At 42.7% G+C, this 106,973-nt stretch overlaps 1 protein-coding gene and 1 long non-coding RNA gene across 2 annotated transcripts; both read right to left on the bottom strand.

The window, feature by feature from the left end:
* Nucleotides 1–25,342: 25,342 nt before the first annotated feature.
* Nucleotides 25,343–71,294, bottom strand: LOC116661566 (kinesin-1 heavy chain-like). The gene is given in 11 exon segments (XM_032473940.1): nt 25,343–26,492; nt 28,783–28,911; nt 29,324–29,418; nt 54,749–54,836; nt 54,919–54,936; nt 54,938–54,975; nt 55,465–55,513; nt 55,989–56,093; nt 57,086–57,159; nt 64,184–64,271; nt 70,746–71,294. Coding segments are annotated over 10 exon segments (780 nt in total). The 5' UTR covers nt 70,872–71,294; the 3' UTR covers nt 25,343–26,492; nt 28,783–28,812.
* LOC116661567 lies at nt 48,871–51,473 on the bottom strand. The gene is made up of 2 exons (XR_004317507.1): nt 50,347–51,473; nt 48,871–49,810 (listed from the first exon to the last, which is right to left on the bottom strand). It is a non-coding gene; the product is annotated as an uncharacterized LOC116661567 (long non-coding RNA).
* Nucleotides 71,295–106,973: the final 35,679 nt, after the last annotated feature.

The raw sequence follows: 106,973 nt of genomic DNA, 5'->3' as shown, positions 1-106,973 counted from the left end.
GTCTCTCCTAGTGTACTTGGAAAAGGCACATACAGTTTTTGAATTTTAGTTTGTTCTGACTATAAAAGAGTTATAATAATCCTTGCCCTCCTATCTTAGGTACCTAAGAACTTTGAACAAGCACTTCATAAACCTGTTATTATTAATAATACACAGATCTGATTTAATATGGATGTGGTCCAGACTAACCCAAGTTCTATGAGGTTTTATGTCAGTAGAGGGGGTGTATTAGTTAGCTTAAGCAATACTAGCTGCCTTCGCAGGCAATCTGCCTTCTCAGTGAATTAACACAGTGCATTTATTCCTCCATCCCGTCACAATCCAGTGTGAGTCAGGTGGATCTGTAGTGGTTCTCCTACAATTCTGGGAGGTGGGATGCCATCTTAAAGCCCTTTACTTCCAGCTCCACTGATGGGAAAGAGACAATAGAGAACTCACACCTGCCCATCATGATCTTGGACTGAAAGCATCATGCGTCTTTCCCCTCACAGTCTTCTGGCCAGAACTGTTTCTCTAGCCCCATCCCAGCTGTAGGGGAACGTGCGCATCTGTAAACACTGACTCTAACAAGTGACTTAAAAAGAAGCTACTTGATTTAAAGCAGGAATTCTTTTCTTTTTAATCTTTTTTAAAATTAATAGACTTAATATTTTTAGAGCAGTTTCAGGTTCACAGCAGAATTGAGCAGAAAATAGAGAGTCTGCACATAGCCCTCACCACCCGCACATATATACTCCAGAACTGGCTACAAATAGAAAAACACCAAGTCGCAAGGAAGAAAAGTGAAAGAATTTCTACCTGAATCATGTTTAAGCAGAGAGATGGATAGATAAATAGAAATACGTGCTTAAGGCTTTTCTGATTTTGAGATAACTTTTGCAAATAATTTCCAGTATTTGCATTAAGCTAGCGAGAACATTTTTCTTATTCTTTCTAAATTTTGTTCTGAATTTTCACTTTAAATATAAAAATTTATTTGAAAATATTAAGTATGTCCTTGGAGTATAAAGAGTAATTAATGATCCACTCAGTCACTTCAGAGAGCACTTAGAGATGGTATCTTGAAGCATTTTTTGCAATATAATCTGGATTTTTTTTCTTTTTTTGTACTAGAATCAGAAGTATCATGTGTATTTAAGCTAGGATTTTTTTTTAATGGAGGTACTAGGGAGTGAACCCAGGATATCACGCATACTGAGCATGCACTCTACCACTGAGCTATACCCCTCAACCCCCCCCCCCTTTTTTTTGCAGACAACAAAAACTAACTCTGGCTATAATAAGCAAAATGGAATTTATTGGAAGAGCTTAGAGAATTCCTGGAAAGCTGGGTCCCCCAACTTGGACAAAGAACAGGAACCAAATTGCTCTCAAGGGTCAGGAAGTGAGTTCTCAGCAAAGTACTTTGCAGCAGTAACAATAGTTTGTCAATTTGTAGCTGTTTTCACACGAGTGCTTCCCTGATTCAAGCTCAAGGCCTCAAAGAGTGTCTAAAGGTCCCATCCTCAGTCACAGGCTCAACACCCCTATCCCTGCTACTTTCCCACCCCTACAGGCTTTTGTTCCCATAAGGGAAAACCACTTCCTCCCAAAATGATGCACATAGAGGGTTCTTAAAATAGAGATTGGGGTGCTAATGGGACATCCAAACAATAACTTTCCCCGCTGTAGTCAGCTGTTCCATGTCTCTCTGACACAAGGCTCTTTGTGTGTAAACTTTTAGGAAAGGAAATGAAAAAGTGAGATATCTTAGTCAAGTTTCTTAGTTTAATTACATATGCTAAATGGAAATATACTCTATAAGATAATACATTAATTTGGAAATACCACGTAGCTCTTAATTACTGCCGCTTCTACCCTAATGTTTATCAGAGGAACAAAAACTGAGTAGATAGGTCTTTAAAAAGAATATGATTGATTATACCAGAGGAAGCACAACAAGGAAAAGAAACCAGAAATTGTGAAGTGTTCATAGCAAAAGTAAGAAGAGGTAGATGGAAAAAAGAAACAGAGGATGAAGAGACAGACCCTATAGAGGAAGAGAAAGGGGGGGGCTCTAGAGAGAAAAGTGGGTGCAAGCCTTTGGCAACTTTCTCCTGCAGCCTCACTGCTTCTGCTAACATGGATTCCCTGTCACCCTTCTCTTCCTGTCACTATTACTTGCATCAGTCCCAGTGAGTTCCCAGTGAGGCAATCAGATCTCCCCCACCCTTCTGGCCCGCCTGTGACCCACCAGGAAATTCATCAAAGTGCACCTGTTGAGAAGTACCATGTGAGCATCCTTCCAGTCCTCCCTCACATTCAGAGAAAACAGAATCTTAGGTTTAGCCATTTGGTCTTAATTTTTCCTCGATGAGCTTCAGTAAAAGGGACTGTTACAGAACCAAACTTGGGTCCACTCACTCACGTGCAGTAACGCCAACTACTGACACCAGGTTGTGGCGAAGGAAAGTGCAGCGTTTACTGTAAGGAACCCAATGTAGGGAGAGGCAAGGAGCACAGGCAACTAACGCTCAAACGGCCCGAATTCCCTGAAGGCTTTCAGGAAAAGTTTTTTAAGGGCAGAGTGAGGGAGAGGGTTGCAAGTACATGATCAGCACATGAACATTCTTCTGATAGGTGGGTGATGAGGTAATCCGGAGTCAACATCATCAACCTTCTGGTTCCAACCAGTCTGTGGTCTACGTGTTTGGGGTCAGCATGCATTTAACTTCTTCCCTCTGGTGGGGGTTTCAATATCTGCAAAATAGCTCAAGGAGATGGCTCAGAATATTATCTCTAACCCTTGAGGAGGAGCTAAAGGTCTTTGACTTTGTTGAATGGCTAAACTATTATTCTATTGTCTTGCTTGACTGCTTTCCTTTGTTTCTGCATTTTCTCACTTATCTGATTAAATTTGTTCTTTGGAATTTAGGAAAGGCCTAGGAGGCTAAAGTTTTTCCATAAACAAGAGGTGGGTGGGGGTCTGTCCCGGGAAGGCCCCGTGGGCTCCTGCTTGGTTCCAGGACTGCTCACGACCGACAACTTACAGCAATGAAGTCCATACAGCCCCTAAATTACAGTCTGCTTTGAAAATGAATGGCTGGATTAGACAAATATGAAAAGTCTAAGAGTAAGATAACCCCAGATATTTGTCTACAACTCTAAGGTTGTGATTAAAGTCTGAAGTAGGAAGAGATAGATAGAAAAAAATAGATTGTGATAAAATCTCCCTACTCTATGTTTTCTCAAAAGAGCATATTTCTTGTCCCTTTCTTTGGGAGTCACCCTGTGAACTCTCTTTCCATATTAACAATGTGTTTCAACTGTGGCCAAGTTCTGCTATAGTTTTGTAAATCAACCTTTTTTTTTTTTCTATCGGAGATAGCAAGCATAGCAGCTTTTAAAGAGGAATGACTGTATCAGGATCAAGACTCGAGAAAGAATTAAAATAGGTCAATTTGGCTTCATTTTATAGTATTTGCTTTTTATAATATGTATGTTTCTTAAACTTAGTATATATTTTTGTTACAGAACAGCAAAAATGTAGAGAAGGTTCTATAGCTGGAGAATGTTTTGATAAACATTTTGGCATTTATGAGGAATAACCAAATTAAAAAGGAGAGCTGTAGACTTTGCAAATTCTATTTGAAAATTAATATATATTTGGCAGTGTATCCTGGTAATTGGGTGGTAGGCATATGATAACATTTAATGTAGAAGACAATGGTTTCTAAGAAAATCAGAATATGAGCCTTGTGTCACTGAAATGGGCTGGTGAAAGTTGAAAAGAAGAATTAAAATATCTTAAGCTTTTAAAGAAGCTATGTTTTCTGGATGGATGTACAAGCTTGAAAGCAGGAAGTTGAGAGATAAGCTTGGCTCTGGATTCCCAGAAAAATGAAACTGGAGTGAAGAACATTTTGTAAGATTCAGTGTTAAACTGGGTAGGGGTGTATTTGGCCATCAAAAGTGCATTTTTTCCCTTGGACCAGGAGGCCAGGCTTTGGGCTCTGATGGAAAGGAATGTGCTTCCCAAAGACCCAAGGGAACTGAGAAAAAAATTGAGCAGCTACTTTAAATCCTCTTAGTAGCAGTCACAGTATGTATCTAAACCAACTCACTAAATAGATGGCTCTGGTCTTGGCCTGGCGGAAGAAAGAAGCGGACTAGAATGAAAACTGGCAACAGTTTCCAAGACAGCTCTGTGTGGGAACATGAGTTAATGCCTTTAAGCAACACTTATGCCTATTCACCCCCTAAGTACATAATTTGTGCCTAAGGATGTGCCTGGACTGGAGTAAACTACTTCATCCACTCTAAATGGCTGACGGTGAAGTGGATCTGGAGTGAGCGAGCACACGACAGGACCCCTAGGACACCCCCGACTACCTCACTGACTCTCAGTTCTTTCTAACATACCCATATGTCCCTTTGCAACATGACTTTGCAGCGCCTCCCATCAGGAGACTCTTTTCACACTCCTTCAACCTGGACTTGACCGTGGGACTTGCTTTGGCCAAGGGGATGTTAGCAAATAGAATTCACCAGAGGTTTGACGAGGCCTTGCTCTCTCTTGCTGTTGGGGACTCTGCCCAGCCCTGTTCAGAAAATATCCAGCAGAAGATGAAAGAGCCCATGGAGGGAGGACCCAGCCATGCCAGCCAACCCAGCCTCTCCAGGTGAGGCCCACCACAGAGAGGGGGCCGAGGCCCGCTAACTATGCACGGAGCAAAGACAGACCCAAATCGCTGACCCACATAACTGTAAGCAAATACTGGGACTCTGTTTTTTTTTCAATTTATGGTAATTTTTACTTATTTTGGGGGGACTCTGTTATGAGTTCCATTTGGGGGATGATTGATTGTACAGTAAAAGCTAGCTAGCACCACTATTGAAAAGTAGACACTAATTATTATTGTTCAAACAGAAAATGTCATTACAACACTGTAAGCAAACATGCATGATATGGGGATAATTTTTTTGAAGACTAAAATAAATCTAATATATCTTTATTTTTATACTAATTCATTATATGTTTTAAAGAATAATACAATTTAAAGCAGGGGATAAAGGAACTACAACACTCTGCTACAATTAAGTAATTCACAGGATTTCAAAATGTAGAATAGATAAATAAGATTGTACTGTGTAGCACAGGGAAATATATACAGGATCTTGTGGTGGCTCACAGCGAAAGAGAATGTGACAGTGAATGTATTATGTTCATGTATAACTGAAAAATTGTGCTCTACACTGGAATTTGACACAACATTGTAAAATGACTATAACTCAATAAAAAATGTTAAACTTAAAAAAAAAAAAAGTAATTCACTGGAATTCAAATATCCTCAATAATTTAATCCAGGAGCCAGCAAACTACAGCCCTCAGGCCAAATCTGGACCCTGACCTTCTTTTGTAATTAAAGTGTTATTGGAACACAGCTATGCTCATTCAATTAAGTATTATGTCTAGCTTCTTTAATACTCAGTTGAGTAATTGAGACAAAGACCATATGGCTTACAAAATCTAAAATATTTTATCCTTTACAGAAAAAGCTTGCTGACTCCTGTTCTAGTGCTTGTAAGTCAATAAATGCTACCTAGCATTATGGTCATCATCCCTACTGCTGTAGCCCATGAGATGCAAGTGGAAAATAATTTTCCCTTAATGGAAGAGCAGACACCTAAATCTATAAAATTACTATTCCTAATCTTTACTTGAACCGTGCAGTTGGCAGGTGAAGAGAAACACATACTCGTCTCCTTATCTGAGTAAGTATTAACAAGAGAAATGTGCCTGGGAATAAAATGTTTTTATTTGCCATTGAAGTTCACATATATAATTTTTACTCAACTGAGAAGATATGATATATTTTTAAATGTTTTATGATAACCATTAACCAAAATATGCCTAGAATAAAATATGGACTAAAAAAGAAAAAAATTAAGCTTGATTTATTATGTAAAACTAATTGTTAGTGGTGTTTAGGGACCATATTAGCTGTTCTCCAGAATCTTAAATCTGTATTTCAACAGATGAATGTAGTATTCTTGGGTCCTCAGGAAGAAAGGATAATCCAGTAAAGGAAGGTGTGTATTTTTGCCTCCTTTCATTTTATTTCTTCTTGCCTTTCTTGAATATGGTTATTTGAATCTCTAATTCTGGGAAATTCTTAACCATTATATCTTTAAGTGTTTTTTTTAATTTTTTTTCCTCTTTTTTTAATTTGGCGGGGTAGTGGGGAGCATCTGCAGAAGAGCTAATCTTTAAGCATTCCTTTGCCCCATTCTCTCTTACTTACTTCTGAGACTGGGATTACATGTATATTACCCTAATTCCATGTCTCTTAATCTCCCTTTCACATTTTCTGTCCCATTATCTCTCTTTCACACTCTCTATAGTATAGCCAATTTATTGTATCTCTAATTTTATCCATTAACATTTTCATTTTTCATTAGAAGTATAAAATACTTTTTTAAAAGATTGCCTGGTTATTTTTTATTCCTTAGTCATGCATCTGATACCCTCTTTTATCTATTTAAGCAAATTAAGCTTACTTAGTTTACATTCCAAATCTAAAAGGTTAAACACTTCTAATCTTTTAATTTTGATTCTCTTATCTACTATTTCTTTGACTTTCACTCATGGTGTCTTATTTCCTCTGGTGTTTTGTGTTTTCTGATGGTGAGTTAATATTCGTTGTAAATTTATCTCTTGTCACTCTTTGAAGTCTGTGTTTAAGTTGGGTTCCTCCAGCAAAGATTAGATTTATATTTAGAAGTTGTGTAAAATACTTACTTTAAAAACGCCTGGTTATTTTTTATGGTCTCCTGTTCCTTAGTCATACATCTGACAAGTAGCATGAATTTATAAGAGGACCTGCTTGTTTTTGGGAATTCTCAGGGAAACTTTACCTAACCACCTGCCTCCATCCAGAGCCAAAGCTGAAATAGTTAAGTTCTATTACTATCTTACCTGAGGGGTAGGGTTGCCAGATTTAGCAAATAAAAACACAGGACCCTGGTTAAATTCTAATTTTGAAAAAACAACAAATAATTGTGTAGTGTAAGTATATGTTTTTTAAAGAAATGGATCATTTTGTGGTTCATCCCCTATAGTGTCCCATTTCAGGGTATCACTTTGTGTGTGTGTGTGGGGGGGGTGTCTCTGACCTGACTTTCCACCTTGCATGAGCCCTGAACTGTAGCTGTTTTATTACCCCTCTGGTCTACAGAAATCAGCAAATGCCTTCAAGATAGCTGCTGCTTTAGTGCATACTTTTCTGGATTTATTCTTTCTTACTCTTTTTTTTTTCTTTTGTTTTCCATTTTTCTTCTTTCCTTCCCTTCCCTCCTTCCTTCTCTCCCCCTGAGGATTTCTGTTGCTTTACTATTAGTGAGCTTTGCTCTGAACATTAGTGGGAGGAAAGTTACTTAAGACATTGAATGCTTGCCTTTGTTTTTGCCTCAGCTTCCTGTGTTTAGTAGTGCCCGGGGGAAAGCCCAAAATTATCAGGAAGTGAGCCTGTGGGTCGTCTTTATCTTGCCAGTTTGGAATGGTTTAGGCCAATAAAAAGAATGAATTTTAAAGCAATATATCCAAATTCCATTCAATCAAGGTTTTTGGAAATGGAGAAATACACATGATTTTATAATATTCAATACCAAGCTCCTTATTATAATGTTCATGTTTCTATGGAGTCTTCTCAGTCATAAAGTTAACCAGCTTAAAGACCATTCCAGTTTTTCAATTGAGAAAATATACCTATGAGAAAATACAGGTTAAAAAAAGAAAATACAGGTGGTTTTTATGAATGACAAGTTTATGAAAAGATAGACCCAAGAAATGAAATATATATGATGAGTACAATACAAATTGGAAAATGTTTTAATTTCAAAGCATAGGTTCTATGCCTTTTAACCCATTTTTTCCCTTTATGTCAGAAAGCTTCTAAGAGTTCTTTGTCATTCTTGTAAAATTTCAGGAGGATGTGTCTAAATATTAGTCTGTTACAATGTATTCTGTTTGGCCCACAATGGCCCGATTATTCTCAGCTTGGGGAGATTTTCTCTGTTATTTCTTTGGTTACTATCTCTGTTCTCTTTTTTCTCTTCTTTTCCCACTCTTTTACCTCTCTTCTCTCTTCCTGGAATTGTATTAGCCCTCTTGGAGCCTACATATCTCTTAATTTGTCAGTCATATTTTCTTTCAACTTTTTAATCTGTCTGGAAGTTTATGTTGACTTAGCTTCTTAATTGATGAACGTGATCTAAATGGAAAGAAATCAGCTTCACATATATCTGAATTCTCACTTAGTATTTTATATGTCTGTTGGCACAGTTAAGACATACAAACTGTTAAAATAGTTAATAAATGCTTACTAATTTTCCTAAGTTTTATGAAGAGTTTACTTCTCAGAAAAACCAATGATCTAAAAAGTTTGGCTGATAATGGATACTCATTTCATAAATGACTCATATAAATAACAAAAGTAACTAGTGGCGGAATAGGATTAAAATATATTGACTCCGAATTGAGTCTAAACGAGTCCACAATGGGTAAGTGCTCTTCCGAGCCTACTCTAAAATGGAAATATCCACTTCTAACAAATGTATTTTACTTCTCTTTACAGTAGTAGCAGCTAATGAATCTTTTAATCTACCTACCCTTACTCATTATTCTCATCATCCCAGATCCCAATGGAAATACCAACCTCTAACAAATACCTGTCTGACTGATAAAGGGTAACAACTAAATACATAGACAAACACTTAAAAAGGAAAGATACCTAGTCCATCCTCTTCCTTTTAACAATGAAGAATCCGAATCATGAGGATTAAATGATTTGTCTAAGACAACACAGCTAGAAACAGTGTTCCTTGACCCCCACCTTACCTCATTAACCAATAGTCCACTGTCTTAACCATCAGCTGGTGGTTGGTGACAGAGAGATGTGCTTTGGAAACAAGCCAGACTTATTAGAAAAGAAAATGTGGGGCAGAGAAATACTTCTGAGCAAATCACACCAAAATGACCACCAGAGCACTGCTGAGCCCAAGCAACGAGAGATGCCAAGCGTCGGACTCCTGAAGGTAGTCAACTGGGGAAAGGGATGTAGCATCGTAAGCTGTTCCTTAGGCATAGACATATAAATAAAATCAGTCTGTGATGTGGCCTCACCCACACCTACTTTTCTCTTACTCATTCTCTTTCAAAGCCTTTTCTCTATCTCCTTTCCCCATCTCTCCTCCCATCCAGATCTCATTTTAACTAGATTATACTGCCATAAATAATTTTTTTTTTTTGCATGGCCAGGCAGAGGGTAAAAAGTGCAGAAGACACAGGCAGTGTAATTTCCGCTAAGTCCTGGATCCCTTTGACTTGGTCTTGGCTGTATCATTTAATGATTTTTCCCGATATATTTAATTTAAGGGTAAGTTTAAAATAAAGCTTTTTATTTTTCCCTTCAGAAGAATTATAAGGTTGCTGCATTATGCACCTCATGATCCATATTTTTGGGGAAAAAAAAACTTGAAGAAAAATAAAGATTAAGTTTACCACACATTTATAAGACTGGAAATATCTCTTTCTAAATATGAAATTTGCTAAGTAGGAGATTAAGTGCCTTTAAAGAAGTAATCTTTAAAGAAATGCCTCTAGTATGCAGTTTATCTGATAGAGGCTTAAGTTCCTCTAAAGGAATAAGAAAATAACAGAATATTACTAATTTTTTTTTTCTTCTAAAATATACTTTCTTCTAAATACGCAACACTCTGCCTCGATAGAGCATTAACTTGGTGTTTGGACAGCTCCTGGCAGCAGCAGCCAACACATCAGTAATATGAAAGGGCCATTTACTCTCATCAAATCGTCAAAAGGTAATGAAAACTGAGAATTTCTCGGTGGTATTGATGACACATGAATACGGGCCAATTTATAGTCATTCCATGATCCTATTTTAGTCCTTGTTGATAATGAAGTCACCACTGTGTTGTTTCTTTTAAAAATCTCTTATGCTTTTGAGTCAATTGACGTTCAATTTGTGAAATGTTTATTTCCATCCTGTAGTGTGATGAAAGGAATTATCACCTGAGAGTGTGAACACATAAAATCGTACTTCTAGCTTCTTGAGCTTATGGTCTTCTGGGCCCTAGGAGTTTGCTTGGTCCCTGTCTGTGAGGTAAGAAAGTTCCAGCTCAGACTGTGGGACAATTCAGATCCTCTGTAAGTAGTAGATAAAGAACCCTAAGTCTACAGGATATCAGCCCAGCATTGGATCAGACTCCAGCTAGTGACAGTTTCTGATCCTTCCCTGCAACATTTCCAGGAGACTGAGTCCTCACTTATACTTCTGTGCCCCATCCTTGCCTTCTAGTTCAGTAGGTGGGAAACTTGATTGCTACTTTCTCGCCATGCTTCACTGCCCCCACCCCCTGCAAAGTGGATTCTCCTCCAATCCTCCAATCCCACCCAGCCTAGTGAATGAATTGCTCCTCTGAACATCACTGTACAGTGAGTACGTATCCAGCAGCTACTCCCAAACCTCCTCTTTCTTTGGAGCTTCTCCAACAGCCTGGCATCTGGGCATCCACCAGTCACTGGCCTTGTGACGGCAGCGTGCAGAGCTAGGGCCCACCACCTGCAAAAACTGTGCCTGTCTGCATGAGATCCTGCCACTCTGTGTGCTGACATTTTTACAGTGTTTCTAAGTGAGAGAGTTGGCAGAGGGGACTCGGCAAAGAAGCCCTCTCGAGAACACTGGCTTTCTAAACAGTCGCCTTAAAGGGGCAAAACCCAGCTGTCTTAGTCTGGTTGATGGCAGGGTTACTGAAGGCCTCAGTGTTCTTGAGAGGTCTAGGACATGCAGGCAAAGACAACCCTTCATAAGGTGACTTTCTCACTTGGCAGCAAATGTGAAGCTTTCTTGGTCTATAAATCAGCCTCTGAAAATAATCAAGTGAGACCTGTAATGAAGAAGAATATGAAAAGGAATATGTATATACGTGCGTACGTTTAACTGATTCACCATGTTGTGCAGTAGAAACTAACACAACGTTGTAAATTGACTCTACTGCAACTAAAAATTTAAAAAATAAAATAAAATAAGGCTTCAGAGTAACAGACACTAGTTTTAGAGAGTCAAGCGGGCATCCAACACCCAACATCTTGTGTCAACGTCTTTGAGGCAGAAGGGAAGTGATACACCTACTGGATTTTGAAATGAAAGCAGAAGGAACTTTGCTGCAGAGCTATGGCTTAACATTTTCAGCAAGACATGGATCCTTAATTTGGTCTCCATTTAGGATGCTCTGACTGCAACCCCTATTCATGGTTAAGTGAATAAGAAAATGATTAAGGCCTAAACCCCACACTTGCCTTCGGTCAGACCACTGTTTCAGGTAAAATCCGGGGGGTCGCTAAGCCTAAATAATGCAAATTACTGTCTGTTGCAGTTGTGAGAATAGGCCTCTCAGGGCTTCTAGTGCAGGGAGATTCACTGACCTCCAGCCTTAACTGCTGGTGTGTTAGCAGCCAGGCCATGCTTCTTATGGGGTGCTCTGGCCATGACTGAGCACAGCAGGGCACCAAGGAGGCCACTCCTGGGAGGCAGTGTTCCCGGAGAGTATGCTCTTATTTTCTCACAGAAAGAATTTAGAGACGACATGTGGAAGTCAAGAAGGCAAAGCAAAGATTTATTAAGGGAAAGGACACTCTCAGAGAGTGGGCAGACTTAGGTGAGGAGCTGTGCTGAGTTTCTTTGACAAGCTGGTTACACAGGGTATAAAAATGAATGGGCGGAATATTCATTGGGGAGGGAAGGATTTGGGGTCACATCTCCTGATTTTCATCCCAGCTCCACCTTCCCAAGGGAAAGAGTTTTTTGTCCTTATTTAGTCTTGATAGGAAGTGTCATGGCGTCGGTGTGTAAGGGGTACTTCTTACCTGCAAGGCTAATTTTATTGTAATGAGGGTATAATGAGAAAAAGGTTACATTCGAACTCCAGAGAGTCCCACCTTTATTTGTTTGGCTCCAGGATACTTGTCACCCCAAAATGTGTGGTTTCCTATCAGTCCAGAGGTTCCTGCTTTTCTCTGTCTGCCCAAGGACCACCCCCCCGAGTTGTTCACAAGATGTATGGTTTCCTGCCATTTGGTCCATGCCCCCCTTTCTCTGCTCATATCTAGTTGTCTGCCTGCTCTAACTTCAGGGGCTCCTCTGATGGGTGACTTTGGCTCATGGACTCCCTTTCAACCCTGCTGAAATTTTCTTGGAACCACACAGCAGTCTATGGCTTTCCTTCACTCCTTTCTTCCTCCTTCTCTCCCTCTTCTCCCTGCTCCCCTCTGTTCTTCCCCCCTTCACAGGTATCAGACCTGCATCAGGGTCTGCTGGCTCTCACTGCCTTCTCCTGCGCCCCCCCCCATCATCCATCACAGGTGTTTTCTGCAATAAATCTCTTAGACATCTGCTTCTCAGAGGACCTGGACTAAATCACCAATTAACCCTTTTGTTTTGCATGTGTAATTTAGGACCAAAATAATTTCTGAATTCAGAGCCAGATAGCATTAATTAAAGTGAGGAAGACCTAGTAATGAAAAAATACATATGTGAATTATGACTCTTGGCCAATTAATTCTGTTGCCCTAAACCCATAGAGAAGCTGAATAACTTCAAATCTCCAGAGCAAAGACGTATAGATTGGAAGAGCTATTGGAAAGCCACAAGGAACGAGGTGAGAAAAGGCAGTTCTCCTCTTCCTAAGTGCACAGGAATGAACTTGTAGAGGAGATGGTGTCACAGCCTAGAACCCATGGTGCTGCCTCAAAGCTTGACTGGGGGTGGACAGGGCTCTGGGGGACATATTGTCCCCTTGTTATCTGTTCACTCATCCACACCATGAAGTCCACTGAGCACCCGCTCCACAACCAGCGGCCAACAGAGGTCAGGCAAGAGGCTCGCCGTCAAGGCCTTTCCATGTCATCTTGCAATGTCCCTCTTGCTGCGTTAAAACAAAACAAAACAAAACAAAACAAAACAAAACAAAACAAAACAACAATCATCAGAAACCTCAATTAAAGAGCTGGGAGACCAGAAGGGGGCGCTCTCATGCCCTGTGATGACCACATAGCCCAGCAGGAAGAGAAAAGACTCCTTCTGGGTCCTGGCAAGGACTCAGCCAATGACAAGCCACGGACTCTTTGTTTGCTGCAGCCCTCGGAGTTTCCTTTCCCCTCTACAAAAGCTGTCTCCTTCCCTCGCTGTGCAGGGGCTTGCATGCAGCTCACCAAGGTTGCAGACCCCCAGTTGCAATTCTCTGCTGATCCCAAATAAACTCACCTTTGCAGGAAAAATATCTGGCATTCTTTTTGTTTCTGGTCAACACTAGGAAGACAGCTGTCCATCGATGGGTCTACCTTCACAATCCCTAAGTTTTCAGGCTCTATCCAGGAATCTACTTGACTAGTAACTGTTACTAAACTTTTCTTTGTAAATGATAAGTCTATGAGATTTGATTATAGTTTCCTTTTTATTTTTCTATTTGTTTGAAATTTGTCATATTAAAATTTGGTCAAAGTAAAAAATGGTTTCATAGATTAAAAAAATGTTTCCATTTTTTTTTGTGTAGAAATCATTCCACACTTACAGAAAAGCTGGAATAAGAAGGAGTGCACTAAGAACATCCACATTGTTCCCTCATTGTTAACATCTTACCCTATTTGCTCTGTCTCTTCCTAATATTTTTTCCTGAATTATTTGAGGGCAAGTTACATACATGAAGGCTCTTTATTTCATCAGTGCTCAGGCTTATATAATCAGGCTCATTATATACATCAGTGTTTATTTCCTAACAACTATACAGTTATTAACTTCAGGAAATGTAACACCACACAATGCTTGCATCTAATCTATCATTGGTATCAGCATTCCACTTTTTTCCTTTAAATCAATGATGTCCTTTATAGGATTTTCCCTCCAGTACAGGATTCAGTCTAAAGTGCAGTAGTGCATTTAGCTCTCATGGCTTTTTAGTCTCATTTTAATCTAGAACGTTTCTATAGCTTTTCATAAAATTAAAAAAAAAAAATACAGCTCCCCCACCCCCTTTTTAAATAGAATATTCCTACTTTGCTTTTGCTTGGTTTCCTCATGATGTGATGAGAACGCAGGTGTGCGTTCTTGGCCAAAATACTACGGAGGTAACATACCTATCTCAGGATCGCTTCTAGCGGCACGTGACAGTCCTCTTTCCCTCACTGGTGAGGCTGATTTGGATCACCACTCTGTAAAACTGCAGTTTTCTTCCCTCTTAAAACCAATAAGTAGTCTGGGGGGGAGACACCAAGTTCCCCATCAACATACCTGGACAGAGCATCTTGATGACCCTTGCCTGAACCAGGCTTTGCTGTGCATGTCCGGCCTCAGCACAGCCTTCACAGGGACCACTGGGCCCTCAGCAAGATGCCTCCCTTATCCCATCATGTATCTCTTATTATTGTTGATTACTTGTTATTATCAGTATGGACTCCTAGACTACTATCTTTCCCAAAGGTTTATAATGTATTATTTGGGGGCTCAAATTGTCCCAGATCTGGCCTGTGGGAGCCCCATCAAGCTGGCTCCTGTGTCTTTGTGACATTCCATGAGAGTTATTTTTTATTTTAAAAAACCACCTGCATTCTAATAATAAATTCCAATATTGCTAAAAAAAAAAAAAAAAAGATTTAAGCAGATTAAAAAATGCAAATCTCATCTAAAAAATTTTCAGGCTGCTTTATACTTGACTTGTATTGTTTATAGTCCTTTCATTATAAAGGTCTTTTTTTTTTCAATAAATGAAAATTTCTCAAGTGTCCATAGTACATTCCATGTGCCCAATTCTATTTAAGCATGAAAGAAAGGTAAGAGATGGGTAAGCTATGGTCTTCCTTACATTAAAGAACTGATAGTGCATCTGTAGACAGAAGATTTCTTGGGGATCTTTTAACATTTAAACAACAAATGAAGACAAAGCACCCATGAAGATAATCAGAAGTTAAGTAAAACCTCCCACTTCTAATCAATCGTACCAAATCCAATCGATTCAACCTTAGTACCAGTCCTGCCTTCCTGAGCTCTCTCATAAGTTTAAAATATTTCATCCAAACTCAGTGAGCTAAGATTGCTTTTAGAAAGAAAATTCTAACTTTAAAGATTTTAAATCCAATATAAGGACTTAAAAGACTGCATTTGAGGTTGCAGCTATACAATATTTAAAATTTGCAACCTGCAATTTTTTTTTAAATTGCTAGGAGTATATTAAAAAAAAAAAAACATATTCTAGAGGCTCCTTAATAGATAACCCATGATCACCCTCAGCCTCAGTCACAGAATAGAATGGGCTTGGTCATTGGCCTAGGGGGTCAGGGGAGAGGGTGCGGCTGATGATAACCTGCTGATTCCTTTACTAATGCCTTTAAAATTCTGTACAAGGTCATAATCAAATGGAGAACACTCAAAGGCAGCCTTTTCCACTTCTTCCCAAAAGAATATGCTAACAAACGTGCTTTTAATAAGTTCTCTTAAGTAGCTTAACTTCTCCTGTGTGTAATAAGAATTGCGTTGCTTTTCTCTCTGATTGATTCATCTATTTCTTCCTACATTTCTTTTTCCCTTCTGATGAAAGACTGAACAATTTCCAATTTAGCCTAACACTGCACACAGGCTCTTTTGGTAACACTGTATCTGCTTCCTTCCTCATCTTTTCTCTTTCCCCAGAGCCGAATGCAGAACAGTTGTAGCTATTTCTCAATTTTAGTTGCTTTCTGGGGAAACCAATCAGCAAGAGAATAAACTTTAAAAAAAAAAGTCAGCACCTCTCTCTGGTTTTCTGTTTTTCATTTGTCATTAGACATGTTGGTGGTTACACCTTCTTCAGGAGACAGCAGATATTTATCAAAAGAGTTATACACACATTATAGCAAATTTTACCAAAAGTGAGATTTCTATGTATCAGGGACTTTCTGCTATTGCATTTCTCCAGACACCCCCCCCCCCAAATGTCTTTCCTCTTTCTCCCTGCTTCTTCCCCTTCTTCCCTCATTTTCTCTACTGGAGGTAAAGGAGTTGATCATTTTGTTTCCATTTTTGGTGCTCAACATCAGTTCTACCCTTAAGGTGACCTTCACTGCTCAGTAATTACCCAACTTCCCTTCCTCTCCTCCCCTCTCTATATAAGCACACGTGTCTTGGGTTGGGACTTTTTTTCTTTCTGTCTTTGTTGGGTGCCTGGGGTCAGGTGGGAGGTGTTTTATTTGAGGCAAGTTAGCTAAGGCATATTTTTCCACTCTGCTGCTAGTGGAGACGACAAGAGTTCAACTAAGTAATAACTGTAAAATTGTTAAATTAATGGTCATGAACTGGGGCTCCTTTGACCAGGGTTATTTCCTGATGTCCCATCTTGCTTAGCCCCTGAAGGACATGTCCTATTCAATTGACATACCCCCTCGGACTCCAGGTTCACTCCCCTCTATTGCTAAGCCGTCAATTTTAAAATGTCATTTTCAAAACAGAATGAAACAATTAGTAGTTTAATCATTTAACTTATAACATTAGTTCAATTAACAGTCAACAATTAGAAATCTCTCAGGTGGAGGTTATAGCTCAGTGGTAGAGTGTGAGCCCAGGATGCACGAGGTCCTGAGTTCAATCCCCAGTCCCTCCATTAAAAATAATAATAATAAAAAAGAAGTCTTTCAAGAAATTGTACCATATCTCAGACAGAGTTTTCTATAAGATTCTGAAAGTGTGTGCTATTGTTTTCTGTACAGTGAAGCAAACGTCAGTGTCTCTGTTTGGATTCCCCCAGGAAGCCGACTCTAAGATGGACGCGATTGTGTAGGACATTTATGAAGGGGTGGCCCTGGCTTCTCACCTGACGAAGGAAGAGGTAGGGAAGAAACTAGGACTGGGCAGTAGGTGAGGTTGGGCTCTGAACCCACGATGGCCCCCAGAGCTGTCCCATGTGAGTGAGAGGCTTGGTCAACCCGTCACTGGATGTAGGTGGCTCTGGGAAGAGTGTCTAACCTTGGATGAGGCACTTCTTTTCAGCTGATGCAATTGCCAAGGAGGCCAACAGCTGAGTGCTGGCTCCTGGCCACCCTCCCACAGCTGAGGAACTAAGGTCTTTGTTCCTGAAGGGGGTCTGGGTGGTGCATCACAGTGCTCACTACAACTGGGACGCCCTTTTGCAAGGAGGACACACCATACCATGAGTCTGAAAGTGGAGGATTCACATTAACCTGTGATGAGGTGGTTTAGAGCCTCAGGGCTGGTCCATGGCCACCAGGCAAGCTCTGACAACAGCCGTCTCAGAGGAGGAAGAGCAGAGAAGGAAGTTTATGCTCACCTCCTCCCTACTCCATGTCTTCTCCATTGTTCTGACATCTCTGGATGGCAGCTCAGAGGACCCTCCATTACCCATCCACCCGGGGCAGGTGAAGAATTGGCTTTCTAGCTGGGACTAAGACAGATGTACCTGAGTTTACACCTCCTCCGGTCTTATACTCGCCCTCAAGCCTCAACGAAACAAATCCTTCCCCTTCCCCATACGTCAGTCCCATTGACTGTCCCTTTGTGATAACCTGAAAGCATGGCTCAAAGTGAGGAAGGGGTGATTTTCCTGGAAATGTTTTTCCTTGCTCCATCCAGTTTACCCTGCACTCAACACCCTTTCTTTGGGGGTACAGCTCGCAAGCTTCCCCTCCAGGTGGGGCATGATCCCCTGCGCAAATTCTTTTAACACCCTGGTGGAGGGGGGCTGTCAAAAGTACGTGCCACATTCTGACATTCTGGAATGACTTGTGTTAAACTCATAAATGTAAATGGAAGAATAAGGGAGAACCACTTCAAACCATAAGAAATCACTCTTTTATAGAAAGAATGTATTCCTACTTCCCTTCAAAGTTTTCTTTGGGAGTTGAGCCTCGTTGAGAGGTATATTAGAACACAGTATAGGTTCTGTGACTTGTTTATATTTACAGGAAAACCTTTCACTTTGAGTCTTATATGAATTTTTTGGTTTGGAGTCCTGAATAATAATAATATATCACTGCCATTTTAGTCTGGCTAGAATCAAACAAGGCTTTATGTGTATACAGAGCAAAAATAGTGTGAGTGTGTCAGCAGGAGGTGGATGTAAGCTCACATTCATTTGGATCTTGTTTTTTATTTTAAAAATAATGTTAAAGTAATGAGGGAGAAGAAAGCATGGTGAGTACATGCTGCATGATGTGAACAAGAAATAAAAAGGCAAGAAAATTAGCAAATTATGCAAAGGTGTCTCTCAAAGAAGAAGCAGGAAAAGAAGAACCAAGATTAATCTTTTAACTCTAATTCATAGCATGTGTGATTTGATTTCTGTCTTGCTTATGAAAGAGTAAAGTCATATTTTACTTAACATTCTTCGTTGTTGTCTGAGGGTTCCCACTGAATTTCACGCTGGGGCCACTGAGAGCTAAGAGCCAGTTCTTTCCAAAGAGAGTGCTAAAAACAGCCACAAGCCAAAAGGCATTTTATAATCCTTACGTCACTTCTTACCTTGCCTGCAAAAGAGAAGCAAAGGAGAGATGAGGGGAGAGACGTTCAAGGAATTCCATATGTTTTCCATTGTCATATGGCTGATAAGCAACAAAGCCGCTATTTAATCCAGGCATAGGTTATTCCAAAATTCACGCTCTTTCCACCACCCCTGCCTGACTCCCGAATAAAGTTTCTGAGTAAGCATCAAGAGTCTGTTACTGAGAAAGTGGAATTGAAAAAGTGTAAGAAAATGCCATTTGTCTTTAGGACACAAATGGATATCAGAGGGATAATTTAAGAGACAAGAACTGGAGACTTTTGGTTGAGGACAGAGTATTTGATTCTTACAGGGTTTACTTAGTTTGAGGTTTTAAAGTCCTACTTACCAGTTTTCCCAGGAGTTTGTAGATTGCATCAGATTCTGAAAGATACGCATGTCGCCCAAAGCTTTTAAATAATTTACATGCCAAATGATCAGTCATGGAAGGCAAAAACAAGTGGAAGCAGAAACCAGAGACTATGCCAACAGAAGACAAATAAGGAAGGCAGGTGTAAATAAAAGTAAAAAAGAGAAAAGGAAGAAAAAAGAACAGAATAGAGCTAAGCAATTCTTGACACCAATCTCTCTCTTTTTCCTACTTTTCTTTGCCCAATACTTTGTTAGCTGCAGAGGGACAAATGCCAGCCTTGAGACTCAAATAACTAATATCAGGAGATGCAAAAGGATGCAAGGTCCTTCTTTCCTCTGTGTATACAACTGGGGGAAGGGTTAGGTTAGGAAGGCACCGAGTTAAAATAGCAGACGTGGCTGAACTGAACCAAGACCTGATGAGTAAGAATCAGAAATTCAAAAGGGTTTCTGACTCAACAATCAGTGATGTAGCAAGTTAAATACAGTCTTCCCTCAGTATCTGCAGGGTATTTGCGATGGATACCAAAACCTGCTGGGTGCTCAAGTTCTTTATGTAGAATTGCACAGCACACAGCCTGTCCTCGGCATCCATGGATTCAGCCAAGTGTGGACAGAATTCAAACTGAATCTGTGGATGTGGGACCTGCTGATATGTGGGGCCAACTGTCTACATTGTGTATAGTACAGATGCATTTTGGATTTAAGAGACATTTGGTTTACTGTCATGGTCAGTGGTAGGGATTTGAGTGAGAAGAATGTGAATTGTTGTCAACCAGGGGGCAGAGCAAGCTCTGGGTTCTTTCTCTAGGTCCACCACTGACTGACTTTTTTTTTTTTTTGCACCATTTACATTTTCCAAGGTATCAAGTTTTTTAACACCCTCCTTTTGCTCACATTTCTCATTTGCACAAATTCAAATGTGGTAGAATAGTTATAAAGATAGGAATTGATTTTAAGAGGTCACTATTCTAATAAAGAACAGATTTATAGAACTGGAGACTTACTAAAACTTAATTGTAAATGAACAGAAGACACTCAGATACATGATGCCTGAACAAGAAATCGGAGTTTTAGTTTTATTATTCAGAACAACACTAGGTTGTGCTGCAGTGACAAGTAACCTTAAAACCTCCATGACCTCATCCTAGCTAATGCAGCCCATCCTTTGAAGGGTGACAGGACTTTTGCTCCACAGACCATCAGAGACTCAGGCTGACACTGGCTCCACTCTCTTGTGACACTGCCACCTCAGCACAAGGCTTCAAGGGCACCAGAGCAAAGGCACAGTGTGGAGGGATGCGACTAAATCCGACTCACAGCCCAGTGGCCAGAACTGGTCATATGGCCCTGACCTAACAGCAAGGGGCTGGGAAGGAGACATACCAGATAACGGTGATCCTCATCTCTATTACGCTGTGCTCTTCGGGTCTGTGGACGTTGAGTCCGTGTTACCATCAATTTAGAAACATGATTAATAGAATTTTTAATTTGAAAGGCACGATGGCGGGGAGGGTATAGCTCAAGTGGTAGAGCGTGTGCTTAGCATACATAAAGTCCTGGGTTCAATCCTCAGCACCTCCTCTAAAAATAAATAAGTAAGCCTAATTACCCCCTCCCCAAACTTCTCTAAAATTTTTTTTTAAAGAGAGACATGATAGGAAGGGAGTTTCTGTGTCACCTGGGGCAGAGTTGAGCTGTGATATGAGAATCCTCATACATTATAGAAGTTTTCACGTTTTAATAATTTGCAGAATCATTAGGGAGCTCAATAAATCACGGATTCCTCATATCTACCCCTAGGGATTTTTGAATCAGTAGACCTGAAGCGCTGTCCAGGAATCTGGATTTTGAAATGAGCCCCTCTGAGGGGTTTGGGGCAGTGGTCTTCACAGTTTGATAAACACAAGAGTATCGGTTTCTGCCCTCCAACAGTAATACACCAGGGCTTCTGCATGTGTGAGGGTGTGCGAGAGATTTTATTTTGAGGAGTAGAGTACTAAGGAGCAGATGGCTATTACTTCTATCTCACTGGTCTTCACAAGACAAAAGCCTTGGTAGAAATGGAACCCCGACTTCAGAAGTGTGTGGAGAAAAACAGCTGAAAAATGAAAAGAGAGTATGCAGAAATATATTGTGAGAGGCTGTGGAGGATGCATGGACCGTGAAAGGGTGTACATTTTAGGAAGAGAGAGGACGAGGGTTATGTACATCCCTAGTGGACCAATCATGTTGCTGGCTGGAGGGATTAGCGTATCTGGGCCAACATATGGTCTGGCGGAAAGAGAAGGTGCTGAGATTGTTGCACAATATGGCAAAGAGTGTTCATGATGGTTTTATTTAGAACCACTAAACTGAAAAACCAAGACAATGCCGAGCAGGGGCAAAACAGCTGAACTCCTCAGCAGTATTGAAAAATGTGATGATTTACTAAAGAAATCACCAGAGATACGCATACATATTACATGCAGTTTTGGCAGCAATTTTATAATGATGAAAAGTTGGAAATCACCTTAATGTTTGCCAGTTGGAAACTGGTTAAGGACATTTGGCTTCATCCATGGCACTGGGATGCTGTATAACCGTGAAATGTTTCTCGGGCATCCAGATAAAAGACAGGGATGTATTAGCAGGTTTACAAAAATCTGCTTCCAGTAATGGAATGAATAAAACAAGATCCACCAAACAAAACACCATCCAACAACGAATCTAGGAAAATTTCCCAACCTCATACCACAGACTTCAGGAAATAGAAATCTAAATACAAAACATCTGATACATCCAAAACACAAAACAATTAAGCCTAAATGGATACAAAATTCTGGGAATCAACCCACAACTCCTTTTTGGAGTGAACTGCACGACGTGATGAGAAGAGGCAGAATTTCTGAAAAATCCCACTAAAAATTCCTCTCACTTTGGAGGGACAGGAAATGGGGGCCTGAGTTGGCAGGAAAAAAGATCTGGAATGTTCCACCCGGGGCCCTTTTTCCTCACAGAAAGCCAAACATCAGTCAAAGGTCTTGGTGGTGGGAGAGAAGCCAGAAATGAGCAGCTAGCAGAAGTTTCCTCTGAGGAGCCGGCAGCTGTGAACAGAGCAGGCTGGGTGGGGGACAGTGCCCGAGGCCACACCAGGCAAGGTGGTCACATGGCTCTGCTGGGGCTCTGCCTCCAGCTTCGAACAGCCAGAGAGGGGAGATAAACCCAAACCTCCAGACCCACCACCATCCATAGGACAGGGTGGGCTCTCTATTCACTGGATCGAACCTCTAGAAAAGGGTTTCAATCAAATCAAAAGTAAAATGAATGTGAAAATTGTTCCCAGCTTTGATGGCTCGTTGATAGCTCGTTGATAGCTCGTAGAACTGCTCCCCTCCCAACTCTTCTCAGGCAGCTTTGGGACCCACAGACTCAAATGATGCTAATACGTGCCCCACCTCCCTCACACTCTGCAGGGAGGATGCAGGTTGTGTTCAGGCAAACAGGGAGATGAGCAAAAAGCCCAGGTGGATATTATTTGGGGGTGAATAACAGCCCAAGTAGAATGGCCGCTAGTTCAAAATGACGAAGCAAGAAACCCAGTTTGGGGTCTGTGTGATAATCCTGCCCCTCCACCAAAAAAAAAAAAAAAAAAAGGAGGAGGAGGAAAGGAGTGTTACGAAGTCCAAGTGAACGCTGCTCACCAGAAGACAGGACAATAAACGGAGAGATGAGTTATTGGGGCAAGGGGTAGCAATTTTATTCAGAAAGCCAGCAGAGCAAGAAGGTGGTAGGCTAGTGTCCCAAAGAACCATCTTAGGCTTCTTTTATACTAAAAGGGGAGGGGCTGTGGCTGTTGCAAACTTCTTGGTGTCAGAATCCTTTGTTCTTGCAGCTATCCACATAGATCTGGTCACGTTGCTATAATCCTCCAACAAGACAATTGTTTTTTGGTTTACAACTTTTTAACTCTCTGTGAATGGAGAAGTGTTTTACTTTTAAAAGTCAGAGCCTTGAGAATGTCTCTCCTGTGTATTTCAGGCTATAGGCAATATTCTTTTACAAAAGTGCAGAGCCAGCATGACTGAGCACAGGCAACAGAGCACGAAGGTTAGGAATAGATTCAATATGGAGTCAGGCTTGTTCTTTGTTACAGGAGGTCAAAATGCCTAAGATAAAGAAAAGGCTTACTTTGGAAGAAAATTTCAGAAAACTGCTTCTATGCTTAAGTAACTTAAAAACCGACATTTGATCAAAATAACAGAATGGTAAGGACTGCAGACCTCGCAGAAATCCAGGACTTCACAGTGTATGCAGTGGCTGGAAGACTCCTCATTGCCTGCCTCCCTCTGGGGAGAGGCTAAGTGAGCTTTATAAAGCTGCAAATATTGTTTGAAATCAACAGATAGGAAAGACTATAGGCACTTGGATCGCCAGGGAAGTGTGAACACTGCCGACCGCTTAGGTAACCATGCATCCTTCTTCCCTCTTTCCTGATGGAATTCCCACTGGTTTAGGTGTCCACCCTCCTCCACATAGCCATGCATTCAGAACAAACTGACCCCATCTCCAGGCTCTGTGTACCCACCAGTCCGTACCCACCAGTCCCAGCTCATCAGTGAGTAAGATTGCTCTGGTGACTTATTGGTCAGGGAGAGCATATGGCACAGGTCGATGTAATTAAATTGAAAGAACAAGCTTATATTCCTTGGCAGGGGGACATAAAGAAGGGACCACATAGCCTTGGTTGCCACTGGCAGCCGTCTAGTGACTATGAGGAGAACAAGCTTGTAGATGAAGCCAGTAAACAGCAGAGTAGAGGCGACAAACAGAAAGCCTCTGGTGTCTTTTCTTTTTTTTTTTTTAAATTGAAATGTGTTAATTTTTGGTGTACAGCATAGTGATTCAGTTGTTCGTATATATTCCTTTTCATATTTTTTCATTATGGGCTATGACAAGGTATTGAATATAGTTCCCTGTGCTATACAGTAGGACCTTGTTTATCTGTTCTATATATATATAGTAATTAGTATCCCCAACTCCCAGTGTATCCCTCCATGGCCGTTTCCCACCCTGGTAACCATAGTTTGTTTCTATGTCTGTAAATCTGTTTCTGTTCTGTAAATACGTTCATTTGTGGCATTTGTATAGATTTTACATGTAAGTGATATCATATAGTATTTTTCTTTCTCTTTCTGGCTTACTTCACTTAGTATGACAATCTCCAGGTCCATCTAAGTTGCTGCAACTGGCATTATTTTATTCTTTATTGTCACTGAGTAGTATTCCATTGTATAAATAGACCACAACTTCTTTATCCAGTCATCTGTTGATGGACATTTAGGTTGTTTCCACGTCGTGGCTATTATAAATAGTGCTGCTCTGAATGTTTGGGTGCATGTATTTTTTTCAAATTAGATTTTCCTCTGGAAATATGCCCAGGGATGGGATTGCTGGATCATATGGTAAGTCTACTTTTAGTTTTTTGAGGAATCTCCGTATTGTTTTCCATAATGGCTGCACCAAACTACATTCCCACCAACAGTGTAGAAGGGTTCCCTTTTCTCTACACCCTCTCCAAAATTTGTCATTTGTGCACTTTTTAATGATGGCCATTCTGACTGGTATGAGGTGATACCTCAGTGTAGTTTTGATTTGATCTCTGATAATTAACGATATTGAACATTTTTTCATTTGCCTATTGGCCACTTGTATGTCTTCACTGGAGAAATGTTTGTTTAGGTCTTCTGCCCATTTTTGGATTGGGTTTGTTTTTTTTTTTTGTTTTGTTTTGTTTTGTTTTGTTGTTGTTACTGAGTTGTATGATCTGTTTCATATTCTGGAAATTAAACCCTTGTCAATCATATCATTTGCAAATATTTTCTCCAATTCTGTAGGTTGTCTTCTCGTTTTGTTTATAGTTTCCTTTGCTGTGCAAAAGCTTATAAGTTTAATTAGATCTTGTATGTTTATTTTGGCTTTTATATCTATTGCCTGGGTAGACTACCCTAGGAGAACATTGCTAAGATTTATGTCAGAAAATGTTTTGCCTATGTTTCCTTCTAAGAGGTTTATAGTGTCTTGTCTTATGTTTAAATCTTCAAGCCATTTTGAGGTTATTTTTGTGTATGGTATGAGGGAGTGTTCTAACTTCAATGATTCACATGTGACTCTAGTGTCTTCATGACACTGCTGAGCCCATCCTACCTCTGAACTTTCTGTTCTTTAGGTGTTTATGCCAATTTCCTTTTTTCTATATGCTTCCATATTGCTTGTATTTCTTTTACATTTAGTGGTTATTCTTTTCATAATTCAGAAAAAAAACTTTATATTTTGACAAGCTAATACAGATGAAACAAAGATACTGAAAACTATTTAAGATGTAATATTAAATTTAAAAACTGTTACAAAGTTTTTGATTGAGATGATCTGATTTTATTTAAAAGGTGTACATAATGCTATGTATGCACAGAAAATACCTGAAGGAATGCTTGATAAGGAAATTATAATTATTTTTGATTGATTGGATTATGTGTTTTTTCTTTTTGTCACAATTTTTTTTTACCCTATAAAGATCATAGAATGATTTACATAAAGATTTAAAAGACACAAATTTAAATAAAAATTGAAGCACTTTGATTTGGTCAACAAATACTTTCAGTTTTTTTTCCTCTCAGATTTGAGTTGATAATATTTTGCAACTGTAAAAGTGAAAGAAGAGAAAAAAAAAAAAAAAACTAGAGGCAACTCCTCTTCTCCCAATTCCAATATTAAATACAGACTACACCATTTTGTTGGATTCAGGTAAAACTGGCCTCCCCTAAACCCTGCAACTCTTCCAATTACAACCCTGAAAATGTTTCCTCTTTCTTCTCATGGGGGTGAACCTTCTCAACACTGATGGTTTTGGGGTCTTAGCTGATACCAGTTTGCTCCTGCAGGGTTTTACTTCAGATCTACAGCAAATCCAGTGCCGGGTCATATTATGATCAGTAATCAATGCAAAAGATGGCTTTCCATGCCCTGCAAATGAATGCTTGATCCAAAATCGCAATGGGAAACTTGTCTTCAGCGTCTTCCCCTCTCCATTTTAGTGTTCCTCCTCATTTTTTTCTTATTCTCATTCTTAATATATGCTGTATGGCAGATGAAACCATGGATAGTCACTGGTTAAATCCATTTCACCTGTAACCAAATCAAAGTCATTTTAATTGTTACTGCAAAAGACTTGCATGTCCTTCAAGCAGGACATAGCTTAAACAATAAGATGTTTGCTCGAGTTGTTTTCTAGGAACTTGGTATCAGCTGTGTCTGGTGTGATCTGAGCCTGTAAAGACTGGATAGGACCACTGATCCTTCAAGTGGGCATGCGTGAGTTTCCACTGGAAGACCTTTTAAAAGTTCAGAGGCCAGTGGCTGAGTTATGCCTGAGCAGAATGTGGATTATCACACCTATTTCCAATCCCGTTGCCTTCAGCGAGGTGGCTCCAAGATTCGTCTGTCTTGTGACTAATCCTCTCTTTGCTGCAAACCTCCATGTCTCAGCGTCTGGGTATTCTGATCTGGTAACACAAGTATTTGATATACATTAAATATTCTAATCCAATAACACAGGTATTTGATATACATTAAATCATTTAATTCTCACAAGAAAAGCATGGTATCACTAAGACAGTTTTACAGATAAGTTTTTTTTTTTTTTGGAGGTTAGGGGGAGGTAATTAGGTTTACTTACTTATTTATTTTTTGATGGAGGTGCTGGGGATTGAACCCAGGACTTCGTGCATGCTAGGCATGCACTCTACCACTGAGCTATACCCTCCCCACTACAGTTAAGTCTTGAAGCAGCGGTTCTCATCCTTGGCATTATTAGTATTCGGCACCAGATAATTCTTGTTCTGGGCTGTCCTGTGCACTGTAGGCTGGTGAGCAGCAGCCCTGACCTTAACCCACTGGATGTCAGTAGCATCCCACTCTCCTCCCACAGTGTTGGGACAATCAGAAATATCTCCAGACATTGCCAAATACTCCCTAGGGGGCAAAATTACCCTCAGCTGAGAAATACTGTCTTGGAGATTAACTTACTTCTGTCTTAGACGAAGAGTCAGACTTTAAATCCAGGTCTGAATCGAAACTTATGCTTTTAGTCATTATATGCTGCATTGTTTTCCCACCTGCACCTCTGGCATTCCTCCTCCCTGCCCCTGCCTGCTCTATACTCTTCTCCCTGCCATAACCTCAGGCTGGAACTTTCTTCTTGTCCTCATCTGGGTCTGGCAGTTCTGATCATTAATCAAGAGATAGTTGGACAGAGTTGTCCTAAAGCAGCCCCACCTCCAAAACTTAAGTTTCATACATCAACCTCTGATCACAGCCTCATGTTCGCCGCTTTATTGCTCCATCCAGGCTCTGTAGGGTCAGGACTTCATCTGCTTGTATGCTGTGGTTTGCCTGGCGCCTCCAGTATAGAAAAGAGATGCCCATATTTGGTTTTGTTTGTTTGTTTGTTTGTTGTTTTTGCTTGTTTTTTGGTGGGGGGAGGTAATTAGGTTTATTTATTTTTAGAGGAGGTACTGAGGGTTGAACCCAGGACCTTGTGCATGCTAAGCATGCGCTCTACCGCATGAGCTACACCCTCTCCCCGAGATGCCCATATTTGTTGACTCTCATTAAATTGAATCCCATTGTGTTTCTTCTTTCTTATTGAGAAGATCTATTTTTTTAACACTTCTTTTTTACCCCTTGTTCAGTGGACAGTTATTTACCAAATAATTACCACATGCCACCTCGTCCCTACTCTCTGAGGATGGAGGTGATTCTTCACACTTTAATGGGGGCTGGTGGTGGAAAATGGGCAGTTACTACAATAGTATAGTGCGCTATACAGGAAGAGGCTTTTTTCTTTTTCTCTTCAGACTAGATTCCAGGTGAATCATCTTCTTCCATGGGTTCTGGACCCCCACCACTCCTATCAGTAAGACACACACGTTTTGCACTGGTTCTACCAAAGTGGAGAAATGAAGTCTCCAGCTCGAGTCGGACTGTCTGCTCTTATTCTGAATCCTGAACTCTCTCATTTCCCCCACCTCTTGATCACGAGATGACCCCACCTTCCAACTGACCAGAAACTGTCTTCCCTTCTCACTCATGTGCTTACCTGTACCTGCACTCACCTGGCTTCCTTCCCACCTCCTTTAGAAGCCAAGATTTCTCCCTGTCCGTCTCATCTAGACCTTGCCCATGGAACCTTCTCCCTCCCTCTGTGTTGTCACCTTCTCCACTGCAGATAAATGGACCACATCTCTCCTGTCATAGAACAAAATCTGTCCCCAACGCCTTGTTTCTCTCCAGCTGCCAGGTCATCATCTTTCCTTTTCCGCTGCCAGTTCTTTGAAAGCGCCATGTTCATTTACTACCTACATCACCTCCCATCACCCCAACCAGACTCGGGGCCACATCAGGCCCCCAGCTGCCCTTGTTAATGCCAACATCTAAGAACCTCCTAGGGGAAAGTCAAGGTTCCATTCTTCTGCACTTGATCTCTCCACGCCATTGGCCTTTGACAAAAGTAACACTCCCCCTTTTCCAGTACAGGAACTCTACAGCTTCTGCACTTCCTGAGATTCTTAAAAAATCACAGCCATTCTGCAGAGAACAAATTGAACAATATGCTAATTTGTGAAGAGAAAGTGAGTGCTCTCGCCCTCCAGGTTTCAGTCTTCCCCTGTGAGGAAGCTTCCATGTTATCGTTTCCACCACATGAATACATACACTGGGGAGGTTCCTCCTCTTCCTCCCCTGATCTCCATTCCCCTTCTTCCTCCCTCCCTTCCTTTGGTATCTTCCTCTCACCTAATGTAACTTTCTTATTCACAGGGGTTGTTAGCAGAGAAGGCACCCGCTCTGGGTGGTCCAGTCCAGGTGAGGGGGGTGGACCTTCTCTCCTCTCTCCCCCTGCTCTTCTCTGCCCACATGACCTGTCTGAGAAAATGAGGGGAGTTCAGATGGTCCCTGCTCATCTCGTCCCTTCCCTCCTGGGGCAGCGCTGCTGTGACAGATCCGCGTGGTGTGGGAGTCTCACGTCGGTGTTAGGAGGACATTTTACTCTCACGCAGACCATGCCTTCTCCGTAAGCCACTACTCCATCCTAAAGGTGGTATTTGGCTCCAGTCTGCCCTACTCTTTGTAGTATATCTTAATTTGTTCAGAATTCAGATCAGAAAGGGGGTGAGGTGACATTTATTCAGGCATATGTCAAGGAAAAATTAATAAATCTATGAAAGAAATGGAAATTTTTACTTGAGCCAAATTTGAGGACTGTAACCTGGGAACAACCCCCCAGAAACCTGCGAGAACTGTTCTGCCCATTCAAAGTCAAAACACAGTTACGTACATTTTTTGAGACACAGGGCTGCACGTTAGATGGCACTTTATTGACAGTTTCCGTGATCCAGATCTGTAAGCACGAAGTGATGGTCATCGTGACTCCTAACAAGGTGGAGAAGGAATGTTATCTTTAAGGATTTGTCTGGCTGATGCTGGGAGAACATCACTCTTTATGGTTGAGAAGGTCTTTCTGCTGAGGAGGAGGTGTGGTCGATGCAGAATGCAGACACACAGTGCGTGGTACCAAGGAGAACGCGGGGAAAGAGGAGGCCAGAGGGCAAAGGAAAATTGTTTTATGTTTAGGGTTTTCTTGTCTTGCCCTGAAGTGTGAAATTTATACACATCTGAACTTTTAATGACTTGTCCTTTTTTTTTAATCAGTGAGGGGAGCCCTTTGCATATTAAAACAGTAGTTATTATACCTGTCCATGTACCTCATGGTGTATTGTCTTATGACTTTGTTAATGGTTTTTCTCGCTTTAGGTAAGTGTCTGATTGCTGTGTCATCAAATACGTCGGTCTCTTCTTTTTTGGCCTCTCCCACACAAAGCTTCTATCTTCTCCTAAGTTTTCCCGTAGTGTTTCCATGCTTATATGTTGACCTTTAATACATCTGAAACTTATTTTTGCACATAGTTTGAAGCAGGGGGTTCCAATTTTTTAGTTTTTTCAAGTGATTAATTATGCCAGCACTGTTTAACAACCAATATTTTCCTATCAAAGATCTTTTTCTAATACCCAAGAGGAGCCTCAAATTTGAGATACTCAACTCTTAACTGTTCCCTTTTCTGCAATCTTCAGTTAATCAGAGGTACCTCCACCTCAGTGTTTGACTTTCATATTTGCCATTGTCACCTGACTACTAGCAATTTCTCAAGTAGCCATAATGTTACCTTCCTTTCACTCCTTCAAATCCACCCTCTACGCCTTGGCTCTCAGCTCTCTGCCCCAGGAGCCTCGCTGTATGAACTACATCAGGTTCCTTTGTTCTCTGGCTTCCTACTGGATCTGGCCAAGGCGGACCTCCAGCACATGACTGGAGGGAAGGTGGAGAATTGAATTCCTAACTCCTCAGATGGGCTGCATCCTAAGCGCTCCCCCAGGAAACCTCAGAATGTAACTCTCTCCTGGGTTCTCATAGCTCCCTCTCTCTCATCCCTTTGGGTTTTGGGTGGTAACATTACTCCCCTAAGTGGTTCTCCTGAACCCTACCCATACTTTTATAACTGTCCCTTAATTAAACTCTCCTCAAATTATCTTAATTTGTACCATCTGTTTCCTGGCTGCTACAAGGGGACAATTTTTAAAAATAGATAACACAAGGGATACTTGAATATATTCTTGCTGTTTAAAAAAACTTTTTTGAACAATACCTATAAAGTGAAAATGTCTACCTTAACTTTCAGTCTCCTAATTGGAGTCCTTGCCTCAGAGGTAACTGTTGTTTTCAATTTGGCAAATATCTTTCCAGATCTTTATTGCCAGCTGCGTACAAAGAGAGGTTCTTTTTCCTTCTTCCTTTTTTTTTTTTTTTTTTTCTGGCAGGGGACAGGTAATTAGGTTTATTTGTTTATTTATTATTTTTAGAGGAGGTAGTGGGGATTGAACCCAGGACCTCAGGCATGCTAAGCATGCGCTCTACCACTTGAGCTATACCCTCTCCCCTTAAATAGAGGTTCTTACGTATAGATTTGGGGAGCGTGTGTACACGTGTGTTTCCATAAGTGATATCATAGTGTATATATTGGTCTATGTTTTACTTTGTAAAACTGATGAGGATTTTTCCACTTCAGAACAATATAAAACCTAAAGCATTTTAAAGGGGGGGGAGGGTATGTCTATACAGTGGGATGCCCTGGAAGACTAGACACAAGGCAGTCTTTGAAAAACGAGGCACTTTTAGTTAAAAGTTGCAAGAACCCGAAACTGATTCAGCTCTTCTGTTTCATCGTGAAGTGCATCTCTGGTCAGCATCTCGGATGTGCAAGATTATGCCCCAGCATTCATAACCACTTCACTTCTAAATCAGGTCCCCCCACTATCTGGCACTCAAAGCGAAGTCTCAGTCATAGGAGGGGATCCCCATCCAGCACGTGTGTGGCTTTGAGGGGGTCCCCTTCCCCACCCCAGCACTGCTCATACTAGAAGACAGAGGGGTGCTGGTCCTCTGCCCTTGTGGGCCCCCTGCAGGGCGCTCGTCTTCTGCATGTGTCTGCCCTGTGTCCTCTCCAGGCCTGGCTCTTTCTCAACTGCTACTGACTTCTCGGGGCAGAGAAAACACTTGGCTGTGCTTCCTTGACAGGTAGGCGTGCGGGGAATTGCATCAGGCTTATTCCACCCCTTTGTGAGTCGTACTTTGCAGACATCCCACTGAATCACGCCAGCTGGGGAGCCCTGGGAGTTCTCCTCTGATTCCCCAACATATCCATGGTCTCTCCACTTGGTCTTGGGCTAGGAGTGGGGAGAGGGACCCTACGTAGAGTGAACATATGTCCTTCTGTGCCCGTTTGCCTGGGACAGTCCTGGTTTGTGCCTGTGGTCCCAGCCTAGTTATTCCTAGCACTTTGTCTTTCTAAAGTGTCCCAGTTTGGGTTAACCGATATGGTCGGCCACCCCTACACCCAGAATCTAATTTACCTGTTTCCTTTCTAGCTCTCCTTTTTCCTTCTCTCTAACTTAGAGATTCGGTATCTCAGTTCAGCTTGGAAAACCTGACTTTCACCATCACCCCCTATTCTATCCAACCTGGTGTTTTTGGCATAAACCCGATGCTGTGACTCTTTCAAGGCCAGGCTTTTGATTCTGAAAAGCTCAGATGTTCGAGCCTCCAAGATGTATTTCCTCTGCTTCTCTGATGTAATGACCCTTCCCTGGGATATAGAATGGATGTCTCCTGGTTGGCTTTGGTAAAGGGCATTGGGTAAAAAATAAATTGCCACTAATGAGAAACATGTGGTATAGGAATCTGAAAACATAGCCTCCCCCTGAACTCATAAAGGAAGCTGACTTCTCTTAGAGGGGTTCTCTGCTATGCCTCTCCCCAGGCAGTAGACCTGGATCTAAGCTGGGCTCCCTGGGGAGGCAGTTCCACTGCAGGGACCTCGATGGGTTGCTGGCCTGGGACCGTCTAGGATGACCTCAGCCAACAGCTGGCCAGATGCCAGACCATTAGAACCTGGCAAAGGCCCCGGAGAGAGGCACACCCTAGAAAGAGGAAGACTCGAAATTATGTGAGTTTACCTGGAATTAGTTGGAATGAAGTTTCTGCCACCCAGTGCAATGGGCACACAAAATAGAAACTCAGTAGACTTGGGGAAAAATAAAGCAAGTTACATCTTTTGCATATCTGAGCTATGGCCTGAGACTCAGCCCTGCTGCATGCTGGGGTTCATGTGGGGTTTATAATAGTCATAATGATGCTAGGAATATTTATTGATGGCTTACTATGTACCAAGCTCTGTTCCAAGGGCTTTACCTGTGATTTTATAGATCCAATTTGCCCTATTTTACAGCAGAAAATTGAGGTGCAGAGAAAATTAAACGACTGTCTAAGGTCAAAGCATATATTGGCCCTACAGACTGATGACAAACCCTAGAATGGAATTTGAGACCAGTTACCCTAGGACATGAGGAAACTGGTGTGCGGAAGTGAGGTGAACTTCTCAGAAAATTGTTCGTTTAGAACTATTAGTGGGCTGGGGAGAAAATGCATGTTTTAAAAAAAATTCTAGAGTTTCTGAGTCTCTTCAAAATAGCTGGCAAAAAGAAACCTAGGGGTGGAAGGATGGGTAGAGCTCAGTGTAGAGTGCATGCTCAGCATGTACCAGGTCCTGGGTTCAATCCCCAGTACCTCCATTTTTTTTTTTTTTAAAGAGGATTTACAAATTAAAACTACAATCAGGTATCACCTCACACTGGTCACAATGGCCATCATTAAAAAGTCCAGAAAGGATAAATGCTGGAGAGGTTGTGGAGAAAAGGGAACCCTCCTACACTGTTGTGTAGGAGAGAAAAACAAGATACAAATGAACTTATTTACAAAACAGAGACAGACTCACAGACATAGAAAACAAACTTATGGTTACCAGCGGGCAAAGGGGTTGGGAGGGATAAACTGGGAGTTGGGGATTTGCAGGTATGAACTATTATATATAAAAGATAAACAACGAAGTCCTACTGTATAGTGCAGGGGACTGTATTCAATACCTTATAATGGCCAATAATGAAAAAGAATATGACAAGAAATATATTTATTTATATACGTATAAATGAATTGCTATGCTGTACACCAGAAATTAACACAACACTGTAAATGGGCTATACTTCAATTAAAAATAAATAAATAAAACAAAGCAACCCCCACCCCCACAAACACACACAAAAAGTTTTTGCTGGCATCAGAAGAAAAAAAAGCATTTAAAGGCTCTTCTGTGAATTCTGAGGTGATCTGGACTTTGGTATCTTGTAGCTCCTGGTTCCCCATCCGACCACCCAGGTGGAGGACCCTGGGCTGCCGGCAAACTGGCATCCCCTTAACCGGCCTGCCATGAATTAATTCCTGAAGCCACTGCAGACAAGCTGTGCTCTGAAGGAGGATCCCAGTTCCCAACGCCAGAGGGAGACAGCATTCCCCATCCCAAAGGGGAGGAGGTTTTCCTTTTTGTGTTGAGACAACCCCTAAAAGTTTCCGGAAGAACCAATGCCTTCTCTGCTTCTCCTGATTTTGTTTAGTGGCAAACGGAACACGGGGTGGTGGACTGTCACGTAGTATCCAAGGTGGGTATGAGGATGTCTGCGAATTGGAAGGGACCCTGAGAAGGGTGGGGGCCCCGGGGCAGCCTGCCCACTTTCCCTGCCGCACCTGCCCGCGGAGGCCCAGAGGGAACTGGGGAGGGGAGGTGGCTCGGCTGGGCTCCGGGCTGAGGAAGCCACTTGCAGCCAATGCGCCCTTTGAGGAAAGGCAGTGACTCCAAACTCGCTCATGATCACTGCCAAGTAAGTGAGGAGATTGAGAAGGGAGGCAGCAGCCTTGAGAGCCCCCATGAAGGGTGGCTTGGGAGCGGTGAAGGGAAGATGCCCTGGATGGTCCCTGGGGCTGTCTCAGTGTCCCCGCGAGGACAGGTACAGCCAAGCTCCTCCGTGTGGCTGAGAGCAGTGTGCGTGCAGCAGAAGAGCAGAGGCCCGCGAGAGGGCTCTGTAATCCAGCCAGGACACCCCGAGGACTGAGGACGCCCCAGCACAGAGGCCTCTGGGATCAGGCTTCTCCTACCGCAGATTCCAAGCCTCACCCCTCCCCTCAACTGCCAGAATTCAGATGCAGCCCCAGGAAAGGCAGGCAGGGAGCCTGAACTATTGAGAAATCATGATCTGAACTGGCCAAGATTTCACGTTTGCCACCCTGCAGAATGAGAAGTGGTGGTAGACAGTGACCGTCAGACCAAAAAAATCATTGTGATAAAAAATTTGCATTTCTTATACACTTGAGTTTAAGGCCTTAGTAATTGGTATCCATTCAATTTTAGGAAATTTACTAGAACAGACCCTTTCCTAACAAAAGGAATACCTGTGAACTTAAACCGGGAAGTCACCATTCCCTGGAAAGTGATGGAAGGTGTTCTGATTTGGCGAGGTGCCTTGTGCATTTTGGGGAGTGATGTTTGTCTTGATTTGGAGTGTGATGGGTGGAGAGGCTTGGCTCTATGGGAATGAAATTGGTGCTAGTTCCTAAGTTTTGATTGCTGTTTGTGGGCAGGAAACAAAGAAAACAGAAGTGTCTGCTTTTTTTTTTTTTGCTATTTTTTGGGGGAAGGGGCAGATAATTAGGTTTATTTATTTCAGTGGAGGCACTGGGGATTGAACCCAGAGCCTTGTGCATGCTAAGCACGTGCCGTACTACTGAGCTATACACCCCCCTCCCCGGAAGTGTCTGCTTTGGACAGAGACTCTGGGAGACCCACAGGGATGTGCAGTGTTGCCAGTGGCCCAGGTGACAGTGTGCGTGGGTGGATCCCAGCACCTCCCTGGTACCCGGAGGTATTAAAAGGGCAGTTGGCAGGGATACTGGTGATCTCATGCAAGGGCAGCGGGCAGCCTGTGGGCTTTAGGTAACAGACTGCAGTGAGGAGCCGGGAGGGAAGGGCAGGACAGCACACAGTCCATGGAAGGCGATGTTTCCAGGACTTCTGGGTATCAATGCAAGATGCTGGGACCTGGAAACGTAGGTTATATATAATAAGTGTCCTTGATACTTAAGTGTCAGAAAATCCCATCTCTTTACTTTTCTACATAAAATCAAATCTGGCTTAAAGTTCATTGGCCTGGCTAACAGGATAGCCCAGTTGGTCATTTTTGGAAGACTGTCTCCAGGTGAAAGCATTTCTCCTCCAGGTACCAAAATCTCCCAAACAGAATCTTTGAGTAAAGGAGGTAAATAATTTTGGGTAAGTCAGTAGGTGTCATTTTAACTACCACTATTTCCACCCCTTGGGTTCCTGGCCAAGTGTATTTTGGGAGTATTCCTAAGGGAGAAACAGCAATGCTGGGGAGAGCATATGTTGAATCCCTGCATGGTGTTTCTCCAGCTGGCATGGGGGCTGGCTGCCAACAGACCATGCCTCTGTTCTACCGAGCTACCTGCTTCTGGAGTTGGGAGACATAATATGATTAAGGAATCTCATGGGCATTAGCTTATGGCCTGCTTTTTCTCTGTAAAAATGAGTTCCTTAGTCAGAAGTAACATTGTGTAGGAGAACATGGTGGAGTATAAGTCATCCAGCAAGTCCGTAGAGAGCGTGCTGGCAGCAGCATGATGACAGCCAGGGAAACCAAATCCAAATCCGGAACGAGTGCCTGTTCCAAGGAGATTGGTTGCCCTTTCCCTGATGGAAAAGGTCCAGTGCAATCAACCTGCCACCTGGCAGCTGGCTCCTCCCCCAGAATCCCTCACAGCACTCAGTGGCACTGCCTGTCACTCAGTTGATCAGGTTAGAGTCCTGGGAGTCTGACATTTTTCCCATTCCTTTACACTCAGAATCCAATCTGCCAGCAGGTACTACTGTTTCTGCTTTTTAAATGGTCCCCAAATCTGATTCCTTCTCAACCACCTCCACCTCTGTCACTCTAATCCAAGCCACTGTTGCCTCACCCAGACCACTGCAATAGCATCCCAGCTAGTCAGCTTGCTTCTGATTTTTCTTGTCTGCAAACTGTTCTCCACACAACAGTGATTAAAAATTTTTTTAAATTGTGATAAAATACACATAACAAAATTTTTACCATTTTAGGGGGAGGATATAGCTCAAGTGGTAGAGTGCATGCTTAGCATGCACGAGGTCCTGGGTTCAATCCCCAGTACCTCCTCCAAATAGAAATAAATAAATAAACCTAATTACCTCCCTTTCATAAAACTAAGCAAAAAAAAAAAAATTTTTTTTTTACCATTTTGATCATTTTTAAGTGCATTTCAGTAGTGTTAAGTCTGTTCACATCTTTGTGCAAAAAATCTCCAGCCTCTTTCATCTTGCAGAATTGAAACTCTATACCCTTTAAACAACATCCCACTTCCCCATCCCCCCAGTCCCTGGAAAGCACCTTTCCTTCTCAGTGAATTGATAACTCTATGTACCTCATACAAGTGGAGGTATATGTGCATTTGTCCTTTCGTGGCTGGCTTATTTCACTTAGCCCAATATCCTCAAGGTTCATCCATGTTAACGTGTCAGAATTTCCTTCCTGTTTCAGATTGAATAATATTGATTGTAGGTATATGCCACAATTTGTTTATCCAGAGTGATTTTTAAAAAATGTATGTTAGGCTGAGTTTGTTCAACAAATAAATGACATGGGAAATTAGACAGATCAACCAATTGTAATGGGTGGACAGTGCTTGTATACTGACCTGAACAAAACAACTCTAGAAAGATGTTTCTCAGACAATGGAGAAATTTGAACAAGAAAAAAGATTTTACTAAGGATTTTTCTAATTGTAATTTTTGGTTTTTTGTGATAAGGGTGTTGTAGCTAGGTTTTTTAAAAAATTTATCTTCTGGAGATACCTACTAAAATACCAGTATCAATGCTTTACTATGGAATTTTAAGTACTCCAGAAAATTGTGGCTATATAAGAAAAATAGATGAAATAGGTGAATTGTTAACCATTGTTTGAGTTGGATGATGCATAAATATAGGCTTATTTCTCTATTTTTGTATGTATTTGAAAAAAATGCTCATTAAAAATTTCTTAAAGTCCCCTACTAATATTATACTGCCTTCTACTTATATAATAACAGACCTAAAGGGAGACATAGACAGCAATATAATAGTAGGGAACTTTAATGTCCCACTCACATCAGTGGATAGATCATTCAGATGAAAAGTCAATAAGGAAACAGCAGCTTTCAGTGACACATTAGTTCAGATTACTTTAGGAGCTAGATACAGAACAATCCACCCAAAAGAAACAAGGTATACATTCTTAAGTGCACAAGGAGTGTTCTCCAGGATACATTGCATGATAGGCCACAAGTCTTGATAAAGTTAAGAAGATTGAAATTGTTTCAAGCACTTTTCTACTATAACGCTATGAAACTAGATATCAATTACAAGAAAACCGGAAAATTGACAAATATGTGAAGATGAAACATGTTACTGACCAACCAGTGGGTCAAGAAAGAAAAAATAAAAACCTTGAGACAAATAAAATGGAAATGCACCATGTCCTTATGGGATGTAGGAAAAGCAGTTCTAAGAAAGAAGTTCACAGTGATAAATGCCTACATCAAGAAACATGAAAAATCTCAAAGCAACCTAACTTTACACCCTAAGGAACTAGAAAAGAAGAGCAAGCAAAACCCAAAGTTAGTAGATGGAAGGAAACAACAAAGACCAGAGCAGAATAAATAGATATAAAAACACAATAGGGAAAAAAAATCAATGAAACTAAGATCTGGGTCTTTGAAAAGATAAAATTGACAAAGCTTTAGCTAGATTTACTAACAAAAAGAGGACACAAAGTCAGAAATGAAAGAGGAGACATTACAACTGATACCACAAATTTAAAGAGTCATAAGCAACTACTATGAACAATGCTACACCAACAAATTGGACCATCTAGAGGAAATGGATAACTTTCTAGAAATGTACAACCTACCAAGACTGAATCATGAAACAATACAAATTCTGAGCAGAGTGACTACTAATGAGGAAATTGAATCAATAATCAAACACCTCCTAAGGAAACAAAGCTCAGGACCAGGTGGCTTTACTGGTGACTGCTACCAAACATTCAGAGAATTAATACCAATACTTCTCAAACACGTCCCCTAAAAAAGAAGAGAGGGGAGCACTCCGAAACTCATTTTACGAGGCCAGCATTACCCTGATACCAAAACCAGACAAGGCATCACAAGAAAAGTACAAGCCAATATTCCTGGTAAAACATAGATGCAAAAATCCTCAAATATCTGCAAGCCAAATTCAACACCACATTAAAAGGATCATAAACTATGATCAAGTGGGACTTATTCTAGGAATGCAAGAATGGTTCAACATCTGTAAATCAACACTATACACCACATCAACAAAATGATGCAGAAAAGGCATCTGACAGAATTCAGCATCCATTTATGATAAAAGCTCACAACAAAGTGGGTGAGAGAAAACCTCAATATAACACAGGCCACACATGACAAGTCCACAGCTAATATACTCAACGGTGAAAAAGCTAAAAGCTTTTCCTCTAAGATCGAGAACAAGACAAGAGTGTCCACTCTTACCACTCTGATTCAACATAGTATTGAGAGTTCTAGCCAGAGCAATGAGTAAGAAAACGAATAAAAGGCATCCAAAATTGGAACAGAAAAAATAAAACTGTTACTATTTGCAGATGACATATATAGAAAATCCTAGACTTCACCAAAAAACTGTTAAAACTAGTAAATGAATTCAATAACATTGAAGGATACAAAATATGCCAAAATCAGTTAAGTTTCTATAGACTAATAACAGAGAATTAAGAAAACAATCCCATTTACAATTGTATCAAAAAGAATAAAATACTTAGCAATAATTTAACAAAGGAGATGAAAGATCTGTATACTGAAAATTATAAGGCATTAATGGAAGAAACTGAAATAAATGGGAAGAAATTCATGCTCATGGATTGGAAGCATTAATATTGTTAAAATGTATACTACCTGAAGCAAACTACAAATTCAGTCCCGATCAAAGTTCCAATGATGTTTTTTACAGAAATAAAACAAACAGTCCTAAAATATGTATAGAACCACAAAAAGCCCTGAAGAGCCAAAGCAATCTTGAAAAAGAACAAAGCTGGAGGCATCATAAGCCCTAATTTCAAGCTATATTACAAAACTATAGTAATCAAAACAGTATGCATTGTCATAAAAACAGATAAACAGATCAGTGGACCAAAATAGAGAGCCTAGAAATAAACCCACACATATATGGTCAATTAAAAGAATCAAGAATGTACAATGGGGAAGGGACAGTAATTTAATAAATGATGTTAGGAAAACTAGACCCCTATCTAGTATCATACATGAACATTTGCTCAAAGTGGATTAAAGACTTGATGTAAGACCTGAAACCTTAAGCTCCTTGATACTAGTCTTGGTGATGATTTTTTGGATCTGACACCAAAAGCAAAGGTAACAAAAGCAAAAATAAACAAATGGGACTACATAAAACTTAAAAGCTTCTGCACAGCAAAGGAAGCCATAAGCAAAATGAAAAGGCAACATGAAGAATGGGAGAAGATATTTTATATCTCATAACGAGTTAATATCCAAAATATACAAAGAACTCATATAATTGGACATCTCTCCAAAATCCAATTTTAAAATGGACAGAGGGTCTAACTAGATATTTTTCCTAAAAAGACATACAGATGGCCAACATGTCCAATAAAAGGTACTCAGCACCACTAATTATCAGGGAAATGCAAATCAAACCCACAATGAGATACCACCTGACACCTGTTAGAATGGCTATGATCAAAAATAACAATACAAAAATAACAGTAACAAATTAGAAGTGTTGGTGAGGATGTGGAGAAAATGGAACCCTTGTGCGCTACTGGTGGAAATATAAATTGGTGCAGCCACTGTGGAAAATGGTATGAAGTTTCCTCAAAAAATTAGAATTAGAAGTACCGTATAACCCAGCAATTGTACTTCTGAGTATGTAACTGAAGGAAACAAAAACACCAGCTCAAAAATAAATGCACTTCTGTGTTCATTGCAGCATTATTTACAACAGCCAGGACATGGAAGAAACCTAAGTGTCTATCGATGGACGGATGGATAAAGAAATTGTGGTATATATAACAATGGAATATTGTTCAGCCATAAGAAAGAAATTCTGCCATTTGTGACAACATGGATGGATTTTGAGGGCATTATGTTAAATAAGTCAGACAGAAAAAAGTTGTATGATCTCATATATGCATGTGTCTGTGTGTGTGTATGTATATACATATTTATACACATACATATGGAATATTAAAAAAGAAATCAAGCTCATAGATATAGAAAACAGATTAGCAGTTGCCAGAGGGTGAGGGGTGAGCAAAATGGGTAATGGGGGTCAAAAGGTACAAACTTCTGTTCTAAAATAAATCCTGGAGCTGTAGCAGGACTATAGTTAGTAATACTGTACTGTGTACATTTGAAAGTTACTAAAAGAGTAGATCCTAAAAGTTCTCATCACAAGAAAAAATATTAATGTGTGGTGATGAGTGTTAATTACTTATTGTGGTGATCATTTCACAATACATACAAATATCAAATCATGTTGTACACCTGAAATGAGTGTAATGTTTTATGTTGATTATATCTCAATTTTTAAAAGTAATTACAGAATTGTCAATGCATTAAAAAAAAAAGTGCTGATTACCATAAGGAGGTGTAAAGAATTCAGTTGTGGGAAATTTAGAGAATTCAGAAAGCAGCAATGGGAATTCAGAGAATAAATTATTTTCAGCTCTAGTAGTTAAAAATGTCTGGAGAAGGCAGTATTATTTGAGCCAGGCTTTGGGGCAAGGGTATAATTTTAACAGGATGAGAGATGGAGAGGGTTAACCTATACAACTTACAAGATATTAATAAATTTAAAGATATTTTATCTTGTAAAATATCTCATAGGAAAAATGCATGTATATGAATCATCTGAGGATGTTGTTAAAATGCAGGTTCTGGTCAGCAGGTTTTGGGTGTGAGATCTCTAATAAGCTCCCAGGTGGTGCTGATGCTGCCTGTCCACGGAGCGGGGAGTTCGGCAGTTCCAGTGCGTGGAACAGCCCAAGCAAGGGCACAAGGGCAGGGAAGTGTTATCACTACGAGCTGCAACGGAGCCCGAAACAAGAACAGTCCAGTTAATGGGGCGTGATTCTATCGTGGGGACGCTGAGCCAAACAAAGCTACAAGGCAGGTCAGATTCAAACTGTTGAGTGTTTTGAACGTCAAGTTTTAACACGTGAACTGTGTATTAGCAAGAGGGAAACACTGAAAACTGTCCAGAGGGGGAGGACCAGGATCAGAATGCAGGTTAGCAAAGTGAATCTGGCTGCGGGATGCCGGAGTCAGGGAGACCACTTAGAACCCTGCCTGCAGCACGCCACTTGAGAGGTATTAAGGGCTTATGATGGAGACTGCCAGCAAGACTGGGAAGGAAAAACTATTTTTATGTAGCAAATGGATGTTCAAAAACTGGAAGCCAGGTAAATAGATGAATCAGCAAGTAAAATATAAAACTTACCAAAGGAAGAAGGAACGGGACATGGTGGTTGACATATGACTGTAGTACGGGAGAAAGAGGATGCCTTTAACAGGAAACTGAGGGAGCGGCACTTGTTTGGGAGGAAAATATGATCCTAGCAATACCCACTGAATGTCCACTGTGTGCCGCTTATAGATTTGAAGGCTTTTTTTTTTTTTTGCTTTGTCTCATTTCATCCTTACAACAGAGGAAGGTTATGGATCAGTGGTAGAGAGCATGCTTAGCATGCATGAGGTCCTGGGTTCGATCCCCAGTACCTCCATTAAAAATATAAATAAGCAAACCTAATTACCAACCCTTCCCCGCAAAACCCCAAAATACAAACAAGTACAACAAAAAAAATCCTTACAACAGTCCTATGAGAACATGCCATTTATATGCCCTATTTTAAGGATAAGGAAACTGAGGAATTAAGTAACTTGCTCAAGGTCAAACAACTGGCAAAGGGCGGAGCCAACGTTAGAATCAGGCACTCTGGGTCTAAAACACAGCTCCTAATGGATGCCCCTAGTCTCATGGTGTATTAGGTACATTTGGGGTGGCTCCTCACCCACTCCCCTTGTGTGCCTATGGGAACCGCTTCCCTGGTCACAGCTAATTGTCCAGGAAAGGAGACCTAACAGGACAGGCCATCCTCTGGCTGGCGTGAAACCTACGATCTGGTTACCTGGTGGCAAAGGTGGATTGAACGGCTGATCTATTTCCTCTCCTGAGAACTTTGAGTCAGGAAACAGACATCGATTTTGTTAAATAAGGGAAGCCCTCATCCCTGCCCCACCTGGGACTGTCCCTGTGTCCCTGCTATCTGGGGCCTGTCATTAAGTCTCCCTTTTCCTGAGGTGACTTAGTCTGTATCCTTTGGACCCAAATGATCCTGACTTCAGCTCAATAATTCACTTCATTCTAAGAATTTATCCAGATCCACCAAAGAATGAATAGAATGCTTCAGTAATGCTGGTGAGCATTAACCCTCCTGTTTTCCCCTCTGGCAATTAAAGACTATGCAGAAGTACACGGGGGGAGACGTGTGCTTTTGCAGCGTCCACAAGTAAAGGCCTAGTTATCAAGCCTCAGCTGACGCTAGCAAGGGGGGGTGTTCGGGATAGAACTGTGCTTCTGGCAAAAACAGAAATAGTCCTGAACCTGCAGGAGCTTTTCTCTTTCAAAAGAGCTGCCCAGCACCCTTCTCACTGCTGGAGCAGGGCAGGGACAGCGACACGGGAGGAAGATCGTCCATTGAGAGGGAGCTGGAGCTAACTCAAAGGGCAACATGATTTGCCAGGCAATGGGCATTTTGCAGAATATTCTAGAAGAGAGACCTCCTCAACTTTTGTGCCATTAAGAGTGGAGAGAGCTAGAGCCAAAGAAAGAAGCTGGGAGGGCAGGTGACGAGGTCTTAACCTCCATCACTGATGGCCAGCGTTGGTTCTGCTGATCCAGGTGGGCACCCTTTCCATGTCACCATAGCATACGCTTCCTTCCTCAAATGGCCTGCTTGATGAAGCAGGAGGACCTTCCGAGAGAGGAAGATACTGATTCATCAAGGGTACATAAGCATCCATGCCCCCTCCTAGAACTTTCCAGTAAACTCCAGTGGTGCCTGTGCAAAAGAGTGCGGGGTAAAGCAAGCTTCCAAGATATTAGACACGACTGATCGGAACTGACGTAGCCTGCCTGTCAGAGGATAACTTGTGGACACTCAGTACTTAATCCTGAGCTTCGAGCAGTTGCTGAGAGAGAGAGAGAGAGAGAGAGCGAGCGAGCGAGCTGCCTATAATTAGCCGGTACTACCTTGTATGACTGCTTGTTTAGACTGTTAGAGCCTTTGTGTCTGCAAACCTCTGGAAAACCTTGAATCAGTCTTCAACTTAACTTCGATGACATTTCCTCCGGGAAACCTTCCCTGACCTTCCCAGGCACCTGTGTTTCCTCCACCGTGCTCTCATCCAGCCTCGTACATGTGTTTAGGAGAACGGTGTGTTCCTGGACCTCTCAGAGTCAGGCACTGTGTTGTGTTTATCTTTGCATCCAGGGCTTGGCACATGGTGGTTGCTGCAAGTATTTGGGCCAAAGGCATGAAAGCGTCATTACAGAAAGATGCCCTACCCCAGTGCGCTTGTCTATGAGACTAGAGTGAAGAAGACATCATAGTCAGGGGAGTTTGGACATTGAGGACGAACGTCAGTAAAGCTTTGATGATACCAAAGGGAGAATAGGGACTGAAAAGCCAGCTTCCTATGGACTCCAACAACAGAAAATAAGGCAGAAAATGAGTTTGAGAGACAAAGGCCCTAAGACTTCTTAGCTGAACAGAGGGACTCAACCCATCTGTGAAGATCAGATTACTATTTCGTATTATTGAAGTGGCCCCTGTTAAGTGGGAGTGGGGTTGGAGAAGACATGGACACAAGGAAGCAAGTAAATAAGAATCTTGAGAATTACATCATGAGAAAGAAATAGACCAGGAGTTTGCTGCATTTTCTGTGGAAATTATGTATTCAAATACACCAAGAGCCTTGCCTAAAAAGAGCCTTGTTCTTTAAATCAGCCCTTGGCTGGCCAAAATTGACAAGGCAGGAAGCGATGCATGTCATTGCTATAGCCTCTGAAGAAAGATGTCCTCCCGTGTGCCCACTTTAGGTGGAAAGCAAGGGACGAGGTAGTTCCTCCCAACTGTCAGGGCCAGGTAAATCAGACAACTTCTTCCACTGCGCTAGCTGGTGTCTTGACAAGGCCTGCCCACTGAATTTCACCTTTGCTACAAATCAGTAACTGGCAGGTGTCTGTCATTCCTCCCATTTCCAAGTGGGAGCTTTGATGGTGGTTGATGAGTCTCTGCTCTATCCTTGGAAGTTGAGTGTATACATGGGAGGGAGGGAGCGAGCGAAGTGAGAGCCTTTATATTTTAGTCCACAGCTCACCCATCCACAAAGAGCCCCCTTCAAATATGAGGGAGAAAACTGTGAATCAGGGCAAGGTTCTGGACGATGAGCTGTATGCCATAGCTGGGTGGTGCTTTTCACTGATGCTCTTGGGGGAGATGGGAGGGTATGTCTATGGCGTAGGAAGAGGGCTACAAATGAGTATTTGGTGCCAAGAGGAGAAGGTGGCAGAGACTGATTGTGCTTGTGAAAATGTGTGTTCTCACCTTTCTGGGCAGTCAGACCACATTTCCTGGCCTGCCTGGCAGTGAGGTATGACCATGTCATGACTCCTGGCCAAAGGACTGTGGTGGAAGCCCATGAGACTCTCTCCCTGAACGCATTTCCCCTTCTGCTAGCTGTATGTCAGTGTCGCCTCGGGAGGTGACTGAATACAGCTGCTCCCCACCGGACCCCCAAGGAACACACATGTGAACTCCTGAGTGAAGGAGAAATAACACTGACCTGGTTTCAGCTGCTGAATGTTGGGGTTTGTTACAGCACATGTTAATCCCTGACTGATCACAGCTTTCTGCTTTCCATGACTTGAGGCAGTGTTACCTAAGACAGATCTGCCTGCCTGCAGCATTCTTGGGGTTCTTTGAGTTATAATAGGAGAAAAGACCTCTGAGGTGGACAAAAATTTCAACTGGTGTGATGGGTTTTCAGAAAAATCTGATTAGATCATTAAGAGATATTTGACCTCATCTTGCCCCTGAGGCTGGTGAGGTGGGACATATCTCAGTTCACTTGAGCCTTGTGGTCAAGATTATGGGGTACAGGATGGATGGATCTAGGGACTGCTGCCTCAGACAGGGTTCGTTTCTATACGGATGATGTGAACATCATAAAAATAAAGCATTTTGTTTTATTTCTCCATTTTCCATTGATTATTTTAATATTAGAAGGGAATACTTAATAACATAAGAAACTGAAAAACCGATTAAGTGGAAAAGCTACTAATAAAATAGTGTGCTCTGCATAATCTTAATTTTGAAAAAAAGAAGCTGAAAGTGTACAAGTGCTAGGAAGATGACACCGAAATATTAAGGGTGGTCACTTGTAGGTAGAAATGTTAGTGCAATTTTTGTATTTGTCTCTATTGTTTGGTATTTTTTAAACTTTTCTCAGTGGACACTCATCACCTCCAGATTAACAACAGCAATGAAGGCAGCTGAAGTTATTTTTAAGGAAAAGATGAAAAAATTTTGTCTTGGAATACAAAAATTTAGCTTTTTCACTCATCAGTACTGTGAGCTCTTGGTGAGGCTCATATCCCAGCAGGGAAATGGGGGTTGATGAGCTCACCCACAAAACCGATGCTGCAAACAACACTCTTGTATTTGTGCTTGAATGAATTCATGAGTGTTTAATCTAGGAATTGAAAGTATGACAATTTTACTGAGAGTTGGTATTTTAAAGAACTATATACTTGCTTTCCATTAAGTGTGTCCATACGCTTCTATTAAATTTGGGAATTGTATGATCTTTTCTTGGACCTCAGTGCTGGACTCAGACAAATCTAACCATGTTAAGTATTGCAGTGTTGTCAGTATCTAAACACTGCTTTCCTTCTGCTGTTATCACATCCTGGCAAAGAATGTGTTGGTGGGGCTCCCCTTCCTGAGACAGAGTTCCACCAGCAGGTTAAAAATCATTCAAATTCCAAAGACATGGAAGAGTAACCAGAGCAAGAGTTTCTGGAACAACGTTAGCTCCCATGTAGGGGCCGAGCTGTCAGTGGCCCTCCTCCTCATCCTGTGACAAATCTTCTTTTACTGCAAGAGGATAAACTGGTGATCTTCGTATTAGGAAAGTCCTTTAGTTCAGACAGCTTTTCAGCTTTCTGTTTGGACCCTCCACACCAGCTGAGGAAAAGGCAGTGGGATGAGATTAACGTCTGCACACGGGACTTCATGGCTCTGCAAATTCAAGCATGTGCAATGGAAAGATCCGGGTGGCGAGTGATATAAACACTAGAAACATAAATACGTTTTTTGGTCAAGTCGGGATTGTTGGAAAGGGTGTAGACTTTGGCGTCCAGCAGACAGGGCGTCAAACCCCAGCTCTGTCACTTACAAGTGACATGACCCGAGGCCAGCTTTTAGCTCCTCTGAACCTATTCTTTTGTGAGGAGAGTGAGGGTCATAGGACCTCTCTTGAAGTGTTGTTAGAATTAAGTGACAAATGTAGGGAAACACAACACCCAGTACCTGGCACAAAGAAGATGCCTATTAATGCTGGTTCTCTTTTCCCTGCTTCTATGGCTTGTTATGAGATTAGATTTGGGGAGAGGCTAAGACAAAATAAAACCAGATTGGAGGAAAATATGCGGGGTGAAAGCCAGGATAATGCTGAACATATACAATGTGAAAGAGAAACACTTTTATTTCCAAGCATCCCACAGAAGCAGGAAGAAGAGCTATGGAGAAGGCTGCCCAACAAGAGCACTGACCAGACCTTCACCTGAAAATGACCGAGGATGGGTCATCACTGGTTGGCTCACCAAAGCCACCATCTTGCACACTGTAGCAAAGAAAAATTTTCAAAATGGCTCTTGTCATCATCCCAAGGGCCACATTAATGGGGAGAAAAAGGGAAAAAGATCGTTTGTGGATATAGAATATTTCTTTCACAGTTATATTAATTAAGAACTTCCAGTGCCATTGAGGAAGCAAGCTGCAAGTTTACTCATACTGGGATGATACTGTTTGCATTTTTCAGCAATTATACGTGGATACTGTACCCACCCACTCCCCCAAACAATCTGGTTTAGAATCAGCATTTGATATAAAATTCATTGATTCAAGGGATTGTCAGGTCAATTAGTAACTCTAGATGGCTGGTTCAAATCCAGATTTGAAGAGACACTAAGTCAAAACTTTTAGTCGACCAACCGCAGTTCCGTGGAAAACTAGCTTTGCCTCTTTGGATCTTTCAGACCTGTCATTCTAAGTGACTTTACAGCTCCCTTGGGGGAGATCTGGCTTAGGTGTCCCTGTGTGGAGGAGCTGGAGGACTAGGCTTTCATGTCGGTGTTTAAGAATCTTTGTATAAGAAGTTTATGTTTATGTATATAAACAGTGCATACCTGCCAATGATAAAAAGGGAACGTGCTCACTTAGCTGTCCCTTTCCACCATCAGTCTCTCTCCCCAGAAGAAACCCCTTCCAACAATGTAGTGTGTTACATATTGACACATAGTTTTCATGTGATTATACTATCCATCCATGTATTATTATTCAATGGCTGATTTTTCAAAAATCTTCACAGTGTATCATGGATGTCTTTTCACATCATGAATACAAATTTTCCTCCTTATTTTTACAACAGCCCAGGAAGAGGAACAGTAGAGTGCAGGGAATAAGAGGACATTTTACATGAACTGATGTGAAATGTAATCAGATGCATTTAGTAAGGACTGAGCAGATAAAACACAAACAGCCCAGCAAGTGCACTGTGTCTATAATTCAATCATTAAGTTCTTTCTAAAACGTAACTAGTTCAAAGAGTACTACAATGAACATCCTTATATACATATCTTTGAACAGTTCCTAGTGTTTTTATGGGGTGAGAATGAGGGATTCTGTTGGACATTCACACAGAGTTATGCTTGCCTAACTGCGCTCCAAAAGTCATCCCAATTTATAGTCCAGCCAATAGTGTGTACTTGATGATTCCATTTCCCCAGACTTTTGCCCAAACCAGATTTTATAATTAAAAAAATTTTCTCAATTTCTCAAAATACAACTGCTCTTGGACACATTGATCTACATTATAACGAATACTTGACCCAAAAGACCCACTAGGCCACCAAACTGAGCAGAGGCCAGAAATATATATTTAATGTTTTTAATAGAACATTCACACCTTTACCTAACATCAAGAGTTATGAAATTCTCTTCTTTCCATAATGCTTCTATGTGCCTTCATTTTGAACCTAGGGTGTATGAAAATCAATTTTCCATCTCTTGATTTCTTTCTTTTTCAAATTTAAGGACATTGTGATTCCATAAGTGTTCGGGGGAGTTAGGGTCTAGCTGCTACATGCATGTGAAGTCTTACCATTTGAGTAATAAATATGCTGGTTTTCTGCCCCCCACCTTGATACATCTGAATACCTCCCTTTCCAAAACTGGTATCTAGGAGATTGTGATCTGAGTGAGTCCTGGTTGCAAAGGATTTAATCTCTATCACAGACTAAAATCTTCTGGAAGCAAGTTGGAAATGCCAGGGTTAAGTCAAACTCATGCTCAAGACTGTATTTACGCCTTTCTAAGCTCTTGAGTTAGGGCTTTTTTTTGCACTTAGGTTCTCTGTGAACTTGGATGCAAAGCCCCTCCTGTCTGCCTTGGGGTTCCTCTTGTTCTATTTGTCATCTTGTTCGCCCTCTGCTGGTTGTTCAGCAGAAGAACATGAACGGTTAGAACTACTCTTTCTGACCCGGTGAGATTTCTCTTACTCGTTTCTGTTTTGTGAAATCAAAATTCTGGTTGCGTTCCCAATTCTAAAGGTGTTAAAAGAAAATATGTGCATTTTGATGGGTTAGGTTAATTTGAATTACTGAGGGTCTTTGGAGATAAGGCTTGAGGATGGAAGAAAACCAGCTTGACCTCTTTATCTATACATCTTCCTGTTTAGCTCTTCAACCCTGGATTTTTCTCACGTGTGTAACTGCAGTTACAGCACAAACTCAAGGAGTAGAATGGATATGAATATATATATATCCCAGAACCCTGCCCATCCGGGGAATCCAGAGCTGAGAGCATCCCGAGAGACTGAAAAGGAACACAGAATTAAGACATTTTCCACTGATCACCAGACCCATTCACTCAACAAAATGTCATACTATTTCACTCATAAGCTCTACACAATACTATCCCAGGAAATCCTCAAAGCCTGTAGGCATTATAATGATACCCATCATTTAAGAGCCAAAGCCTTCAAGTATTCTGGTCTACCTGGGAAATGCACACAGGACAGCAGAGGACTCACGAGGTGGCAGTCTCCCTCACTAGTCCCCACTCTTCACAGACATCGTTGTCTTTGTCCAGCATCTTTTTGGTCTTCTTGCAACAGCACCACTATACCTTTGGGGAACTGCCCGTTCTCCTCCATGTGATTCTAGGGGGTTCTAATCACATACCTTGGACCCCTGACCACAGGACTGGACACAGAAACTAAGCCTGAAAAATCATCTCACACCTCCCTGGTCAAAATGATTGGTGAGTGACCCAAACCTGGTCACTTCTCTGGGATGCTATACATTGATGCTGGGAGAGAGAAGCTCTCTCTTCCCTCTAGGCTCACAAACCTGGGATCGCAGAAGCCTGGACCGGTCCACGATCCTTTCTGCTCCTTCCTTTTCATGGTGGACACCCAGGGTAGTAGACATGGAGAGAAGGAGAAGAAATGGAAATATATTTGGAAATAGAATCTATGAAGAACTGAACTGGAGGTAAGAGCTGAGCAAGAGGAAAGAGCCAAGAATAACGTCTAGATTTCTAATTTTGGTTCCTGGATGAATGTGACCCCCCCCATTTGTTAATATAAAGGGAGAACCAGGAATGCGATTGGAGAAGAAACCACAGCTTCAAGATGACAATCAGTTCTGTTTTGGACATATGGATGTGGAGCTATCTGTGAGAGGCATCCAGTGGAGATGGGAAGTGTGTGGTTGAAAAAATGTGACTTTGGAGCTAGGGAGAGAGACTTAGCTGAAGATATTTATTTAGGAGCTGTGACATAGACAATGTAAGTGAAGACATTAGAGTAGGTGAGAATATTTAGATACAGAAGACCCTGTTGAGAGGAAGACCCAGGACCCAGTTGTGAGGGGGACCAAACTTTAATGACTGAGTAGAGAAGAAGAACTTAGTAAACAAGACTTAAAAAGAGAGGCTAGTCACGTAGGAGAATAAGTGGGATGAGAATAAGGAATCGTAGAATCAGAAGTTTCAAAAGAGGCTAGTGGTCAACTGTGTCAAAAGCTACTGAGAGTCAGAGAAGTTTGAGGTTGGAGATACATTGGGTTTGGCGATAAGGAGGGCTTTGGTGAAGGTGATGAGCCTCTTCAGTCATCTCCCCAAGCCCGCGTCATATCCGGAGGCCACACCATCTACACAGGCCTGTGTCATCTCCAGAAGCCCACATCATCTCCCCCGAGCCCACAACATGTCCCCAAGCCCACATCTCCCCAAAGGCACATCATCTACCCAAGCCCGTATCATCTCCCCAGCCCGCATGGTCTCGCTGAGCCAGCATCATGTCCTCAAGACAGCAGAATATCCACGAGCCCACATCATCTACACAGATCTGTGTCATCTCCTGGAGCCCGCATTATCTCCACGAGGCTGCGTCATCCCGAGCTGTAACTCGCAGAGAATACATCCTCTATCCAAGCTCACATCTACTCCCCAAACATCATTTCCCCAAGCCCACTTCCTCCCCCCAAGCCAACATTATCTCCCCAAGCCCACATCATCTCTCAAGCCTGCGTCATCTAACCGAGCCCATGTCATGTCCCCAAGTTGGTGTCATATCTGGGAGTCCACGTCAGCTATGTGAGCCGGTGTCATCTACCAGTGTCTGGGTCATCTCCCTGAGCCAAAGCCATCTCCCCGAGCCCAGTCATATCCCCAAGCCCACGTCATCTCTCACAGATCACGACATGTTCCCGAGCCATAGTCATGTCCGAGAGCACATATATGTCTGCAAGCCCGTGTCATCTCCCAGAGCCCGGTTATGTCTCCGACAAAGGACAACTGTGTGTCTCAAGGGCCAGGGACCCTGGTCAATTGTGTGAACCCAGCGGCAGTGACCCAGGCAAATGGTGTGCCTTCAGCTCCAGTGACTGACTCCCACGGTAGGGATTCTGCACCAGTGACCCAGACCCAGGGTGGGGATTCTGCACCAGTGACCCAAGCCCGGGGTGTGTCTGGAAGGCCAGTGACCAAGACCAAGTGTGTGACTTTAGGGCCACCAACACAGGCCACGCATGTGCCGTCAGGGCCAGTGACCAAGGTCCAGGGTGTGCCTTCAGGGCCAGTGACAGGCCCAAGGCTGCTATCAGCTCCAGAGACCAAGGTCCAAGGTGTGCTTTAGGGCAAGTGACCAAGGTCAAGTGTGTGTCTTCAGGGCCAGTGACACAGGCCAAGTGTGTGTCTTCAGGGCCAGTGACACAGGCCAAGTGTGTGTCTTCAGGGCCAGTGACACAGGCCAAGTGTGTGTCTTCAGGGCCAGTGACCTAGGCTAAGGCTGTGTCTTCAGGACCAGTGACCCAGGCTAAGTGTGTTTGTGCAGGGTCAGTGATCCAGGCCATAGGTGTGCGTTCAGCACACTGACACAGGCGCAGGGTGTGTCTTAATGTCCACTGACACAGGCCAAGGGTGTGCCTTAAACACCAGTGACCTAGGACCAGGGTATGGCTTCTGCGCCAGTGAACCAGACCAAGTGAGTGTCTTCAGGGCCCGTGGCCCATGTTAAGTGTGTTTCTTAGGGTCAGTGACCCAGGCCCAGGGTGTACTTTCATATCCAGTGATACAGGCCCTGGGCGGGCCATCAGCGCCAGTGACCCAAGCCCAGCTTTTGCCTTCTGCCCAGTGACCTAAGCCCAGGGTGTGTCTGGAAGGACAGTGACCAAGGCCAAGTGTGTGATTTTAGGGCTACAGACCCACGCCACACATTTCCCTTCAGTGCCCATGACCTAGGCCAAACGTGTGTCTTCAGGGCCAGTGAACAAGGCTAAAGCTCTGTCCTCAGGATCAGTGACCCAGGCCACGGGTGTGCGTTCAGCCCCTGACACAGCCCCAGTGTGTGTTTTAATGTCCAGTGACCCAGGCCACGTGTGTGACTTCAGGGAGAGTGACCCAGGACAAGGGTGTGTTCTCAGGGCCAGTGACCAAGGGCCTGGGTAAGACTTAAAGGCTACTGACCCAGTCCCAGTGTATACCTTCTGCACCACTGACCCAGGCCCAGGGATGCCATCAACACCAGAGACACAGGCCCCAGGTGTGGCTTCTGTGTCAGTGACCTAGGCCCAGGCTGTGCCTTCTATGCCAGTGACCCAAGACCAGGGTGTATCTTGAAGGGCAGTGACCAAGTCCATATGTGTGACTTTAAGGCTTCCGCCCCAGGGCACGCGTGTACCCTCAGGGCAGTGATCCAGGCCCAGGTTATGCCTTCTGCGCAAGTGACCGAGGACACGTGTGTGACTTCAGGGCCAGGGACCCAGGCCAACTGTGTGTCTTCAGAGCCAGTGACCAATGGCAAGTGTGTGTCTTATGGGCCAGTGATACAGGCTCAAGGGTGCCATCAGCGCCAGTGACCCGGGTCCAGGGTTGCCTCCAGGACCAGGAACCCAGGCCCAGGTGTGCCTTCAGCACCAGTGACACAGGTCCAGGTTTTGTCTTCAGCACCAATTACCAAGGGCCACGGTGTGTCTTCAAGGCCAGTGATGGAGGCCAATGGTGTGAGTTTAGGGCCGGTGACCCTGGTCAAGAATGTGTCTTCAGGGCCAGTGACCCAGGCTGTGTATCTTCAGGACCAGTGACTCATGCCGAGTGTGTGCTGTCAACATCAGTGACGCAGGCCCAGGGTGTGCATTCTGCTCCTGTGACCCAGGCCCATGCTGTTTCTTTAGGACCAGTGACCCAGGCCAAGGAGTTACCAAATTCATCTGTAGGTGTGCTCTTGAAATTAACCAGTTTACACATACATTTGTAGTTTACTTTTGTTAACCCCTCTGCTGCACCAGAAAAGAGAAACTTGAAATAGCTTCTCAGTATCCACAAAATTAGAGAGAGGCTTTGAAGGATGTGTGTAAGACTTCTGCGTAAAAGGGAACAGGTATGTCGTTCTCATCAGAAGACACAAATCAGCAGAACAGCAAAAATGGTGACAGAGGCCAACATGAAAACACCTGAACTTACTCCGATTTTGACATAAACTAGAATCAGGCTGCAAAGGGCTATAGTAAACAGTCATACAGAAGGAAGAAAGCAGCACAGCCAAAGCAGGGAGGGCTGGCGGGCAGCTCCCCGTCCTCACAGGGCCCGATGCCAGGATGGGTCAGACAGACACCGGAAAATGAGGGAGAGGGTACCTAGTAAGATTCTTAATGACGTATGCTGAACACAATCTCAATAGAAGCATACACTTTAAGTCAAGGACAACACATGTTGGCTGAACTGGGCTACGGCCCAAATGACAGTAATTCGGAGGGAATCATTCAGTTTATGTAACGATAAAGCAATGGCACAAATGCTTGTGAACTCTCAAAATTATTACCAAATCCAATTCGATAAACGTTTTCAAGATGTAACAATGAATAATGCATATTAGAGCTAAAGTTAAGTAAACATGCTTAGATATCCATCAGAATGTAAAGATTTTTACCTTTTCACTACCTGCTAAATCAACCAGATAAAGTTTTCCACTCACTACCTGCTAAATCTAGCAGATAAAGTTTTCCACTCAGCTTTTGTTCCGTTTGCGTGTTCTCTTGTTTTACATTAATAATATACTGTGACTGCTAGAGCTATGTTCATTCATATCGGCACTGAAACCACAGAAACAAATATAAACACAGCTTTCCCTTACTAGTAATCACTAAAGCATTATTTTACCTAAGAAAAATCTTACAATCTTAATCAACTTCATAAAGATATTTTAAGGCAGTCTGTACCTTAACTAGTGTTAATAAACATGCTGCTTACTTGTAACTGCTACATGTCTGTTGGATTTTCCTTCATCTATGGTATCCATAACTTCATCTGGACTACAGACAAAACGCTCTGCGCACCCCTGTGAAGTGAAGTTTTAGAGTACGTCAATACTTTCAAAATTCTACTGCAGGGCTTTCCTGCACATTCTGTATCACAAGTACCTTTACGTAGGGAACTCGGGTTTTTATCTTCATGAACTGAAAGATTGGTCTTCAAAACTGAAAAAGAAAAATAAATACTATTAACAACACTTTTCTAAAACAGTTAATTATCACTATTAAAGCAAGACCCTACAGAAACAGATGTATACAGAAACCAATGCAGCAATATAGAACTTTCAGGTCCAGGCCCCCCTCTGCCACCCCCATTCTGGAAATAAGAACATTAAGTCGCAGTGGTTCAGTAGTTTCCTCAAGGATGATGTGTCAACTGACAGCTGATGGAAGACCAGAGCTCAGGACCTAGGCTCCCTAACTCCAGCCCAGTGCTCAACTTACCTCTTACAAACCACTCATAAATATATGCTTTAAAGAGTTTATTCCATGTGTCAAAAGGCATTCAATTAAAGCCTTATAAGGAGCACTTTAAAATGTTTCTATCATTTAAGTCAATTTCACATAGGTTACTGAGAACTGGTCTCACATTTACTACTAAAGAAAGTAACATGTGGCTTTCAAAAATGATCAAACAGCAAGAATTTAACTCACCATCTCGTAGGTCCCTTATCTTATCCAAATAAATTTCAAAATATGAAACCTAAAGGGCAGAGGAAATAAATGGAAAAAGATCAACCACTTAACATTATGAAGTAATTTATTCACTTATTCACTAAATATTTATTGGGGTCCTAGTGCCAAGCATCGACTAGACTATGGGGACAACTCAGTCACGGCTTTCACTCTATTGGGAGGCCCTAAATGTGCTAAAATCCTCATGCAACTAAAATGCACTTTCCATTACGTATCTTCATCCAAAACGAATCATCTAAAACCTTTGAGCTCTGCAGCAAAACAAACTGTTTTATTTTACGGAGAAGGAGGCCAAAGAGGTTAGCCTACTTGTTTACTAACAGCAAATGAAGGACTTCGGTTTACTAATTCTAATGTTCTTTCAACTATACCTGTCCATTAAAACATTAAAAAATACCTTTTAAAAGAAAAGGTTTATTATTTTTTGGAACAGAATTATTCTAGGCATAAAATAAATTACAGTCTTTCCCCAGTGATTTTACCTTAATAAGAAATTCCAAATTTTCATCCATGGAGTAAATATAATTAAAAATATCTTGCACTATTCTTGGAATAATTCCCATGCCTTCTGGATCATGAAGTTTACCCTAAAGAGAAAACAAAATTAGGCTTCTTAAACTGTAAAGCACAGATTAAAAACTTTTAATTCACAATTTACAGTCAACAGAGGACAGGAATTCTAATTGTTGCCATTATTGATTTAAGAAAAAAAAAAGTGGCTCAACAAACACCCAAAAAAACCCAGTTCAACCGGGATATATTCTGGTAAGTTACACATAAAGTCTAGACGCCAACGACGGGGGTTACCAACAGACCTTGGCCTTTTATTTAATCATCAGATTCAGATTATGCACATTTATAAATGAACATACTCTAGGGAAAGGTTTTAGTTAAGTTTCTTGCCCTATGAATCTGCACGGCAGCTTCTACTTCAAGTCAAATTCATCCAAGTGCTAGGAACGTCCTTCCTCTCTGACTGTAACTTTACGAAAATGAGTAACATGAACGAGACTAAAACAAGCAGCCGTTTACTTTATACAGAATGCTCACAGATGATAAAAGCAGATACTCTGCAGCAGCGGCAGAAGATTACAGGCTGTTTCCTAGAAGCAAAGCTTGAGCAGGCCCACATTTATTATTAATAGCAGCTCTGCTTATTCTGGAGAACTTCCTATCAAAGAGTGGCAAGTATTTGGCCAGGGGCCGGGGTACGGGATGGACACACAGACACAACCAAGGAGCTGAGGAAAAATTAAGTGCTCTGAAGAGAAATGAAAACACATAAACATTAAAAATTTCAAAATTTACCAGAGAACTCCAATTTAATCCTAAAATCTTCATAATTTTGTGGTTACACTGATAAAACAAAGCTAGGCATGACTTCCAATATACAACTCTTCACTGTTTAAACTCAGGAACTGATCATTTGCCAACAATGTTACTTGTATACAATTCGTATGAGACAAAGCAATAAACAGTAAGTAAAGCTAGTTAAGCGGGTCAAACACTGTCAGGAATAACGGATGAATGCCCCGTGTGCGCTGCAAGCCACATCCAAGCACAGATCATCAAATGTTACCTCCATCGTATGCGTCTTCCCAGAGGAGGTCTGTCCATACGCAAATATGGTTCCGTTGTATCCCTCAAGTACATCTATGAGGAAATAAAGAGATTTTATACATCAGGGGATTCTTTTTCCTTAAGCAGAATGTTCAAAAACACTACAATAATTCACACGTACATCAACCTTGTGCCTCACCCGTGCACCATCAAATCCCCACATTAACATGTTTGTGGAAAGAATGGTGAGGAAGATTCAGATTCCCTTTACACTAATATGAAAGATTCCATCTAAGTCAAAGTTGAGCACATGAAAAATTTATAAAGGCATTAAGGGAATTAAGAATATATTAACAGTAATTTCCTGTGATGCTCCCTCTAAGCAATTCCTTCCCCTCCAGCCCAGATTACTTTCTGTTGTAAGAAACGCATTTTAAATTCCACTGCTTGTAATCATTTCTCAAGTCAGCGTACATCTCCACTGTCATTACACCTGTACTCCAAAGCTTCAGGGGACCCAAAAGAGACAAATGCTCTGCCAGTCTACCTATAGGTATCAATCGGCTTTTAGAAGTAAGGCTGACTAGTAGTCAACTGCTGGTTAAGCCTCACAAACCCATACAGACACCATCCCTCCTTACACACCAAGTCCAGTCCTACCTCAGAATCAATTATCAGAACGCTCCTGTAATCAAAAAACAAAACAAACCAGTTTTTCTAGTCCTTTGCATACCCCAAGACCTAAAGTAACTTCCTTTAGGCTCAAGGGGGCTAAATAAGAGTGAACAAGGTAACCTTTTGATTTCCAGTTTTCATGGATTCAGTTTGTTCTGGTTTTTTTTTGTTTGTTGTTGTTTTTTTTGGTGAAAAGGTACTATAAAATTACATTCTAGTCTAGAGGAAGCCAAAGTAAAAAGAGAAGACTGCTGGAAATAGATGGTAACAGTGGAAAGTAAACTTGTAACAAGCAAGACAATTCTTTTTTCTTTTAATTGATTATTTTAAGAAAGAAAGAAAAAAGATCCCAACATTGGGCACAACTAACTAGATAACAGATCTGCTACAGAAACATATACTAATAGGAAAGAGAAGGCATTAGTATTTACTTCCCTGGGAAGATTTTAAGAGATCTAAAAATTTGAAACTTTCACTGTAAATCTTTTCAGTTTTATGACAGGAAGCAAAATAATTTCAAGAATCACATTTAAAACAGAATTGCAATAATATGTCAGTAATTCTGAAGAAGAAATTATATGGAGAAAAAAAGCACCACCCTCTCCAGTTCACTTCCTTTATACATAATTGTTCTCGGTATGTCTGTGTAATATACCCTGCTTAAGATCTTTTAATCAACCACACAAAACTGAAGGATGAATTCCAAATTTTTGTTAGATCTATACATAAAACGTTCATTCATGATATGATCCGGTTACCTAGCAACTACCACAATAAGTACTTAATAAATACCGGTAGGTGAATGACTAAGCGACTTTCCCAAGATCGTACTGACGCACAATCTACATGATACATGACATCACAGTGTGTGTGTGTTAGGTGAAGCCCTATCACGTGACGGCTCATAGGATAATAAATGTATGCAGCACATTTGTATCTGGGACTTCAAGCAGAACTTTAAAAACTGTATACGATCAGAGGTTATGGAGTATTTACTCAGCACTAGGACCCAGGCTCTCGGTTCTGGGTGCAGGGGAGGTAACAATGATTAGGTGATTTCTAGAGGTGCCATGTTGTCATGAAAGGAAGACCACTTTCGTCAATTAGGAAAATAATCCCTTATGTACCTTCAAAACCATTCCTGACTCCTGCTTCCCATGGTGACTTTATTATAAGAAAGTCTAAGCCTACAGAAAAACTGAATGAATCTTACAGTGAACACCCCATAACCACTACCAAGGTTCTATCATTAACATTTCATCATTGGGAGCTTGAGATTTGCAGATACTGGCTGGTACACACAAAACAGATAAACAAGTTTATACCGTACAGCGCAGGGAACTGTATTCGGTAACTTGTAGCAGCTCACGGTGAAAGAGCATGAGAGTGAACACGGTGAAAGAGCATGAGAGTGAACACACGTGTATTCACGCACGACTGAAGCACTGCGCTGCGCACCAGAAACTGACACAACATTGTAAACTGCCTATATTTCAATTAAACAAATTCCATCATTTTACTATTTGCCTTAATCATGTGTCTATCCATCCCTCTTATTTAATGCATTTCAAGGTAAACTGCAGACTTCAACACGCTTCCACCTAAACACTTCACCATGCCTACACCATGAGCCACAATTCAATATTCTGCAGTTTTAGTCTTCAGAGGTAAAACTTATGTAGAATGAAATGCACATATCTTAAAAGTACAGATCTTAAACACACACCCACCCACCCACACACACACCCCCACACACCAATACTCATCTCTTTTAAAATCCCAGAGAGCATGCATCTGTAATGAGACGAAACCGGGCACTTCTGGACCTGGCTCTTGTTTGCCTTCTTTCCAGCTCCATCTCCCACCATCCTTCCCCTCACACTGCTGTCTTTGCTGGTAAAAATGGTTGAATCTGACAATCTCATATGGTTCAAGTTCACTCACCTATAATGTATGTTCTCCCCACACACGCAATACTTTCCCACGTGGACACCTCAGCCCATGCGTACCTGTCTGGGTGCCCCTCACTCCCCTTCCTACTCTCGTGCATCCTTTAACTTAGGCTTCACTTCTTCCTCCAGCCCAGTTCCACAACCTACCCCGAAATGAATCCGGGTGAGAGTCTTACAGCCCCTGCATTCAGCCATGATACTTACCACCGTGTACTGCAGACACCAATTTACTTGTCTGCCTTCCTCACCAGCCTGTAAAATCCCAGCGTGGTGCCAGGCACTCAGCAGGGCCTCAAATGCTTGGTGAATGACTATTACTGTAATGCACAGTATCTTTCTAAAGTGTCCCCCTCCTTTTACAACATACTTTTGCTGTTCTTGTGAGAAACAGAGGTGGGACTACGGCCATCTTACTTCTTTCATGCTTTGTAAACAAGGAAACATACTGAGCAAGTGAGACAGTGGCTTATCACCTTCTACAAGTCCCTTCATCTCTGAACTTCAGCTTCCTCATCAGGAAAATGCCTGCTTAGGGGAAGGCTGTGAGAATGAGAAGTCATCATATAAAATTATTACTGTTAACATTTGAGAACGTGCAATGTGCCAGGCTCTGATAATTTTTCATATATCAATGTATCTAATCCTCACAAGACCCTATGCAAGGTACTATTTTAGTCCCATTCTACAGGTGAGGACACTGAGGCACGAAGAGGTTAAATAAATTGCCTATAGCTCCACAGCTAGGAAGACAGAGCTGGGATGCAAACCAGGACAGTCTTGGCTCCGAAGACAAGCTCTTAACCACGACACAGTATGGCAGGCTACCTCTGGAAAAATTAAGGTGGATACAGTGGCAGACAGTCCCAGGCAGGAAGCTATGGTGCAATTGGGGACCCTATGGAGGCCTGGTATGACACCTGGCATCCAGCAAACACTGAATAAATGACACCTACTTTATACCAGGGAAACCAACTTACAGACACCGCTCAGGTTCAGACTTCAAAACAGAATACAGGTGGATAAAACATGTTCAAAAGAAAAAAAACCTATCTAATCAGTCTATGAAAAGGAAGTCTTAGCCCTGTATATAAGTTCTGTACTTGTATGGGAATCTGAAACAAAGCGGCCACAGCGCCTGGCAGGCCCCGGGCACACGAGCTGCTCTCAGCTCATCCCTGGCAGCTCGCTCATCAAACTCACATCTCAGAAGAAATACCAGCTCACCCTCCATCTTGCCGACCCTTGCCCACCAGTTTCTAACCACATCCTATTTGCTCTGTATGCCAACGAGGGGCCCAAGTCCAACTTGCCACGTAGTTTCAATTGCTTTTCTGTCCTCACACCTCACCTAGCCCCCACCCCATCACTCTCCTTAAATCTATGTCTTTATGGGTAACCCCGCCACACTCACATCCTGCCCGGGGCAAGTCCCGCTGGGTACTACACCCAGGCCCCTCCAAAGTGGCAGAGCATTTGGGTGAAGGTAAGAGGAGAAAGTCAGCCAGATACTTTTCTACGAATGGCAAAGCTGGCACAGAACCTGCAGACAGACAGACGGACACCTTCTACTGTAACAGCACCTGAAGTCTAATTTTGCAGAGTGAAAATTAGGCTGAGAGCTATCCCAAGTACAATTATGGTTGATCAAACTAAGAAAATCATTTCCTTTCTTAGAAAACAGAGGCCACAAGCAGCAGTTGACACCTGTTACATACTTAGGTCATACCAGGTCCTGGGTAAAGCACCTTTTCACGAATCATCTTTTAAAATCCTCACAGTACCCTTATTCTGCAGAAGAGGAAACAGAGACTAGAAAGGTTAGGTGACTGTAAAAGTCACAAAGCCAGAAAGTGGAAGACCCGAGACCTCAATCTAGGTCCGTCTGATCCCAGAGCCTGGGCTTAACCGTGCTGCACAGAAGGGAGCCGCGACTCAGAACCAGCTCCAAACAGTGAAACAGGAATCTGCTGGTGAAGTAAAAGGGACCAAAATGCTGAGAGGGAAATTTCACAACAAGAATGATGTCATCTTAGAAATGATGTCACCTGAAACAGAACAAAAGGCAGCAGAAATAAGCACCCTGGACTTCAGGACAACAGATTTCAGAGTTCTGAGGAAGGAAGGTGTGAGGTGGTTGCTGAGAAACCATCTGAAGACGTACAAATAAGGTAAAAAAAACCACTGGAACAACATGAGAAAAGAAAAAGCCCGGGAGCAGCGAGTCTTACAAAAACAAAACAAAACAAAACAAAAACAAAGAAAAAACTAAGGCCCTAAAGAGAGCTTTAAAAATATTCAGAAAAAGAATCATGAGTAAGACCTGCACTGCCTAGAAGAGACCAAAAAATGTTAACTAATGATGTATTACCATCTACACCATTCTCCTCAAAATGGAACAACGGGAAAAACACCGCTGGGCCGACTTCGGGGTTGAGGTGGGCCGGACGGCCAAAGAACGTTTCTAAATGAGCCCAAGTTCCTAGTTGTCAGAGGAGTACATCCCATGGATAAAAATTTCACAGAAGCCACAGAGAATGGAGGTAACAAAAGATGACTAACTTGTAAATGTTATACTCGTTTTCAAAAAGTGAAAAATGATAGATTCTGGGAACCTCAGACAAATATACCAAAATTTCACTAAGGAAAAGCTAACCCCATTGTCTGCTTGGATCACTCAACTGGTACTCTGGGGAATACGAGAGTCATGCACCATGATTTCACAAAAGGATTCAAGTTTTTCATCGTTTTCTTATGGATATGTTGACAAGCTAAGAAGTATAGACGACTGGACAGTAAGAGACTCTGATGTCAGCTGAATACTCAATGTGATCTAATAATCACCAACAACCTTATTCAGTGTCCTTAAATAAAAACCTTAAAAGAACACTTAAATATCCTTGACGCCATAATAGACTTATCAAAACATGCTGATAGCCACTTAGATTCCTCGTAAGACAACCATAAAAGCAAAACTCAAAATATGAGCATGAGCTAAAAGGAACATGATGGAACCTACACTTTAAAGGCTTGCACTCAGTAGTCAAGTGTGGACTGGGGTGTAACCCCGGCTGCAGCAGATGTGAAAAGGATTTGTACATTTAAACTGCCCTCAAATTCATGTATCAGTAACTCTGTATTACTAAAAAAGCTGAAGTAATCTCAGGCTGTACTGATGACAAAAGCACAATGAATCAAAGAACGTCGTACCATCACGCTCCAGGATGCACAGAGCCACTGGACGGCTCCGTCAGGCTCACAACACAGGACGACACTGCCCACCTCCCTTTCTCGAGATCATGTACAGAATCACGTGTAATTCTCCCTCCGGTCCGCTCTCGCCAGTTCCATTCCAGTTGTCATGCTGGCCGTTTCAACGTCCAGGCAGTAGATGATCCCACTGCTACATGACACCCTGGCCCCTCAGACCCTCGACCTGATTCTCTCCACAATCTTGTCCTTTACTCCTTCAGATGCCAGCTCCACGGTCACTCTCTAGACCTTCCCATCACTAACTGCACGGCCTGCCTAACATCAAGTACCCACGTCCGTTTATTCCTTCTCGTACCCCAACTCCAACAAGACTCTGACCCCACTGAGACTGTAACATGCCAACCTTGCCAAAGAACATGTACATTTTCCTTCCGTCATATGCATGGACCTATTTGTATCCATAAACTCTACTTTTTCTCCTCTTACTGGATGCAGTGCCCGTGCTCCTACTCAGCCCTGACCTCTCCACTTGCACACTGAAGCCCAACCCCTCTATCCTGGTGGACACTACAAGACAGATTTTTGCCTCAATCTAAGAAGTACTTTTTAGCAGTCAGAACTGTCAAAAGAAGCGGTATAAATCATCTCACAAAGTAATGTCTATTTTATCGTAAGATCCCTCTGACTTAAGATATTTCTGGAGTAACTGGAAGTAAGTCCAGATAACCACTAACACCGTCTCAGCTCTAGGGTTCTGGGCTTTCAGAAAATATAAACCTGAAAAATACATTAGTATAAGTTACCAGTACTTATAACTGGAACGCACACACTTTTCTCACCCTTGTTAAATTCCTCAGAGGTTTCTCATTTGACTGACAAGCCCAGTCCCTGGGGAAGGAATCACAGCGGAACGGGAGGAGGGCAGGCCGCCGTCTCCTACCACTTCGCAGAAACTCGTCCGGCCATCTTGTTTCCACCCTCCTGCTGCTGTATTTCTAGCACTGCCACCTGAGAACCTCTGCTGGGCACGTCTAGTATCTGGCACCTTCCAAGTACACGTGTGTGACACTACAATTTTCTTAACACCCTTCGCTAGGTGTCGCACATAAATTAGTTCATGCAATGAGAGCAGCAAGCTTACTAATTGTATTCGACCTTCTCATTATTTAAACAACTTTCACAATTAACTAAAAAGAAAGGGAGAGTAAAATGAAAAAGGACGTTGGAAAGACCACAAACTACTTATCGCTGGGACAACCCGGCAGGTTCAACATGCTTACCTTTAACAATCTTCTTCGCACAGTCATTATACACTTGCTCTTGAGATGTGTTTGACTGGAACACCCGGTCAAATGCATAAGGCTTGGACTGAAAAACAGAGACAAGGGTTTCAACTACACAGTGCAACGTGAATAGACACTTCTAAGCTCCTTCAAAGAAGTCATCATACACTGAACCTTAAAAATAGGATACTTACTATACGCATCACTTCACATACAGAATCTCTGCGGAAAGGACCTTAGGGCCCAAACACAAATCCACGAGAATAAACTCCACAAAACCAAGAATGTGTGTGTTCGTCCTTGGTGTCTTTCCAGGGCAAAGCACAGTAATTAGCACTGCTGTGGTAGGCACTCACACTGCTGAGTGAATTTTTATTTATTGGGTGTCTTTTCTGGCAAGCATTGAGAATCTATTTTCAAAACCAATTTCATCTTGCAGATGAGGAACTCGAATCCCCAAAGGTCCAAAAGTTGTTAATGACAAATTTAAAATTCAAAGCCAAATCTCCTGTCTTTTGGTTCAAGGCTCCTTCCACTATTCCCTTCAGCTTTTCAGTCTATGCAACAGCTTTTCAATCATTTCACCCATTTACCAGGTATTTATGGAGTGCCCATGATGCTGGACACCATGCCAGAATGAGGGCCAAGGCCCACACACTCCACCTGTCAGTGGAGCGTAAGTAACAGCGGGCGGACGTCAGACAAGCAACCAAGTGACGAGAACGCCGACTCAGGCACTGCGCTGGGGGAGTGCTGAGAGCCCACAGCAGGAGAGCCGGGGTGGGGGAGCGGAAGGGTGCCAGAGAAACACTCTGGAGAAGGGCCGGCAAAGAACTGAAGAACAAGAAGCGCCCAGCTCACTGTCATTCTCTTCCTTGTTAGTCAAGAGGGAGGGTGAGTGGGGAGAAGTCATCCAGGAATTGGGAACAGGATGCTTAAAGGTCCTAAGGCTGAAAGGAGCTTGCAGCACTCAAGAAATCAAAGGGAGTTAAGTTTGAAATGAAGGAGCAAAAACCAAATGCCAACACAGTGAAATAATATCAGTATTATTTTAAAAAGTTTTGATCTTGCGGGCCCCTAAAAGGATCTTGCGGACTCCCATTTCAGGGACACATTTAGAGAACTGCTGATGTAGCCTGAGAAGGAGCCAGAGGCATGAAATGAAAGAAATCAGAGTACAATGTCCACACAAGTCAAAGAAGAATTTTCAAGGAGGAAGTGATTATGTCACATACAGCTGAGACGTCAAGAAGAAACTGAAAAGTACCCAATGACAAAGGTCCGATTGGAAAGAGTTGAAAAAAGACTAGGAGGTAACTAAGTAGAGCAGAAATCTGGGTGGAAGAAAGGTATTTTTTACGATGGGCAAGACCCAAGCAGGTTTAAGTGCTGGCAGGGACAAGCTAGCAATCTAAGAGAGAATGTAGACATCTCAAGATGAGAGAGGGAAGCAGGGGAGGGGGCGTCTCGATAGTGAAAGCAAACGTATGCCTGCACTCTAGTCTCTTCCAAAGGAAAGGGAGAAAGCTGGACCTTAAAATAAAATACAATCATGGCCCCAAAACAACTCAATATTCCAGAATACTCCTAGGTCTTAGTGAAAAAAGACTGTACTTTTCAGAAACTATACCCCACAATTCCCCTCCCAAAGCTTGGAGCAACAGCAACAACGAAGCAAACCCCCCTCAAAGGGCTGTGTTCCCGATGCCCCTGCCACCTCCCACTGGACGGGCTGGAAGCTAACCGCCCACCAGTGGAGTCTCCTTGCAACCAGCGGCCCCGTGGCCCAGGTCTAGACACTGTGATATAAGGGATGGTCTGCAGGGAGGTTCAGAGAAGGGTTTGTTCTTCTGATTAAAGGACCATCTCAGCTGAAGCTGCCCTTTCTCCTTTCTGGAATGAATGTCTGGAACGGAAGCATCCATCTTGCAAATGTGACAAATATATCATGAAAAGTCAGTAGCTAAGGATGATGGAGGGTGACAGCGTCAGCAAGTGGAACTAAAGGCTCATCCCCAGGCTTTCTGGGCAAGAAAAGAACCTCTTATTTGTTTAGACCACCATTAGTTGTTTGTTTTCCCTCTGCAGCTGAAAGCGTTCCTGAAGGACATACTCAGATGACCTCACTTTGGCATCAATTAAAAGTAGGCTGATTATTCTCTGGCTACAACATACAGAAAAGGGTCCCTCTGCTAAGATTCTGAGACATTAACATTCAAGTCTACAGGTGTGGCTGATAAAAGACAATCTCTTGTTTTACGGATTGTACAAAATGTGTTCATGCTAAGCAATTCTGGACACAAACCCGAGCGTAATCCAAATGAAGGAGATAAACCGTGCTAATACGCTTTCTACGCAAGAAGTAATTTTCCCTTTTCATCTACCCGGCAAACATTTACTTAGCATCTACAAGGTATCAGATACTGGGAATGAATAATGTAGTTTCAGAAATGATACTTCATTAGTACAGAGTGTAGGGTTCAAATAATAACAGAGGAGAAGGCTGGGTGGGGTCTATACCACTAAGCTAAGCAGATACATACTGGGATCTAGTGTATGTGATCGAGTGATGTCAACTGAACTGAATGGAGACAGCCCCTAGCGCTAAAGGCCTCACCATTAACTCTAACTTTGCTTGCAAGAAACAAGTTAATCAATAAAAAATAGGTAATAGCATGACCACTGCATCCCTCCAAAATAAGTCAGATAATATTTCACGAAAGTAAACGTTTAAAGAATAAAAAGAACAAACACTACTGAAGTCCTGCCTTCATTTTTACATCAATAAAAAAAACAGTGCTCATAAACCATTTAGAAAGAGAGATGCTCAAAATAATGTCACAGTGAAGCCTCCTCAAAAGCACGTTCTGCAGCTGTTTACCAGAAGCATCACTTCATAACAAATATGCAAACACCATTAACCTTATTCAGATAAGAGGATGATCATGCAAACATAAAAATAACTACACTGGGATAGAGTGATTTTTAAGGTATGTATCACTGTTAAAAAATTAAGTGCTTGGCATTAAGCTGACAAATTAGTCTTATTTGAATTCTAAGACTAAAATAATTTTCTTAAGTAAGGCAAACGTTTTGAGTAGAGATCTAACTATAAAGTTACTAGTTGATCCTGGCTTCCTGGGATGAAAAATAAGACTTGTGAAACAAAACTATTTCTAACCGTCTATAATTAAGACACACCCCTTAACTAATAATCCTTCAAATAAATTAAACAAAAGAAAACTCACAATCTGGACATCTATGTCTTAAAAACCTGGTTCTCGGCTTTGAAATGTACGTTATACAGCCTTTACTCTTATACATCTTCAAAGACACTCCAAGTCACAAGATGCATTCACATCTGACTTAGGCTTCAAGGGGACAAAACCAAACAGGAATAAGTGAAATGATTCCTGCTTGAATCTGCATGCATCAGGCTGAACACCAAAGCTGGCTACAAAGGACACTCTTCTGGCAGGAATATGTTTTTCTCTGGAATTCTGAATAGTCATTTTCAGATCATACACCACATGGGTGGAGACACTGACTGAGGCCTAACGTTCCACAGGTGTAAAGGGCTGTGATGGTGGCTCCTCTTTCAATTTTTATATTTAAGGTAATTAGGATAAAACACCAAACCACTCACTTGAAAGGGGCAATTGTGTTGTGCTGTTGTAGGTAGGGAAGTGGGTCTAATTTCAATCAACTACAACGACCTGTTCTTGGTTCTGGCAGCCGCCGCAGTGTACACCATATAAGGAACGACGATTAGTAAAGATACTTAACGATGCAAATGTGCCTGTTCCACTTTTCTGATGCATAAACAGATACAGGGGTAATGTTTTCAGTTTTTTTTCCCTGGTGTTTTCAGCAAGCTCATTTGAACTACATATAAGGCATTTCTCTTCTTTAAAAAGGTCTTCCCTTCTTTTGTGGATAACAGGTTTGCTTATCCAAGCAAATATTCTATTTGTGTCATTTAAAGATCTTCAAAAAATAATGCATTTATTTCATTCAATATGTAATACTTACATTTCACCAAGCACTAAATTACAAAAGAGCATCTGCACAAAGGCTGCAATACACAGAGAAACATTATAAGATTACAAGATTTGCCTGCCATGGGGTTATATATTAAAATCACTCATTAAATGAGTAACAGGAAAAAAGTCTGGACAAAGTACCGGAAACTGAACTTAGATGAAAATCAGAATCCTTAAAAATTATTTTCTACATGAGCACTAATTATACTTAGAGTTCAGTAACACTGTAAACTAAAATATTTATTCTTTAAATTTTGATTTAACCAGAAGGCTATATAAAAAATGTTTTAAAATCGTTTAAAACAATTCAGTTTTAAATGCTGCATCACAGCAATTCCTTCTTAAGTTATTTACCTTGAATCAGGATCAGGATCCAGCAAAATGAACAAAACAAACCTAGATACGCTTTAACCTAGATATTTTCTCATTCTGCTCCTCCTTGATATCCGTAAAAATTCCCAGACAGCTTTTTAAAAATTAAAATAATGCATTTTTTTAAAACTGGGGGGAAAAAAGTGAGACCTCAGAGTAATGACATACTCTAACGCAAAAGACCAGTTTCGGAAGTAATGAACTAAACATGCTGCCTTACATTTTTTTAAAGCTATATCACAGCTGTAATGTATTTTTGCTTACACTTAAAAAGAAAAAAAAAAAAAAAAACAGAGAAAATGCTTACCAGTTTATCTAAAGGCCAACTTACCTGTTCATTACTGATGCATGACTCAATCACTTTTCTATGATTCCTAATATTATCACTTAAACTTACTTATATTACTAAGGAAAACTATATAAGAAACTTAAAATAACTTCATCCAAAGGAAACAACCTAGAATAACCGTGCTTCCTGTGGTAATTCTTTCTTTCCTATCAACTCTTTCCTCATATTTCATGTCACATTTGGCCTGCATCAGAAGGTTACTTTCTAACCTAATCTTGTAAAACATATTGTGAATCCTAAATTGTACCATTCCAACAAATAAATCTTGATAATGCTTATAGATTTGTGTAAATGCACAAATTCTGGAGAAAGAAGACACTCTTAATCAAGTCTGAATAAGAAAACCAGCTTTGATGTGTCCACCACCGTTGAGGCTGAGTGATCACAAAAACTCTGTAAGAAACTAGTAGCCTCCTGTTTGCCAACTTACAACCCAGGCCTCGCATGCTTCCTCTGATTCCATGTAAAATGCACCATCCTAGAGGAAAAGGATGACGATTTTTGTGTTTAACTTTTTGGCCTCATCATAATGTCATTTATAGCAAGAGTTTTTTGGTGGGCTTGTTAACAAAGAACCAGCCTGACAGCCCTCACACAGTGGTAGCTGGCATTTGGTAACTAATGATTTGTTTGCCAAAATCCAACTGAGCAAACGTGGAGCTGTGACATTCATTTTCTAGAGCTGAACTTTGGAAACTTTCACATAAACTCTAAAGAACTTCAGTGCTGTCTTACACGTTCTGCCAAATGGCATTACCGAGAAAAAGAATTTAATTTCTAGTCACAGTCCACTGTTCTGCAGGCAGTATTTTACTATTCATTTTAATCTCGTTGAACTGATCATATCCTTTTTAGAGACCTTTCAATACTGAAGATCAGACCTCAAAAAAAAAAAAAAAATATATATATATGTATCAATTTTACTTTCTGGTCTCCCTGACAATGATCAGCCAACTCCAGTCACGTTATGTTTTATACTACAAGGACAATCTCTCACCATCCTCGGGACTATCAAAGTCAACTTTCTTCAAGGTAGATCTTAACTGTAGATGTAAGAACCTAATACAAGATACCTAGCCCACTGGTCAAATCTTATCTTTTTTTTTTTTTTTTAAAGCTTGGCTTTATAATACTTTGATGTACGCACAAAAAGTTAACAGTCGTTCCGAGACGGTTACCCCTTAAAACCCAGTGAGAATGAGACAGTGAGTCTCCCTGGGCACTTACTTAGTCAGCCCGATGTGAACAGCCTAGGTCCGCTGGAAGATTAAACAAAATTGACCGCCCCTATTTCAAAAGAAACCTCACCATTTCTTTTTCACAGCCCTCGATTCGCCATTTGCAATTGTAAAGTCAAAGGGCAGGCTGGCAGAAGGTACAGGGACGACTGCGGCCGTTTGGTAGTTTTCCTCCTCCCACGGGGGGAACCATAGGGTTCAACACGGCTCACTTTCCCTAAGACCAAGCATCGTGACTGTTTAAGGCACAGAAGGGCTGGCCTCAGAGCTCCACGTCCCGGGCCGGGGTCTGATCTTGCCTATCTCACGGTCGGCAAACCCGGGGGGAGCCCTAAACTCCGGCAGCATCCTCACCAGTGGCTGCGCTCCCGGACGGCGCCCCCGGCGCCTCGGGTGCGGGAGTGCCCCGGACCGAGCCCGCGCCTGCGTCCCCCGCCTGCAGGCTGGGGTGGGGGGCGCCGGACCCCCTGGGAGGCCGGGGACCCCTGCTCCTTCCCGGCCCCCCTCCCCACTTCCCCGAACTCCGGGCGCAGCCGGCCGGGGGCGCGGGCACTCACCGCGATCATCACCGTGTCCTCTCCCTGAAACTTCGCGAGGTACTTGTCGCTGCGGGTCACCTCGGACTCTTTGAGAGGTCTGAAGCGACACATCACTTTGATGTTGCACTCCGCCGGGTCCACCATGTAATTCGGCGCCGGGGCCGGAGGCCGGGAGCCACTCCCCGTTGCTCAGGCTTGGAGGACGCGGGCCGCCCCGGGTTCACAGGGCTCGCGGGGGCCGAGGCTCCCCGGCGGGGGTGTGCGGGGCGTCGGGGACCCCGCGGGCAGCGCCCGCGCCGGCACCGTCGTCCGCAGGCTCACTTCCGACCCATCATGGCAGCCATGGCGGCGGCGCCGGGCGGAGCGGCGGCGGCTGTCAGCTTCTCCTCGCCGGCGGCCCTCAGCTTCTCCTGCCGGCGGGGCAGGCTGCGGGGCTGCGGGGCTCTGGGGACCGGCACGGCGGCCCCTCCTTCCTCCTCCCAGAGAGCAGGCCCGGCCCACCGTCGGCTCGCCGGCTGCCTCCCGATTGCTCCCGAGGCCGCGGACGCGTGGTGTGCGCCGGGATAGGCGGCGCGGGAGGCACAATGCGCACGCGCGGGAGGCACAATGCGCACGCGCGGGAGGCACAATGCGCACGCGCGGGAGGCACAATGCGCACGCGCGGGAGGCACAATGCGCTCGCGCGGGAGGCACAATGCGCACGCGCGGGAGGCACAATGCGCACGCGTGGAGCCGGCGCCCCGGCGACTAACCCGCGGCCCCGCCGCCCATCCCGCCGCCGCTCTTATTATTAATTTCTAAGTGAAGTTTTAACTCCCTTACACTGCCCTTCATCTGAATCAACACGTACCTTTTCTTCCCTTTATCTTCCCAATGTATTTCTATCATCATTTAAAAATTAGGATACAATAAAATAAACAAGTTCTTACTGTATAGCACAGGAAACCATATTCAGTATCTTACAATAACCTAGAATGAAAAAGAATATGAAAATGAATGTATGTATGTATACATATGAATGAACTATTATGCTGTACTCCAGAAACTGACACACATTGTAAACTGACTATACTTCAATTAAAAAAAAAAGAACTTGAATAAAATTAGTATACAGTATTTGCATTCTAAGTGATTGCTATTCACAGCTTAGCCACATAGTGTACTATGATTACATTTGTACAACTTTTTGTTTTTTCTGGAGTTAATAATTGCCTCACTTCCCCCGAGTTGTTTACTGCTGACACAGTCCAAATCTCCACCAGGCCTGCCCAGGTGAATGCAGGCGCAGGGGAGGTCAGGCACAGGTGAGGGAATGCCCAGGAAACGGCTGGCCCAAGAGAGCAAAGACCCACAAGACGTCAAATCCAGTTGAAGGTAGCATCAGAAGAGGGCATGCACAGTAGAAGGCAGGACCAGGTGAAGGCTGGCCGAGGAGAGGGCTGGCCAAGAACAGTGCAGTCCCACATGAGGTCAGGTACAGGTGAAGGCAGACTCAGGAGAGTGTAGGACCAGGAGAGTGCAGGCCCAGGTGAGCGCAGGCCCAGGATACAGATGGCCCAGGAGAGCAAAGGCCCACATGTGGTCAGGTCCAGATGAAGGCAGGCTCAGGAGATGACAGTCCCAGGAGAGGGCCGGCCCAGTTGAGTGCAGGTCCAGGGCAGGTCAGGCACGGGGGAGGAAATGCCCAGGAGTGGGCTGGCCCTGGTGAGGACAGGACCATGTGAGGGGTGGCCCAATACAGGGCTGGCCCAAGAGAGCAAAGGTCCACATGAGGTCAGGTCCAGGTGAAGGCAGGCTCAGCACAGGGTAGGACCACTATAGGGCAGGCCCAGGAGAGGGCAGGACCAGGGGATGGCAGGACCAAGAGTGTGCAGGACCAAGAGAGGGTCCTGCCTGCTCCTGTGCCTGGCTTCTCCTGGGCCTTCCCTCACCTCAGCCTGCCTTCAATTGTGCCTAACCTCACCTGAGCCTGCCCTCACCTGGTCCTGCCCTCTCATGGGCCTTCCTTATTCTGGTCCTGCCCTCTCCTGGGACTGCCATTTCCTGTTCTTGCCCTCATCTGGTCCTGCCCTCTCCTGGGCCTGACCTCACCTGGCCTGCCCTCTCCTCGGCCTGCTGACTCCTAGGACTGCCCTCTCCTGGCATGCCATCTTCTGAGCCTGCCTTCACATGGTCCTGCCCTCTCCTGGGCCTGCCCTCAACTGGTCCTTCGCTCTCCTCTTCCTGTGCTCTCCTCGGCTTGCCTTCTGCTGTTTCTGCTCTCACCTGAGCATGCCCTCTCGAATCAGGCCCAGGAGAGGCAGGGCCAGTTGGAGGGCAGGACAAGGTGAGGGCAGGCCCAGGAGAGGGCAGACCCACGAGAGGGCAAGCACAGCAGAGGGCACACCGAGGTGAGGGCAGGCCTTGGTGAGGACAGGAATATGAGAGGGCAGGACCAGGAGAAGTTAGGCCTAGGAGACAGCAGGACCAAGTGAGGGCCGGACCAGGAGAGGGCAAACCCAGAATAGGTCAGGCCAAGCTGAGGGCAGAATCCTAACATGCGCTCACCTGGTCCTGCCCTCCCCTGGGCCTGCCCTATACTGGTCCTACCCTGTGCTGAGCCTGCCTTCACCTGGACCTGACCGCATGTGGGCCTTTGCTCTCCTGGGCCAGCCCTGGTCCTCGGCCTCCCCTCACCTGGTCCCGTCCTCTCCAGGGCCAGCGCACTCCTGGGCATTCCCTCCCCTGTGCCTGACCTCCCCTGGGTCTGCAGTCATCTGGGCCTGCCCTCTTATGTGCCTGCCATCTCCTGAGCCTGGCTTCACCTGGATCTCAACTCATGTGAGCCTTTGCTCAGCTGGGCCATTCCTATCATGGACCTGCACTCACTGGGGTCTGCACTCTTCTAGGACTATCATCTCCTGGGCCAGCCTTGTCTGGGCCTCCCCTAACCTGGCCCTGTCCTCTGCAGGGCCAGCCCTCTCCTGGGCATTCCCTCCCCTGTGCCTGACATCTCCTGGGCCTCTCCTCACCTGGGCATGCCCTCAACTGGGCCTGTCCTCTCTTGGCCCTGCACTCTCCTGGTCCTGCCATCTCCTGAGCCTGCCTTCACCTGGTCCTGACTTCATGTGGGCCTGCACTCTCCTGGGCCTGCCCTCTTGTAGGCCTGCTCTCACGTGTTCCTGCCCTGTTCTGGGCCTGCCCTCACCTGAGCCTGCCTTCTCCTGGACCTGACGGCATGTGGGCCTGTGCCCTCCTGGGCCAGTCCTATCCTGGCCCTACGCTCGCATGGGCCTGCATACTCCAGGGCCAGCCCTGTCCTGGTCCTCCCTTCAACTGGTCCTGCCCTCTCCTGGGACTGCCCTCAGCTAGTTCTGACCGCACCTGGGCCTGTGCTCTGCGTGGCCTGCGTCACTTGGTCTGCCCTCAGGTTGGCCTGTCCTTTTCTGGGCCTGCCGTCACCTAGTCCTGCTCTCTCCTGGGCCTGCCCTCTTCTGTTTCTGACCTTAGCTGCACATGCCCTCATGTGGGCTTACCAACTCCTGATTCCCCTCACCTGGGCCTGCCCTGATCTGGTCCTGTCCTCTTCTGGACCTGCCCACACATGAGCCTACCAACCTGGGCCTGCCCTCCCCTAGGCCAACCCTATCTTTTGCCTGCCCACCTCTGGGCCTGCCATCTCCTGGGACTGCCCTCCCCTGAGCCTGCCCTCTACTGGGCCAGCCCTCTCTTGGCCGTGCCTACTCCTAGGCCTTCCCTCTCCTGGGCTGGCCCTCTCCTGGTCCTGCCCTATCCTGATCCTGCCCTCTCCTGGTCTGCCCTCACTTGGGCCTGCCCTCTTTTGTGCCTGCCTGCTCTTGGGTCTGACCGCACCTGGGCCTGCTCTTCCTTGGCCTGCCATCACCTGGTCTGCCCTCAGCTTGGTCTGTCCTCTCCTAGGCCTGCCGTCTCCTGCACCTGTCCTCACCTGGGCCTGCCTTCACCTGGTGCTGCTCTCACCTGTTCCTGCCTTTATGTGGGCCTGCCCTCTCCTGGGCCTGCCCTCACCATGTCCTGCCCTCAAACAGGCCCTGTCCTCTCCTGGGCCTGATAGGAGAGGGCATGCTCAGGTGAGAGCAGAAACAGCAGAAGGCAAGCCGAGGAGAGCACAGGAAGAGGAGAGCGAGGACCAACTGAGGGCAGGCCCAGGAGAGGGCAGGACCATGTGAAGGCAGGCCCAGAAGTTGGCATGCCAGGAGAGGGCAGTCCTAGGAGTCAGCAGGCCGAGGAGAGGGCAGGCCCAGCTTAGGGCAGGCCCAGCTTAGGGCAGGCCCAGGAGAGGGCACTCACAGGAGAGGGCAGATTCAAGAGACGGGAGGCCCAGGAAAGGGCAGGACTAGGTGAGGAAAGACCCAGGTGAGGGCAGGTCCAGGAGATGGCAGGACCAGATGAAGGCAGGCCATGGGGAGGGCAGGACCTACTGAGGGCAAGAACAGGAAATGGCAGTCCCAGGAGAGGGCAAGCCCAGTAGAGGGCAGGCCCGGGATAAGGAATGCCCATGAGAAGGCAGGACCAGGTGAGGGCAGGCTCAGGAGAGGGCAGGCCCAGGAGAGGACAGGCCCAGGTAAGGTTAGGCACAGTTGATGGCAGGCTCAGGTGAGGGATGGCCCAGGAGAAGCCAGGCACAGGAGCAGGCAGGCCCTGGAGAGGGCAAGCCCATGAGAGGGCAGGCCCAGAAGAGGGCAGGACCATGTGCGGTCAGGCATAGTTGACAGCAGGCCCTGAGAGGGCAAACACCGGAGAGGGCTGGCCTTGGTGAGGACAGGAATATGAGAGGGCAGGAACAGGAGAAGTTAGGCCTAGGAGATGGAGGGAGCAAGGGAGGGCCGGACCAGGAAAGGGCAAACCCAGAATAGGGCTGGCCAAGCTGAGGGCAGACTCCTAACCTGCGCTCACCTGGGCATGGCTCTCCTAGGCCTGTCCTCTACTGGGCCTACCCTCATCTGGTCCTGCCGTCTCCTGGGTCTGCCCTATCCTGGTCCTGCAGACATCTGGGCCTGTCCTCTCCTGGTCCTAGCCCAATTAAGTCAGAATGCCTCAGGGTGGGATCCAGACATCAGTGTTTTTTAAGTTCCTCCAGGTGATTCTGATAGATGTTGAGGGTTATGAACCACTGATCTCAATATTTAATAGGCAAATCTACAAACATCCTCTTTCCAAAATGAATGTGCTTAGCAAAAGCCATAGAGATACTTTGTCTCTGTGCAAGAGAAGGGAAATAAAGCTCATTGCATCTATTAGATGTCAAGATGTTACCGTGTCTATTTTACCGAGGGATGAATGAGGGCACATATTTGTTAAGTAGCTTGTTCAAAGTCAGAAGCAAATCCACCCACCCTGAGGCAGACTATGCAAGCTGGGGCCTCAGGCTAGACCCTGGGTCTAGGGTGAGACCGTGACGCTACCTGCCATGTAAAGTGTGCACATCAGTCTTGTCTCCACAAAAGCAGTTCTTTAAATTCGGCCTCAGCTCTTGTGAGTGACATCACCAGCTGGCAGACCTCAAGTACATTCAACCAATAAGAATTCAGCAAGGCCAATATCATGCACAGAATAGTTTGTACACACTAGCTCACAAGGTGGAAATTAAACTAGTTGTAGAGGGTGTGGCATACTATAAAAAAACATAAAAAATTCATTACCTCAAAATACAAATCAGAAATTTTTAATCACCACAAATGGAAGATATTATGTTACGGGTAAAAAAATATTTAAATCAGATGACGCAACAAAACCAAAGCAGTGAATTAGTCCTCACTTCATATACCTTCTGGCATTGGTTCCCTATTTATTAAGTTTCAGAGCCAGAATCTGAATCCTCCTCTGCCTGATCCGAAAGCTTAGGCACTTAATGCTACTTTCGATGATTAATTCTTAGGTAACTATTCAATAGGAGCAAAAAACTTCTGCAGAAGGATATTCATCAAAGCACTACCTTAATTGGGGAAAAAAAGTTGGAAAATACAATAACAACAGTAATAATAACATTAATGACAGTGTCTAACAGTTAATGAGAGCTCCCTGTGTTCTTGGGACACTGTGCTAAGAACTTTACGTGTATGGTTCCATTTTAATTATATGTTGTAGAAATAAGCATAATAATATATAATCCCCCAATCAGGTGTTGTGGAAATCATCAAATGCTCTAGTTCCCCTTTCTAATGAGGTTAGTTTGTACTTCTGTTCCCCTTTGTTGGTGGGTGGAGCCATGTAATTCTGTCAGGAGAGTTGTAAACAGGTGACATATTGTTGCTTTGTGGTTCTGAGTCCCTAAGTAACAGCAGTGAGCAGAGCCACAGCAACAACAACCCCTCCTGCCACCAATTAACCCATGATGCGCATGTAACATGGGGAAGAACTAAACCTTTGTTTTTTAAAACCATTGAGACTTGGGGTTGTTTGTTATGCAACATATAACCTATGCTGACTGATACAAACATATTATCTCATTTTAACCCTGACAACATCCCTCAGGGACTAGTACTGATTTCATTTTATAGATGTAGAAACTGAGTCTCCGGAGGTTAAATTGCTCACTTTCCCAAGGTCACAGAGCAATGTTTTGAATGGGGCAGGCTAACCAAAGACCATTAATCACTTTACTAAGGAAATGGCATATCCACTTCAAAGGACTACTATGAAATCAAGATCACTTATTTCAAAGGTAACGTGAAAACAGAGGAAGCATACGCATGATGAAATAATAAATGAAAGAATCAGATTACCAAATGGTAGGAGCATTGCATTTGCAATTATATCTATAACATCTGAGGTGAACCAAACCAGGAAGGAAATGTGCAGAAGTGGAGATGGTGGTTGTATGAGAACAGTGGAGATCATGTGTGACTTGTCAAAACTTTCTCCAGTGTTATTTCAACACTTTTTCATTAATAAAACAAATCTATCTTCTTTTTCAAATGCCTCCGTCTGCACGATGTCAAACACGTGGGCAGAAGGTAAAAAAGTGCCATCCATCAGCAGCGTGCCTCTCCTGTCCAATATCAGGCATCTGGAAAGTCTGAATGAGCCAAATGACTGAATTTTTCATGCTTGACTGAAGACTTTGGGGAAGACAGATCTTTCTGACTAGTTTGTGAGCTTCATAGAGAAGCTGACTTGGGTAGAAATTCTGTGGACAGCAATGCCCTGCTGATGAAAAGCAGGAGAGGGAGTGGACACAGTCTCCCAAGCAAATTGGATAAAAGACATTGTCCTGGTCAGCCAGCTTCTGATGAGAAACTGCTCCCTGCGGAGTAGACATTTAGTTGGTGACAGGTGTTGAGTTTATGGGGCAGGTATACTCTAGCCAGGCCCTGTGGACCCCCACCTCTGAATATGGGAAGCTCTGGGGATTATTCCAACCGACCTGAAGGAAACAGTACTCAGGTCAATATTCATCAAAATACAGAGCACATCCAGTCCCCAAACAGGCATGCCCATTAGCCCATTATTCTGGAGACCGTCTATGAAAACTGTCATGTTGGGATTATGTGACCACCTTCACCCAGACCGCACAGAGGCCTCTGCAGGAGAGCACAGGGATAGATGAGCTACAGACCTGTGAGTAGCCTCTGACTCGGTCTAGCTAGAAAGCTCTACTTGAAGGAAAATGTCATCTCACAAGTCCAACCCAACTCTCTCTGGTGGGGGCAGTAACCCAAGGCAGAGGATAGCGAGAATGAAAGCAGGAAGACACACAGGGAGGGCTGAGCTGAGAACGTGTCCCGGTCACCATTATGGCAGTGCACTGGACACACTCTTGCCTCTGGAGGCAGATGGGCAGGACTGAACTGACTTGGTGGTTAGCAGTGTTGGATCCTAGAGGATCTTTCAGTTCCCAAGTTATCTTCCAGTCTCAAGGTTGTGAGGCTGTGTGGTTGGTCCCTGGGTACCTTGTCTGGAGATGTTTCCTGGGGTCGTTCCTATAACCTGGGATCTCCTGGAAGGACGAGACGCCTTGTCCAGGGAGCTGGTCTAGGACAGGGATGGGACAATGGAGGGACATGACCACCAAGTCCTGCAGATACACTTCCAAGTCTAACTGGTTGGGCCAGGAGTTGGCAAACTTTCTCTATAAAGGGCCATATAGTATTATAGTAAATATTTTCAGCTTTGAGGGCCAAATAGTCTGTCACAATGATTCAACTCTGCTGTTGTGGCTTGAAATCAATCATAGACAATGTGTAAATGAATGGATATGGCTGTGGGCCAATAAAACTTCACTTACAAGAACAGGCACAGGCTGGACTGAGCCCAGGGGCTATAGTTCGCCGACCCCTGGGCTGGGCCATTGGCTTCCTCACCCTGATGGTGACACGTCCAGAGGCATCTCAAGGATGGTGTGCCCGCAGCTCCCTGAATGAGTCTCCTGCACACACGCAGCTGTTCCTGGCAGTAGAGGGACTGGCTGGGGACAGCAATAGCATCGGTCTTCGGCAGGTGTCACTTTCTTCCACTTTGTGGCCTGTAAGTCTTCTCAGCTCCTGGATTCCAGGGACAGACTGATAATGAGGAGATATAGGGGTGACAGTGGGCCTGGCTCCAGAGCCTTGCCTCTCTTAACAACTCCTTTTGCCTTCTGGGGAAAAACAGCTTCCTAAGGTGAGGGGAGATGGTGACTGCTTCAAGAAAACACCATCTGTGAAAATGAGAAACCTACTTTGGACTCCACCCATCCTCTTCTAAACCCTCTTGTTCACACAAGAGTAGATTTCCAACAATGCCCAACCACTTTCATAGCGACCACCTCGCCCAGACATGCCACACGGTCAAAGCCTCTGGCCTCAGCTCCAGGTACTGGCAGACGACTATCTATGCTTGGGTATTCAATCAATGCCTCTTGATTTCCATTCCCCAAGGGCCCCAGATCTGTTCTTCCTCCAGTTTTCCACATCATTAAAACGTCACCTTCAATTACTCAATGGCTCAGACCTAAATCCAAGGGATCTTTGATCTCCCTTACCTCGTACATCTAATCCATCGGCAAGTCTGATCACTTCCATCTCCAAAACTAATATCAGATCTTTTCTCCTGCCTCTTTCCCCACCCCCACTTCCAGAGCTCCAGCCTCATCATCATTCCTTGCAATAGCTTCCAAAGTACTCTTTTTACTTCTCCTCCTGCCCCTCACAGTCCACTCTCCATTCATCAGCTGAAGTGATATTTTTTTAAGAGAGAAATGGGGCTTATGTTTTATCCCTCACCCCCTGCTTAAATCCTCCCTTAACTTCCCAAAGCTCTTAGAATGAAGCCCAGAATGCTGATATGGCACACAGGCCCGGAGTAACCTGACTCCTGCCCACTCCTCCAGCCCCAACACGCCACACCCTCCTCGCTCACAATGCTCCTTCCACGCTGGGCTCCTTTCTGTTCGTTGGTTACAGCAGACCTCGCCACCCTCCAGACTGTTCCTCTTGCTGTTCCCTCTGCCTGGAATGCTCTGCATGATTGACTTATTCTGACTCCTCCGATCTCAGTACAAATGCACCTGCTCACAGAAGCCACCGTATCTACAGCCTGCCCCCGGTCACTGCCATGCCACACTGTCTGTTTCCTTCAGGGCCCTTATCTTAGTCTGAAACCATCTTTCTGGATGTTTGTTTACTTGTTAACTCTCTCCCTAGAATCTAATCTCCAGGAAAACAGGAATCTTGTCAGTCTGTTCTGCTGTCGCCTCTGGGAGTTCCTGCCCCAGAGTCTGTGTTCGGTAAACACTTGTTGATTGACTGAATAAGTAACCTCACCCCACAACATGGTGAGAGGAAAGCCAGTGGTCCTCCTCTCCTTCTTCTTCCCACTCACCCAGAACTCTGGGTCTTAATTACTTGGCTCGCATTTCCAGCTCATAGGAGAATAGAATGTACCCTTTTATGTATCTGTGTGTACATGATAAGAACAGATCACAGGAGATCGTCCCTCTTAATAAACCTTAAGTGTGCAGTCCGGTATTGTTAACGACAAGCACAGTGCTACACAGCACCCCTCTAGAACTTGTTTGTCTTTCATAGCCAAAACTTCACATCCTCTGAACAGCAATTCCCCATTCCCTGCCTCCCTCAGCCCTTGGGACCCACCATTCTGCTTTCTACGTCTGAGTTTGACTACTGTAGATACCTCCTATGAGTGGAATCGTGCAGGATTTGTCCTTCTGTGGCTGGTTTATTTCACTTAGTGCAATGTTCTCAAAGTTCATCTGTATTGTTACCTATGGCAGGATTTAAGGAGGGACTTTTTGAAGTGTGCTGGGGGACCCACATAGATTCTGCTTCACAGCCAAGGGCAGCAGGAGTTTGGAAACTAAGGAGGTATGAGGCACAAGAGCCCAGAGCAGCAGTGGTCTCCATCGGCCTTTACTCCAAGGAAACCCCTTGACCATGAGTTTTGGTGTCCTTGCTCTGAGAGGGGATCAGTAATAGCTGCCTCACAGGGTTATGGTCAGGATGAAATGCAACAACCTTTTTGGAGCTAACTTGGTACAGAGAAACTCGAGAATCTTGGAGCAGGGGCAGGGTTTCAGGGTGCTGCCTTGGTGGGCGTGTTAATCAGTGTCTGTTAAAAGGAGAGCATCCAAAGAGCTTCTGGAAGCATGCAAGCTCCAGGGTGCAGAAACTCTGTTTTACCCTTGCTGTCTTCCCAGTCCCTAGAACAGGGACTGACACAGAGCAGGCACTCATGACCCAGGGGAAGCAGTCTGTGGAAGCCAAGTGTCATTACTTGTTGTTAGTCAAGAATGAGAGAGACAGAAATCAAATGAGTCTGGGTTAATACTGCTCAAATCCTTTACTCTCAGCTATACTAATAAAAAAAAAAAGAGAAAGAAATAGAGAAAAAGTGTAAGTGAGTATAGTCAGGACTGTAATGAATTATCTTGAACCTGTGTGGAGTTGATGCAGGATTTAGCACTAGGAACCCTGTTCTTCTGGACTGTCATTTCACCTCTTGCTCATCTCTCTCCCGTTTGGACTCAATATATTTCCCAGCAGCAAGCCTGCCATATTACTTTTCTACCATGTTTCACTTCCCTCAGACAGACTCTGGGATTAACTTGGGCAATCCATTCTGTTCAGATGAGGGAACTCTTCATTTGGTCTAATGAATGTGGAAACACTAGTAAATTATTCACTCGGAATCAGTCGCTCTTTGTGACCCGGGTGAGAACGCAGCAGCCCAGCCTCCAGCCTCTCCACCTCCTGCCCTGGCGCCTAATGCCTGTCTGTTCAGTCCTGAGAGCTGCCAATTTGCTCCTCGGTCAGTTTCCAAAGCAGAGCCATTCACGGTAGTCATTTAGGTGTCTAGACATAGCCTCAGGCACAAACCAGGGACTACTACTGACTTGGGCTGTTAGTCTGAGCTGTCTCAGCGAGGTTCAGTGTACGGATGAAATCGAGGAGGGAGGAGGGTCTCAGAGGCCATCTGGTTGCAGCTCCATCCAAAGCAGCCCTTATGTGAAAATGTCACGAGACTCTGCCTGTGATGTTTCTTTTGCAAGAAAAACTCCCCTGCTCTCCCCCTACCCCTTTTTTTGGCTTATTTATTTCTCAAGATTTAGCATGGGTACTTCCGGGAAATCTTCCATGATCTCACTGACCGAGTCAGGGGTCCTTCTCCTGACTCTAGTGCTGGCCCCTAACACAGCTCTAAACTTGCTCTCTCCTCCTCCACTACACTGAGCCCTCCCCCAATGACATGGACTTTTCTTCTTCATTGATCACCTGTGTCTAAAACAGGACCTATCCTGGAAGCATCAGTGAATTTGGGGCTTGAATAAGTGAAGCAACTTTCTGACAATCACAACACCTAAGAAGCAGCAAAACCAGATTATGAGTCAACTTGGAAGTATAACAAACAACCCCGAATCTCAAGGCAAAAACAACATATGTTTACTTTATACTCACGTTGCATGTTGGCAGCTGCAGACAGCTGTGGCTCTACTCAGCTCTGCTCTACATGTCTTCTGGGACCCAGGTGAAAAAGTACCCTCTGTGTGCAATACACCCAACCTTAGGGCAGAGGGGAAGAGCAAAAGGCTGATACAAACTACACACTTAAAAGCTTTTGCTCAGATATATAATATGTCAAGTTCCCTCAAGTTGCATTGTCCAAAGCAAGTACCATGGCAAAGCCCAAAGTCAGTGGGCCAGGAAGTTAATACACTCCTTCTTCAGGGAATATTTCAGTAAAATGAAACAGTCTACCACACCAGGACTATGTGACTCCAAAGTGGCCTGTCTTTGCTTTACACTTTCCTTTTCGCTCAGAAGCCCCTTCCCTAGGCTTGAACCTTGGGAAACAGGGAAAAGGGAGGGATCCAGGTGTAGAAAGGAAAGCAGGAGGGGAAGAATCATTATGACACCTTTCTGGAAAAAGCTATGTTTATCTTATATCTTGATGCAAAATTGGCAATGTCTATACCATCGCGGCATGAGGAGAACCAGGATGTAAGTTTCACAACTTCTATAACTGACTTCACGCATTTTTGGCAATCCTATCACATTTCATGGACTCATACCTTTTCCTTCTCCTTGGAGAACCATGTTCTCAAAACACAATGCTTATAGAAATAACAGGAAACACATACAATGTAAGCTCAATTCTCTTCCCAAGTCTACATTTATGAGCCCCCAAAATATAAAGTGATATCAGAAAGAGCTGTACTGAGCTGGTGCCTACAACTTGAGCCAAGATTATGACAATATCCTCCAACTGAGAAATGACATGTCTCTTCAGGAATATAGGCCTGTCTTTCTTTCTTCCCTAAATGCCCTGCCTATTTGTGGCCCCTCTGGGTGCCATTCTGAATCCCTGAGTTGCTGGGAAAGAGAAGAAAGTCAGAGAGGGACTAATGTCTGTTTGCAAACTAGACTCTCTGACTAGTCACAGGCAACATGAAAAAGAAAAATCTGGAGATATTACTCAAGACTCTAGATTTCTGGACCCTAGAAAAATTGGAAGACGAAACAAGGTTAGCCTGCCTTCCCAGGTGGTAATATAATAGTTGGCTAGCTGAGTTATGGTGAAGCTGAGTGATGGGTGCCCCCGTTAACTGGGACATAAGCTCTGGTCTGTAGATGTACTGGGCACCCACCAAAGCCTAAATGTGTAGCTACCTACACATTCTAGCCTGCTTCACTCATTTATATAGTACCTATACGGCCCTGTGGTTTTCAACTCCTTATTTATTAAGTGCCTACTGTGAATGAAAGACTGTTCTAGAAGCTATTTATTCTCTTTGTTCAGTGGCCTTCCCCACAAACAATGCAAAAGACTGATCCTACCTTTCCAAACTTCTCACTCAGTTCACTGCTCTGCTGAGAGGGTCACATCATGACTTTGGGGCCAGAGTGACTGGTACCCTAAGGTCCAGGGAATGGTCTTGTTTAGGCCATTGATATCATTTACCTCTGGAGCATTCCCTATTAAAACTCATCCATGTTAACCCTTATTGTTCACATTTAGGATGATGATGAAGTTGCAGTAATATGGGGTTTTGATCAGACTGGCCCGGACTCAAATTCCAGCTCCAAGTCACACAATTCTCTCAGCCTGTTTCCTCGCTTGTAAAATGGGCGCATTAATTTGATCTTAATGGGTTGCTATGAAGATGGAATAAGTGAGATCATGTACATAAAAAGCAGACTACGCACCATAAAATAGTCAATAAATTTCAGTTTCCTTTCAAAGTCCCATCCATTTTACAGCCTCACAAAATATGAACACCTGATACATACAATAATTATACAGAGAGAATGTTAACTAACAGACATGAGTGGGAGTAGTGTCTCAATGAGAAAATGGAAAACAAGGTAGTTCCCTCTGCCTTCGGGGAGGAATGCGCTGTTGCCCTTGGGCACCACGCTCTATGTCTTGGCTTTCTGTGGACAGGCTAGTTCTGTCTGGAGCTGTGAAGGTGTTTTCTTATTTATTGTTTGCTTGTGTTTTTATTTCTCACCATTGCGCTTTGTTCTATAAAGTTGGTTGGGCACATGTTGTCCCATCTTACAGATACAGAAAGTAAGACTCAGGTGTCCTAGTCAGGACTCTTGGTTGCAAAAGCCAAAAGCCAGTCAAACTAGCTCTGGCTGGACAATCTAATGAACATGTGAGGCCCAGCCCCAGAGTACAGCTGAGACTTGCAGGGACAGAAATTGGCACACTGGGGACCCAGGCTGTTCTCTCAGCAGCCTCACAGTGCCTCTCATCAGTTTTTCTCTTTGAGTACTCAGCTTGCAATTGGTCCAATATGACCACAACGTAGCTCTACCCAACTCCTTTGTACGTATTAGCTTCCCACAGCCCAAGGTTAAGCCTCTCTCCTGGAGTCTGACGTTCTGACCCTGTTTCTAGGAATAGGATGCCAGGTAAAAGGCCCTACAATGTATACTGCACCTATTTTGTAAGTTGTTTTGTCCTCCAGCCATTTTTATAATAGAATTAAATAGAGGCAACTTTCAAAGTGACAATAACTTGGACTTTTCCAGAACCGAAAAAGGAATATATTAAGTTGTGGGTAAATCCAAATAAATATTAACTGTACAAATAATAATAGTAATGTGTAATTTGGGATGTTAAAAATACTAAACAACAATAGCCTTTAGTCAGAAGATAGTAATTGTTGTTAAAGTAAGTTGTAGTTAAAATTATCTCAATTATTTTGGTGGAAAGCATATATTTAATTTATTCTGTTAAATATACATAATATAATTTCTAAGGTAACACTAAAAGAACAAAAATGGGATGTGTAGCTTCCATACTACTTGAGGAATAATGAGTAGGTTTAGGGAGGAATCAATCCAAAAGAAGGCAAAATATAGAACAGAATGGGAAAAAATAAAACAACAAGACCAATGGAAAGCACAAAACAAAATGGCAAAATAAAGTCCAATTCTACCAGTGAGCCCAATAAATATAAAATGACTACATTTTCCAGTTAAAATTTAAAAGGTTACCAGAATTTAAAAAGGATTACCAGAATAATAAAAGGTTATCAGGAAAAATAACGTCTTACATACTGTATATAAAACAGAAAGTAAATGAACAGAAAGTCTAAAACATAAAGATGGGAAAGATACATCATTTAATTACTAAACAAAAGAAAGCTCATGGCTCTATTAGCATTATCCGATTAAATGGACTTCAAAGTAAAAAGCATTACTGGAGAACCCAGAAGTGAACCCACGTTTAGATGGGAAATTACACTATGACAAAGGAGGCAAGAAAAGACAGCGCTTCAATAAATGGTGTTGGGAGAACTGGACAGATACATGCAGTAGAACTGAACTACTCTTTCACAGCATGCAGAAAAATAAATTCAAAATGGATTAAAGCCTTAAATGTTGTGAGGCCTGAGACCATAAAACTTCTATAAGAAAACATAGGCAGTAAGCTCTCAACATCAATCTTAGTAGTTTTTTTTTTTTTTTTGATATGTTTCCTCAGGCAAAGGAAACAAAAGCCAAAATAAACAAATGAAACTGTATCTGACTGAAAACCTTTTGCACAATGAAGGAAACTATCAACAAAACAAGAAGGCCACCTACTGAATGGGAGAAGATATTTGCAAATGAATATCAGATAAGGGATTAATATCCAGAGTATTAAGAAAAAAGCTCATGCAACTCAACATTTAAAAAAATATAACCCAATTAAAAAGTGGACAGAGGATCTGAACAGATACTTTTCCAAAGAAGACATACAGATACCCAACAGACACGTGAAAAGATGCTCAACATACTAATCATCAGGAAAATTCAAGTCAAAACCACCATGAGATATCATCTCACCCTTGTCAGAATGGCTACTATCAAAAAGACAACAAATAACAAGTGTTGGCAACGCTGCGGAAAAAAGCGAAACCTCCTGCACTGTTGGTGGGAATGTAAATTGGTGCCACCACAATGGAAAACATTATGCCTCAAAAAACTAAAAATAGAACTACCATATGATCCAGTAATTCCACTCCTGGGTATTTATCCAAAGAAAATAAAAACATTGTTTACAAAAGATATGTGCACCCCTGTGTTCATGGCAGTGTATTTACAATAGATAAGATATGGAAGAAACCGAAATGCCCATCAATAGATGAATGAATAAAGACAATGTTTATATATATATGTGTATGTGTGTGTATAATATATATATGTGTATATATATATGTATACTATACACACACACATACACACACACACACACACAATAGAACACTGTGCATGTGCTGGGCCATAAAACAAATATTAACAAATTTAAAAGAATTGAAATAATGTAGGGGATGTTCTCTGAATACAAGGGAATTAAATAAGAAGCTAGTAATAAAAATATACCTGGAAAATCCAAGATATTTGAAAACTTAAGCAAATATTTCTAAATAATCTATATGAAAGAAGAAATTGCAAGAAAATTAGAAAATACTATGAGTTGGCGGAAAACAAAAACAAAACATATCAAAATTTGTGAAATGAAGCTAAAAGAATGCTTTGAGAAAAAATGTATACCTTTATTTCCTTATACTAGAAAAGAAGAAAGTTCTAAAATCAGTTATCTAAACTTCCATCTTAAGAAAATACAAAAGCTTTTGCACAGCTAAGGATACCATCAACAAACAAAAAGACAATCTACAGAATGGAAGAAAATATTTGCAAATGATGTGGTCGACAAGGGACTAATTTCCAAAATATACAAACAGGTCATACAACAAAAAAGCAACCCAATCAAAAAATAGGCAGAAGGCCTAAATAGACATCTCTCCAAAGAAGACATCCAGATGCCTAACAGGCACATGAAAGGATGCTCGACATCACTAATTATTAGACAAATGCAAATCAAAACTACAAAGAGCCAACCAGTCAGAATGGCCATCATGTAAAAGTCTACAAATAATAAATGCAGGAGAAGGTGTGGAGAAAAAGGAACCCTCCTGCACTGTTGGTGGGAATGTAAATTGGTGGAGCCATTATGGAGGACAGATGGAGATTTCTTAAAAAACTAAAGATAAACTTACCATATGATCCTGCAATCCCATTCCTGGGCATATATCTGGAGAAAATTATAATTTGAAAAGACACATGCACCCCAATGTTCACAGCAGCACTATTTACAATAGCCAAGACATGGAAACAACCTAAATGTCCATTGACAGATGAATGGATAAAGAAGATGTGGTATATATATACAATGGAATACTACTTAGCCATAAAAAGAATGTCATTTGCAGCAACATGAATGGGTCTGGAGATTGTCATTCTAAATGAAGTAGGCCAGAAAGAGAAAGAAAAATACCACATGTTATCACTTACATGTGGAATCTAAAAAAAAAAAAAAAGACACAAATGAACTTTTTAACAAAACAGAAACAGGCTCACAGACATAGAGAACAAACTTATGGTTACCAGGGGGTAAAGGGGGTGGGAAGGGATAAATTGGGAGTTCAAAATTTGCAGACACTAACTACTATATATAAAACAGATAAACAAGTTTCTACTGTATAGCACAGGAAACTATATTCATTATCTTGCATCTAACCTATAATGAAAAAGAACATGAAAAGGAATATATGTATGTATAACTGGAACACTATGCTGTATACCAGAAATTGACACAACATTGTAAACTGACTACACTTCAATAAAAAAAGGAAATACAGCCGGAAGAACATATGAAGAACAAAGTAAGTAGAAGGAAAGAAATAATAAAGATAAGAGCAGGAATTAAAAAAATAGAAAATAGACTAAAAATTAGGAAAATAATAAAATAAAAAATAATATAATTGTTGATAAAACCGCAGTGAGACTGACCAAGAAATAAAGAAGGTTCAAATTACCAATATCACGAATAAAAGAGGGACCATTCACTATACATCATTTAGTGAATATTATTAAAACTTTATGCTAACAAATTCAGTACTTTAGATGAAATAGGGAAATTCCTTGAAAGACAAAATACACTACAGCTCACTTAAGAAGAAGCAAGGAATCTGAATAGTCCTATATCTATTAGTGAAATTCAATTCTTAGAGTCTTCCCCCAAAGAAAATACATGGTCCAGATGACTTTGCTGGTGAGTTCTATAAAATATTTAAGGGGCAAAAATAATACCAGTTTTATAAAAGATCTTTCAAAGAATAGAATAAGAGGAAACACTTCTCTAATAATTTTATGAGTCTGGAATTATCATGAACCAAAACTAGACAAAGATACTACAAGAAAAGCAAACTGTAAGCTAATATCCTTTGTGAACATAGACACAAAAGCCTTAACAAAACATTAGCAAATTTAATCCTGCAATACACAAAAAGGTAATACTTCTTAACTAATTGCGGTTCATTCTATGAAGGCAACATTGGTTAACATTCAAAACTCGATAATTGTAATTCAACATATCAACAGAATGAAAGAAAAACCTTGCTATCACCTCAATAGATAGAAAAAAGCATTTGAAATCTTCAAGACCTGTTTGTCATACAATCTCTCAGCAAACTAGGAATACAAAGAAATTTTCTCAACCAGAAAAAGGACATCTGCAAAAAACCCCTACAGCACAACAAAAACAAAAACAAAAATAAAACTCACATCAAACCTAGTAGTGAAAGACTAAATGTTTTACCTCCTAAACTGGGAAAAGGTCAAAGATGTCTACTATCACCATTTCTATTCAACATTGTGTTCGTGGTCCTAGGCAGTACCTAGGGGCAGGGAAAAGATTTTAAAAGTTTGTAAGTAGAAAATTCTAAGCAATGTACCCAAAAGAGCCTCTAGTACTAATAAGTAAGTTTAGCAAGATCAATATACAAAATAGACTGTATTTATGTACACTGCCAACATTCAATTGGAAATTGGAATAAGAAAACCATATCATTTACAATAACATCACAAAACAAGAAATACTTAGGGATAAATTTAATGAAATACGTTCAGACCTATACACTAAAAAACTGAAAAACAAAGAAAGTGAAGAAACTAAATAATGGAAAGATAAAACATGTTTACGGATGCGGATCAGGACTCAATATTATTATGATGTTTGTCAGTTTTCCCCAGACTGAGCTATAAATTCAATGCAAACCCAACCAAAGCCTTAGTAGACTTTTATACAGGAATTGAAAAGGAGAGTCTAAAATTTATATGGAAATGCAAAGGAACCGGAATAACAAAGACTATTTTTAAAAAGAAAAACAAATGGTGGACTTAAACTATCTGATTTCAAGATTTGCTATAAAACTAAATATAAAGGTTTAGTAAGCAAGACAGAGAGACGTATACATTGGTGAAACAGTATGGCAATAGATCCACATATATATGGTCAATTGGTGGCATTTGTATTAATTTTTCATTGCTGCTGTAATAAATTACTACCAACTTAAAATAATACAAATTTATCATTTTACAGTTCTATAAATTAGAAGTCCAGGACAGGTCTACTGGGCTAAAGTCACTGTGTTAACAAGGCTATGTTCCTTCTAGAGGGTCTAGAGAAGAATGTTTCCTTGCCTTTTCCAGCTACAAGAGGCTGCCTTCGGTCCTGAGCTTGCGGCCCCTTCCTCCATCTTCAAATTCAGCAATGGTGGGTCAAGAACTTTTCACATTGCATGATCCTAACTTCTATTCTGCTTCTTCTGTTTTCAAGGACCTCTGTGATTACATTGAGTCAGCTCAAACTGGGATAATTTCCCTAGTTTAAGGTCATTCTATTAGTAAACTTAATTGCATCTGTAAACTTAATTCCTCTTTGCCATATCACCTACCATATTCACATGTTAGTTTAGGACACAGAAATCTTTTGGGGGCAGAGACATTATTTTGTCCCAGATGCCAAAGTAATTCCATGGTGCAAATAGGTCTGCATCAATATTAAAAATCTTCTATCTCAAAAGATGATATTAAAAAATTAAAAGCAAGTATCAGACTAGAAGAAAATATTCACATGCATGTATCTGTCAAAGGATTTGTATACACAGTATATGAAGAATTCTTACAACTCAGTAACAGAAAGACAAAAACTCAGTTTAAAATGGGCAAAAGATTTAAACAGACACCTTTCCAAAGAAGGTGTATGAATGAAAAATAAACATATATAAAGATAATGAATATCGTTAGTCATCAGGGAAATAAAAATGAAAATCACAATGAGATACCCCTAGACATCCACTAGAATGGCTAAAAATAAGACTGATAATACTAAGTGGTAACAAAGAAATGCAGCAACAGAACTCTCATAGATGCCTGGTGGGAATACAAGTGGTGCAACCACTTTGGAAAACAGTTTGGAAGTTTCTTAAAATATCAGACCTACACTTTCCATAAACCCAGCAGTTTCACTTCTAGGTATTTAACTAAGAGACATGAATACCTTTGTCCATACAAAGACTTATACTTAAATGTCCATAGCAGCTTTATTCATAACAGTCATTAATTAGAAACATTTTAAAGACTTAACTTCAGGAAAATTATAGTCTGTTCATACATCACCCTGAATTATTGCTATTAAACACATCAACATGACTGAATCTCATAAACATAACATCAATTGAAAAAAACAAGTCACAGAAGAATTTATACAGACTGGAGTCCATATATAAAGCACATAAACATATATATCATCTACGTGCTTATGTATGTGGGAAAACTATAAAGAAAAGCAAGAGAATGACAAACGTAAAATGCAACACAGCCATTACCTCTGGGAGGGTTAGGAAGGAATACGGGTTTGCAGTGAGGCACAAAGAAAAAGTCAGAGGTGCTGGCAGTGTTCTGCTTCTTATGCCGAATAAAGGTAACACAGATTTTTATTCTTCTTTTTTATAAACATATATTATAATTATGAATTTTGTATGAATATAATATTTACAAGTATAAATTTTTTAAGTCACATAGCATTTCAGTGGCAGAACTGGGACCTGACCCCAAAACTCTTGACCCCTGAGATCTTGAAACTATGGACCCCGAACAGAGCAGATCCTATCACCCAGCTTCCAGGTTGAAGTTGAATTTGGGGGAGGGAGGCAGAGCAGTACCTGGCTGGGGAGACAGCCTTCACCCTGCTATTTCCATCATCCATGGATACAGTTAGTATCAGCTGTCTCTTCTCTCCATCAAGTATCTCATCAAATATTAGACCCTACACAGGTTAGATCCCTGCCACATCGAGAACTTTCTCCTTCCTAGTGAAGGTGGTGGACAGTGAAGGTGCTGGCTATCAGCCCATGTTCATTTTACCCTGAGGCAGCTGGGATCTCAGGGCCAAGCTCTCCATGAAATGAGGAGCAGTCCCCTGGCTCCCTTCCCCAACCACAGTCAGAAAACCACCTCTGATACAAAGCGAGGGCTCAAGAGTCTCTCTGGAAAAGACTGTCTCCATGTGCCACCCACCCTCCTGGTTGGCTTGAGAGACCCATCATCTGTTTCTCCTCCTGGACTACATCAAGATGCACATTCTTTACCTTGGATGGTCTGCTGGCTGTCTCCCATTAACACATGTGCACGGATGAGATCAGATCTCTTTAGAGACTGCTCCTTCCACCACTCCTTAGTCCATCATAGGTGATTAAGCATGTATCAACGTGCAGGCGCTATGTCAGTGAATGAGGTGCAAAGATGATGAAGCAGATAGGGTATCTTCCCATGAAGAGTTTCCGAAGGGAGAAAATACGCATCAACATATAATTGCAACACACTAAGCCTGGGGCTAATTGAGTTTTGTGCAGAGGAAAAGGTGGGAAACTACTGGGCTCATCAGAGAAGGTGACATGTGAGTTGGGGGCTTGAAAAAAAGGATAGGGACTTGCCAGAGAGAAAGGCGGGGGCAGAGATCCTCTGAGAAGGTGTGGAAGGTTCTGGAATGCACTAGAGAAACACAGATTCCTGTGTCTGGAGCTTGGACGTACATGGGAAGGTAGTGTGCACAGAGGCCTTTTAAAACAGCTGGAGGGGGCAGGAAGTTTAGAGTTTAAGTTCTGGGCCTATTATTTTTAGCCGGTGAGTCCTCAGAGAGCTTCTGGGGGTCATGAAGTTACAGGAAAGGGGTTCTCAAATTCTTATGTGCACCAAGCATTGCCTGTTGAATGAATAAATACTGTAAATATATATGCTGCTATTTCTAAGTGTAAATAAACATGGCCATGATTTTTAAAATTCAGATTCATTTAATAGTCGAAGTATTTGTTTGCATTAGGTATTTTCCCATTTGACAGTTACCAAAAGTACAACCTCTGTCATGCTTTGAGGAGCAGGGAGGTGTCTCAAAACATTTTTCTGTTAAAGATGATTGAAGTCTAGGCATCTTCTGAGGCAATGAGGAGAAATGAGACAGTTTTAATTAACGGAAGGACAAAGTCAGTTTCTGTTTTGAAAAAGTCACATTGGCCACCACAGAGACAAGATGGATTACGGAAGGGAAGCCCCACTGGAGTCAGAGCCATCAGTGTGGGGACTCCTGCAGTGACGGAATGAGAGATACAGGCGGCCTCGGTTAGATGGTGAAGATGGCAGAAAAGGCATATGTAGGAGGCATTAAAAAAGTCAGACTTGAGTCACAGAAGGGATGAATAGGTGGAGCCCAGAAGATTCTTAGGGCAGTAAAAATACTGTGAATGATATCATAGTAGTGGATACATGTCATTCAACATCTGCCCAAACCCAAAGAATGCACAACACCAAGAGTGAACCCTAATGTAAACCATGAATTTTGGGCGATTATAATGCGCCATTGTAGGTTTGTCAGTTGTAACAGATGGACCACTCTGGTGGGAGATATTAATAATGAGGAGGAAGGTAGAGGGGAAATGGGAAACTTCTGTACTTTCCTCTCAATTTTGCTGTGAACCTAAAACTTCTCTTAAAAATTGTCTTAAAAAATTATAAATTTTTACAAGTCAAAATTGATGGAACTTAGTGACCAACTAGATATCGGAGGTGGAGGAGAGGAGGGGGTCCAGGATGGCTCCGGATTTCCAACTCTGATAGCTGCTGAGGCCATTCACCGAAGGCGACCTGCAACATCTCCTCTAATCTTGTGGTTAACCCCGTTCCTAAGATGGCCTGGGCTTTGCATTTGGAAATCAGTAAACTCTGCACACACACACACACACACACACACACACACACAAAAAGGCATGAAAACTTGACCAAATGTTTGAGACATAGAGGCAAAAGGAATGAAGTTAAAAGGTGTTAACTACAGATGAATCCTTAGGGGAGAGAAGAGACTGAATGACATGTTACTAAATACAGGTAAGTAGTCGTTATCTGGGTCATGGCCCAATAAACAGAAAACATTTTGAGCCTAGAGGACAAGTCTTGTCTGTTAAGCACCCCTGTTAGCTCATGGGAATGATGCGTGGCCACAGGGGGCAAGGAAGGAAGCTGGAGCTTAGATTAAATCATGTGCACAAGGTTTCACAGCCCATAAATAGTACGGAGGGGATTCAAAGAATAACATCCAACATAAATGGAGCATGTGCTAGGCATCAAAAACTGTTTTTAGTTCACAACATGTAGGAATTCATTTCATAAACCTGTTGGCTCCTGAGGGGTAGGCAAAATTGTATCCCCATTTTACAGATGAGAAAACTGAGGTCCACAAAAGTTAGATAACCTATCCAAGGTAACACATGTAGTAAGTGGCGGAAGTTAGGAATTACACCTTGGCAACCGGGCACCAAAACTTGCTCTCTTGGCCGTTAATCAAGACCCCAGCTCTGTCTGTCCAACTCCAGACATTGACTGAGATGCTATGCTTAACTACTAAGCCACACTGCCCTGACATGGGAGATTGTCTGGGCGTCAGAGGGGGATGGTGATGCAAGTCCAAGTTCAGAGGCCAGGCAGAGGCCAGGAGGAATGGGGTGGGTCTGGTGGATCTCTGAACCCAGGGGGCCTGGGATGGGAGTAGGGCAGTGGCAGGATTGATGGCCCCAGCCCCCTCTGGACAAAGACAGGTGAGGGATTGAGATTGCAAATTTCCACAGAGGCTGGAGCAAAGGCACAGTGGAGGGAGGGGTTAGGAGACTGGAGATGTCTAAGCTTGTTGAGATTCTATGAGGACACTTCACAAGAATCAGGCTTTCTGGGTCTTGTGAAATTGATTTTATTTTTATGTCTTAAGTTTGTGCCAGGATGTTATTTATCAGTTGAATTCCTTTGACTACTTCTATCTCCAAATTACACTCTCATCTTCCTCCTGTAGCTGTGCATTCATTCCCACGTGCAAACAGGGACTGCAAGCCAACAAGCCTTGTTTCCTGTAGGCTAAGCATGTTGTCTGCCTGTTGGCCATGACCCAGAAAAGGGGTGCTTCTGAGGCTAGTAACCTGTGTTAAGTCAGACCTCAACTGTCAATCACTGCTTTTTCTTTCTTTCTTTCTTTAAAATTTCTATTTGCTTCATTAACTCTTCACACCATGGTTCTACTCTTTTTTTTTTTTAATTGTAGAAATTCAGTGACCACCAAAATTTACAAGTTTAAAAGAATCCGGAGCACATACCTTTGTTTCTTGCCTTTGGCCTCAGCTAACAGGCTCCATCTAAACTTCGGTGCCCTTGGGCAAGGCTACATCCTACTTAAGACTCTACTTTCCCGGAGGCTCTTTCTGATAGAAGCAGCCTCAGGAACGGGGTGGGGGTGGGGGGTGCACATTTACTGAGCCCCAGTTCTGTACCCTGCAAATACTGGACATACTCCAGTTTAATACTCATGCTTCCTAGGTGCTGGATGTCATGTTAAGTGCTATGCAAAAACCACAGAGGTCTTTAAAAATGCCTGCCACCCTCCTGCTAAAAACCAGTCAAGGGTTTCCCATTGCTTTTAGGTTGGGGCTCAAAATGGGTTCTTAGATAAACAGCAAGGTTCTACTGTTCAGGGAACTACATTCAGTATCTTGTAATAGCCTATAATGAAAGAGAATATGAAAAGGAAAATATAAATATATGTATAACTGAATCACTATGCTCTACACCAGAAATTAACACAACATTGTAAATCGACTATACTTCAACTAAAAACAAACAAGCAAACAAAAACCAACAAAACAAAACAAAAAAACCGGATTCCAACCAAAGTCTATAAGGCATCTGTGGTCTGGTCCCTGATGGTCTGTAGTTTCATCACATTGCTCCCTCCTCCCTCATCTACTATCTTAACCCTTGCTACCCATCCTTCAGATCTCAGCTCAAAAGCCATAGTAGACAGGAGAGAGGGGAGTGCAGTGGTTTGGGGCGTGGCCTCTGCAGCCAAACTGTCTGGGTTCAAATCCCAGCCCTGGGTCTGATTGGCCTGGTTTGGATCAAGTATCCATCTGTAAGCCAATGACTGGCCAAGGTGAGGGAACACCCAGTGCTGACCCCTGGGACCCAGGCATGAAGTAAATCAGCTTTGCTGGGAGCTTAGTAGTCTGAACATGAGGGAGAGATGATTCACCAAAGCAAGTCAGGAAATGTTGCCCCGAGAAGGAAAGGCAGATGCAGGAACAATAATCGTCCACTTCATTGTCAGGCTGTGTTTTCCAGACTCATCCCTGTGTTCCTCTGTGATACGTGCTATATTCACGTATCATGTGCACTATTCCTTTGCATTGTCACCACTCTGTTTCTGCACTCACAGCCTTATTTCTAAATAAATTTATTTATGTCACTGCTGTAGCCGAAAAACCAGTATTACTTGCCATAAATGGGCGGTAATCTTAAACTTTTCTTTTTTTACAGTGAAAACAAAACTGTGTTAATAAATTCCAACTAGAGACTGTGGGCTGCTAAAAATGCTTTGAGATTGTGGCCTTGTTCTCTCTTGGTTAAAAAGAGAGATTATCAAGTGTTAGAGAGGTGTAAAGACATACTAACACCAAACTGAGCCTTTCTCCCTGATGTAATCAAAAGGCCTAAGAAAGAACTGAAAAGGAAATTACTTTCTCACTGTGTGATTCGATGTGATGTGAGGCCATATCCAAATAGCACTGAAAAGCCATTTTCCGTGCCACTTACAACCATCTGGTATACCGCCAGTACTACCTGCCTGACACTTCGAGGAGCATTGTCTTGGAGTGTTTGAACTTGGCCAGAATTGTTGAATGAATGGCCAAAGCCAGTGAGACTGAGGACTAGTTGGCTATTGAGGGGATTAGGAGGCAAAACAGCCAGTATATTTTGTCAACTGAAAATTACCTCTGCCTGATGGGTCCTTTCTGATGAAATATATGAAAGGAATTAGCTCAAGTCATCTTGTTTCTCTCCTTGCTTCCTGCAAAACTGCCCCTCCTCTGTGTTAGACACTGTCCTTCTAGGCTGGTATGTACGCCATCTTCTCAATGAATGACCCTGCTTTCTGCTCAGCCTCCATCCCTGACACCTCCTGTTCACTCATCCCCCTCAACATGAGTTTCCCCTACATATTCAGTCATTTCCACCTCCTAAATATTTTCTCAAGTCTGTCTCTTTCTGTTCCTCCCCACTGCAGTCACCACAGTTCACACCACCGTTATCTCCATTCTGGACTCCTACAACTCCCTCCAACTGTCTTTCTGTTTCTCCTTGTGCCCTGATTCCCCAATCCACTTTTCACCTATCACCCAGAGTGATCTTTTTAGAAAATGAATTGGAACACTCATTCCCCTGCATTAAGACTTCAGTGGTTCATTGATGTTAGAATAAAAGCTGTAGCAAGGCCTGACTCTCCTGGACCTAAGTCCACCTCGTTCTACCCACCTCCTCCATCCCTGCCCTGGAGATTTCTCCTTCTTTTTCCTAGGGTCCTGGATGAAGTGGCTCCCTGTCCCTGGAGCCCTCTTCCCCACACTCTGCCCCCAATTCTCCTCCGGCTGGTTCTTCTTCATCCTTCAGTAATGCCTTCTCTGGCCCCCAGTACAAACTATGTCCTCTCATCATAGAAATCCATTCTTTGCCCTGATAGCACTTTTTACCAGTTTAACTATATATATTTGTGTGTATGTTTGCTTAATGTTGTTTTCCTCTATCAAACTAAAAGCCTGTAAGAGAAGGGAGTAAGTCTTTCTTACTCACTGATACATCCCCAGCCATGAGCCCAGAGCCTGGCATTCATTCATGCTTGTTAAAAACATAAATAAATACTTTCCATAGAGCAAATAATGTCCTTAATGTCTAAAATTGGCTAAGAGGGAAATGCATTGCATTAGAAGGAGAGAACTTGTAGGTTAAGCATTAAGTGTATCGAAGACATTTGGTAAGAGGTTCGGTAGTGGATAAGGTATAATTATGTAGATAAATATGGTTAGGGATGATTTGTGTTTTATGTTTAGCTGGTAAATTTGTTTTAATCTGTTAAGATGGAGAATTCAAGGAAACATGGAGCATTTACTAAGGCATTGGACAGAACGGGCAGAATGATTAGAGAATGCTTTTTTCACCTCTGAGTGAGCTACAGACAGAGCTGGATAGGAGTGAGGTGAGCTACAGACATAGCTGGATTCCAAATAAATAGAAAAGAGGACCTCGCAAAGGCTCAGTGAGGTGGCCACCCCTCCACTTGCCCTGCTCCTCTGCTAATTACACCAGAAATGGAAATCCACGTACAAATGGGGCTGGTGCAAGAAGCCACAGTAGCTCCACCATGGAGAGGAATTGGGTGGACATAGGAGGGGTTTGGGGAGAGGCTGACTCGTGGCTTCACATGGGGGTGACACTGAGGGCTGATTAATAAAACAATATACTGAGCCTGTGTGCTTGAGATCGTCTTGAACAAGTTACTTTCTTGCATGTTTCTCCTGCAAGCATTTGGTAGCCAGTGTTAATAAATTAAGGATTTGTCTATGGTTCCCAAAGGGGAAAGAATGGGGGAGGGATAAATTAGGAGCTGGGGATTAACAGACACACATTACTATATTTAAAATAGACAAACAACGAGGACCTACTGTATAGCACAGGAAACTATATTCAATTTCTTATTATAACCTATAACGGAAAAGAATCTGAAAAAAATATATATATGCATCATTTTGCTGTACACCTGAAACTAACATTGCAAATCAAGTACACTTCAATTAAAAATTTTTTAAAAATACATTAAGGGTTTGTGAAGTCACCTTTCCTCTCCTGTCCTGCTCACCACTACTGCTGCCTGGAAGGGCACCCACAGGGAGCAAGGCAAGGAACGTCAACAGCCTCCGCCAGGTTTTGAAAGTCAGGTGTCTTCTTCCCATTACACCGAGGCCAACAGGGCCAGCAGACGTGGAATGCAGACAGGAGGGTCTCCTGCGTGCTTACAACATTCACACTGTGTGTATATTATCAGCGAACGGTCCCCAGAATTCAGACGTAAGATACCTCTTCATGAAGGCGTCTTGTTTAAAGTGTCAGCTAGACAGTAAGTTTGACTATCAGCACAAGGTCGTAACTAGGTGAACTAGAGGTCTGCTGGATGCAGCTCATACCAGCTTTCAAAAGGCAATTGTTACATTTTCTGGAATTTTGTGAGCCAGTTATGAAGCACAGTTGTTAAAAATTAAATTCTCTAAGCCTACCATTAAAATACATCTTATTAAAAACAAAGATAACAAATACTCAGAACCCATACTTCCCAGATTATTTTGCATTTTACTGCTATCTATGCTCTTGAAGTTACTTACTTCAATTACATCTGTATGGTGGAAATACTACGTAGAGTTGAACGACTGCTTTGTCTTCCCTGTTCAGTGTTCAGTGACATCATGTTGGTGGCTGGACAGCAGCCAAGGAGTATTTATACCATGGAAATCAGAAAATGCTACAAATCAGGACACGATTTAATGTTCTGTTGATTGTATAGACTTGAGAAAGTGATGAAGAAAATGCTAATAATGCAGATGAAACTTAAAAGCCTATCCTGTCTGCAAACATTGCATTGTGAATGGCACAATAATTGAGGAAATATTCTTCTAATATTTGAAAACGATTATCTGGTTCAGCAAAGCAGTCGCTCACATCACTGACGCACGAATGGAGTTCCGGCATGCCTCTGTTGTTTCCCTTTCATCTTACTTGTTAATGTAAAAATAATATATATATATATATATCGGCCAACATTCGTGTCAGAACTACACCCAATCACCAATGCTTCCTTGGGTTGCCTGTGATACACGTGTTCAGCAAAAAACCATGAAGGCATTCTATGAGAATCAATTAGCTATATGGAATTTGTGATAAATAGTGTTGTATATGAAATTATTTGCAAATTGTGTGAAACACATCCTTTATATTGATGGAATTTTAACAAAAGTATGTACATATGTACAGTATGTGTGTATCTTTTTGAGAGTTGGTTGTTAAAACTGACCAGCACACCACTTGGTACCACCCAAGCCAAGGCACTGAGCCTAAGAGGTCATTGGGTTCAAATCAATGACATTGATAGTATTATAAGAAATATCAGTGGCAGGAAGCTGAACTTCACAAAACCCTGAGAGGATCCAGCAAAGGGGAATGTCATTGTTTATCGAATCCTGCCCAAGGGAGAGGACACACTGAGATGGCATAACAAGCCCTAGGGAACTGTTTCCTGCTGGGAAGAGCAAAGGTTTCATCAGATCTCACCACTGTCTAGACCACGGTTTCTCGGCTTTGGCACTGTTTTGGACCAGACAATTCTTTGTTGTGTAGTGGGGTGAGAGGGGGGAGCGGGGGCCTGTCCTGTGCATTGCAGGGTGTTTAGCAGCATCCCTGACCTCTACCCACTAGATGCCAGTAGCACGTCTCCAGCTGTGGCCACCAAAAACGTCTGCAGACATTGGCCCTGGGGAGGGGTGGGTGGGGAAAATTGCCCCTGGTTGAAAATCATCGGCTGAGATGAAATATCACTTCAATTCCATTCAAGTCAACAAATAGCTGTTGTCACCTGCCTTGTGCAAGGCCATGTCCCAGGCACTGAGTTACGTAAGTGAACAAACCAAGAGGCTGCTCTCAGGGAGCCGTCAGTCGTCATGCCTCTAATGATCCACTGAGTTGATGCCTCCACCAGACCGCGAGCTCCTAGGGAGCAAAACGGGCTGTTACCTCCAGCACCAAGGTCCTCAGTAAACGTTGAACTGGAGTGGTGTGAACACCTCGGCGGCTTGAACACACCTACCTCTACATCACCATCCCTTTATCCACCATGGCTCTTCAGCTGTGCTGAGCTATTTCACTCCCCCAGTGTACTCATGCCCTCTGTCTCTTCGAGATATTTCTTAACCTTGTTCCTTGGGTGTGTTAGTTTTCTATTGATGTATCACAAATTACTAGAAACAAAGCAACTTAAGACAACATTCATTTATCATCTCTCGATTTCCATAGGTCAGAAGTCCAGGCATGTGGTACCTGGGTTCTCTGCTCAGATTCTCATGAGTCTGAAATCCAGGTGTCAGCTGGCTGTGTTCTCATTGGGAGCTCAGGGGTCCTCTTCCAAGCCCATTCAGGTGGTTGGCAGAGCTCAGTTCCTTCTTGGAGATGCACCCGGGGGTGTCACGCTCAGCTCCCAGAAGCCACTGTCCTGTCCTTGTCACCTGGGCAACCCCATTTTTAAAGCAAGCAATAGAGAACTTCTCACACATCAAACCCCCCTTGTGCTTCAGATCTCTCTTTGATTTCCTTCTCCAGGAAGAGCCTGGTCCCTTTTAAGGGCTCCTACGATGAGGGTAAGCAGGCTCTCTGAAGGTAATCTCCCTTTCTCAGTCGACCATGCCATATAACCTAAGCATGGGAGACTATCCCATCAAATCACAGGTTCCTCCCACCTCAAGCTAGAGGGGATTCTACAAGGGTGAGGCTCCGTGGGGATCATCTTAGAACTCTGCGCACCACAGTCAGACTCCTCCGACTCTCCCCAGCTCCCCTTCACCTTCACTACCCCAGCCTTCATACCTTTTAGCTCTCTTAGCTTGGATGTCACTATTTAATAACAATAGTAGTTTCTTGGGTTGAATTATTTCTAAAAGGTGTGTACCACCCTTTGCATATATGTTTGTATTTACTTTTCACAGCAGCCATATGAAGTACTTATTATTTTTATTTTTTGCACTTAGAGTTCCTGCAGCCTAACACTCTTCCAGATAATCTTCATGTTTATTCCTTCACTCCAAAAGTCACCTTCTCAGAGAAGCCTTCCCTGATGACCCTACCTAAAAATAATTGGTATGGTAGAGTACCAACCAATAAATGCAGAAAGAATGATGGAATTAGAAAAACCACCATTTGGCAACTATCATATTGGTAACTGATTCAGGCAACAATCATCAGCGAAGCTAAAATTAGTGAGTAAAATTTTGATGAAGAACGAGATGGTTATATTGGCTCAAAGTATCTCCCCACAAAATACTTATTAACTATACAGTAAAAATTAGTGCCTTAAAGACGGAGAAAGCTGGCAAACAACTCTTTAACTAAATGATCAGAATTAACATCACCAGTAATGGGATAAAGCTACCACATGTGCTTCCTAATATAATGCAGTGAGAAGGGCACATTGCCTCTGTGGTTTTCCTGTCTTAACAGGTAGGCTCAAATTGAGGGGTCACTAACCTGGACTCTTCAAACATGTCAAGACAAAGAAAAAGCTGAGCAACTACTCTGATTAAAGGAGATTAAAGAAACACAACAAGTAAATGGAACACATGATCCTAGATTAAATCTTGGACCAGAAAAAGGAGCCTTTTTTTTTCAAATACATACATTATTGGTACAACTGTTTAAAATTTAATACGGTTTGCAGAATAGATGATAGTACTAAATTAATTTCCTGATTTTGATCATTGTCTTGTGGCTGGGTAAAGAAAGTGGCTTGCTTTTAGAAAATATACTTAGAAGTTTTGGGGGGTAAAAGGGTTTCATATCTTATTGTCAGATACAAATAAAATAATAAAATAAAGTAAATAATAATAAAATAAAATGGTGAAATGTTAATAGTTAGGGGACCTGAGTGAACATACTGGAGCTCCTTGTACTATTCTTGCAACTTTTCTGTATACTTGAAATTATTGGAAAATCAAATTTAGCAAAAGAAAAGACAAGAGAATAGGGATACCTCACTCCCCAGATCCTCATCCCTTCCTCTGTTTTACTTTCCTGCATAGCCCCTTATCACCACTGGTTATAGCACGTTTCTTGTTTAATTTTGGCAACAACCATCTGAAGTAAGCACTGTTATTCTTCTTTGCCTTTATAGTTCCCTTTACCTGGAACGCTCTCTTCTCCAGGTCTCTGCATCCTGCTCCCTCACTTCTTTCTGGTCTCCACTCAAATGCCACTGAGAGTGGTAAGGCTCATCTCTTCCTTCACTAGACAGCAACCCCGTGAGAGCAGGGACTCTGCTTTGTTTCACTGCTGATCCTCATCGCTTTCAACAGTCCTTGGCACATGGCAGGTAATTCAACAAATATGTGTTAAATAAAACCTGTCTATTTTAGAGAAGAGACTTAGGAAAAGACTGTAGGCTTTGGATTCTGGCCAGATGATTCTAGAACTGCTACTAACTACTCTGATCAATTGGCTTCATTGCTCCGGGAAGGCCCCTAGTCCCTGTGTGCTCCCCTCCTCTTGAGTGTGGGCTGCGCCTTGTAACTCACTTCTAATGAACAAAGCATGGCAAAAGTGATGGAACGCCACTTCCATGATTAGGTTCCTTAACAGAAGACTGTGACTTCCATCTTGCTAGTGCACACTTGCTGGCACGTTTTCTTGCCTTCTTGCTTGCTTGCTGTCTTTGTGAGTTGCTCAAGGGAGGCCCCTGCAAGGCATTGAATCTTGCCAACAAACACATGAGTACTCACATCGGGAGTGGATCTGCCCCACTTGAGCCTTCTGATAATATTTCAGCCCCGAACGACACTGAGATTGCAACCTGTAAGAGACCCTGAAGCAAAAGGCTCAGCTAAGCCATGCCCAGGCTCCTGACCCCCGGAAACTGTGAGATAATAAATGTGATTTTAAGCCACTATGTTTCTGATAATCCATTACACAGCAATAGGAAACTAAAATTTCAATCCTCTGTATCTCCACAGCTATGTTCTACTATTACAAAAATATTTTGTGTTATACTTGTCTATATCTTCCACCATCCCTGTCACTCACACTATGAGCTCTTTATGGGCAGGGATCATAGTTAGTTTACCATTTTATCTATGCTTCATAGCGTGGTGTCTGTCTCATATTTGGAGCTCAGCAGATGACTTTCAAAAATTGCTGAGGTCCCTCATTAGAAATAAATTGTAGCTGGGTTTATACATCAACCACTGAATTTGGTCAGATCTTAGGACCCTGGTAATGTTCTTGAATTTGCAAAGCTCAGAAGCAGAGTCTGAACTGTGGCTACTTCACCATAGCTCTGCCCCACCATGAGGCCCCATCTGGGTAGCCAGCTGGTTCTTTAGAAGGCATTTCCATCTCCGCTTCTTTAACATCGTTATTCTTGAAACTAGTGTTTGTAACACCAAACCACATGTGAGGACAAAGTGACCTGCCCGTCCAACCTGTTCTAATTAATATACTTTTAAACCTCTTGAGGAAAACCACTTCTTCTCCTTCCTTTACACCAAACAAAGATTTAGCTATAAAATTTAGGCTTAGAGTCATGACATCCTGAATCAATGGCTTATTTTTTGAGGTAAAAAAATAAAAATAAAAGAGATCCCTGTAACATGTTCATTTTAATTTTAAAAATGCTATTTTAAATGGTAGGGTGCCTTTTAATTCTCCACTCTGGGTTATACAAAAATAATAGATAGGCAGAAATGTGTTATTAAAGCTATTTTTCTTGGCATTCTGGTAATTTAATAAACTGCTGAAGCCAAGCCTTGAGACTTTATGATGCAGAAAGAAGACAGCTTGGCTGTTGATTAATAATTTCTGATCATTCCCCCAACCAACAACCCCTCTCCCGCTTCCTGGGCGTGATTCCTGAAGGACAACAGTTAATTTCTGGGGAATGAAGATTTGGAGAAACGTCATGCAAAAAATGCCTTGTCCAAGGAAGCTTAATCTCCAAGAGGACCCACACACACTTCTCTAAGACTTGGGGTGCTGGGGAGCTGGTTGAAGTGAGCCTTAGAAGATAACTCTTGAGGTGGTCACTTCCATATTTGACAACTTCAGAGCATTTGAGCAACTTTGAAAAGCTTCCATGTCAAAGTCATTAAGAAGTGTTTTTGTCTACTGGGGCTGCCATGACAAAGTGCCATAAACTGGCTGGCTTAAACAATAGAAATGTATTTCTCATAGTTCTGGGGTCAGGGAAGTCCAAGGTCAAGGTACCAGCCAGTTAGGTTCCATTCTGAAGCATCTTGCCCTGGCGTGTAGGGGGCTACCATCTCACCCTGTGAGCATGTCTAATAGGATTAGGTTCGTTATGTGTGAAAGAAACCCAAAATAGCAGTGGCTTTTCAAAGGTGTTCACTTTCTTCTCACGTCAACAAAGTCCAGGGACAGGCACTGCAGGGCCTGCCCAGCGCCACCATGACCATCAGAAGCTCAGTTCCTCCTCCCCTGTTGCTCTGCCAACTTCATAATGTAGCTTCGATCTCCAAAAATCACACATAACACTTCTACCTACATCCCATTTGGCCAGAACCACGTTACATATTCTAGGTGGTCTGTGCCAATCTGAAAAGTGAGTTCTATTACAAAGGGGAAGGGGGAAATGTAATATTTGATGCCAGCTGGAAATTCCTGTCATAATGAGGAATGGATAACACAGAACTGAAGATGCCCTCCTGAAGGAGGGAGCCTTGGAGGAGGAGTTGAAGTCCGGGAGGAGTTGCTCCAGATGACCCCAACCCCTTTCCAGAAGACTGCTTCCCCCTTGTCCTCACCCCCTGCATCCCGTTTCTTCTTCTCCCACAGTGGCTTCATACTGGAAAATGACTTAGAGGTCTTAGTCGCCTGAAAACTTAATAGTCATTAACCATAGGATATGTGTTCCAACGAAGTTCATTCACTTTGGGCTGTGTTACTACAAACAGGGAAGTGGCAGGAAAAGGGGATAAGAATATCGATTTTGAATCACTTACCACATGACCTTAATGAGATACTTAATCACTCTGAACCTTGGCTTCTACACATGCCATCTATCTATCTATCTACCTACCTACCTACCTACCTATCTACCTATAACTCACATCTATCTATCTACCTGCCTACCTACCTATATCTCACAGAGTTACTAAGAATGTTACATTAGATAATAAAGGTGACATAGATAGCACTGTGTCTGTTCCATCATAAGTGCTCAGTGATTTTGTAGCTGTTTTTATTTTATTAAGTATTTCTGGAACCCACAATTTTGCTACTCTTCAATTTCGTTGCTTAAACCACACATGGACTATCATTAGTTTCAAGATCTGCAATAAAATTCTGAGGAATGAGACCAGCGGGGAGGGGGTGGTGTGACTTGAAAACATATCAGATGAGAATTAGCTGCAGAGCCCAGGAATGTTAAAAAGAGCAGATGTCACTTATCTGATGCTCTGAACTGCGATGGGAGTCCTGCTGTGTGCTCTCATATAGCCCTGTGATAAACTCATTGCCTTTCATAGTCACTGTGATTTAATGCCTAAGCTGAGGGTGCATGGGGGCAGGCACTGTGTCTGTCTTGCCCATTGCTGTATCCCTAAGAAAAAGTTCCGATGAACGTGTGCTGAATGGAGGAGAAGAGTTTTGGAAGGAACACAGAGAAGAGATGGGGATTTTCAATCCCCTCCTAGACTTCAGGATCCCAGTCCTTAGGGTCCCAGTTCCCATTACTCCCCAAAGTGTTTTTGAAATTCTCTGAGACGTGAGCAGAGTCAAGGAGTGTGATGTGTTGGAAAAACTCAGGGCATTGGCTCCAGCGCTCCCTTAAGATTCCCCTCAAAGAATTTCCTAGGGAAAAAATTCATAGAGGCTTCTGAGAATCACATTCTCAGACATCCTGGAATGAGGGCTTGGGCAGTGGGCTCTAGCTGGGTCAGAATGTGGCTCAATACAATTCAACAAACATTTTTGACACCCACCATGTGCCAGGCACCACGCTAGATGGTGTTCTGCAAGCACTTTCTCTTTTTCTAAATGAATGCTTATTCTTTATTAAAGTGATACATACACATGTTTTAAAAGCCATTAAGGACTAAAAGATTCACAAAGAAGACAGTGAGCCCCAGGCTACCATCCCTCACAAACCCATCCTTCTTCCCACAGGCAACTCTGTCAACCCTCTTGACTCTTTATTCTGGGATTTACCTCCACATTTGTAGACCATTATAGGAACTCCACAATTTCTCGAATCATCCATTTT

The sequence above is a fragment of the Camelus ferus genome, chromosome 35 (genome assembly GCF_009834535.1).
Source record: "Camelus ferus isolate YT-003-E chromosome 35, BCGSAC_Cfer_1.0, whole genome shotgun sequence".
Lineage (NCBI taxonomy): Eukaryota > Metazoa > Chordata > Mammalia > Artiodactyla > Camelidae > Camelus > Camelus ferus.
Note: the sequence above shows the minus strand (reverse complement) of the source record. Positions and strands in the feature narration are given on the sequence as shown.